Below are 122225 nucleotides of genomic sequence, written 5' to 3'. Positions count from 1 at the left end.
GACTGTGTTTTCTGTGAAATCAGAAATACATTAATTAGAACGTGTTCTGGAGACAGACTGAAGCAGTCATCCTTCTTTTTCATTTCATCAGGCTGATTTGTTTAACAGCATCACAGCATATATCTTGAAATCCTAAGGACAAGATCAAACTGTCTTGACTCTGGTGTGCTCTCCAGCCAGTTGTCCAGATAGTGGCAAGAAGTGGCACAGCAACAGTTCTAAAACCAACAGCTTGGGCCTCGCTGACCCAACCTGCTCTGAGACATCAGCATCTGCTCTCACTGTTCATTCTCTTTCACCTCACCACCCCGATGCCTGGTGTATTCGGCAGGGGAAATGGCAGTGTCCAAGGGGACAAATGGACACGTCCAAGGGGATAAAGCACTCGCTTTATCATGCTCTAACAAGAGAGTGCTATGGAAGGGATCGAGCTTCCACTAATTCTGTTGAACCAGAAGCTCTCCCAGTGTCAACATGAGCGTGAAATTTGTAAGGAAGCCCATGCTGGTGTCATGCGCTCCATGTGCCCGATGCTCAGGCACTATTGCATTATGGATGTGAGGCAGCTGGTCTGAGGCCCCAGCCATGGTGACAATGGGTGCTGCTTTGTGCCACCAGTGACAGGTGCACATGGAGCACAGCCCAGCTCTGGTACACGTGACATCAGGCACCGACCATCTCCAATTGAGTGCAGCTGGCAAAGCATGGAGCATTTTTTACTGTTTTATTTATTTACTTATTTAACTGTTGCTGCTCTTTGCTGCCAGTCTGGTGTAAGAGGGAGGACCTTGATTTCACAACAGTTTGGCCAACTGGTGACATATCTCTGTAAGTAGCAGATGGGTAAGATAGCTAAGAATCCACACAGAATTGGATGCTAAGTGGAATGAGAAGTACAACGTACAGAACATGCAATAGCACAAACTGACTGGTCTTGAAATGGGGGAGCTTCTTTGGGACTACTAAGTGGAGACACGAACTCTTGGAAGATAAAGCCCAAAGGCTTTATTCGGTTGGTAAATGCTTTACAAAGAACTATGTTAAACCACCTGTTCTTTATTGCCTCCCCACAACACCTCATCTGGACAGCAGAGAGGCCAGGTCTCTCCATCCAGCCTTCACAGCAGGCATGAGACTAGTGAAGGCAGGTGTATTAGGCAAAGCTTTTCACACTGCCAAGATGGGCACTGATGGTGTCTGCATCAGCAGCCCCCAAGGGTTGAAACTATCCAGTCTTCCCTGTCTTGATTTACCAATCCATCCTGTTTTGCTGCTGCATGTATAATCTGCAGCATTTCTGGATGATGACAAATCATATGTAGAACAGGAGAGGATTAAAACAGCATAATGAAATTTTATTTTGAAAATATGGCAAGAGTCTAAGGCACTTCAAACATTTAAATACACGTGACTAAAGTGAATGTGACAAGGTAGTAGCATTCCATAAATATGCACCGAGAACTACACTCACTTCCACTCATGGGGAATACACAGCTGGTACCTATAATTTCACTCTCCAATAAACATGAATGGAGCTTATACACTGACACAGTTAATAAAAATATGGTATCGTGACATGTAATTCTTCATGTAGCTTTTAATCACTAAGGAGTATAAAATGTTGAAAATACTGTGCGAGTTAATTTTATAGACATTATTATCTTTCATATAAAAGTTATACATTATCCCCAATTAGCAACAAGTTACTTAGTGAACTTCTGAACTCACGAGAGGATCTATCCCCAGCATCTAATCCAGTCACCCACCAACTCAAGCTTCACGGAGCTCACTATATAAGCAACTGCAACTTCTCAATTTCAGAATAATTAAAAACATCAAAACGGTGTTGGAATGAAATTTATAAGAAGGTTACTGTGATAAGGTTTAGGCACAGTAAACATAAACGTTTTAGAACAATTTAAAAAAAGCCACCGGGACCCCCCTGCAAGGATAGCTTTAGACCTTTAGGCAGTACATAACATAGGGAAAGACAATCTAAAAGAAAAACAGCATTAACGCCAGTGTATGGAAAGATGAGCAGGTGAGCAAAAAGAACAGTTCTGGCTAAGGCTCTCAGCTGAGTACTACCTAACTATATGCTTGCTTCAAGTTTAAGGTTTTTTATCCTTAGCACTAGGTCTCTGCTTTCACTTTGCTGGTGAGTTCAGGCACAAGACAATTACATTCAGTATCTGTCCCAGTAAAAGAGTAAAATTTAGCAGCTTGAAGATGGCTATGCGATTTTTATAAGTATTCATGCAGCACTACTCAAATGTAGCTCTGTGGGTAGGACCGGGAGATGTCTTTCTGCTAAGTCTAGGAGTGCCCTAAGAAAAAGGAAAGAACAATTAATCACAAGGAAAATACTGTAGCCAGCCAAACAGCACTCACAAAGCTCTCTGTTCAATTGCTTCCTTTCAACTGCACAATTAATCTTTTCTTTCTCTCCCCATTTTTGGAAGAACAGTACTAGCTATCGTACAACCAACTAACCAAGAGTGAAAGCTGTTTAGACAGTGGAACGTTTAGCAATAGTTGGTTGGGAGGTTGAGTCAGGCCTCTAAGAACAAGTGGGCATCCACCAGAACATCCATGACAATTCTAACTCCAGAAACAGCTTTGTTTTTCATGACCAGGACAATAATTAGCATTACAACGATGCAAAAGCACTTCTGCATGCTAGCCAGATTTGTGAGCCCCAATGGTGAGCTGCTTTCACTGCTAGGAACAAGGCAGAAGGTGGTAGAGTTGGCCAGGAATCAGGCTAATGGAGTTAAGTCTGTATTTAAAAATGTACACTTCACTTACCAGCATTAAATCTTCCCAGGAACAAACCTGAAATTTCATGTGCTGTACAGATTACGTGGGTTTGAGTTTTTGCTTACGTTTCACTAATACGGTCAGGACAGCAAGTTAATGTGTAAACTGCACGTGAAAAATTCAGTGTTGTGTACTTACCGGTGACTGGGTTTTGGAAAAATTGACGTGTGCATAAAGGAGAACTGCTATGTCTTTATGTCCAGCTTCCAGGGCTATTGAAAGTGCTGTGCTGCCATCCTGGGAGAAATAAAGGTAAGAAATAAGATAATTTGTTCTTGTGTCCTCTCACTGGTCTCTTAAAAGCCCCAGAGCTCACACAGAAGCAGAATTCCTACCGCTCGGATAGATGAGTTAAAGTCTTGCTCAACTTCTTATAATTAAGTGACAACAAACCTTTGCACTGCTGTTTAATGAGACAATCCAATTGTCAGAGGTCTCATAATTTCTCTCAATGAGGAGAAGAGATTATTGCTGAGCAGGAATAAGCATGCCATTATCACAATGTTATGTGTAGTGCTCTGAAAGAATTGTTATTTTCAAAGACTGGTGTGAGAGAAACCACAGTATCAGGAGTGTAAGAGAAGAGAGGGATAAGTGCTCATCAAATATCATGGTAACTGTTGTATTATGATAATCCTTGTTGTTTTCAGACTGCCATTAACACTTGGAACACTGGCACTCATAGTTCCAAATGCACAGCTTTAAATGATGGCAATCTAAAAACCAATAAATGAATGTTACTGGTCAAACAGTCACCTCAGTTTCTCAGGAAGTACTATTTCTTTCAGAATCCACAGACTTTGAAGCTGCTAAAAGCAGAGTGCTCTTATACAGACTGCCTCTTATGTAGGCTCTCTGAGTGCAGCACCATTTCCAGCCACTGCTATAGCTGTTATCAGAAAGGTCAACACCAGTTTAAGGAAGATATAAACCATTTCTCCAGCCTTGGATGTGATAAACAGCATCCAAGTGGAAAGTCTCCTTTTGAGACTACAGGGAGCAACTATGAAGAAACCTGACTGTCCTGTGCAGATCTGGGAGACGGGACATAACGCAGAACAAATTCAAGACAAAACTCCACAGCCCACACCAGGAAAAACAAGGCTCACTTATTGTGGTGTGGTAAACCATTACAAGAGTGATGCACATTAGTAAAACAAAGCTCAGCTCACTATCTACCACACTGTTTGGAGCAGGGTCAGTCACATTCAGAATAGCTAGGGGAACGCTAAAAATCTCAGCACAAACTCATTGTGCAGCGAGTAAGTAACAGACAAGCTGTGTTTAGGCAACAGCATCAAGCTGCCTACTGGAATACTTAAATTCCATGTCTCCATACATGCTTTAGTTACTGAAGTCATTAATAGTACTAACAGCATCCAGGCTACATTAATCTGGACTGCTCTAAAAAGGGTTTGACATTACACCCCTTTCTACATTTTCCCCTCATGCAGCTATTGCACACTGCAACTACGTTGCAGAGGCTCATGCAGCAGTTAAAATCAACAGAAGTCACGTCTCTGCCTCTCTACAACAGTTTCAGCCAGCAATGAGCCAAACCTCCACAAATCCCAGCTCCACTTCAGTGTTCTGAGGGTAAGAGCAACAGGAAGAACTGTAATATACCCAAAAGGTGGCGATGTTAACAAGAACACAGAAACCAACTAAGCCAACGTTTTCATCCTTGAGAACATCCAAGTTCTCTGTTGACAGTAGTGGCATCTGCAAACAAGAAACATGCCACTTGGCACTGAGGCCATATCCCGTATCTATGAGTGGCAGTCCCAAACTGTACTCTCAGTAGTTGTGGTGTGCCTACAGAGTGAATATCCTGTGAGAACTACCTGCCATGACACAGAAGAACAAAGCAACATGGCCACTAAGTCACCAGATAAAATCCTGTTTGAAAATTGGAAGACTCCTGAGAAACAAGAAAGGGAAGCGAGAGGGATATTTTACCATAACCTAGCAAATGGTTTCTCTTCTGGTCACTGTGCACCTACAAAAACAGCTAGTGAGAAGGTCAGTTAGAAAAGCAAAGGTAACAACCAGACAAATGAACAGAATTCACACATTTGGTACTTTGGTGCTGTGAGTCAAGAGATTCCTGTCGGTAGACTTCAGCAGTTTTCCACTGAGCCCAAAAACTAAATCTGAAAAGCATTCTGGAGTGGAGAACCTATCTGATGAAGCAGCATCTGGAAAGGCAACTCACATTATCCTCCAGGGTGCCATTACACCCAGGCTGAGCCAGCAAAAGTTTGACTATTTCAACATGTCCGTGTTCGCTAGCACACATCAGAGCTGTAGAACCCTCATCATCCTGGATATTGACATCTGCACCACAGGCCAGCAAAGCTTTAACCATATCTATTCGCCCATGACTCACAGCAAGCATCAGAGCAGTCTGACCAGCCTGTAAAAAATGACAAGAAAACAAATCACCACAAAGACAATCAGTGGCAAAACATGCACATCTTTTGCTGTTGTTGCTGGCACTGTGCTTTCTCTGGGGGGAGGGAGTGCAGGAAGCATTTCTTTGTACAGGACTATTAGGTCTCTGCTTGCCATTATTTGAACATCTTATACATACCCAACATTTGCATAGCTATTTAATAAATTAATGAAAACATTGCATTCATCTCCAGACTTGTGGAGCTCCCCGGAAGGAACGAAATGCTGCAGAATTCAGAAATGCCTCCCAAAAGTCTGTAATGGCTCTTTCACATAATTCTTTATATATTTACAGAAGACATTGATGCTCAGGTGTCATTCCATGGCTCCATTTTGTATAAAGCGATTACAAAAAAGAGTAAAAAAAATCAACAAATATAAAAAGAAGCAAATATTTGAATATCTGAAGGGTGAGAGTGAATGAGTGCACAAACCATCCCAATAGAGAAAGCAATGGGATGTGGAAGGAAAGGAAAAAAAGAACAAAATCACAGGAGTGGGAACACTGTCTCGTGAACCATTTGGCTGACCTGACTGGCTTTTGCATTCACATCCCCACAACTGAACAGTTCCTCCACTATCCTCATGTCCTTCTCAGCTTCCACAGCTGCGAGAGCGGCGAGCATGATGGGGGTATAGCCGGCCTTGTTCTGATGGTTTACGTTACAGACATCTGCAGAGGGATGAGATAATTTCTTTGGAAAGCAGGAACCCAAAAAGCAGCAATTGTGCTAATGAACTGAATAAACTGTTAGTAGAGCAGCCTACCACAGAAAAAAAAGGGCATCAATTGCTCTCATAATGGAAGTGATTCAAGGAAAAGTGGAGAGGGAAAAATAAAACAACAGGGGTGCTCTTGGGCCTGAGAAAGAAAAGGATCCTTTTATACTACGTGCGTGACACAAAGGAGTACACAAAGATATTTTATATGTCATCATTTAGAGTTTTTTTTAATAAAAACAAGCAGTCTGAAATTTGACAGAGCCTTCAGGGTCCTGGGTCCAAATCCTAGGAACACAATCAGTAGAGTCTTTAAGCTCCTCTTCTGAGGGCAAGCCCACTGCCAAGTGACATGGTCAGTGGAAAAGCCACTTCTCCTCAGTGCAAACATTCTTCCTATAACTGGTACTATTTTAAAGACTTGTAAGTATACTCTGACACTTTCTGGAACTGTAGAAAAGACCTTACGGTTAAAGGCTGTTTCCAGCTCCACCGAGTATTTGACTCTGAAAAAAAAGGTGCTCTGGGAACAAATACAAGCAAGTCATCTGACTAGTACTAGATGCTGAAAAGAGTTCTTCTTTTCAGCCACTTCTAACCTCCAAATCTCTGCTCCTAGCAGTCTGCAGAAATCCAACAGGGCTTTTAGTATATTGGAAAGCAAGGATGCAGATTCACATAAACAATACATCTAGATCTAGGACTAAATAGCACCACAGGTACCTCAACAAGAAAACCTGTTTCAGGAAATTCTTCAGATTTATTGCCAAGAGTATTTGAAAAAAAAAAAAAAAAAAAAAAAAAAAAGAGAGAAAAGAACATTGCAGAAGCACTCAAGTGCAGGTCTAAGAAAACAGATCTAAGAAAAAATTTTTCCATATTCCACAACCATCACCTGTCCTACCTTGCAACATGTAACACAACCTTCCTTTCAGAAGTCTCTCTTGGGAAGCCATTCAAACCACAGAACATAACACTCTCCTACACATATTACTTCATGAGTAATTAATAATTGTTGAAATTTATATTCTCCTTCCCTGACTAAACTACTTCAGCAGAGACGTATTTCCTGAGGTCACATTTCAGCTCCTATTCTATGTGGCTAATGAAAGGAGAAAGGGTATTTTCCTAATTTACTTTCTGGGTAGTGCTGCCTGGTGATGCAGGAACCTCCTGTCTCAACTGCTCTTTTCACCAAGTGCATGGATGCACCTGGGCTAAGAAGCTGCCTGTGCTACACGCAGACTGCAAAGCTGAGTGTGGTCACCAAACATCACATAGGTGAAGACTGAAACCTGAAAGAAAGACATCTTAAATCGTTTTTCAAGTGATGATGTCTGCAGTATGCACATGACACCAGCCACGGTTGTATTTTGCTGTTAAGAACTTCTGTTTGCATAGGGATACACAACTGCTACAAAACACAGTAGTCCTGGCTTTCAGCAAAACAGAACCATGCTCGAGCTGCCCTACAGACTCCTGAAGCAGATGAGCAGTCTCTTCCTCCCCTGTAGCCCTGCTGCTGCTCTTCAGCGTCCCCCTGACATTCCCTGCATTCCCCTGCCATGAGTCACTCTTTCTAAGTGGCCGCCTGCACACAGATCCAGGGATTTCTAAGTGGTGTTTGCTTTACAGCTGAGGAAGCCTTTGCCTCTGTGACAGACAAGATGGACTCTTAAAGCTTCTTAAAGCTAACATCTGTATGATTAAGGTCCTTGTTCATCCAATGCTGCACTTTTGGATTTGTAAACGTTTCCAGCTTACAAGCAATGCATTTCAATCCAGCCATGCCGCAGGGCCTAGTTGAGATGAAAACCATAACAAGTTTTATAACTAGCTTTCATAAAGAAACTTCAGTCAGGGAGCAAAATTAGGCCTAAACAGATCACATCCTGCTTGGAATCTGCTCCAGTATGTGACACCTCTTGTTCACTGCCTTCTGGTTTAGCACATGTGGTACTACGTGTGTTGCATGGCGACTGAGAGAAAAGCAACAATGAAAAACAACAGAATGAGGCATCATCATGTTGTTCATCTAACAGGGAAATACTCCTGTATGGCAAACTGCCACAACATTTCTCAGGAGAGCAGTAAAGACATGCCACAGTGTTGGCCACAAACAGCTCTGTGCTGCTCTAGTGAGATAAGGCCAAAACTGATTTGAGTATTTAACACGGATGTTTATATCTGAATGCATCTTTCCCCACCAGCACTCTACTTTTGGCTGAGCAGCAGCTGCACTGCTTCCAAAGAAAAATGCTGGAGGCTGATGCTGCTAAATCTGACTACAGTCTGAGAGCCAATGGTGTTTACTTAGGTGCTCCATTAACCCTGCGAGAGCCATCACTTCCAAAGCCAGCAGCAGAAACAAGGATTCTGTAATATCCAAGCAAGACACCATGTGACTATTAATAGTAAAATATTTTGCTGCTGGAGGAAGCCTGAACTTTATCTCTTGCTCATCAAGACTTCCACCTGTGAGAACTGTAATAAAAAACTACACCAACAGTCAACCTACTTGCATCCAAAAGAAGCTTTACAATTTCAAAGTTAGAATGCGAGACGCTGTAATGCAGAGCTGTGTTCCCATTTCCATCTGCCACATTGATGATATGTCTGAGGACAGCAGGAGAAATCTCTTCAAAAGCAGTTATGTAGTCTCCAACCATTTCAGGAACAGCCGACTTCTGACTTGAGACACGAAACCACTCGTGCTGGATGGTATTTAAACAAAACCTCTGCCAAAAAGGAAGACAGAAAAATTTACATATGGGCATTCCATTTAAAGGACTTGCCATACCACAGGTCAGCGATGTGGGAGTCTAGGCCTTTTTTAGTCAAACGTGGGAAGAAAGTATTCAGCTCACAAACAATACGTGTAAAACTGCAGCTTCTCCTCTGACCAAACTTCTCTTCAAGATAAACCAATTCACCTCCTCTCACTTACTGCATTTTCAGACATGATACACCTCTAAAGGCACTGTATTTTAGGATGGGGTTACCCCTAGAACAATACCAGGAGCAAGAGCAAGGGAACAGACATTTTGCAGGTATTAAAACAGCAGCACACAAAGCCAATAAGGTGCAGTCCCATCTATTATATCAAATGCACAAAGTCTAGAAGAACTGGCTGAACAGAACCTCTGCAAGACAAGAACTGAGCACTGCAGGTGACCATAGATTGAACCTGCCATGAAACAGGCAAACACTGTTTTGTGATGAATAAACGGGTTAATATTTTGCAGAGCCTGCAATGGAGTCTCTTTTCTCTGCCTTACACTGCAAATGCAACTGTTGGGCGACCTTATCCTGCCTGATGACCAAACACCAAGAAATATTCGCTCAAAATGGTTCCAAGGGTAAGCAACAAAAATGATTATTAGTCAAGGAATTCCAGCGTATGGAAGAGATGGCAGGACTGGAGATGCTTTGCTGAAAGAACAACCAGGGAAAGGAACACAGTAACATTTTCAAAGTGAAAAAAGCTGTTGCAATAAGAAAAGAAGAACCGGTTTTTCACCTCCAGGATGGGCAAGTGAAGTAGTAATGGACTTAAGCTGCAACAAGAGATGCAGGTTAGACACTGAGGATAAACTTTCCCACTGTTATGAAGGAGCAGGAGGCCAGACAGCTGTCTGCTGGGAACCATCTAGCTACAGCAGTCCCCGCCATGAGCCAGCTCTTATTTTCCAAACCAGTTTCTCAGCAGCTGGAATTCATGTGAGGATCACCATGTCCATTCTCTCTCCTCATAAGCTCTTACTTGCAAAGTGACCGATGAGTTTAAGAACAATTCTGCAGAGAAGATACACAGTGTGCTTCTCTAGCTTCTAGAGACAAGAGAGAGCATCTGTACCAGCAGCCCTAGAGGAGGCTCATGTCTGGCGAAGGCACAACATTTTACTTTCATCTACATCAGTATTCCTTCTTAAAAGCTTGTAAGGTCCAACTCATTTGAATTAAGAACACATATATCATGAGTTGAAATATGAAAGTGGTCAGAAAGTGACACAGTATGACTTTTGGGTTCTCTTGGTTCTGTTTTTATTTTTTAAATTTCATAAATGATCTAGTGCAAAATATCACTTGGAATTTATTCTTTGCAGTCACAATATCACAAGCATAACTGAAGGGGACAATTTTTTATTCCAGTAATCTATGACATCCCAATAGGAGCAGGCTTCAGCTCTTATAATGCAAACAGCTGCTGCAAGTGTTGAGAGTGTTGGAAAAGGCTGGGGAAGTTTAGACAGATTCCTAACTGTAATAAAGTTTGCCCTTTTTGGACAAGACTTCTTTATCAACAGCCAGACAGAGAACAAGAGCTGATTAGTCTGCCATTTCCAGCTACAAAGCACCACTTGTGTTGGCAAATACTTTAAGCAGAAAAAAGTAATGTGTAAATTCGTATCACACTTTGAAGGCAGAGATTATCACCTGATTATGCAATTTTGACACTTTCAACTCCAACTGGGCCCAAAAGCCTTTGTTCTCTGAATGCCTAAACTATTCCTGAAGGACTGACACAGATGAAATTACCCCTCACACCTATATTAAACCACCTTTCAAAATGTTCCTGACACATAAGTGTCCAAACTATACACACGCAGTATTAGGTTCTCTGGGAAGCTGCAGAAGCTCCACAATAAAGGAGACTGGCACTGGATCCTGCATTTTACATCACAGCACCACTGCAGCAGATGGCAAATGTAGTTTTATATCACTAAGTGGTGACCAATGTTTTTTTGCTTTGAGATCATCCTCAGAAAATAGCACAGGCAACTCCTTATGCAGCAAACACAACTCTGTTTCTTCAGACAGTATAAGCAACAAATCCTCTATTGTCCCTACTGCACACTACGCAAAAGCTACCAGCGTAGCAAGCAAGACAGAAGGAAGTATGCATATCTGTCTTTAAGAAGAGGCAGCTTGTTTACGTTCAGAACAGACCCTGGGCTTCTGTCATTGGCAGAAACAGCCCCCTCATCCTGTGCGCCTCCCAGTCTGGGGACTGAGTACCATCTGCAGCAGGGTTACAGCAACACTACAGAAATAACACAGGAATGCACGGATGTGTTGAACTGCACTTTCACATTACTATTTTTACATGTGTGCTTTAGGACAACGACACTGCAGCACATCAAGCACAAGCATTCTCTAGACAAATGTCTCCTGATAGAAAAAGCACTCAGTGACTCCTCCAGGAAAGAAGATATTCTTTTCTGTCTAGCCACAGTGGTTCCAGCCATATAAAACAAGAAGCTAAACCTCCCTTTAATTTCCCTGCGTATCACAGCAAGAATTTTGCTCTGTATTGCTTACCACATCTTTGTTGGTCAATGCCTTGGGGTCATCAATGTTGTTTTTCAGCAGGTGACAAGCAGAAAGCATCTTCTCACTTAGTTCGTATCTGAGAGAGACACACAGCGTAACACATGGCATATCTGAATTCTCCTCTCAGCATTTCAGCATCAAAGTATTCACCTTTCTGATTATGGGGAAATGTGAATTTCTAGGCTGGCTGCAAGGCAGGAGCTTTTCTGGCAGCCCCCCTTCCAGGGCAGGGCGATGCTCCACTTACCAGCTTGCATGAACCATGCTCAATCCCTTGTGGCTCCACAGGCTGCCAGCTCTCACAGAGCTCCACCAAGCAGCCAGCTCAAAATGAATGGGCTTCTCACATACATGAGGCCACCTAAACCATCCCAGTGCCCCTCTTTGCCATCACACCTTTGCAGGGCGCACCCTACCTCTCCCTGATCTCCACCTCCTCAGCCTCACACTCCAAGGAAGGCCCGTCCTTTGCAGTCCCTGCAGCACTTGTCTCTGGGGGGCCAAGCACGGGGTGCTCCCCATCCCTACCACAGCCATGGGGGTACACGTGGCCATCACACTCTTCCTCTGAGTCCGAGGAGGAGCTCTCCTCAGAGCTGGAGTCATCACTGGATGTAGTTTCGTACCTGGGGTAGGACAAAATGCAGGTTCAGTTGCATTCAGTAATGTTTGGTACCCTCAGTCTTCTTTTCAGAAAAACAAAGGCAGTTAATCCCTTATTGAACACCAAGGCAGCTTTGAGAGGCTTTTGTTTGTTTGTCTCATGTTTTGAGAAACAGCAGGTAGTCAAACAACTTTCCCAAAGCTTATCCTACCAGACACTCACTGCAGAAAGCACTTAAGAAGGTACAAATGCACACAAAGTACAATCAACATAAGCTGCCCAATTTGAAAGCTCCTTTTTAAAACACCACCACAGTGGGACAGTGAAAAACACAGCGTGACATCCTTTGCTGCTAGCAATGGGAATACTGACAAAGCAGGGGAAAGCCATTCTTGTCATCATGCTTTTTCTTACATGAAAACAGCAATACCAAATTATTCTTTTTTTTTTTTTTTTTTTTTTAATCTGAGAGATTACTTATAAATTGTTACTGACAACTGAGATCTCTTCACAGATCCCTTCATTCTGTCACTGTGATTACTAGGGACATGACATGTAATAAAAGAAGGAAAAGTTTTTTAAAATCAAAGTCTTTACACCTTGTCACCCTTTCATTAGCTCACAGATGGAATCGCTCTTGTTTAACAAGAGCCAATTATATTGTTGCCTTGATAAGCAAGTAGGAGAGGAGCCTTCTAAAAACAACAGCCACAATCTTAACTTTTTTTTTTTTCTGCGAAGATGAAAAACATGCTGATGCTTCTGGTGAAAAAATAAATGATTTGGATAATTACAGTGCTGACTGTAAAGAACCGCTTTAACTCACCAACTGTAACACCTGATGAATTGATGTACTATGGCTATTTTTCTAATGCACAACAGTGATAAATGAGCCACAACATTCCTCCGCTAGAAGTAATAATATTTTTAGCCAATATGAATAAAATGAAGGAATTGCAATATTTAGGCCATATATAGCACCAAGAACTTTAATAAGGAAAACTTGAGGAAAGAGCTTACAAAGCTACATAAAAACAACTTGGTGAGACCACTTTGAAGATCTTTACAGCATCCTGCAAAGCTGAAGTAATGTTTCTTTATTTGTTTCATCAAGATTCTGTATTTATCTAGCCCCAGACCAGAAAAGTTAATTCTTAGGCAAAGCCATTCCTTCCTGCATTGTTTAACAGCACAATGCTGCACTTGTCAGCTGCCAAAGACGTAAGTTTGACTTACTGAGAGCCATTCCCGTGGCTCTTGGAGTTTGCTCTATTTTCCCACTAAATCTGGCAGTGACCTAAAGTGCAATTACTCCAGACTGACCCCATGTATGACTTGCAGCTTCCACTTTAGATAACACACACACAAACACACAGAGGGTTCAGGGGGATTAAGATGAGCTGAAGTGTCCAATTCTGTCCTCCAACCCTTAAACTCAAAGGACGTACCTCAGTTGTAAGGACAGGCAAAACCCATGCATAAACTCACTGACTTTTCCTTCCTAATGTGACAGCACTGTAATTACTCAATGTTTTAAGACAGGCCCCTTACCCGCCATTAATGCCGACGAACTGCAGGTTCTTCTTGGTGTTGCTCAAATCCTTTTTTCCATCCCTTTTCTTCATGATAGACTTTAGTGTGTTTTCACTGTTACTGCATACTGTTGAAAGATGGGCAGAGCATATATTTCAGTACAAATCTGCAGTCAGCTTTGATGGCTGCAGCTTTCAGTTTCTCAAAACAAACAGCTTGCTGTTTAATTTATCAGCTGAGCAGGTCTTTGAGATCCTTTTATATATACTGTCACGGCATCACATGCACACTGGAAATAGAGAACATTTCAAAACCAACTCTGTAACCAGAAGACTTAGAGTCTAGCTTTCTTACCCTCCAACACACTGACAATCTGTAAGATGTTTCTAGAAAATGTTATTTTTTTTTTTTATTTGCTGCCTGAGGGAGATTTTTAGTACTGAAATGGATTATTCTGCTCTGTCAAGATCTTAATTCTTGGTGTCAAATGACAGCAGCCCATTACCAGAAGCAACTCATTAGTATGAACAGCATGAGTAACAATAACCTATGCCTGGGGAGTTTTAGTTAAGGTTGGTTTTTTAGATTTTTAGCATTAACTGAAATAATTTTTACACCAATCTGTAGACATAAAAGAGGAAAAACTTCCATACAAGTTCAAGTTCTGTTTTGAAGTTATTTTATTAACCCCTTTTCTTGCTGTACATTCTCCTTGTGAAAGCGTTAAATAGTATTTCACTGACAGACTGCATTCTTTCATTTAAAATTTAACCAGTGTCTGGACACAAAAGGCACCATTTTCCCTATAACTTCAAATTTTTTTGCTTGTTTTAGGAATCCTGAAGGCCTGCTTTAACTGTGTTTCATATTCAAACTCAGCAGCATGATGAAAGGGGAATGCAAGCCAGTTATTACCATAAAGGCCAGAGGCAAGTTGGTCATCTGTCAGGTTAATTGCAGCTAGAGTTTTGTCCTGAGAAGAAAAGGACTTCCTTCCCCGAACAGCTTCTACCAGAGGAGCCTTCTTCTCCTCCTGAGCAGGTTCTACATCCTGCTCCAATTTCAGCGCTCGCAAATTTGAAGTTAAGTGGGTGTCTGCAAGTTGGCCGTGAGGGATGTATTCCACGGTAGCACCTGTTGGGAAAGACAGCATGGATCATGGAGAAGTCAGACCAAATCCTTTAGGGCAACACTATCATCAGCATCACTATTTAAAAAAAAAAAAAGAAGAAAAAAAAAAGTAATAAACTGGGAAGAAAAAAAAAGGGGAGCAACATTTGTGCTTTATAATACCTTGTTACAAGGACTCAGCAGGAAAATGGCGATAGCTTTCAGAAACTGAAAAAACAGCTCCAAGTTTTTCTTTCCAAGGAAATATACAATACGAGGAAAAACTACACAGATACTATCTTCAAAAGAGACGGCAGGAACATTCCACCTTTTCCCTCTCTCGCAGTCCTTGCATGGAGCGTGGCTCTTGCCACCTGACTTAGGAAAGACTCACTAAGGACTCACTGAGCTGCTCCCTGCTGACCTGCCTGACAAGCAGGATTCCTCGTGGAAGAGCTGCATGCTTCTTTACTTTTTCTTTCAGAAAGAAATTGCTTTTTCTACAGAAGCAGAAACTTTTCAGGAAGCTTTCCTGTTTGCTAGCATGCCAGCAGTGCTGACAGTTACATACTCTACTAAATTTGGAGATAACTGCAACAAATTCCCACCCATTATATATATATATATTTAGAACAGGATTGCACTGAGCTAGTAGTCACATTTAAATCAAATCCCAAACATTTGGGTTGTACACTTTTTTCTGATTTGCTGGCATCCTCTCATTTTTTCCCTCTGTGTGTTTAAAAGGCAGCACTAATTACGCACAGACCTTTTTATAGATTCCCCTGGAGCTCCTCCAGCTGTGCTATTATGACTGCTCTGCAAAGCTGCACAAATACTTCTGTTTGCAAAACATACTTTTTTTTTTTAAACGCATACATTACTCCTTAAGTAATCTTCCCAGTGTTTTGAGGGGAAAAAAAGCCCTGGGATTTAACTTACTTTGAAATGTTACTGCTCTCTTTCAAAGCTTGCTCAAACTTTCAGGGGAGGTAGAAATGACTTCTTTGTATTTATCAAGAATTAAGCTACAGCTTCCTCATTCAGATAGAATACTGACACTGAAGAGGACACAATCATGATGCATCAGTGCAAATTCCAAGTATTCTCTTTTATAACAAAACATATCGGACATCTTCATTGCTCTTGCTAGACAGCCTTTCCCTCCTCTGGTTTCATTCCACTTTCTTTCCTCTGTAAAAGGACACAGCATAGCTCATCTTTGCAAATCCTGTAACTTCACTACAGTTTTTTCCTCTGGCCTATTCCCATCCACATCCCCCAGCCCCTGCATTCTCAGCCAACATGCACTTCTACGGTGTCTCTTCCTATCGCTGAAACTACTGCCAATTCCACCACTGCTTAAAGCTGCAGTACAATGGAACCGACCCTTGATCACATTTCTACCACTGCCAGTGCCCAGCAACAACCAGCACTGGTACAGTGCCACTCAGCTTTCATCCTGCTGCCATCTAAACACTACCAGAGACAGGCAGGCTGTCTGCTGATATACGTTGTGTGGTATCAGCAAACACCTCACTACAGGCTGGATCACTGCTCAGACAACAAAAAGCTTTTGCCCTGCGGAAAGCAAGGTTGAGTTTCCTTTCACCAAGGGCAGGAGGTATCTGCAAGCCTCAAGCCTTCTAGTGATGAGCTGATGCTTATATCAGGCACAAGGTGGGCTGAAACCTTCTGCCCTCTCACTGAAATGCTGGGTGAAGGCTAGAAGCACTAACCCCTGCAGCAATGCTCCCGCATGCCTAGGCTGGAGCAGCAGTTCCCAAAACTCAAAGGCACACCATGTGGCCACATCCAGCCTTGCTTCCCCACCCATCCTCACTTCACAGCAGTGACCGAGATTAGGTCTCTTCTCAGGGGTGACTATCACCCCTCATCAACCAGCCACAGAGCCATGCAAGAGGGAGGCATTAATGTGTGGAACACTGAGCCAAAACCAATAGATTTTCAAACTGAAAAACAAAAAAACCCATCTCCTTTCTGCCCACTTGCTTAGAGCAGAGACAGCTGTAATTAAAGACTGCAAAACAAAGTAACCACTTCCCTCTGTCACTGTTGGTGGCTGCCTTGGCCAGCCTTGTCCAGTAGGTTATAAATACAATGCTGGTGCTAAGCCAACAGCCCTGCCCTGGCAGCTGGGCACAGCCAGCCCCTCTGCACCTAGATGCACTGCACCTAGCAGGAGGATGCATGGCAGGGATGCCAGTGAGGCTGGCACAGGCTAGGCTGTCCCTTCTCCTCCAATGCAACCTCACCCCAGCTCCTCTGGCAGATGGTGCAGAAGGCAGGTCCCGCTGGACTTGCAAAGTAGAGCAGCAGTTTTGGACAAGAGGAAAAATAAATCCAAGCAGCTCCATGTGCTTCAGCTTTTACACACTAACCACTGTGAGGACATGGAGGAACACAGTGAGACTGCTTTAAAGCAGGATCTATGCAGATGCAGTGCCTCAAAAGTCACTCTAGTTTGTCAGCTGAAGCCTCTGCCAGGCACCAGGGCAAGCAGCAGGGCTCTGGCAGGGTGAACAGATGGCACCTGGGTGCAACCTGCTATATCCATACGCCATGTCAAGCCCAGCGGCAATACTTTTTCAGGCCCATCTGGGGTCTTCTCAGCAGCTTCCCTTCAGAGCTTTGGGTAGGACTCAAAAGCAAAATGGCAGCAAGCAGACCTCCTTCCTCTGTGTCACAGCCTCTCTCCTGGCTAAACCTATCAGTGATGGAACAAAATCTGAACAACACACATTCAAGGTGTTATCTGGGGCATCTTATCTGTGAATTGTAATGAAGAAGAAAAGGGCCCTGCTCGGCTCCCTGCACAACTACCTGACAAAAGGGTTTAACACAAAGGTGTGAGGAGAAGCACACAAAAATAACATTAGGAAACTGGCCAGTACATCCACTCTCCCAACCCAAGCTGCAAGACACAAGCACTCACTGTGCCTACAGTACCCAAGGCTCAAGGAAAGAGGGCTTGGAACCCAACACAGCATTAATGTCGTAAGCTATGAGCTGGCATTTAACACCAGCTTTCAGTTGCTCCCCTTTGCAAAACAGCCTGCATCTTGAAAAAGATGCTTCGACAGCAGCAGCTGAAAAGGGGATTAAGGAAGCTGCTGTGCTCCTCAGAACCACAGCCAACCACTCAAGGATAAGAAAGTGTCAGCAGCCAAGTCCCCCCTTCCTTGGCCAGGCCACAGGCATGGGACAAGGCTGGATGCGCCACAAGTTCCCCGTGGCGGAGATGAAGCCCTGACTGAAGATTACCATGAGTCCCCATAGGCCTTAAAATAGACTCTCCATCTCAGCTCACACAGATCTCAGGCATGCCCACTTGATCTCGCTCTGCCTGCAAGGAACACTGCCCTTCCTCTTCACCAAGAAATACCTGAGGAAGCTGTGGGAGAAATAAGTGAAGACCTCACAGAGAATCCTTCCCAGCTGCCAACAGATCGATTACAGCCATTGCAGCTGCCCGGCTGCCATTCAGGTACACTCACCATGCTGATTTCTATTTGTTTACTGTTGTGGACAAACAAGGCAAATTTTACATAAGGTTCTAAGTATTGGTAGAGCGCAGTTAACCACAGCTGGTAACTTCCAGGAATTTGTAACTGTACTCTGCAATATAATAAAGGATCTTGGAAAAGGTCATTTAGAAGCAGGATAAAACAAGAAACTTGCAGACTTCAATCATTCATAAACCCACATGCAGAAAGCTACTCTCATCAATTTCTGAGGGAGACAAGTGGCTGAAGTTTCTTCATCAGTCCAGTCCCAGTGGTTTGAAGGAACAAGAACACCTGTTTTTAATTTTTCAGAAGGAACTTTCTTTCCTGAATCACTTGTGTTCTTTTGGTACATCCCATCAGTTTAAGCCAGACGGACAGCAAAACTGCTATACATCAACATCAGATTAACACGTGCCATCTCTGGCACCTAAGAACTGCTTTCATTACTAACATGCTACTTCCTTTCCTGACTGCAGACCTCACCTCCCATCTATCACAACATAAGTAGCCATGAACCAGCCGACCAGTGGTAGGCTGACTGAGAGAACTGGCTGGAACAAAAAGTACTTTTTTTTCCCTGGATTTACGTTCAATTCATGGCAGCCTGGTCTATACCAACTTCTGAAACTCTGTTAAAGACACTGTATGAGTGCTGTCTGTAGTATATATTGCAACAAAATTTTTCTAACATTCTGCATGAATTTTTCATTACAGCACTCAGAACACTACAAAATTACTGCAGTCAAGAAATGCTCTACAGCAGTCATAAAATTTACTATGCTGCTTTCTCCTTAAGAAGCTGTTTTTTCACATACCCTTTAGTTCAGTTTCCATTTAGTCTATGCATCAGAACTACTGATGGAAATAAAGAAAACCAACAACATTCTACTAAGGTAAACAAAGAGGCAGTGATGAGCAAACATGCCCTGTTCAAACATTCACAACAAGTGACATTAACCCATCAGTCTCACAAATGTGTTATCTTCAAAAGAATAACTGCATTGAGAAATTGCTACATATGGCCTTCTTATGTGATAAGCTGAAAGAAGACACAGTTGCTTCAAGCCGTGTCATGGACAGATGTTGTAACTACCAGCTGTTCCCAGGGACACCGTTCCTTTTAATAGGTCGCTCTGAAAGTAATACCTCCATCACGTGGTGATGATGGTCTAGTATTTCAGATGATCTGGTATCATCTGTACCAGCAGAGGATACACAGCTGCTACAACAGCATCACTGCTAGAAAAATGTCGCCCACAGGATCCTTCTTTCATCAACCCAAACAATGGAAGTTAGGAGCACCAAACCAAACTATACAGCAGGTGTGGTAGAACAGTCCAGCCAAGACTGGCAACATACTCCTTGGTCTCCAAACTGGTGTGGGGCCTGGCATTATCATGCTGCAAGAGAAAGATGTCTTCTCTGGCTGGACTCCAAAAGTTCAAGCCTTCAGCTTAGTCAGTGCTGTGATGCAGCGTTCAGAGCTGGTGGTTTGTCCAGGTTCCAGTCTGGAAGCACCATCCCTTTCCTGTCCCAAAGGCAGTGAACGTCACTTTACCCACTGAGGACTGCATCCTGAACTTTTTCTTTGTTGGGGAATTCACACATCTCCACTCCATGGACTGTCTTGACTCTTACTCATAGTGGTGACAGCACATCATGTCACTGGTAATAACGTGATCCAAGAAACTGTCACCTTCAGCCTTGTATTAGCTCAACAGGCCCTGATAAATTTGCATATGGAGTTCCTGTGTGAGCACTCGTGGGACCTACCTGGTGCAAACATTTCAACATTCCAACATTTCCACCACTGTCTGCAATGCACTGAAGCCAATGTTCATCTCCATCCACAATTCTCTGGCCATAATCCACCAATTCATGCAGATGAGCCAATTGAAATGCTTTTCATTCTGTGTTGTGACAGCTGTGCATGGCTATCAGGAACATGGCTTTCAAGCCACTGTCACCGCAGCTGTAACACACCACCCACCCCCTCTCTGTGCTCATCTCCATCAGTTGGTCTCAAGAAACAATCAGCAAACATCAATGAATGTCAGTGGGTGCCACTTTTTCCACATGGAGGAATACAATGACACACCTTTGCTTCATTTGTACTTCCACGTCACATGCCATTCTGTCAGAGTGCCCCTCTGCTGCCACTTGTTACACAGCAGCCAAAAGCAATGGGATACTGGTGGGAAGGTTCAGCCTCTGCTGCCATGCCACCAACATCCACTTCTGACATCATGGACCAACCAAGTAGGAGGCAGTATTCTTGGAGCAGGCCTCATAGAAAGGCTCCAGCCTGTCCAACTGTAAGAATTTCAGTTTCACTGTCACTCTCACATCAGCCATCTTCTTCATGCTGAGAAGCAGCTTTTCATCCCACACTTAGTTGTGAAGCTGGCATGCTGAAACTGGAAACCGATTCCTTTAATTCAACAAGACTAATTAACTAAAAAAGTGAAACTTATTTGGACAGAATAAGGGGAGCAAAGTGAAAACGACCCTATTTTCTCCAATAAGCGGTGGATCAAACCATCTCATGATGCTGAGCACAGCAATAATCAGTGTGATTTTTCTTTTTTTTTTTTTTTCCTTCCTCAGCTTTACCTTCTCAGTTTATCTTCTCAGCTTTATTGTATCTTGAATATGACAGCACTTTGCTGGAAATACGGCAATCTTCTTACATTAAATATGCACAGCTGTGCCCGTTACCATGGGAGTTGAACTCTGAACAAAGCTCAACATCAGAACATCATGTTCCTGTGCCACAGTGTAGGGAGGAAACAGGGATTTTACCAAAGACACTCCAGCAGAGAAACTGGTATTTTCTTTAAGGCAGCAATTCAGAAGCAAAGACACAAGCAAACAAAAACAAAACTACCACTTACAATTTCTACTCTTTATTAGCTGTAGTAGAAATGAGGAAACAGTTAAACTTTTCATGCTGCTACTGAATGAAAACAGCAAATGTTCTGATGATAATAATGATAGCAGCAATAAGCTTGTGCTAACACATGACCAAGGATGGCATGTCAAACCTCTTTAAAGAGGTTTATGGAGATTAACTTGAATAATATCTTTACAGGACAATTACTGACCAGATCTCTGCTTCTCTTCTGATACAAATGGATGGGTATTTAAAACAGAACAAAACCCAGCTAAACCCCTCAACTCCTGATACAGAGGTCACCACCATTTTCAAACGAGATGGGAATCCAAGTTTTGCATATTGCCGCTAGCAGCATGTCAGTAGATGCAGAAAAATGTACAAGCGGCACCATATTCCTGGAGATGCCAGACAGACACATGTGAAGAAATACAGTTCATCTGGAATACAGATGGGACATCTGTGTGACTGCTTTGCACTATGCCCTGCCTTTCATGGAATATTAAAAACATGTTCATCATTCCCTTCCTTCCGAGCAGAGGGAGCGGAGGTAAGGAAGGACATCTGTACAGAAACCTAAACCTGATGAAGATACGCATCTGTGTTAAGAGCTGAAGCTGAGGGTTTCATTTAGCTGCCTAGAAATAGGTAATTACTGTGATCTACAGTATACAGACCCATGCCCCTGTGAATTAGGCAAGCCTTAAGTCCTCAGCTGCACTACTGTGACCTACACTGCCAGGATCAGGGCTAATGATCACCAAGGGACAGTCTCTTAAGACAAAAGGCTACAAATTTGTCATGCAGAAGGGTAGAGAAGTAAAAACACCTTTCTCCAATTTACTCCTGTTTTTGTATGATGAGTCATGCCAAGAGTGAGACAATCATGGCTTCAACACCTGTGTACCAGTGATGGTACACACCAGCTTTGGACAACGAAGGGCATCTCATACCATCACCCTTCCATTACTGCTCTGCTTGCCTTCTCAGCACACAGTGAAAGCTGGAGTAGAAAACCCAGGAAGATCTTTTCACCAAATGGCATGTCACGTTTACGTAAGCCCTGTGAGCCTCTTCAAAACCACTTGATACCCACTTCATTCTCTCCCTCAAATCTTTATTTCAAGAAGTTGCCTCCTTTCTTGCAAATACCAGTGACTGTTTCAAAAAGTGAATGTAAAATTTCTGAGCACAAGAGTCAGTCATTTTCAGACCAAATACGCTCAGGAAATCTTTCACTGCAAGAATAGAGCAGTTGTTTTAAACAAACAACCTTGCCAATTATTTGCCTGTGAAAGACATTCACCTACAAGACTTCTTTCTGAAAAGTTCATGTAATCAAAAAAACAAGTCACATTAAGCTTCCAGCTAATGTTTTACAAAATGCATCACATGCAGTCAAATGTAACTTTCAGAAACTTGTAAACAACTCTTTAACAATAAATGGAGAAACAAAGCAGACTTTCTTCTCTTCTAGACCTGTAGTCTGGCTGCACAAAGAACAAAGATCAGCAATCATAGAAGTTTGTAACCCACATCTGTATGATCCAGCTGGACAGACCTGGTGCCAATGCTGGCTAAAATCACCGTGCGGAGTGGAAATTGGTTTGTCTGGGCAGCAGGTTTAATTTCCCTGACGCCACTACGGCTTCTGAAGGACAGCGCCTATGTAAATAGGAGTTGCTTAGTTATGGAAGTGAAGATGTTTATTTTGCAGCAAGAAATGCACAGATTGCTGACAGACCCACTTCCGAGATAATCCCATGCTTCCAGGAAGGGAAGACACAGATGCAGCCCATGTCCCACTTCACCAGGTCCAGCTCTCTATCATCTGCACTGCCAGCACTGCTCACAAACCTTTATGAACTGTGGAATCAGAGGCACCTCTGCCCCTTCTCCACAGGGATGAGAAAAATCCATGCAAATACCAGAATTCGACTGACATGCAAAGTTGTACCTGTAGCCGTAACTTCTTAATTTCAACACAGCAAACAGTCCAGATGCTGCTGCATCAAAACTATATGCCTCAGAGATAGCTTCAGTACTTTTGCCCAACATATACCTGCCTCCAGGCTCTTCCTAAGGAACCTCCTTGAATACAACATCAATTACGGCACTCCTGCTGCTAACTTGAAAACAGCAGCTTCTGCCTCTGTGTTCAGCCTGTTTTTCTAAGAAGCCAAAGTTTGTGAGGCCATGTCACTTTCAACAATTCAAACTTAATTTTTTGTATTTATACAAACTTCAGATACATCAGGCTGTGATACCTAGCCTGGAAAAAGGGGTGCTGATTGAGTTCATACACAAGCTGTCGAAAAAGTCCTATCCCAAACATTAATCAAGTGGAAAGACACTGTAAGAGCTCAGATAGTTATGTACAGTATCAATCTGTGAGCACAAACTTTATTAGTTCCACTGCTGCTTGCAGAAGTAAACATTCAGCAAAAAGCCTTTTACAAAAAAGAAAAAAGTCCTGTAAAGCCACAGAAATAAGCACGAAGGAGATAACTGTAATAAAGAGTATTTTGAAAATTAATAGGAACAGAAGGGAAAACATTTCAGGCTTATGACCTCTTCTTATTCTAACTCTTCATGGGTCTAAACTGTTATAGCCCAAAGCGTGATTTATGCATTACTTCTCACGAGGGACTAAAAATAAAAGAGATTTTACACTCAGCATATGCCACTAAAGATAATAGCATTACATGTTAAAATAAAGTTATTCCAAAGTAACATTGTCAAGAACGTGAAATCTGAATCCAAGCAAGAATATCTTTAGTAAAACATGAGCCATTACTCCACTTGTGTCTAAATACTCTTGGGTCTCCAGACTGTACATTTGATACTGTGCAGTAAAAGGAGGGGTAGGAACTGAGGATTTACAACTACTAGAAATCTGGTTCACTGTTTTTAAGGACATTCTTGGTACTTGGTAGATGCTCATTATTTATAAGAAGCCCAAAATATAACATGAATACCAGCAGGATACCAATATTGCAAATATAGTTATCACATTAAATGTGAATAGACAGGTATCATCCATTTTCTTTACTGCAACATAAATGTTGCTTATTGCTTTCCCATGGGATGCTAAACATTTTACTTCACAAAATTAATGGATGATTCAATTTAGCACATGAACACTGAAAATAAACAGATGTACCAAGCTGCCTTTTAACAAGAACAGGTAACTTTTAAGACAGTAAATAAGCTGGAAGAACTTTACATAGCAGTGTACCAGCCAGTATTATTACGCTGACATTATACAGTAGCTACTAAATTTTTTTTTCCAATTCAGCACCCATCTTACAGATGCATTTGCTCACATTCTTTCTATTTCCTTAACTTCTCACTGTAATGAGACCAAGAAGACCAAGTCATTGCTAATCATTGGTAACCTTGTCCAATAAACTAACACTCACACACATAATAGTCATGTGGCTGGATTCACCAGCATAGCATTCTTTTATAATTTACCATCAGACCATTTCTCCTCCCCCACCTCCCCCCCAAAAACACCAACAAAACCAAACCAAAGCAATCCAGGCAACCAAGCAAAAACCAAACAGAATGCAACATGACCCCAGGAAACAAAGAAATCCCTCAAATTAATTGTATGGATTTTACAGTTAATACATAAAATGGAAGGAATACTTAAACCTCAATTCTGGCTTTTCCTGATTGTCACCAAAACCTCCAGAAGTAATTACAGCTTATGCCTTTCAAACATTAGGCCCTAATTAGGGATTAGGACAAACACTTATTGGAACAGAGAAAATGCAAGATGTGGTTTCTGTGAAGCCACTCTGGAGTTGCCCATTATAAAGCAATTGACATTGTTGGAAAGGGGAAAGCACCCCACAGCTCCCTGGCTGCGAAGAATAAGGAATGGAGGAAATGGGAGATACGCTGCAGACTCTGGAAACAAGTTAGCTTGACACAAATGCTGAATGTGACTTACATGTCTTTTTAAAACTGCATTCCAAATTTAAGGGAAAGACAACATTTCAGACAGACCATAACTCTGACACATTCAATTACGAAATGGAGTCCATGCTTTGGGTGGTGTACCTACAGATACTTCTCTTGTATGTCCTGCACTCTATCACCCAGTCATCTGCCCTTCAGAGCCTTGCTTCTGTGAGATGGGTAACTGCCTCCCGCTCTTGAGATCCACTCCCCAGCACTGGGTTGGGAAGAACAACGAAAAGGTCCACCCCACACCAAATCCACCTTCTGCATTTTATATGAGAGGACTACACACTCGCTTCAACACTACATGGCAAGCTTTTACAGTTGACAGACCCACCGTGCCAGCAAGGAGCAGCACAGTCATATGCCAAACACTCGGCTTACCTGGTGCAGTACTTTTCTCCACGCACTGTTTCTGAAGGTCCAGGCTCCGCAGTTCCTCCGTGCTGGCATATTTCATGACAGAATTGATGGATGTGAGGGTACTGATCAGCTGCGAATTGAGCGATCCAATCTGGGAGTGCGGCTCACCAAAGGCTTCTGCCAATTCACTGTAATTTTCGGCAAGCAGCATCTGCTGCTCCTGTAGCAGCTTCTGCACACGCTCAATATAGTGATCCAAGCCTGTCCTCAGCTCAGCTGGAGGCAGTGGGCTTTCCAGGATGCTGCTCACGGACTCACACACTGGCTCACCCCCAACACCAATGCTCCTGGTACTGGTCGGTACAACCACCAGGGGAGGGGGACCGCAGGCAATGCTTCTCATTTTAAGACCAACTAGATAGTTCTCATTAATGTTTATCTGCCCAACACCGCAGTCTTTGGTTTTTATCACAGAGAGTTTTTCAAAGCCAGGATGACTGGAAAGCAAGGTCCCTACTCCAACTGAACGCGTTTTAGCAGATGCATGTATGTCCTTCACCCGGCCGTCCCCAACTGCCACGGTTCGCATCTCCACACTCACTGTGCTGGTTTGCTGGTCACGGCTGCTTGCAACAGTATTGGTGCCACAGTCCACTGCCACCAGTGCCTCTGTACTGGTGCACCGGCTCACCATCTCCACAGCCGTGCTGGTCTGCTGGGTAGCTGTGGAAGGCACAGCCATGACTGTGGCTTCTGCACTGCACACAGACTCTGTGGCTGTCTGGCGGGAGACGCACTCCTTTGGGGCACAAACAATCACATCCACTGAGCAATCCCCGCAGCCAATCGACCTCGTCTCCCGGATCTCCCGCACTGTCCTACAGAGACTCAGGTCACCCACAGACTCCTCTGTGTTGACACCAGTCTCGCAGACGCTGGTCTCCACACCCACCTTCTTGTCAAGCAGCTCCACGCACCTCCCCGTGCATTGGTCTCGCATCTCTGCCCTCTCCCTCACAAGCCAGCGGCTCATGAGCAGCTCAGGGCCCGCCGCTGCGCTCCGTACCGCTGGGCTGCAGGACGTGCCCACGCTGCTCATTTGCAAATGGCTGCCTACAGACGAATCAGCAACATGCACATGGTCTCCCACCATTTGGTCTCTCATTTGTACCACAGCCTCCACCATTCTGCTGACGACGAAGGGCTGAACCATCACGGCTTTATCTACTTTTTTTCTAGATCCAGCCGCCTGCAGCTCCTGTTTTAATTTGGTCATTTCCCTGTCGTGGGTTGTCTCCTTTAACTGAACCTCCAGCCTGTAAATCTTTTCTTTAAGGGCTTCAATGGTCTGCTGCTGAAGCTCTATTTCTTTCTCAACTTCTGTCGATAAGCCAAGCATGGCCTCCGTCACCCCAACCCCCGACTCTCTCATTTCTTTCTCTGTCCCCACCGCTACTTCTCTATGTTGCCTTGAAGATCTGTTGTAGATAACCACATCATTCATGTTTTCATCAGCACCAACAGCAACAGATCGGCTTTCTTTCGTCAGGCTTTCTCTAAGGTTCGATGGAACCTCATAGTTGCTGTCCTGGATTTTTTTCTCCAGAGCCTGCATTTCAGCAGTCAATTGCCTGAACTCCTCTACCCTCCGAGAGCTCTGCTCCGCACTCTCCATCTCATCCTCACAGTCGATATAAAGTTCTCCTCCTCTTTGCACCTGAGACAGGTGCTCCCACTGCTCCACGTTTCCTGCACTGTACGATCTTTTTCTGAAGCCATACATGTCATTCTGACTGGATTTCCTTTGGCTTTTGAGTTCTGCCATCATGTGCCTCTTTTCCTCCTGTAACACCGAGATTTTGACCTGCAGCACAGGAATGGTCTTTACTTGCTCCTCAAGCTCCTTGAGGCGCTTGAGAGCAATTGCCATTTGTTCCCTGATCTGCTGCAGATGCACCGGGCTCACATTGGTGACAGGTGTGGATATTCCTGAACTCATTGGGCTGTGCCGGATGGAACTGCCCAAGGAGGAGCCAAAGCAGGCTCCGAAGTCTCCATTCCCCTGGTAGCCATTGTGGAGCTGCTGAGGCAAGTGACCGTACCCACTGGACCCGACGAAAGAAGGCAGGGAGCTCGTTGAGCCCATGCCCCCAAAGCTGGAAAGTCGGGGCCTGCGGATGTCTCCTGGCATTACCTGCATCATTCTCTCCTGTTCAAGCCGTCTGCGTGTTTCCATGAGGGTTTTTGTCACATGGAGGTTGTGCCGAGGAAGCTGTGGGGAAGGAGGAGGGAGTTGCTTACTCTCGGGAATGGTTAAATAGGAGGGAGATGCCTCAAGGGAAGCCAATGGTCTCACAGCCACAGATGAGGTTACTTGACTTCTTGTTGCCAAGAAAGACTGCTTGTTCTCATCACTGTTTGAAGAAGACAGAGACTCTGTGGAAGTCCAGTCGCCACAGTGGCCACCAGAGTTCTTGGTACTTGTGGAGGCTGGTACTGCTTTCCTCTTCTTTTGGATGTTTAATTTCTTAATGGTATTCCCCTTCTGTATATCATCCACGTACTTCAGAAAATCCAAGTCTAGCTGGTAGCCATAAGGTGTTTCCACAAAATAGGGGTATTTCCGTTCATTTTCATCTTTTCCATTTATAATAACTTCCTCTTTTTCTGGAAAAAAAGAAACAAAATGAGCACATGGGTAAGAAACTATGCCTCAGTAAACTAGGCAGTGACACAAACATACCAGGATGGGTGCACACAGCGCTGGAGGCAGAAACACAGCCACAGCTCAGAGCAAAACAGCATCTTGCTGATTTAATGTCAGCACTACATCTCATTTAACTTCCTAAAAGCTAATGAATAGTTCTTCAAATGCTGCAAAGTGCACAAAAGTATATATACATACATATGTACACACTGATAACTTCTGCTACCGGAGCTGTACAGAAATGGTACAGCAAGCAAATGAAAGCAATCCTTTCCCGAGTCCCTCCAGCCTTCCTGTGGAATACCACCTTCACACACAATATGCCATCAGATGAAGATCCGAGGAGCATGCTGCATTGCACGACTCATCTGGAGACCAACTTGTCCAGAGGGTAAATTCACAGGCTGCGGGAACAGGAACTCTAACCCTCTCTGGTGCCATTAGATGTCAGACAGATCTGCAGTTGTTCTACTGCCTAGAGAATCACAGCTGCAGGAGCAGCAATGTCAGTTCATTCTTGCTGGCTAACTCTACCAGTGCTCTCAGTCAGCACCGAGTCCCCATGCAGGGACCCCCAGTCCCTCAGCCATGAGAGAAAGCAATGGTCCCACAGCCACAAGTACCTGCAGCCCAAATACAGGACTCGCTCCGTCCCCACAGCCCTCTAAACGCAGCTGTACCACGTCTGCTGTGCTTCTGCAGGCTGAGTATTTATGCACAGTGCTGCTAAACAGCCTGCCGCTCCTGTCCCACTTGAGAAAAACAACTGCTGCAAGTTATGAGAGGCAGCGGAGGAATAACTTAAGCCAGCTTTCCGGTTACCTGAATTAGCCACATGCCTCTGCCCCCACGCTGTAAGTTTCCAGCCACGTATCGCTAGGCCTCCGGTACAGCTCCGTGCTGTCCCAGCTGCGTGTGCCACAAACCAGCTCCCCAGAGCCTCCCACTCGCTCCTTTCTCACCCCATGCGGAAAAAAAGCTCCCACTCCGGCGCAAACCTGGCCTAGCAGGGCAAGGCGATTTCATAGGCTGTGCTCTCACCGCTGGAAAGCAGCTCTTCCCCACGCACTCCGCACCGCCGTGCGCCCGCGGCCGGGGAACAGAACAGGGCTGCAAGGCGCAGCGCCGCCGCTCCGCCCCGCGCCCCAGACCCCGCTCCTGCCCCGCCAGCAGCCTCCGCCGACGGGTTTGTTCCTAACGAGGCTGCGTTCGGAGCGCAGCGTCCTCTTAAAGGAATATAAGCCTCGGGGGAGGGGGGGGGGGGAACCTGCTTGCTGCAACTACAGGAAGTGACTTAATGTTGCACTGAAAGGGTTCAGGAGGGGGGAAAAAAAGGCTCCTGTTTTTCCAGTTTCCTTGGCATGCTTAAGGAAGGCTGCTCCGTCTGCAGACAGCATAACTGCTTTCATGACAATCTCTAACGCTTCTGGCTGCTGCAGGACGCCCCGAAGCAGGATGCTGTGTGGGGACGCTGCTTTCCCCGGCACCAGGTGAGCGTGGGACGCCAACCAGGGCAGGCAGAGAGCACACTGCTGTCCCGTTCCTGTAAGCACTGCCTGTGTAGCCACTGCTTGAAGGACACAAACAACCCTCCCTGTCCAGACCACATGTTCCTGCTGGAAGACCAGAGTCTCGGTATGCCGAGTGGTATTTAGTTATAGATGCACCGAAAATAGCCAACTGAATGCCAGACTGGAAGCAAAAATACACGTATATACACATACTCCAAGCACAGAAGCACACAGCCCCTTCCAGCAGGTCTGCCTCAAGGGTAAGCAGAGGAAGGATCTCCACTGAACACCAGCAGGAGGGAATGAGACAGAGCAGCTCCCCATGTTACCACTTTTCCTTCCTAAATTCAGTATTCTGTCCCCAGATTCTCCTCCTGGCTCTGTCCTTTGCAGTGTCACCTTTCCATGGCTCCCTGCCCTAGGCTAGTCACCCTTCTCCCTCCAGCCCTAAGGTTTGCATCCACTCTCACACCAGCTTCTGCGGCCTGTAGTTTCCCAGTCTTTCTCTGTTTTCTTCCCACACTTGGAATTTCTCATCCATTTTCTCAACTTGCATCCACTTGCCTGTTCCATAAATTCTAACCCCAAATACATTTATACCTTCATCCCTCATCCTGGCCTTGGATAACTATGAGTCCCTTCACCCAGTCCCTGCAAATTCAAACTCCATTGCACCAACTTTCCTGTTCTCCCTTTCTTCCCAGACCCTTTCCTCTGCTTGTGTGGTTGCTTGCCTTCCTATGCAGTGACATCCCTGGTTTCTCCCATCACTGCACCGCTGAAGTCAAGCAACCCCTGACCCAAAGTTGTCCTTGGGCTCAAAGCATAAGTGTAGGATAAGGAAAGAAGAAACAGGTTTGTTAGCAAGTGCCAGGACTTAAAAATTAATGCATCTACAGAAAAAAAAAATAAATTCAAAAACTCTCTAGAAAGACATGCAAATTGCAAGTTAAGTCATAAGCACCAAACTGGAATCACAAATAATTTTTTCTCCTTCATGAAACAGTATTGAGATCACTCAGCAGAAAAACATCAATAACAAATAACTAAAAGAACACATCATTAAACATCTCCACAACACCTACAGCAGGTAAGTAGCTTCACAATGAAATAAATCACAGAATTGTTTGAGTTGGAAGGGCCCTTTTAAGGGTACCTAGTCCAGCTCCCCTGCAATGGACACCCACAGCTAGACCAGGTTCCTCAGAGCCCCGTCTAGCCCGACCTTGAGCGTCTCCAGGGATGGGGCATTCACAACCTCTCTGCCTCACTACTCTTCTTGTAAAAAACTTCCTCCTTACATCCAACTTAAATCTCCTTTTTCAATTTGAAATCATTTCCCCTTGTCTTATCACAAGAGACCGCACTAAAGAATCCATTCATTTCCTTCTTACAGCTCCCCTTTAGATAATGAAAGGCCGCTACCAAGTTTCTCTGGAGCCTTCTGTTCTCCAGGATGAACAGCCCCTATCCTTGTAGGAGAGGTGTTCAATCTCTTGGATCATTTTTGCAGCCCTCATTTGGACGTGGTCCAACAGGTCCATGTCCCTCCTGTACTGCGGACTCCACATCTGGATGCAGTACTCCAGGTGAGGCCTCATCAGTGCAGAGGAGAGGGGCAGGATCACCTCCCTCGTCCTGATGGCCACACTTCTTCTGATGCAGCCTGCGGTACAGTTGGCTTTCTTGGCTGCATGGGCACATTGCTGGCTCATGTCCCATCCAGGAGAACCAAATTCACATGGTCCTCAGCTTAGCCTGTCAGTGTGAACTGTGCATCGCTGCCACTCCAATAAGCTCAAGGCTGCATGTGGAGCTGACTTTGCATGTGACTTCTCCTTAAAACAACACAGTGAACACTCCATGAACACAATCCCAGCATTATAAGTGGATCTTTGGAGACATTCATTGATATGTTAAGACAAATGAGGATCAAGAATGCAATCTAAAAACAACAACACACTGTGATGTGGCACACAGGAGCTGCGCCAAGCCTTTGTGCATTTTGCTGTTTCAGAGAAAGGGCCAGAATGGGTGTGCCTGCTAAGCCTATAACAAAGCAAAATAGATGGCTGTTTTCAGGCAATAAAAAATGGTTTTGTTGGTTCCAAAGGAAAAATGTTCTCACAAAAAGGAAATGGTTGAACACCTGATAAGAGTACAGACCTTGTTCCTTTCAGCCACTGGATGAAACATGGATGCCTTCATTGTGTAGCCTTGAAAGATGAGTACCAAGTGCTGCACAAGCAGTACCTCAGAGGAGTCTCAGTGTAAGCTGTATCTATGTGTGAATGAATGGCAAATTTTCATGCAGAGAGAGTTCAAGTGAGCAAGGTTCCTACTCTATTCACTCCAACACACATAAGTATGGCAGCAATGCCACAACAGGACAAATTCTCTTCTCAGGCTTCCTGTCTCATCCTTGGCCAGCTGATCACAGGCACTAATGAAATGACTTCCCCAGTCTCTACAGTACATCAGGCTAATTTTAATCACATTATTGTGTTTGGCTGTAAAAGGATGTGAAGACACACACACACACTGTGAAAATGTTGTATACATTTTCTTCTGACGTGTTTTCAAATGCAGTAAGACACAGAGACATTATGCTTTCAGGTGAGTACTGTGAAAGATACTCTGTGCACCACAGAACCCTTGCTGTGTTACTGTCATTATTAGTGCATTTCTTCTAAAGTATGCAAAACTTCCACAATAATCATGGACAAGACACAAGCAACATTTAAAAAATGCACTTCTGTTCTCATCTCCTGCACTGCTAGGACTGGCTCTGTCCAAACATTCCAGTCTTGCCATCTTCCATAAAATTACATCCTATCCAGTGCACTACACAAGAACATCAGTATATTCAAATATTGAGTCAGCTCTACCCAAGTCCATGCTAATCATGCCTGCTCCCAGACCAGGAGAACTGGAAAAGAACAGGACATTCAGTTATGTGCTTTAAAGATTTTTAGGCAGAGAAAAGAGCAGAGAAAATATGAGCAGACCGGAGCTTTGGTTCTATAAGACAGGAAAGCTGTATTGTAAAGCCATGTTGGAGGGTCCGGAAAGGGCAAAGAGAAGCAAATGAAAAAGTATGAAGCAAAAAGGCTGAGGCTAAGGCTAATACAGACTTCACATCTGAGGCTTTTTCTCCCCATCTGGTTATGATATCTGCTCTAAGGCATTTTTATCTTGGATCTGATTTCTATTAAAGAAGTCTCCTCCACTGAAAAAGCATTATGAGTAACAGAGTCTCCTCTCAGAGTTATGGCATAAGACAATTAATAAGGAATGCTGCAGAGAGGAAAGGCAGAAGCAATAGCTGGTGTAAATGAAATAGATTCCATGTCTTTCTGTTGCTGAGCTTCAGTACTGAAAATATTTTGGAGAAGAAGAAGAGGAGATGAATGGAAGTTCTGACCTTTTTGATTCTTTACTGCAACAGAAAATAAACTGTTTTGCCCTTCTCCTCTCTCCCCTCATACTACTTTGTTCTTTTTTTTTTTCCTCTGATCTTCAGCAAATGGAGTCTCAGTCTTCTGAAAATAACCAACACATGTGAAGCTCAGTATGTTTAAAAAGAAAAATCAAGAATTAGCCAGCGTTCTTTTCAATAAATCAGGTTTCTTTTAGCTAGAAATGCACAGATTTGTAGCTTCTCAAAGAATTTCAAAGTAAAAGGAGGAGCAGAAGGATTCTAAAATATCAGATTTTTAGACTGTTTTTGGTTTGTGGGTCACTAACATGTGAACATAAACAGCAGCAGTGTTTAAGAATGGCTCAGATCACTGCCATGTTTGCACTGTGAATGCAAAGACTTCTGGGCTACAAAGTCACAGTCACCACAGGTCAGAGCAGAAGGCAACTGAGAAATCTGCTGTCTTAATAGTTTTTCTAAAAGAACAGGGACCATTATAATAACAAAGGAATAAGCTCAAATCATAGCCACAATGCAAAAGCATTCATGTCTTCCCATTGACTTGCCTGGGCTTTGGATAAACTTTGGATAAAGTCTCTCTCAGGCAGTTAAATTACTCTGAAGATGAAAAATCCTAGTTGCTTAGAGTTACAGTAAGGTTATCGTTATAATAAAAACATAATAAAATTTTTGATTGCTTAGCATGATAGCAATGAGCCAGACTTCATCTTTGTACAGGAAATCAGATGGATGCAGTAGCCTGACTGTCCCACTGCCACAGGCTCCTCAAGGTTCATCTCCTAAACCACAGTCTCACAGATTTTCTTACTTTTCTCCTATTGCTAACTACTCACAGACTGTTCATGGCTATGAAAAACAGAGCGTTTTGGCATAACATTAAAAAGCACTCAGTGCTCACCAGCTTGCTCTGCAAAGGCCTCTTGGTCGTAGGACAGCCTTTCAAGGTCACTTTTTTTTTTCTCCTTAATATATGGTTATAGGTTTTCTTTCCCATAATAAAAAAGTTATCTACTGAGTTTGAAGGGAAACAGTACATAACCACAACCAACAATTATTTCTGCAAATCCTCAATAGAAAAGACCTTTCAAAAAACATTCCTCCCCACGCTCTCCAGTATTTTTAATGTCCAAACATTTTACTTCAAGAATTTTTGAACTGGAAATTTGCATCTCAAACAGCTCAATTAAAATAAAAACACATTATATATTAATTAACCATGAATAAAAGGTTGACCTTGTTTGTGGGAAACCGGTTTCTGAAAAAGAATTACTGTAAGATGCCCCTTATCAGAATTCACAAAATCTTTATTTGCTTGACAACTCCCTTACTTGAGGTCTAAAATATAAAGACTCCTTTTCAACTGCTGCCACTTTCTGGGAATAGTTCTGGTTCTGGATGCTCTGCGGTGGGACAGCTTGTGCATTTACCACCTCAGGGCTGCTCACCATGAAAACTCAGAACTAACAGTCTGGTCTGTTTTGCTCCCATCCCAGTTTCTGACTCACAGATCCCAGGGGAAATCATACTAAGGCTGGCAAGGGATAAAGCTGCTAGCTTATTCCAGCCTGCCCCACCGCTGGTAAGGAAAAGCTTGAGCAGAAACCATTTTGGAGGCTGCTCAGGAGGGCTGCCATAAAAACAGAAGGTAAAGTGCACAGATCACTCTGTGGCTGCAGTAAGGGCGAAGATGTGAGCCAACAGCTGTGCTTTCCTTCTTGGCTTCAAACTGGAGGCATATCTCAGTCCCCTCTTCTACTGGGTTTTGAAAACCAGCTATTAATAAGGAAAGTTCAAAGCAGATGAATTTATGCTTGCCATGCACCTGGCTTTATGTACGCTTATTTCTGCAACTTACACTATTTGTCTGTTTAAGAATTACTTCATTCCCTGAAGCATTTCTTTTATTCTCTATGCACACAGCTACACATCTGTGACAAATCACGGAATCACAGGTTTCTGAATGAGAAGTGTTCAATTTAAAGATGCTTCCCAAATCAGATTAACTTAGCAAAATTACATAAGTGATGGCAAGCAGTAAATACCAAACAATAGCCTAGGAGACAGCTTCGCAATGTGCTCTGCCCACCACAGTGGGTGACACCAGGTGTCAGCCCAGCATAGCTCTCCTTGCTGATAGCACATTCCAACAGATCCGGGCCAACTGGCTGAGCTGGTGATGCTGCTAAACACGAGGTATGGCAGCTTACTGCCCTCTGTTGCAGAAGAGAGACCTTTATGTCCTCTGATACTGCGGCACGTCTTTTCACGTCACTGTCACTAGTAAAATCACTGTGGAAAAAAAGGATGACAGAGACCAAGGCATTCATACACACTGTATGTGTGCTTCACAAAATTATCGTGGAGCATTTGCAAAGCAAAAGAGAGCGAATCTTCAGATTCTTCTCTTACTTCTCCTCTCATCCAAACCACCTCCACAGCCCCCACAGGAGTCATGGATGCAAGCCAAGCTTGTCCCTGAAAATGTCTCAGCATAACAGTGTCTCAGCCTCAGGTTCAAGTGAAGAAGGTTGCATGTGGTTTTTGGCCTGTGAGAACTCACTTGCCAATTTAGATTTATTAATACAATTACCTTTCTATGTCTGTAAATTTCTGAAGAGATGAGAAGCAGAGAAGAGATGCGTAGTTCTTGTAACAGGAGTAACCATCCTTAAAGAATATATTCCTCAGGTATAAACCTCCCACAGCATATTAAAACTGATTTACTGTTTCAGTTTGGTCTTGTAGTGCAAAAGGTAGGGGGAAAAAATGGAAGCACTGTCTTCTGCAATAATAATTTTATAAACATTCGTATTTATGAGTCCTGGAAGGACTTTATTTTGTCACATGCTTATTTTCCATAAGGAAAATGCTTTATGCTGCATTATCAGTATGATATTTCAAATACCAGGACTTGTTCCCTCCTATCCCCTTTGATATTAATCTCATACTGATTAATTGTGTGAAATACGACATGTGTTGCCTTCCAAACTTCAAAAGTCTGTCTGATCTGTGTTTTCCAGAGACACTAACAGTTTTTTCTCTGCACTTGAAATAGTCCAGACTGATAAACTAGCTTTGTTCAAAAAGTTAAAAAAGCAGTAACAAGAGAAAATAAGGAAAATGTCAGTTTAGAATTAATTCTTATGTGCATTTTAAATAGCTAAAAGCAGTGGCTTACAGTTGAGAGCCTATGAACAACAGTGAAATTGAGCAACTTGAAGGGTAACAGTGACCATTCTTCTACCAGAAAGGTGGCTTTGTGTAAGCAGACATAAGACTCCATTCGCTTAGATGTACAGAATGCATATCCCCAACTAGAAAATTGGCATTTGTTGAGGAAAAGAAACTCCTCAGTACATATTGACAAAAACAAAGGGTTGCCAGAGGTGCAGCAAAGTATAGATGCACAGTCCCTTCAGGTGACAGCCTAGAAGCATCCATCTGGGAGAGAACCGAGAAAACAAGCACTTTTAGAAAAGAATAAGCATCCAACACGGAAGACATCCATTACTCAACATAGGAAAACAGTAACCAGGGCAGATTTTCAGCTGTGTTACCCAAATATGCACTCTCCCACCCTTTTCACAGATTTACACAGTGCCAGCAGTCCGGCTCTCGCATCTCACCTCTCCTGCTCTATGCTAGGGTCTCCTTTACTGATCTGCTGAGAAGCAATTGTTGAATGCTGCAGTGTTTAGTTTTTCAGGAAATTAAGTCTGAAACACACTTTCCTTTGCCTTAAAGGGAATGCATACTCCTGACACATCAGCAGGCAAGGAGCCCAGAGGTTGCTACAGAGAATTTATTTATACTCATTTGGAATTTCCTGACAAAACCCTAGCCCGCCTGCCAGTGCAACTTAGCACCAGTTTTCCTTCACGTCATTTCAGATGGCGTTTGGTGCCTCAGGCTGCTCCCAAAGGGTTAAATGCATGAAATGGACAGATGCACAAACAGGGCCGTACCAAACTGTATACTAAAATAAAATACTGTTCTCTGATGGAAGATATTTAATCCCCAAGGGGAAATTATAAGTTCAGGTGACTTTTCTCCTAACCACTCTCCCTCCCCAAGCCCTTTGCCCCTAGCCCTCCTTGTCTCTCACACCCACATGAGCACAGGGAGCACAGAAAGGTGCATTGATATAATTTGGGTAGAACTCAACTAGTTACTCTGTTGTAACTAGTGCTGCCTGCAAGTCTGTCTGTGTCACATTCAATACCTTCTTGTTTACTCTTCTCAAATGCAACTTACAATTTGAGGGATAAAAAGTCAATAATGTAAAGTTACATTTTTTCTTCTCTGAAACATTCAAAATACTAGTACAAGCATGTACAAAATGATGCATTTGAATTTTCTGTATGTAATGTTCTCTTCCACAGAACAAAATGAATAACTTAAGGAAAGGTGACTGGAATTCCAGATGTAAAAAAAAAAAGAGAAAGAAAGAAAGAAAAAGAACCAAACCAAACCAAAACGCTTCTCAGCATCAACATCATAAAGTGACTCTTGAAGGCTGAAACTCTCTTCACCTCTTCTTACAGTAATGGTTACTGCTGTACAACAAGGATTCCAAAAGCAAATGAGCATTGGGAGAGCTAAATTTGACAACAATAACAGTCCTAAGACTTCATAGGACTAAAGGAAAATAATTACTACATTCAGATTCCCAAGAACAATTAAATAATTGTTAAATAATTAAATAAAAGAAATAAAATAATATCATAGATTGTTGAAATAATTTCCAATATCACTGCATGCTGAAAGAGCTTTGTTGAAGAGAGAAGTGGGATCTTGCACTGAAGTGACAGGAGAGATCCAAGTCTTCCAACAGCCCCTTCAGCTAAAATGGCACAGACCTCCAATAAAATGTTTCCCAACATGTCTTGTAGCTTCCGTGGCATTTAATAGGAAGCAAAATAATATTTAATACTGCAAGGCATTAGCCTCTGCTTAGATTGGAAGGGACTGCAACATTCCAGTTACAATCCCCAGCCATGGGCAGGGCTGTCCCCCACCAGCCCAGGCTGCCCAGGGCTTATCCAAGCCCACCTTGAGCACCTCCAGGGATGGGGCACCACAGCTTTCTGGGCAACATGTTCCAGTTCCTCATCACGTTCAGAGTAAATGACTTCCTCCAAATATCTAATTTAAATCTCCCCTCTTTTCGTTTAAAACTATTCCCCCTGGTCCTATCATTACACTCTCTGAAAGAGTCCTTCTCCACCTTCTCTGTAGCACTTCGAAGGCCACACTGGGGTCTTCCTGGAGCTTTCTCTTCAGACTGAACAAGCCCAGCTCTCTCAGCCTGCCTTCACAAGAAAGGTGCTGCTGCCCTCTGATCATCTCCATGGCACTCTCTGGACCTTGCTCCAACAGCTCCATGTTCTTATGCTGCAGGAGAAGACTCCTCTTATGCTGAGGAGAAGCCATGCAGAGCAGACCTCATGCAGGTCTGATGAGCAAGCATCTTCACAATGGGAGGAGGAGAACATGACAATACCAATCTAGTGTTTTCTACTGTGAAAGATATGTGACGCCCAGGATAAAAAGAACAGAATAGAAGGCATAGCCAGTGTGTCCTTTTTTCAAGAATCAGGGGTTTTGCTCAAACGAGGCAGAAGGCAAAAAGACGCTCTAACGTGTTATGATTTCATTTTTTCTAAAAACAAAACAGAAATCCTGCTTAGGGAAGAACAAATTTTAGCACCTGCCTCCATGTACTCATCCACTTCTTGTTACTCTGTGACATCTTGACATCTTGACATCTGCATGAGCCCTGTATCAAGTCATGCACAGCCAGAGCACTCTCCTCAAAGCTCAGGCTGAGAAACACCTATCAAAATGCAAGCAATAACCCAAACTTTATATCTGCACTTCAACCCTTGTCCAGCAAGTCAAAATGGAAGCACACATCTGGGGTCAGCCCTGGTAAAGCCTAAAGGCAAATGTATTTATTTTCCTGGCCTTCAAGACCATTATGGTGCCAAATAAACTCACTCAGCTACTGTTTACAGTGGAAACAAAACTGAGGTCAGAGTGCAGCTCCCCAGTGACCAAAAAGACCTGACATGGTCTGTAACAGAACAAATGTAAGATCTGGTGCACAGGCAGGCATTCAGACAGTAGAAGTTCTTATCTAAAAACAAAGTTATTTAATACCTCTTTGGGGGGGGGGGGGGGGAGGGGGGGGGGGAGAAAGGCAGGGAGGGCAGAATGGATCTGAGAGAGATTAAGGCCTCGGAAGGGACAGAGTCCTTTACACACTTGCCACCAAGAGACCATTTCTTCAGCACTGAAGTAGCTGTGTGGAAGGAAGGAAGTAATCTGACCCAACACAGTGATGAATGTGAGGCAGGGGAGTGTATGCAGAGCTTAGCCTGGCCCCATATTGCCAGGTTTATGTTCATACCCCAAAAATACATATGTCTTAGGGCTATTTTTGCTGTGTGTGTGTGTGTGTTTAGTTTTCTTTTTTCAGCAGCTGGTTTCCACTGAACAGCTCAAAATCAATTGGCTATAGGCAGAGTTCAGACCCAAGACTGATCTGTCCTACCTACCTAGCAGGTATCGTTGGAAAGGCATAAGAATATAGCAGACATATAACAACATTTTTTGTCTGTTTCCAGAAATCTGCAACTTGGAGATTTCCTGAGTTGGCCAGGGGGAGTGCTGGCTATACAGGATGGGTCAGTGTCAAATGTGCTTTTTCAGGATAGCTGGGAGGTATTCGGTAACTACACCAACAGTGTTAGTCTGCAGCTGATGCACTAGTACTGTAAGGAGACCTACTGGTCACATGGATGGAGATAAAGCTGTAGGTTAATCTGACCCAATTGCTACTTATTACTCAAAACTTCTAAGACTTTTCAAGCTACAGGTAGATCCCTCGCTACTAGTTAACATCTACTCAGAGAGAGGATGCAACTGAAAAGTTTGCCTTATATAATTATTAACTGTCCAGCTGGTTTAATTTCACACAGCGTCAGCAATTCGATTTTTCACAGGTCCTACATCACATCCAGTGACCTCTACTCATGTCCTAATACGACTGTTTGGAAAAGCTTACAATAAAGTAATCCTGTTGTAGCAACGAGTAAGCCATTCAGGTCTTTGGACCACTTTAAATACTTTTTTTTCTTTTTTGCACAGATGTAATCAGACATAGTTGATCTTATTCAGGTACTGGGACTAAGCAAGCTAGCAACTCATCATGCAGCTCCCACCTGGGCTTTCTACACATCAGATTAACTTTCTTATTTTGCAGAAATGAAGGTGGAAGACACAATGAACATGAACACAAGAGAAAATGCATGTAAAGAAATAAGTACATTTTCAAATATGCATGTGCGTACAGACTTCTTGGGCCTTGGACACACAAATATGTAAACTGAACTACCGTCTGTTGAGAACTCAGATGTCTAGCTGCTGTCTCCAGGTGCACTGTGAAACCAGCAGACTGTCATTTGGGATCAGGTGGCCAATCCTGACAGTGTGGGAGGTGACTAGATCCTTCAGGGTCACCCCCACTTCCTCAGCTAGCAAAGGCAGAAGGTGGAGAAAGGAACTGACAGCCTTGCCAGGGAAACTATCCAGGCTTTGTTTTAAAACATCTCTTTGCTTTCCTCTTGGAGCAATACTCTGCAGTCAAACATCATGGATTTATAGTAACTGCTATTCCAGACACACTACACTTCTACCCTCAAAAACATTACGATTATGCAAAAGGTTGAGGCAAGGAAAACAGCCACACAACCCAGGGAAAAGGCACGTGCTACCCACGAATCAGGACCCATGGGCAAGACTTACGTGTCCCTTATTAATGTATTATGTAAATGATACAATCTCCCATACTTCTGGGAGCTAGCACTGAGATCTCCATCATACCTGGTGTTTTTTGCTACAAGGGTATGGGCTGAGGTTGCTGTGGCCAAGCCATCCACATAGCTGCCAGAATCATGGCATCCTTATAACTCCTTTGCAAAGTGACAGCAACTTTCTTCAAGAACTGTCAACCATGCACAGCAGTCAGGCCAAGTTGAGAGTGGAGGCTGAATATTAAAGGCAGACCATGCCTGTGAAGCTGATGGAGGTCAGGGAGCAAAAAGGAAAATGGCACCTGTCTGAGAGCAGAGGAATAGAAAAGAACTGTAGCTGACAATAGCAAGACAACAGTGGAAGTGTAAAGGGCAACACAGTGAATGCATAGACTCATAAGCACATTAATGTAATGGAAAGCTTATAAAGTAACATTTGTGTCCATGAAGAAAAACAAAGAAATACAGGAGAGAATAATGCTAAATTGTGCTTTTTTCCAATCTTAAACTTCAGGTATAGAAAAACAAACCTAGCTAAATTTAAAAATCACAATTCTGGAGGGAGAAAGGAAGAAAAGGCTTAGCCAAGGACTGCTTGAAGTTAAAAAACACGGCCGATCCTCATAATCCCTTAAAACATGATCTTGTCTTGGTGTTTTTATCACATACAACACCAGTCTACTTTTCTAACTACAATCACGCATTTTATTATATTTACTTGTACTCTATTTCTTCCTTTACAATAAAAAATAAAAAAATAAAAATTCACAGTTTAAATTTGTCAGGTAGCTTAAGCAAGAGACTAAAACTTGACCTCTTTGCTAGGATTAGATCTGAAACTCCAGTAACAGCAGGCAAGTTGCACAAGTGCACCTCATTTTTATTACTAGATCTTCTGCAATCCATACAGTGGTGCTTCAAGCAGAAGGATTGTTTTTTTGAAAAGCAGGTAGGAAGGGGACTAGGAGTACATCAGCAAACATGCCCCTCAGCAATAAATAACTACTCCAGACCGTCAGTGTCTGGTTTGCATAAGGAGAACAATCTGTTCCCAATTATCAGTTAATTTGATCCTCACTCTAATCTGACCAAACCTTCAAACCAAGCTATTAGAAGCTGTTTCCACACCCTCCCTCCCCACTCCTACTTTCAAACAAGTACTGAAGGACAACACAGGAATATCACAGGCAGGACTTGTAATGCTGAAGGAAAGCAAAATATTTTCATGTAGAAAAAACATCTAGAAACATATAAACTAAAAAGCAGAAGACAATCACATATAACATATAACAATGGGAGATAAATAGGGAGGAGAAATCAAGCAAGAAAACAGAAGGGCTGGGGAAGGGGCAAGGGACATATTACAATTTCTGCAGAAAGTAGGAAAGGATGCAATTGCACAGGGATGGACTGATGGAATCTGACACCCAGCCACCTCCACACACCTGCATTCTTAGTTTTGTTAAAGTCTGTGTGAAGAGTCAGATAAAAAAAAAAAAAAAAAAAAAAAAAAACCACCTCAAGAAGGTAACTTAGTATGTTATAAGAATCTTAGAAAAGAAAGCAACATGGGAGGAGGAAAGCCATTTTTGTACATGGCTGACCTGCTGTACCCCATCCAGTGCAAACTGCAAAATGCATCAGATAGGGAAAGTCAACCATCAGATTCAATCAACGTGGCAAGTGTGATTTCTAGATGAAATTAGAAAGAATGGAAGAAATAAAAGGGAGGATGGTCAGAAGCAAGCTTCAGTGTGGCAGCTCAGAGCTGGTCACCTGGGGACACGCTGGCAGGAACCCATGCTCTGCCACCAAGGGGAGTCATGTTTCCAGAGGAAGGAAGTGGAGACAGTGCATCTGTGCCAGCATGGGCAGCCTCTCAGCTCCTAAAACTGCTGTGAAAACATGATACGGGAAGCACTGCCTTTCTGTCATCTCTAGTCTAAAGCCTTACAAATGGCACAGAAAGGAGGAGTAAGGCTGCTGCAGAAAGCTTCCCAAGGACTCCTGCTCCAGCATTAGCCCAGCAAGGCACACAGAGTCACAAATTATCCCATGTTGGAAGGGATCCACAAAAGGATCATGGAGTCCAACTCCTGGCTTCACACAGGACCACCCAAAAATCAGACCATACATCTGAGATTACAATCCACAATGGTGAGATGATGCCTGCTCAGCAAGGAGTGTCTGCTACTGGGTCACCCTTGCACAGGCATTCATCATTCACAGAGAGAAGACAACCAGCTACAATCAAGTTATTCCATCCCAACAATTTCCCTGGAGGACTATGTACTTTTAAAGACTATAGAATCACCTCCCTTCACACAGGGACACCAGGCACTCAGTTTCATACAAATTGTTCCCAAGGTGCTTTCTACAGCAGAATCTGGGATAGTAGGGAGGAATACTGCAGAACACAAAAATGTCTTCTTTTAGGTTGAATGACCACAGGAGGGTTTGCCGTGTATGAAAGGAAGGAATAAGCAGCAGAGAGAATTTCTCATAAGTAGGAAAGCTTTTCTTGTGACACATGCCTGCACTAATATTGGTGCCTGCCCCTCACCTAAGCCCCACAGGCTGCTCCTCTGTATCCAAAGCACTCACCACACAGCCATCAGTACTGACTTCTACAATAATGTAAGGGCTTTTATTGCAGAATGGCTGAGGCTGGAAGGGACCTCTGCAGGTCATCCAATCCACCCTCCCCACTCCAGCGGGGACATAGACAAAGTGACAACTGTTAATCACCACCAATTCAGTGAAATTACAGGGTGCCATAAACAGCAAAGTGGTTCTCTTTATGTTCCTAGAGCATCATTGGCTATAAAATAAAATATCAGCACCCTTTTCTGTCTCTGGGAGTGTGGAGGGCTTGTATTGGCAGCAGAAAGAGGCCACATGAGGAAGCGTAGGTACAGCCCATGCAGGAACATCTCAGCAGCTTAGACAAGGAAGAATGTGCCTGCATCCATGAGCGAGCCTGCATCAGACAGGTATTAAAACAGCGTTCTAAATGACATGCCAGAAGCCTCCAGGAAGTTACAGCAAATAACATGAGACAGCCCTAACCAATTTGCTCTTTTTCTTGTGGCACTTTGTCTTTCTTCAAAGCATCAGTATCTGACTTGGCTTTGTGCTTTGGACATCTGCTTCCCAATACACCCAAATGTTTCCAAGGACTGGCCTACCTGGAGGTTCTTCATCCAGACCTTTATGTCCTCAGCTCCTCATGGCACCCTTTCAGACTTTCTCCTGCCCACTTGCCTTCCAGCAGAGTCCAAGATCAGTCCCAAAGGCAACAAGTTCCATGGAAAAGAAGGTATGTGATGACCCCTGCTCGTCTAAGTCTGTCAAAAGCCTCTCAGTTGGACAAATACAAGTAATTGTGTTTTCAACTGTTCTATTGTGGCAGCAGCTGCAAACTTGCATTACAGGTATCAACTAGTAATTGCATAATAAACAATTATTAGCCCAATTAGAAAGTTGGCAATGGCTGTGAGATCATGAGCTGCATCTCCAGCCATCTGTCCTGAAGGCGGATCTGGCATACAATAGCATAATGAAGGAAGTTTGGTACTCTTTATGATAAAGATGATGTGAAATCACTGTAGGCTCTTTCACCCTTCACCCTCAGTATTTCAGGGTCCCTCCCTTGCTTGCTTTTAAATACTGGGCATGGCCAGAGTGACTCACCAAATCACTCCTGGGCGAGGCAGGAACAGGACATCACTGACAGCGCTGCTTTTCATCTGCCCATCCAGAAAGTACTAGGCTATGTGGCAGTTTAATGGTCCCTTACTGACAAGTATCTTACCAGCTGCAGAAACACACCTTCAGCATGTATGTGTTCCCATTAATTTTTTAATTGACTGAGGGTCAATGAAAAATAGTGGATATTCAGCTAAAATTGGTAGTGGTGGCAATGTTCCAGGGCACAACTCTTTCTTCTTCAGCTGTACCTGAGATCATTAGGCTGGGAACCATGCAAAACTCCATACACATTGCCAAAAATTATTTGCATTAGGAAAATCAAATCATGAAAGAGAAACTCAAATAAGCCCGTAACTGAAAGGGTGTCTACAAATGTTATGAATTCTTACAAATCAGTGCAGAGAATGATAAAAATATTCACTCTAAGCAGATGTGTGCTCTGCAGAGTAACCGTCCACATATAAAAAAAAATATCAGAAGGACACCAGGCTGCAACACAGCGACCAACGCTTCCACTTTATATATACACCACTAAATGCCTCAAAGATCCACAGTCCAGATCTGGTGGAGGTGACAGGTCCCAGCAGCCTGGGCTACCACCCTGCAGCTCCCATCCACAGGCACCCAACGCCTGAATGCTGGCTGCTGCAGAGAAGGAAAAAGGGAATAGCTTGCTCTACCAGTGCAAAGGGAGCAGTGACAGTGATGGTGAACTGCTGTGATGCCGCTGGCTTAGGGAACTGTGTAGGAGTCTGAAGGAGGTAAAGCATGTAAGTTAAACATACAGTCCAAGTGAATCTGTGCGAGAAGCATTCTCTTGCTGAAAGTGAGATGGGAAGGCGTGAAAACAGATCTTTAAAAAAGGTGAGGAGGAAAGCTGAGAGAAAAGGGAGAAAAGATTAGGAAAATCTCAGGCACCAGATGTCCAGAAAGCAATATGCATCTACTTTACAGCAAAGTAAGAATGTTCGTGCAACAGCCTTGTTATAGTGACCCCTGCAGCCCATCCTGCTGAGGAACACTAAAAAAGCTTTTCCTCTGCCAAAAAGCTTTTCTGTGTCATCGTTAAAGAGGTGACTAACAACTCTGCAAGCTCTTGAGACAGAGCATGAGAGGCTTAGGGAAGTCAAATAAAACAGTTGTTTTTATTACGGTTAGAAACAAATATGGTTTTTAAACTTTTATCTTTGTAAATCAGTTTCCTATGTTTCTTTTGCCACTTCCTTGTTTTCTACAGCAGAACAAATGGAATTGCAGTGGAGTTTCACACCGTTCTGTGCCTTTCAGAAAATGTTCTGAAAACAAAGTTTCAGCAAATCAGATATTAGTGAAAGTAACTAGAAATAGTTCAGGCTGGATTTTAAACTTCAGACAGGTACATACTGTGCTTTTCAGAGCTGACCTGAGAATCCTTCTAGAGATATAATTTACACAAACGTTTGCAAAATCTCATTAGATAAGATGATTTAAGCATCAGTCCTAGCAAGCACAAAAGCTAACAATTACTGGAAGTTTCAACTAGCAATTAACAAAGACATTAATGCTATTTTAGAAAACAAACCCTTAAAAAAAAAAAAAAAAAAGGTATATCCCCCAGTAGCCCTGCACAGACACAGAGTATATCTCAGAACTTGCTGTAGCTCCCTAGACAAGAATGTGACAGATTCTGGACTTACTGCGTTGCTTAGCCCTGCACTGAGCAGTCAGCTCACATGCCACTCAGGCAGGAAGATAGCAGAAAACAGTTGTGACTACTCAGCACTTAACTGTTAAAATAAAGCTTTTTCTGCAAGCGCCAACTCACCTGCCAACAGCATTAGAGGGATCTAAGCAATTTTCCAAGCATACAGCAGAACACTGATAGAGCTTACTTCAAACATCAGAACTAAGTTTTCAGAACTAAGTTCTAAATCAGTTTCCAAAATGCAGAGATTGTATGCTTGCAGCCTACAGAAATACAGCCCACATTCGTGTAGTGAAACCAGAAAAGGAGTGATTAAACTTTAAGTTAGTAATTCAGCAGTAAACAAAACTGTTGACAAACGGCACTGAAATCTATATCATAGCCTCTGTTACTTACTAGCCATATTTAAAGTCCATGTCTTTACTGAAATATGCAAGAGGCAGTCAAATTTATGTTTGATTCTTTCATGAAAGCCATAATCTGTTTTGTGCCTTATCTCACGTACATACTCAACTGAAAATATTTACAGTAAAAGTACTTCTAAGAAACATCCTTTAAAAAGTCCTCTATACAAATGCAAAATAGCTTAATCCTTTCCTGAAAATGAGTTCCAAATTCAAGCATTCCTTTACAGATTTTATCTGAAACAGCAGTAGTCCATTTAGACTTGCATAATTTAAAAAAAATTGCCAAAATGTCATGTAGGCATAACCACTAACAGTGAAAGTACTCACATTCTCGAGTTAACCAAAGCAAACCACTGCTCCTTAGTCACTTCATACTTGAATTGCAGCTGAACATGTGGTCAAACTTGCCCCAAAAATTCGAGTAACGTGCAGGTTAGCAGTCCATAACAAGTATTTCTCATTCTTTTCTTGTTGCTGATTGATTCCGTGGGTGCAGAAGACACCACACCAGCAGTTTCTCTTTTGCACTCTTAGAATTCTGTGCACTTAAGGAGTTTGCTTCAATACCTGCAACGCCCATATCAGCTCCTTCTCATCCAAAGGCATTCTCTCCCAGGCACTCAGCAGGGTAACGAATCGCACGTACCTGTAGCCCAACACTCTGTCCATTATGAAATCTAAGGATTTGGAGACACAGGCATATGTAGCTGCATGTTAGAACGCTGGCCTCAAGGGTTTGCAAAGCCAACAAGTCCTGACAGTCTCTGCAAAACGTTCTCCTATTTAGTTCTCAATTAAAAACTTGCAATTCATTATAGCGTCTTTCTGCGATTAATGGAACAAACAGCTAGTATCCTGCATGAAGCACTGTTTGCATAACAGTTCAGAAACTAAAACTTAATCTTGCATTAACACATCCCCTATACAAGCACTTGGCTTTTTTATTCTTAAATACCTGCTCACTAAACTTTTCTGATAGACCATTCTATTGAGGGGGAATGCGTATGGAGTAATAGCAAACCAATCAGCAACAGTCCGTGCACAATTCTTCATTCCATTTAAGCAGAGGGAATTGTTCTGCATGACTTAAGTTAAAAGCACACTACTGAAAAAAAAAAAAAAAGCAAATTATAAGAGGGTTTAGGCAGTAAACAGCTACAGTTAAGTCACACAGCAGAGGATTCAAAGTCTGCTTTCTCTAAAAGCATTACAAAAAGTAGCAAAAGACAATTTCTTTCTTAGAAAATACACTTCTACTTGTATAGAAATATGGAAGAGGGGGAGGAGGGAGAAAATATACTTTTTCAAGATTTAGTAGTACTGCTAGATTTAGCTTTAAATAATCTGCAGATAGACAACTTCAATGTTTTCACTTAACTTCCACTAGCCTTTAAAAAAGGATTCTGTTTTGCATAAATCGCAGATAACGACACTCCATATTTCACATTTTCTACTTCAGGGACACTTTAATCCCTTCCACTAATTAAAAAATTATAGAGTGAGCATACCCAGCAACTTAGGATTTGTTTCCGTAACAGAGCATACCTGTTAATGAGATTGATGCTAAAAACCACCAGATAAGCCAGTTCTCAGTACCTGCATGTCATGATCCACTGAGTATCATTAGAATGTGAGTACATGAGCCTCACCAATAAAAAAGCTGAAATTCGTATAGATGCACATAGTAATAGAGGTGTTTAAGGTTCTTCTCCAGGTCTCCAGCCACCCAAGCCTGTCTTGATAAATCTGTTTCCCACCATACCTGTATCAAGAGGTCTCAGAAGAACACCCACAAGCTCCTGCCATGCACTTGAAATTTTCCATATAATCCCCCTGTGGAAGCCTGAGCTTTAGTGGGATAAAGCTATGTTTGTGCAGCAATCAGGAGAGCAGGAAAATATTGACACAACTGCAAGAGGAACACGGCTGCTGTGCTTTTATCAGTCATTCTGCAATCTCTGCCCTTTCCTGACCTACCAGGCCTTCCCAGCAACCTTTGTACATGCCAACCATCTATTCCAGAATATCACACAACCAAAGCAGACATCTCAGCAGCCTCCTGAAATAACAACAACAAAAAAAAAACCTGAAGACCTCCTCTTGATGTTGCTTGCTTAGAATCAATAAAGTAAATTTAAATTAGCCAAACCCACATGGGCAATCAGGAAAGGCTGGATATTCCATGCTGGTTAATCTCTCAAAGCAATTACAGGCACAGGATAACAACCGCACGATTTCCTGTAGCAAAGCTCCAGCCCTCTCAGGGTGGTGTAAGGCTGTGTAAGTCTGTGAAAGTGAACTGTGCTGTGAACCAGTAGACCAAGTTACCAGCTCGTACCATTTCACATACAGCTTTCACTCTTACTATTCAAAAGATTACTGAGAGGATGGGGACAAAGGATGGGGCAGCCAGATTCTGATCGATCTGGAAAATAGTTTTCAGTGTTTAGTTTTGACTCCAGCCACTTCCCCTTTCTGCTGCTTTCACAATGTAAGAAAAAAGGCAAGCCAGAAAACATGATACAAAATGAGAAAAACATCTGATGAGTTACCTGCAGCACTGCCGTTAGTATTTGCTGGGTAGGCCATGTTTGCTCAGTGACACATCCAGAGCTATGTTGTTAGCTGTCATGCAAATGTCATGCATCAAGTCCAACCAGACATGCAACCTGAAACAAATGAGAAAAGGGCAGTTAAAAACAAACAGTTTTAGAAGTTAAGTACATTAAGCAGTAGGCATTCTTGAGTGCTTAAAGTCTTATCTTCAGTGCAAGCTTCAGCATAGCAGTCACTCACTTAATTAGTCCCGGCTATCACATGCTGACAGCACCCAAGGAAGACCAGCTGAAATAACTTTTTTGGGGGGGTCTACCTCCAGCTTTTTTTGCTGTTTGTTTCCACACAAAAGGTCCCTCCCATTTGCTCGCACCCAGTAAGTTCTAGACTGCCCTATGGTTTATGAGGTTAGAGGGTGAATGAAGAGTGCCTCCCCCTGCTCTGCTTCCGCATCCATTCCAACACAGCTGGATGATTGTTGGACTGATGGCCCTTTCTGAGCTTATATGTCTTCCAAGAGAGGTAAGGACAGAAGATCCGCTCCAAAGGCACAGCTGTGACCTGATCAACCACTTGGCCAAGAGCTGCCCCATGAAACACTGGCACAGGGAGCTGGCATGGACTCCTGGCCAGGGAAGTGCACAGCAAGACCAGCTCTGAGATACCACTGCTGTTGGAATTTGGATGCTTTGTTTCCAGCCCCTATGCAGCAGACCCACAGGGGCACATAAGCTCTGGCCACAGGCTGCTTTAAGAAGTGGAACCCATCTGAAGCTTAGGCTGTAGAAGAGGATAACTGTGGCCTTGGCAGGTGGCTGCAGAACAGAAAACAAACAAAAGGATTTTCTTCTGCCCACTGCAAAGGTAGCTTGCTTACTGCCCTCATCCTCAGAGCAACAGAATTTAACTCAGCCCCTACTGCTGAGAAGCCTCCTCCTTGGCTTCTCTTCAAGCTTTCAACAGTCCAAACAGCATTGCGTTTTGTTGACTCAGAAAGGTGGAGCTTAGGTGTATGAAAAACACCATGCTTCTACAACCCCAGTCTGTCTCACGCTGACAGCTCCAGTCACATTTTTCCAATTATATTTGATTTGGCTCTGACAGTACATGCATGGAAGAATTTAAAAGCTAAGAAGATTAGCCCAGGAAAAAAAAAAAAAATCCAGGAAAGAATTAGTGGAAACAATGAGTATTTTGAGTCAAAGATACACCGGCAGACAGAAATTAGTTGCCTCTTACAGGTGATAACACTCCATCACAAAACCTAATATAGCTTAGCTTTCCCCTTCTGGGAACACAGGCACAAATCACTTCATTTTTAGTACAGTCTTGACATTAATTTTCCAAGAATGCAGAAAGACCTCCATTGCAAGTCCTCCTCCCCAAACTCTGCTATATATTCCAAAATTAATGATCTCTTGTTGAAAAAATGGCAGGGACACAAATCTGTCAGAAAGACCATACCAACAAAAGGCTTAGAACGGTATAAAATAAAAACAAAAGAAGGCCTCCAGCATAGCCTATGACGCAAAATGGCCCATCACAAGGTTGCAGACATAATACAGTAAAGTATCTAGCTGGCTGTGCTTGCAGCTGGGATCAAAGTTTGAAATCTGTGAGCTTTTAGCAGAATATTAACTACTTCTTTCCAAGGAGAGAAATTCTAAAGCATTATTCCCGTCTCTGCTATGCAACAAGGCGATAAAGTGATGCTGTAAGTTCAAAAGTCAGCTTTTAGTGAGGCACAATAAACATCTACTGAAAAACTATGATTTTTTCCTTTCCCTATCTCAGGACAGGCTGCATGTAGACACCAGACACTGCCAGCAACACACTGAAGGGTAGATGGGGCTGAACTGATCTACGCACACTAGATTTATTCTGCTTCTATGTGCTACTCACCAGCACAGTAACAAGCCTCCCTACTATATGCTTCTACTGTGCAGAATGAGGCCTGCAGCACTGCAAAGGAAACCAGCTTTATCAGGCAGCTTATGTCATGCCAATCCACCACTTCCTATGAAACTGGAAGCAGGGAATGCTCAAGGGTGATTGCAAGGAAGCCTGAAGCAAGGCTTGCATCCACCTGGCCAGAGCCCTACAGGGTCCCACCTCCAGTATTCTTCGGGGTAGCTGCATGTGACCATGGTTTAGTCAGGTTGCCTTGCTCTCCTCACTGTTTTTCAGGAGACAGCATTCAGCTCTACATGCAGAGCTTTTATTTTGGAGGGAGTTGGCTTTGGTTTTGGGTTGTTTTTTTTAAAGGTGCAATTTCAGAGCTGACGACCTGCTTCAAAAACAGCACAGCTGCACACAAGGAGAATTTTCTGACAGTAAGAGGCAAATGCACTTGAGGTCAGAGATATCAAAATTAATAAGACACTGCCAAAACAGGGTCTCAGGTCTACAATTGTGGCTTAGAGACGTAACTGACCTAGCACAAGTTCTCTTCTGTTGGTTTCAGAGATTGTGCAGATTTAAGTGCCTCTGATAAGTGACAAACTTGTGTTTAGTTAAGACAATGCTGCTTCTGAGCTTAAGGATAAAGAAAATAATTTAGAAAGTAATCTCAGCCCAACAGATACAGAAAAATGAAGAAAAAAAAAACAACCAAAACATTATATGCATATAGGATCTAATCATTTACTACGTGAAGTAACTGGAAAAATTGCTTGTGTGTGTGTTTTGTTGTTTGTGTTGATAAATCTGAGTATTAAACAGCTGTCAAGATATGGAAAAAAAATCCAGCCAAGCTCAGCAGGCTCAAAGAGGAAAGGAATTCGTGCTGTTTTTGTAACAACATAGAGAACTGAATTTCTTGCAAGTATAACACCATTTTTAGAAAGAAACTCACACCAGAAAAGCTTCACTTTGGCAGAAGCCTCTTGTGTCAGCGAGGCACAGGACAACACTGAAGGTCACTTAAAATACACAGAGGAGAAAAACTTAGCCTGCTCTACCACAGCATGTTCTGCAGTAGAGTCATCTTACGCAAGAAAATTAGAAGTGCTTGTATATTCCCTTCCCATCTCTTCAACTCTCTGCCCATGAGTTTTCACATGCTCACTCCATGGCTGCCTGTGAATTCTATGATTTGTTGGCCCAAGGGCAAATGTAAAACAAGCAGAGACTAGCTATATGAGGAGTTCTGCTCAGTGCCACGGTTATTTCAAGTGTTCTGAATTAGATATTCAGACTCTCTTCTTCCCCGAGGTTCAATAGCAGCAGCCTTACACACACACAGTCCTGTTTCCACACACTATCACGACACCCCAGCTTCTACAGGTTTTTCCAGAAGGGTGATTCCTTAGGCAAAACAAAGTCTATGTCCTAATCACAAGGGACAGGTACCACAGCGCTCCTTTGTATTGCATCTCATCAGGACACCTACACCCATGATAGTATTTCTGAGCCTGAAATACCTGAGCATACACCAGTCCTGGCATCTGCCAGCAGAGCTGTTGACACAGAGGCACAGACCATGTAGAAAGGACAGGCTCCCACTGATGCTAACATGAGATGCTCTTAAAAAAAAATCATTTTGGTTAGATCTAAGAACAGCTGCAGTATGGCATGGTGGCAACGCTTATTAGAAGAGAACTCTGTAGCTCTGCTCTTAACCAAGAAAAGCAAAAAGAAAACCAGAATTTCTTTCTGACCAGGGCCCACAGTCGCATATGGAAAATGGTGATGCACAAGCATTTGTTAGTGGGATTCAGCAAGCCAGACCTTGGCTTTCCAGGAAGCAGAGCCTTAGTCTAAGTAGGTACACATACAGCTTTCCTTTCTTCTCATGGAAGGCATGGACTGCTAAAATTAAATGGACAAATCAGTCACTGAATAGAAGCTGATCAATAATCTGAACCGCTATGTGTGAGTACAGCTGGGACATTAACATGCTGTGTCATGGTTCTATGTTTCTGTTTTGTGTTTTTTTTTTTTCAGTATTCCATAGATTGGACATAGATTGATCTAGTCAACTCCCTGACATGCTGTTACTTCATTGGACCCGCAGTGGGAGAGCAGTGGGACACAGTGGAGCAGGATCCAAAGGTACTGGCTTCCAGTTGCTCAGGTGGACTCACTCGGACTCCAGAGGGTGGGCTCAGGAGAAAAAACAATCTATTCAGCAAGCACAAAGTAGTGATTCAGCAGGGGAAGGATTTAACAGAGCAATTCATCCATGAGATAGAATACTTTAAGAACCAGTACTGCTTTATTTTTGCTGTGGATTAGTACCAAACTTCTTCCTGACACTTTTCTGTCACATGTGGGGAATCCTGGCTTGTCCAGTTTCATTCTGCAAGACAGATGACATTTGCAAAAAAAGAACCAAGACACAAGACGCAAGATCCATCTAAACACATGGATGGTAATTTTTCTAACTGCAAGAGGAACTGGCACTGGAAAACCCTCTTCCTGCTCAGCCGGAGGGGCAAGTACTTTCCAAAGCTGTGCAGCTCTACAGGAAATAGGAACATCTGCAGCCTAATTCACATTCTCAACCCAATATGCCAGGTGCAGTTCAAATGAAGCAAGCACTTAAGCCAGCAGCAGCAAGAGAAGGAATGTGGGGAGTTGCGGTTCATATCTACCCTGGGAGAATGACTCCATAGATCACTGATATTCTCTTCTCAATCCTACCCCTCCTGTGTTTGAGTTTTTTTAATCAATACAGGTGGCAAAAAAAGTAGAGAGGCTAGGCTTGTAAGGAAGAAATCACTTTTGTTGTTGCTATTCATTATAATTAGACAAAAATGAGGTAAGAATGCAGTTACATGATAATTTTTTTTCAGGTCAGATTTAGAGCAGGTAAGTGTAGATTAGGAAAAATTTTAAGTTTCACTTTTATGTAGCAATTAACCAGTGTTCACATTCTTTCCACAGATAATGTCTTTTTAATGTTATTATCCACATCACAAGCAAAACCATGCAGCTTCAGATTCTACTTAAATTTCACTAGCTTAAGAAAATAAATCACTTACGTGGGCTGTTTTGCCTAGGCCACCCTAAAATGCAAAGGTACAATTCCCTGAGATCTGTGTTTCCCGTGGATTCTCTTAGGCAACAATCTGTTGTGATTCAGCCTCCTCCAACAACAGAGATTAATCTTACAAAGCGTGATAGGATAAGCAATTAATTTTGGACCATAATTGAGCAGGTAATCAAAAAAGACCCAACTCTTACAATATCCATTTTTTTCCCTCCATGATCTGCAGAAACAGGGAGTAAAAGAAGCCCCATAATCCTTTCAGGAGGCTCATTAATTAATAAGATACAGCTACAGTCATAATGAATTTACCTGCCTGCCTTCCTCGCTCCCTCCACTTACAGCATTGGCCTTAAAAGGTCTGTGTACAGCAGAGCTTCAGGCAAAGGCTGAGCTCTGTTAAGAAGAGCGATGTCTCAAACTCTGAGATCTGAGTCAGCAAGCTGAAGGAGACAATAGCCAAAGAACTCCTTCAGAGGGCACATGCTTCTCTTCTGTCACAAAAATCAGATCCAGTTCTAAGCTTTGTTGCTTTTGAACAGCAAATTCCCAGTCAATGCAATGCCAAGCTCTAATTCTGAAATTACACTCGAGTCAACAATTGGTCCCTTCCATCGGGATGTCCTGAACTGTTTTCCCCTCACTCAAGCAGACTTGTGTTAAGTGATCTGCCTGCCACAAGCAGTGAATAAATTCACAGCCTTCACTATCATCAGAGTCTGACATGGTTTTCTTTTGCCTACTTCTCCAGAGCTTCTGCTTCACTCTTCCGAACTATCTACTGCAAACAAGTAGGGCTTTATTGGACTGCTTTCAGTACAGAAGATGCCTTGGCAAATGGGCATATATGGGAATCTTTTAAAGGCATCTAACTACCCTGAACGACCCAGTGGTTTTCTGAATCTCCCACAGTATTGCTCTGTCACCTTCATTAACAGCAGTGCTCTTTAATACCAACTGTTAGCTTTTTTCTTCCCTTCTTATGGAGTTATTCCACATGCGTCTGAGGGATCTAGAAAAGAAATCAGCTGTTCTACATAAACCAAGCAACAGGGGAACAATTTCAAAATAGTATCCAGCAGACACAAATATAAGCAGCATCTCATGGGGACAGACAAATGGCGTAGCCAGAATTATTTCCAACAGCAGACACTATTTAAAGGCAATACTCATGCCTGAAGATGTCCATGCTTCTTGTGCTCTCCGAGCACCTAAAATTGATAGATTGGGAGTTTCAGAAGGTATTCCCATACCTCATTTCAGAATTTGTCCAATATTATTCTGGTGCTGTTAACACATGAAACTCACTGTCTCATGGGGCAGGAAGCTCTGTATAAAGAAGTACTTTCTTATCTGTTTTAAACTGGTGTCCTACAAACTTTATTGAGTACCACCAAATTCTTGCATTAGAGGACTCTGTGAAAATCACCTCAGATTACATCTTATCCAACGTCTCAGTTACTTCACTATCCTCAATTTTTTTTTTCACAGCTCACATGGAAACTCCATCCTCTGATCATTTAACTTGTCCTATTTGTACCTTTACACATATGCTAATCATGTGGAAGATCACGAACAGCACATTACTAAAAAGCAGTCTGCAAGAATAGTTTCATAAATGGGACGAAGTACATATGATACTTTTCTTAGCATAACCAAGCTTGGCTACAGGACCCAGTAATACATGGGAATGAAAATCTCACTTTTAGTGATTTTTGAGAAGGAAGAAAAGAGTTACAACAGAATCCATCTGCAACAAAAGCATCTTTACCTCAGCCAGAGAGCAGACACAGCCCCTTAAGCGCACAAGAGGGAAGCCTATTTAATGGACTTTAAAGTAAGCATGCTTGTTCTCCAAGGTCCACCAAACCCAGTGCTACCCAGAAGCAGCAGTTCTCACTGTGAAGGGCAATATCCATTAGTATTTCTATTGTGTATATTATGCATGCTTTTGTCACTTCTTACAAACACCCAGTGTAGATAGAATTGGGCTAAAATCTTCTTGCTTTTCCCAGTCTGTTGACTTGGTGGCCTACAATCAACATGCAAGAGTATGATCTCGCCTCAGCTGCTGCAAGCCTGAGCACAGGCAAGTATGTTTGGATGATACCCATCACACAGTACTGTCAAGACACCCTTCGCTCTAGAAGTCACTCCCAACAATATTATAGTCATCGCATTACATGAGCAAAAAGCCTTTCTACAGTCTGTATACTGTTGTAACTCAATAACCATTTTCTGTTTATATTAGAACAAAAAAAAAAAACATCTCAACTAGAAAAAGAAACATAATCCAGGGTCAAAAAAACAACTTTTTTTGTACCTGAAATTCCTAACGCATGATGCAGAAGACACTCCCTTTAGTTCACGCACATGAATTATGAGTCACATTAAAATACATAAATTCTGTCCAGTACAAAATTGTATAGCTTGTAATGCTTGCTGTGACAGGGAGCCAAGGAAGTCAACTCTGCTGTCCTGTGTGTGTGTGTGTGTGTTGAAGTGGGAGAGATAAGACTTTCAGTGTTTGAGGGAGTTCAGTTTGATCATCTTTCCAGAGGGAAACAAAACACAGGTTTATCAGTGTTTTCTTCCACCATGAAAAAGGCCTAAACACAGCACCAATAACAAAGGAAAATGGTTTCCAAAATCAGTGTTAATCTATGACAGGAATGAATGCATACTGGGGGCCATGCACACATCAGATGCAGTACACTTTTGACCTCCCTGGTGCTGACAACCCTGGAAGTGCTGTGCCTGGCACAACAAGCAGCTCCACTTTCTGTTCTCCAACTGTACGTGATCTACCAGTCACATTTGTCCACTCAGTGGGGAACTACATAACAGTAATCTTTCCACAATCTTGGCTTAAGTAGTAAAAACTGGAATAAAACACATGTGTACATCCCAATACTTTCAAATGTTTTTGTTACTTAAAGGGTAGATAAAGGTTGAGGTGAACACACTCATCATGGATGTTTATAAACATGAAATGCATTTAAGACAAGCTGCAAATATTTGAATGCACAAACTCTGCTAAACAGACAGTTTTAACTCTTGTATAAAGTGCCCAAATATTTAATTTTCGCTTACATTTTATGATCAGCACAAACATGAAACACACTTTAGAAACAGACAGCCAAATCTCAGTCTGTCTCTGTCTGATTTTATGTCTGAGATGCTATACGTAGAGCAACAATAAATCTGCGATGACAAATTGCAACCATGATGTGTCAGGACAGTTGTTGACTTACATCCAGCATATCTACCTCCCCACAACTCTTCCTGTGCACTGGGGCCACGAACACACAGCTTCCTTTTGACCAGGGAACACATCTAAGACACTCTGCAGGCTGTTCTCCCCAGCTGTTCCAATGCAGCATCCCCTGGGAACAGCCAGTGTGTGCATGCTTCTTCTTGTCTCCTCCCCTGGCCAAGACCATCTCTCTGAGGCTTTTTCCTTCTCCTTCAAAGCAGCAGTTGGCAGCAAACCAGTGCAGATGCTCATCTTACAGTCTGCATTCACCCCAGGGGCGTGCAGGTTGCTCACATTCCTCTTGCAAAGCCATCTCCGCACCGCACTGAGCCTGCACACTTCTGTGTCAAGAAGATGGAATTTCACAGCAACAAGAACCTGTGAGCCATCCCACTGCATCCACAATTGCCTCTTATTACTGAGCATGCAGTGAGCCATAGAGCTAACTAACACTTTGGCCTGGAGTTGGAATGTGCTAACTGGAGGCTGCCTGGAAGCAGCTGCCACAGAGCACACCAGAGGCAGGCTGGCTGGGTATTCTCAAAAGCTTCCTGCTCAACAGCTCACTGAGAAAAACTTCATTCTTTGCAAGAGTCACACTGCCTTCAAGGCAGCCAAAAACAAGCTGCCCAGGGAGCACCTACCCACCGAAGGAGAGGACCAAAAGATGGAACAAGGTTCCTGTCCCTTGGAGGGGTATTCCTACTCCATCAAACCAAGGTTAGAGCAACTTGTTCTCTATGCTTGGGGACTGTCATTTAACCTGAGTAATATAGCTTAGCTTCCAGTACTCATACTCTGTTTGCTAGTGCTCGTATCAACTACTCAGAGCATCTTCTCATGCTCAGGCTCCCCTTCTTTGTCAGACAGCTACTGTGGCAAATTCTGAAAAGTGCCAGGACTGAGGAAGGTAACTCATCAATAACACTAGAACCTTTTACTTTTGGGAGCCAGATATTAGAACTTCATTCATTACTTCTTTCAATTAGAAGCTCTAGCAGAGTCCTACTCCTGGTGTGATGCTTGCACATGCTGCCATTGCGAGCTGTGAAGGAGCGCTGCTCACACACATGCAGCTCTGCAGATGTTTGGATGTGCACAGTTTTACTGCCAAGTGCAGGACCACGGGCTGCAGCACTGAGACTCGTTTTTGTTCATCAGTCTCAAACCAGTTATCTAAGCCTTCACTCCAATTGTTTGTCAGCCAAAGTGACATCTCAGCACTGACACAAGCAGGGACTTTATGAACAAGGGCCCATCTGTATCTCAGGGCACTGAGGTTCATGGTTAGTGGCTGATGGTTAGACATGCTGTTAGAGGTCTTTTCCAACCTTAATGATTCTGTGGTTCTATGGTTCTGCCAGATGCCGAGCTGCAATAAAAACTGTAATTCCCCAAATGACTTGTGGATCTTGAAGTCCCACTGCTATAACCCTGAGATAGCAGAACAAGTCCACCACAAGCTGAAAAAAAGTGTTCCTGCCTATGTACGTTCATAGGTATGTTACCTTTACAATCTTTAAGTCACCATATTAGAATAGAATATAAACAGAATATTTTCTTTGACCATTAATTAAATTCTGGGGAAAATGCAAGATAAACACTTACTCTTCTAAACAGCAACACAGTAGGACAGTCCATGAAACAATGCATCCCCCACGTGATTTGTGTATGTAGTAAAAGGCTACTCCGAAGTGGAAAACTATGTGACTGTATCAAAACCATACAGGACGATCTTAGTAATAAAAGAACGACTTTCACATTATGTCACACTGTTTGGATAGGAAGATAATCCTCTGCACCCTCCTCTTCTCACAATAAAGCAAGGCCCCACCAGAAGGTCTCTTTCTCAGCTGAGATTATTCCTGTTCACATGCTGCTTCCCTAAGAAGCTAAGCCATGTTATCATCCAAGCCTCGCCCAAATCCCAACACACGAAGATCTCCTATGAACAGCTGAGGTGCAGCCCTGTGCTGCCCAGTGAACAAAGCAACACTGAGCTAAAAGCAGATCCCTACGTCTAATTGGAAGAATTGCAAGAATTGTGTATATGTACGGACAGACAGATATATACATATATGCACACATATACCCATGCACAACTTGTTTGTATCCAGTATCTCTCTGTCCTCACCTACATGTGTAATGAAGAATGGAACAGCTAAATTTTAACAAAGTCTGTCCATCAGGAAAAAAAAAAAAGGAAAAAGCTTTTAAGATTTTGGTTCCAGTTTCCTGGATCAAAGTGGAACATAAAGCTCCCTGCTATATATCCTGTCTAATTTCCCTACAAAGGAGGGTATTTTTAGTGATAATCTACATAGATTTTAAGCCTTGATAAGTGTTTTGATGAAGAAAGTCCTAACATAGAAATTTTCTCACAGGATTTGTTCCAAAACATCTCTTCCCCTATCTCACTCATTTGGAGAAACTACTTATTTTCAGCATTTCTGTCATCAAGGACGTATACACACATAACAAACCCCAGTATCTACCTGCTCATATTCCTCAGAGCAGTAAGTCCAGTGCCAAAAAGCAGGTAATGGGAACATCAGTTCATACACATCTATTTGCTTTTACTGAGAGGGAAGATAATAAGCCAAGAATAACCAAAAATGTTGCAAGGCAGCATGATACATTAAGATTAAAGAGTGTTCCAAGTACCCTTCCTACTACTACTTTTCATCCCTTAATTTTCTGAAGCCATGTAAATTCCATACTGGGAAATACTACCTTCTACCCTTTGCTCCTCCCCACCGCACTGGAATGACTTTTATCTTTTCCCTCAAAATACAAGACCAAAACAAAGCACGTAAGTTACAGATGAACTTCTGCTGAAATATTTATTGCTAATTATTAATCCATGTTTTGCCCTTTGTTTCTGACAGTGTTTCTGACATCACACTAGTAGTAATGTATTGCCAAGAAACTGAAACAAAACGGCATGCTGATGTTAGAGCCTGCAGTGATACTACAGAGCTGAAACAGTGAAAAGGTATGCTAGGCAAAAGTTTTGTCCAGTAAAAATTTTGCTTTCCATTCTCTATTTTTAAACAATGTTATGTTTCTTACATATATGTACTACTTTTCTTTATTTCTCTACTCAAAAGAGCCATTTCCTTTGCAGTGAGGCAGGCTGTCACCAAGGCTGCCAATCCCTCTTCAACTCCAATCCCACCAATCCCTCTTCAACTGTTTCTGCTGGGAGACAAATTCAGAAAAACACACTGATTTTTAACGTGTACAAAAGTGCAAAGTACAAACCAGTGGCAGTTTACCTCCACTGGTACACAATTACTGGTACAAAATACCAGCTTGTGAGTAGGACAACTTCTCCAACACACTGAAAGATAACAGCTTCATTCAGCAAGTCAGAAAAATGGAAAGAGAAGGAGAAAAGCTACCACGCAGTGCTTAGGTGAAGTTTGTGAACAGACACATTACATAATGCAATGTTGAAAACAGCGTGCAAATTCTTTAATCAAAGACTTAAAATAAGTAAAACTTACTTATGTAACTGAATACAATGAAAGCATTAATTTTTGCTGTATGATAATTATTTCACAGCACATCTAGAATGAGGAAAAAATCATGAAAAAGAAGAAAGGCATAGGTGACGTTCGCATCCAAATATACTCAAAGACTGCAGTTCTTACCTGCTGCCATCACACTGAGCACTGACTGATATCAGTACAGGACATTATGAAGAATGAGAAATGCTGAGTTAGGTCACACATCAAAATAGTTCTTCAAGAGTGAAAGCCAGCACCAGTTCCCTTCTAAGTATAGCTAAAATTCATCATAGGACTGCTCAGGTGCACGAGCCTACATGGACGCATGGACAGGAGCTATTTTCATGAGCAGCTGTGAAGTAAGGCCCACTCCTTTAAAGCCATCTTCAAGAGAGATAAATGGCACTTACATAGCAAAATTCCTCTGAAATCGTATCCACTTCACCCTGTCCCCTCTCCCACCAAAACAATTTGAAGCTAGATGGTAAGCAAGGACCAATCTAAGCTGCTGCTGGGTCAGCCCTAATAGGCACTGCATAGCTCCCAAGTTGATGTGCAGGATGGCAGGGCTGTTTCCCATTCTCTCAGGATCTCAGCACACATCCTGACCCTCAGGACCTGAGTGGCATCACTGCAGCAGTATGAGTAAGTAGTGAAGTACCATCCAAAAGCAATAGTGATAAATCACAAAAGAAACAAAACAAAACAAAAAACCCTAATCTCTAGGATTTAATATGCATGTAGTGCTTTTATCTGCAAATATAAATTTAATCTCATTGGAAAATGTTGATACATATTCCAAGTTAGTGTTGATTCATGATGGTGAAGAACCACAACTACCATCTAAAGACTGATTTCTCCCTGTGAACAGCTTTCAAGGTCTTAGTTGCAGTAGAAGTATATATTGCAGACTGAGTTTTTAGATAATTAGAAGTTAAATGTTAATCAGTTTGTCTGTTTCTAAGGGAAGGAGAAAACAAAACGAGACAACAAGCAGCATAAAGATACTAGGGCACTCCTTCAAAAAGACTGTTAGTTTCACCCATTCATCTTATAGAGCAAAATGCTGTAAAAACATGTTTCACAAGCCACTGTGCTCATCTGTGTCATCATCGTTAGCAGGATGACACATTCTTGAGCTCTTTCCTGCACGGTGCTGAGAGGTGCTGAGTCTTACCGATATGAGCTGCTGCAAAGCTGAGCACCATGCAGAGCTCATCTCAACTGAATCCAGACAGGGCCACTGGCAGCCAACCTCTCTCCACAACACTTAAATCCTGTTTGTGGGCCCACTACCTTTGTTACTCAGCTCCTGGTGTCATGGCAGGTGACTTCTGATCACTGTCAGGTGGAACCTGCAGAGTTTGTTTCCAAATTTGCTACAAACCCTTAGTGGGCATAGCAGCTATTAAAGACTGATGTGGAACAGACATCAGACTGCTTAAAATGCAGCTGGCCCTGGGGAATATTGCACTGGCTCGCACTTACTGCAGGCATGGGTGGAAATTTGCATTGGCTGGAAGTAGGAGGAATAATTAATTAACAGTAATAAAAGATATCCAAATCTCCCTGTGAGTGCATTTCAATTATTTCCTGCCAACTCTCTCACACCAACCTCTAATTCTAGACAAGATTATTTATTAATTGTATAAATTTATTGTCTTTATTTCCTAATCAGTCTATTCTTGACCTTATCAGATGTGCTGATTAAAGGAACGTTATTTACACTATAACTAGTGTAAGTTATAGACTTACACTAGTTTTAACAAATTCTCTTTAGAAAAATTCTGAGTCTTTACATAGGTACAATCAGGCAAATACCTTTGCTCTTGGCTAGATGAACAGTTCCTGCCCCTATACCACAGGTGCTGCAGTAGCAGCACAATTCCAAGTAAAACTGGATGAGGAGATGAATATCAAACCAAGAGGCACGACATTTTTGGCAGGAACATTTCCTACCTACATACAGAGACTCCTCAGTTGATGAGGGGCTGGAATGATGAGGATGTTATTTGAATTTCAAGAGGTATGACTCCACTAAAGCTGTTGCACCCTATTCAGAAAGTAATCTTACCAGAGTTGGGCTAGTAACCTGCTAGATACGCATTCTGCAGCTTTACATTCCTGTCAAAAGCCTCTGAGTTTTGGTCCAGCCATCTACAAGATATGCTTTTCATATCTTTTGGGGGTTAAGCCATATATAAGTCAACTTTTCACTGAAGAGGCATTTATATGTGACTCTATTTGCTTCATCTCTTTTAATACTAGCAAATATGCAACTGTGGCATTTCCTAAATTCCTATCACTTGATTTTGCAAACCTTGATCTCTCAAGACTGAATGTCTCAAACAAATGCTGCTCTCACCAGACAGGCCTTCATCTCTATGCTGTACGACACGTGTTTTCTTACTGACTAAGCTAATGGGCAAGGAATGGCTGTAAGACTGATTGAGAAGGCAGAACCTGGAGCTGCTGGCTCTGTCAGGTGCTGCACTGAGCAGGGCTCAGCAGCAATGCTGGTGAAGTCTCAGCCCCAGGCTGAGGAAGGCAGCTTTTCTAGCTTTAGTCCTTCCTAGGACAGCTACAGGAAAACAGCCTATAAGTCTCCTCTGAGACTTTGTGAAGAGTTTTACAAAAGATGGTAACAGGACATCAACTCATCTCTACCAACTAGCCCCATTTCCAATTATTGCTCTCCAGCCCAGATGTTTCTTTCAGCTTAAGTCAGGGAGTGCATGCTCTGAAACCTAATGCCAAGTTGCCACGGTTTCACAGGGTGACATGGAGAATGCTAACAATAGGCAAGTACAGGATGCAGAACACCTAACTTTCCCATGCATTAGCAATAGAAACATGCAAGCACTGATGCCAGCTAACTGATAAGGAACTGCTTCAGGAAATTCACAGTAGTGCCGAGCCCAGGTTCAGGGCTGCAACCACAGCTCCCAGGAGCAGCATGGCTGTTCCATGTTGGCATGTTTTTCACCAGTAACAGCACTGAAAGTATTTAAATTGCCTAACAACTGACAGACTGATTCGCCTCTTAGGTGAGGCCAAAAATATCGGAAAAAATTGAAGAGCATTTTATTCCCTCTTTCAAACAGGAAGATGTTAGGTTGTTAGTCTGTGGGGCTTTTTTCCATTTTTTGAGGGGGTGGGAGGTTGGCTTGGGCTTAGTTTTTTTCCTGCTTGCTTTTAATGGGGTGAGGTGTATTTTTTAGCACCATTTTAAAAGACCTACCTCCAACACAGTAAGACTGATTAAGTTAACTTGAAATTATTTCAGAAACACTTTCCTAGCATTTCCATGAGAAGTTAAAAGTTTAATAGATTTTTTAGAAAAACAGGCCATATTTATGCTCTGGAAAGTGCTGCCTTGCAACAACAAATCCTCAAAGCTGCTTTCTTTAGCACTGCTCCTCACTTTTGACACTCGGTCTGTCCTTCTAGCAAAGCATTTGAAACACTCAACTCAGCCAGCTGCCAGTGTCTCTGGTACTTGCAAGATGCAGCAGCTTAGACAGAGCCATCTTGGTTCCCAACACTTCCAAACACAAGGTGAGGGGTGCAGAGAGAGAAAATATATATGTATGTATATAAGACATGCACATTCATAATGTGTTTTGTGCTTTTTCCTAAAAGAAAGACACTGAGGGCCTGAAGCAAGTCCAGAGAAGGGCAAAGCTGTGAAGGGTCTGGAGCACAAATTGTACATGGAGTGGCTGAAGTAGCTGGGATTGTTCAGTCTGGAGAAGACGAGGCTTAGGGAAGACCTTATTGCTCTCTATATCTCTCTGAAAGGAGGTTGTGGAAAGTTGGGAATCAGCTTCTTCTCCCACATAACAGTGACAGGATGAGAGATAACAGTTTTAAGTTGCACAAGGAGAGGATGAAATTGTTTATTAGCAAACAATTCTTCTCAGAAAGAGTGGTAAAGCATTGGCATAGGTTGCCCAGGCAGGTGGTGGATTCACCATCCCTGGAGGTGCTCAAGAAGCATACAGATGTGGCACTGAGGAACATGGCTGGTGGGCATGGTGGGGATGAGCTGACGGTTGGACTAGATGATCTTAATGGTCTTTTCCAACCTTAATAACGCTAGCAATCTATGTTCCCCTGATCAGCTGGTAAAACATGAGTTCTTCAACACAGTTTAAAAACTAGCAGTCAGCATTAAATTGATAGTAACTAGATAGCAACCGAAAAACTGGGCCCATGCAAGCCTAACAAGGTTCAAGGTGCTGCACTTCTATTGAGGCAACCCCAGATGTAAGTACAGACTAGAAGAAGAACTCATTGAGAGCAGCCTTCGAAAGATGGACTTGGTGGGTGGAAACTCTGCCCATGGCAAGGAAATTAGAACTAGATCATCTTTGAGGTCCATTTCAATCCAAGCCATTCTCTGATTTTAATATCATATCCTGTAAAGTGGTGAATAATTAACACAAAGGTAGAAATGACCAGAAATGTCACTTTCCAGCATTGTGGCTGGTGCTTCAGGAAACACTCTGCTCTCCTTCAGTCAGTTCAAACTAGTTCAGACAACAATGAAAATGTCCTAAAAATCTGTGCTAAAAGCACCAGGCAGTTTTCTCTGGCATAAATGAAGTTATCCTTCTAGAGGGCTTCACTACCACAAGAAACCACTCATCAGTGAGACGGCTGTACAACTCAAGCTTTCCTTTGTTGCTGGTTAAAACATGTAAGTTTAGCAACTGTTCCTGTCAAAAAAATTCTTCCTTTGTTACTCACAGAAATATGTGACTTAAAGCAGCCCAGTGGTTACTGCATAACGCAAAACAGTTATTACCCAATTTTCTGTAACTTTTATATTATAGTATGCTTGTATTTCCATTTATCTTTGGTAGACCACAACCTTTTCATCATCACTGTTAGTTTTTTCTAAGGTCATACGCTGGTCTAAATTTGGAGGATGCTTTTGTTTGTTTGAAATAAAAAGCAATGATTCTTAATAAGCAGCCCAAGGAAACAAATACTGTAGAGTATACTGGTGGAAGAGTTCTGAAAAGACAGGGATCTCCTCGATGGAGTCCAGCACAGAGTGACCAAAAAAGATACAGGGAGTGGAGCATCTCCCATGAGGAAACAGTGAGTAACCTGGGTCTGTCCGGCTGGGGAAAAGACAACTGAGAGGGGATCTGAGTAATGTTTATAAATGTCTAAAGGGAGGTGGGAGGCAAATGGATGAGGCCAGACTCTTCTCAGTGGTGCACACTGATAGGACAAGGAGGAATGGCCTAAAACTAGGAAGTTCCATAAAAACATGCAGAAGGAGAACTTCTTTATGGTAAGGGTGACAGAGCACTGGAACAGGCTGCCCAGGGAGGCTGTGGAGCCTCCCTCTATGGAGATGAATATTCAAGACCCATTTGGATGCCTACCTGTGTGACCTATTGTAAAGCACCTGCTTTAGCAGTGGGATTGGACTCAGTGATCTCTTGAAGTTCCTTCCAAACCTCATAATTCTGTATTTTCTTAACTTTTTCTATGAAACATATCAATATTTATTCATTTGAGAAGGACAGCAAGATACTTACATAAATGTAAACTGAACTTATCGTTTATTGTGGCTGCATCCTGCTTATCTATCTCAAAACAAAACAGTAAGTATATCAGTTTGCTTTATTAAGCAAAATCCTGGCCATTAAAAAAAAATAAAAACACACAGCCTGTTACAATGCTTACAGCTGAACAAATTGCACTGAGCAAATTGACTAAACCACGAGGCCAATTAACTTAACACTTTAGAAAAACAAGATGTTTTATATGGGGGTGGAAGCCTAATTTTACTAATAGCACACAGGACTACAGCCTCCAGAACGACTGTGAATTGGACAGGCACATCTGGAGGACAGGGAATCAGGGGGGTACCCTCAGTATCACAGAGCAGTAGCAACTCTACCCAGCAGCCACAAGAATTGCCAGTAACGTTAAGGTAGCAAACAGGTTATGTTTAGAACTGACGTGCTCCTCCAGCAAGAAGCTATTCTTTGTCTATGTTCCACTTATCTTCTTCTTACAAGAAAAAGGTCCTATTTCAACCACAAATATTCCCTGCGGTAGCAAGACAATGAGTTTCACATTCAAGTGGCAATTCTTTTACACAGCCCTTTCTGACTTCGCTGCTCAAAACAGGGCAATTGTACAAGAAGTTCCCTTGTAGTCTGTGCTCCTAATTTGCCAGCCATGTCTTCCTAGAGCTATACTTTAAACCTCTGCTGAGAGCTAGCTGTAGCATATCAGTATTTATAAATTTTCACTCTTTATAGAGAAAACCAGACCAATTTACAGCAGCGCCCCTTTCAATCATACAGACTGTATATAAACAGAATCCAACTTGCTTTCCCCATTTAGAAGAAATTCAGTTTTTATTTGCTAATCCAGCCTGTATCACATGGCAATTTTTGCCTTATTAGCCAAGAAACTTAACAGAGATGTTGCCAAAGAGGAATGGGAGACAGAGAAATAGCTAGTCATTCCAACAGTGTAAGTTTGAGGATAAACTCTCAGTTGCATTCAAATTAAGGAATAATTCATTGTGTTAACCAGCAGCCATCTAAAAGAGATTCTGAAAATACAGATCATGAAAATACAGAAACAAAGCTTTTTAATAAAGTTCCTTTTGACCATTCTATTTCTACTGAACTAGCTGTTCATTTTTCAGCATAAAGCATTTTTCAGTAAATATACTGCCAAGATCAAGAACACATCAATTATTTATTTTTTTCCCAAAACTGCTTGCCTTCTTCTCAGTGTTGTTGAAAACAAACTGCATTTTTATTTGAAAGATTTTAATATGTAGACATAATGTAGACATATATTATATATATTGCCTAGCTTTTGCTTCATAGATCTGATAGTTTGCAAGCCAAGGTTTATCCTCTGTTATCTCACACAGCTTGCACAAGTCCTCCAGGAAGGATTCCTTCAGTACAGCATAAGAGCAACTGCATACTTGATGCCTATTTGTGATTAAAGATTTCATAATTCATTCTCCTACCAATGACATCAACTTGGCCTTAAACCTTTCTGATAGAGTCTCGAATCACTGATTTTAATTTCTTACTTGAATTATGTATCGAACTAAAGGACATACCACAAAACACCTGGTGAAATACACTTTTGAATATTTAAGACAAATAAAAGTTTCCCACTGAGGTGCCTGCATATTATTTTTTCCTATCTGAGCAACCTCTTGAACATAACTCAAAACAATTTCTTATATTTGACAGCAGCTTGTTTGTTTTTTTCTCCCCTAACTTGAAATAAAAATGCAACTGAATTTGTCATTCATTACTATAGGTTCCTATCAAAGAAAAACTTTGTTTAGGAGAAATTTACAAGTGCAAATTCAGCCATCATAAAGATAGAAATGCTTTGTCATGAATGGCTCAGAAGAACAGACCTTTAACTTTGCCACTGTCTGAAACTCACTTCAGGTCTGCTCTTCCAGTTCCTTCCAGTGACAAACTGGCAGCATTCACAGGCAATTTAATCTCATATTGACCCTCAAATAAGACAATGTCTTGTTACTCAACCAGGTTCAGTTTCTATACTTACTATTTTATGTATGGAAACATTTTCCATTACTATGACTTGAGATAGCTCCTTCAGGATATCCGTGTATCTGTGCTTGGTATATCTACTGGCCAACGCATGGCCAGGAACCTGCAATCACAGCCAATAATTTTAGTGCATTTCTAAGCAATTCAGCAATTGTCCCTACTCTTTCTCCAGAATCCTCCTCATGGGTTACGCATGCAGGAGGGCAGCACCAGCACATCTTCAAAAGCGAGTGGATGAATCCTCAGCCCAAAAGGACTTCAGCAGCCTGGAAAGGCAAGAGTAGCTAGTGAAAAGCAAAGAAAACAACAAACTAAACAACAGTATTACTTGCAATTTTGAGAATAGGTGCCTCCTATAGGCTTTTCAGACCTGGAATCGCCACTCCTCAGAATCAGTGTGTGTCAGACAAAGTGAGAGGTGCTCACAATCACTGCAGAATGATTTATGTTGAATATTTACTGTCATTCTTATGATTGCTGCAATTAAAACAGATTTCCTGTAGAGCTATCCATACTGCCATCTAGTGCAAAGAGTTGTGGGGCTTTTTTTTATTGTTTGTTCGTTTTCTAAAAGAAAGATGTAACTGTTAGTTTTAAAGGAGAAGGTTGCCAGTGTTTCTCCCACACATACCAGTGAAAGGGGATAAGAACTGTAAGGCTTTCCCCTTCTTTCTATTGTGTGGCCAACACAGATCTCCCTCCTTTGCTAACTGCAGACCACAGCACTTAAAGGCATAAGGGAGATAAAAGCTTCTTTGCAGACAGAAATTAGAGTTTATTACTAAATTGGGTATTGGGAACAGAAGAGGTTTTCTGTTCCCTTCTTAATAAGCACACCAACTGCACAGAAACCAGGGTGTGTCTGGGAACCTAATGAAATGCATTCAGCAAGTGTCAGCCCAGAGGAAAAACACGCAGCCTCACCCCAAGAGGGTGGCAGATGTTACGACAAAATTATTGTTTGCATGTTACAGTAATCATTATGCTATGTCTGATGCCAAAGCACCGCTGGCTGTAGTTGCTGCCAGAAGTAATCAACACCGAGAGTCAAACCGTACAGTAAATGCTGCTACTTTCCCGCTGCACTTTACCAAATTGCAAAGGAGAAAAACAATTAAACCCATTTCCAAATCAGGTGCCTGACTTGCATGATGTTAATATCCCTTCTGGTCTGCATCTCGCTCTGCGTACAGCAATGCCTCTGTAGAACAACTGAAAGCATTCAACTCTTAGCAGCTTGCTGTCTCTGTCTCAGAGCTGAACAGCAGGAGTGTGCGCGTATAGAACACAAGTCCCTCACCCTCACACCTGGAAAGAGACACCTGTATCAGCAAAAGCTTTATTTAAATCAGCAGCCTGCTCAATGCCTTTGCATTTATCTTTTATGCCCCACATTAGTCACTGAAGTTGTACCAGGAGATCTGGTGTCCATGTAAACCTGCCCATCAGAGGCTTTCAGGCACAGTGCTCATGCAGTTACTCTGCTCTGCACTGTTCGGAGAGCAACCAGAGTGGCTTTCCTGATGCTGAACAGAAGCCCCTCAGAACCACAGCCTCCTTCCTGGCTTTCCCTAAGGTAACCTGTCTCTTAGTGGCATCCCAGAGCAGAAATGAAAGCTCTTTGGCTTCCTTATAAAAAAGTTCCAACAATTTACCAAAAAAAAAAAAAAAGGTAGGGAGAGAAGCCTGAAGAGCAGGACCTGTGTATGAACAGGCATCTAAAGCTTTTCAGAAAAGAGAAATAAACAAAAAAAAACCAACCACCTTTGCTACCAGCACAATCTGAGTGCATTGTGATCAACTGGTTTGGTATAGGTTTTGTGTTGCACTCTAAAAATCCCTGGGAAGAAAAACTGTACAACTGAACAAAGTGGAACATGGTTGTTCTGCTTGATCTCTGAACAGCCCTGAGAGGCCCAATCACTGATCAGTGGACAAACACCAGTCTAACACCTTCCTTCCCAGCTCTTCCACTTAGTAATAGGATAAAGCTTCCTTCAGGAAAAAAGATGGCACTACAGAAAGGGAAATGATGCAGCACACAGCACTGACAGCCACTGGGAATATCCAGGCACATCCATGACCAGGAGACTAAGCCTTGAGTTAGAAGGACAAGGCAGGAGTCACTTCTACTTAGAGGAGTCTTTTCCTACAGCAGCAGAAAAGCTTTGTCTAAAATTGAACGGATCCATCACCTATAGTCAGGTCTTTCTTCTTTTTAAGAAGAAAAAGATCTCACCTTTCCCAACTTAATGAAACATAAGAGGAGGAGGAGGCCAACAGGTCCATCTGGAAGATACTATGGTGAGAGGACAGCGTTAGCCTCCTGGAAGTAGTCACAGTCCTGTGAGGCAGCTCTGAGGGCCATCATGGTCATCTCTTACAGCCAAGTCACACAGTCAGCTGTCATCATGACTTTAGGAGACATCAGTTTAACTCGCAGCTCCACTCTGCTGTACCTGCATCCACACTAGCCAGTCAGTGCCCACTGAGCCACCACACAAAAGGACCCTTCTTGGATCTCCTGGCAGCAAGGGCTCTCAATGGCATTTCTCCCAGCTGACAAGTCCTACTTTAAAGGTGATCAGACAGAGGTGTGGGGAAACAGTTTTGTGGTCTGAGAAGAATACAGTCTTGGTAACTCCATGCCCAGCTCATCACATTGGAAATTCAGGTCTCACCATCTGAAGGCAGAGCTGATGAGTGGTGACACTGATGATACCATAGCAATTAAGAGACCAAACCTGAGCAGCAAGGAGGGACAGCAATTTCCTGGCAGACAGTAACGTTTCCTCCTCTCTCACACTTACCAAGCGCTATGAAAAGAAAAACAACTCTTTGTTAAATATGTAAAATCCCCAGCCTTTCTGCTAATGCAGGCACAAACAGAACAGGATCTCCCTGATTCTTGCTCTCCTCTTTCTTTTTCAGGGCTAGAAACTCTCAAAATGGAATAAAAAAATGTATTTCTTGATCATGTTTTTACCAGTTTAACAAGAAGCCTCTGGCAACAGCAAAGATAACCAGGTATTTTTGCCAGTACTTAGCTGGGAGAGAGATGGAAGAATGGGAAGAGCTGGTATTCACTATACAGAACTTCAGACGTTTTATTTTCAGTATGAATATAGACTTTTAAAATATACTTTGAAACTTAACTGATTTATATGAAAGAAAATTGAAAATTCCTTTAATGGAAAGGGATAATAAATCTTTGGAAAAGATGAACTGGGAATCAGTGTTTCCACATTTCTAAATGTGGGGACGTTCAAGCAGGATGAAGAAAAGTGCAAGTGAGGCACATTCACACAACATAGATAAACTTACGGATGCCCTTGCTACAAGCTGTTGAGCATGACAAAAAGCCCACGTCTACTTAAAAGCTGGATAGAAGGAAAAACACAATGTATTTGTACACCAAGGGCTACTGGAAAAGAAAAAAAAATAAAACCACCAATTTTCTATGGCTTGAGTAAGCTCCAGACCACAAATTGCTGGAGGCTGGAATCCACAGTGGGAATGCAAAATGTGCCTGCCCCTGTTCCTGCGTGCCCTGGGCACTCTGGTCCCTGCCAGACAAGACTGAACTCTATGGAGCAAGTATGGCATCACAGACACAAACCACCACCCTGGTTCATTTCTTCCACTACCAGCATTAGCAAAAATGGATTAAAGTTACTGTATTATTTTTCAGTATTCATCTTTTTATGGCCAAATGCTTAACTTTACAGGTCTGGAAAGAAGCTAAGAATGGTGTGAAGAGACTATTTCTCAGGACTTCCCAGACAGCTAGATTTTTTTTTTTGTTTTTAAACGAGCGCAGCATTTCCATATCATTTGCAACTACATTTCAAAGGAGGCACAGTTTTTTTTATCCTGTCTCCGCAGACACATGCCAAAACTTATCCAGAATTGCTAACTCGATTTCAAAGACATGGAAATACTTGACTAGCTCTGTCAGGTTGTATGAGAGCGCCCACAGATGGAACTTGTCTTGCGGGGCAGGAGATTGTTCATGTCCGAATAGGGTATTTCACCTATTCAAAGTTACGTTTTTTGAGAGAAGCTCAGCACAGAGAGTACCACTGACTAGTAAATAAAGGCCTTTTCTGCACCCACAGGATGTTGTATAGAATATTTGTTCTTCTCAGACAGATGACAGGAAAATCTGCACATCTTTCTAATTAGCATGATTTATGTACACAGTATGTTATGAAAAAGTGTTTGCAAAGAAGGCCATCCTGTTGAACAGAGAGAACATCCTTCAGGGCAGATTTACAGAGATATTACCTGATAGCTCAGTCCTAACACATTATTCTTGAGAAAAACAGAGGCATTTGCTGCCAACTGCAGTTCCTGCTCATGTCACAGCTGTTACAGAGACTGTTGGGAACATCCAAAGCTTTCTTTTTTCACTTCCTGGCTTTTCTTTCTCACTAAGTAATGTACCTTGATCATTTCTCCATACAGTGTTTTGGGTTGTTTTTTTTCTTTTTTTCCTGTTGAACTACCTACTGCATGAGCCAGGACTTTTGGACTGGGATGGGTAGAGCCCTATGGGAAATCCAAGTCTCTAGAGCAACATTTTCCTGCACAGAATATTCTAAGATTTTAAAAAGCAAAGCCTTTAACACATTTCTTCTGCCTATATCACCTGCAAGCTACCTGTTCCCTATGGTCAGGACAGTGCTGCAGTCCTCTGATCAGCTGTCACATAAAGCCAATCCACAGCTCTCTGGGGATGTAGGGCTGCACTTTTCTGGCCATGGCTTGAAGCAGCCCACAGTCAGGCCGCTGGTTTCAGACCAGCTATTCAGCAGCTTGGCATGCAGAGGGCATCAAACAGCAAGACTCGGAAATGCAGCACTGCCTCTCAGACATTAGTTGTGTCCCCACCACAAATGCCACAGGGCAATACCCAGATCCAGTAACTATACTTACTGCACAAACTTATGAAACCCACCTGTATTCACCCTTCAGCCCAGTTTGCCCCTTGTGGCTTTCATGCCATGAGACAGCAAAGCTAGCAGAATGAGTCACATCCTACTGTTTAGACTAATTCACTCACAAATGGCACTGATATCAAAGGAAAATTATTTGTATAGAAGTAATTTTGTGCAGTACTAGCACCACATGTAATTATTATTACCTTTTACAGCTCAAAACAGGCCGGTTAAGAGCAACCGCGCTTCCACAGGGCCCTGAACTCTGGAAGCTTTGCCTGACCAGCTGATCACAGGGACCTCAAGAGATCAAGTGCAACCCCCCTGTTAAAGACCAGTCCACATGCAGTACGTTTCTGAGGGATTGCAACTCCTCCCTGGACTTACTCAGCACATTCTGAGAACAATGACCAAGGGACACTTGATCCTGCAAAGCAGACATTGCTGGGAGGGTGAAGGAAGGTGGCAGCAGGGTGTAGAGCACCCCAGGCTAACACTGCACTGAGTGGATACTGCTGAGCCACAACTCATGGGAGGCACCAGGAATTAGGAAGAATATTGTGAAAGCATGATGTGGCCATCTTTCCTACAGACCAAGAAGGTAGGAGGAGTGTAGTGGTCCTATAGGGATGACTGCAGAAGCAGGCTGGGATGCAGCCCACTTGGGTGCTCCCTGGCAGAGGTGTTTACCACTGTCTTTCTTGTATTTCCAGACTGTAGGCATCAACAGCCCACAAATGAGTGCCAAGGTCTGCCTGCTCCCTGCTCCAGCAAGAACGTTTCTGGCAGCGTGGATATAGAAGGCCCAGAAACCCTGGGATCCTTCCCATCATAAATCTCTGCCTTTAAAGCTTTCATCCATGAAGCAAGCCAATCTTCTGACACCCTGCAGCTTAGTTAGAAAACTTACTATTATTATTTTGGGAGATGCTTGTGCTTTTTATGTGTAAATACCAGGAGACAGCAGAGAGACCAATGGAATTCATCAAGACACCAACATACAGGAAGAGCCAACTCTAAGATGAAACTTTTAACCTTGCTACTGAAGACTTGGATACAAATATATGCAAAGACTGACAGAAAAATTCAGGTACAAGGAGTTCTATTTCTGTTCTTGCTGTTCTCTAAAACTTAGAACATCTCGTAATCCTCTTCAAAAATAAAGTCTGCAGTAAACACAGTGTTAACAACAACAAAAGACTTTCAACCCAGCCAAGCACAATACAGCAGCCAAATTATCTTTCCTGTGTAGACAGAGTTTAGACTAATTTTCCCATAATGACTGTGTGCCTAAGGTTTTCTGTTTTTTTTTTTTTTTCATACATTATATACATACACACCTGGTGATAGGCTTATAACAAAAAATTATGAAAATACTCTCAAGCATAAACCACAACACAGTTGAGATAACACTTTCATAACAAAAAAAACCCCAAACCCTTTTGTCCAGTGAAATAGTTGTCAGCTGCTAGTCTGCAACGATTGAAGCTATGCAGCAAACTTACTGCACATCCAGAGTATCAAGTAAGGATCAAGTACACAAACTGCCCTTCAAAAATTATAGCATTCCATCAGTATTAAATATCGTGAACCTGCATGTACTGTTGCTAAAGACACAAGGGGAATCACACATATCTGAGCCAGTAAAAAAATTTATGTCCACTGAAATAAGAAAGTTATCTACATACTGTCTGTGAGGCCACGAAGGCACCAAAGCCACAAGAAATAGCACTATTCTTTGTAGCTTATCTCTGCTTTGCTACCAATAGAAGGTTCTCGAGATCTCAGATTCTCTGGAGCTTATCTCCTCCCTTACAGAAACCTAATCCAGCAGTACAACTTTCCTTGGGAATGACATTCGATAGAAGTGGCCAAAGAGACAAGTTCCAGTTTCCTCCAAGACTTCTATTAAGTGTGATCTGCGCACAGGCAAGAGCATTGTTAGGCAAAGTAAACTGCCAGATCTGCCATCTAGCCCTCCTTATACTCTCTAGCTCCTGAGAGGACATTGTGCTGCTCCTCCTTTCATTCCTCCAGGAAGTGGAACTTTGTCTCATGTAATACATGGCCAAAGCAAGCCAATGTTTTCTGTGGGCACCCACAAAAATCTAATTTGAAGGAGGGATCCATAACGCTTGCAAATAATGCCCAAAGCTACGTTTTACTGCTGTCCGAGGGGTAAGGCTGGGGAGGAATACCATGCACAGCTTTAATCTTGTTCCTTTCAGTCACAGAATGACAGAATCACAGAATTGTAGGGCTTGGAAGGGACCTCCAGAGATCACCGAGTCCAACCCCCAAACCTTCAGAGCAGTACCAGTGGCAGTGCACACATCCAGCAGCATTCCCTCTGCAGGGAGGACAGTTAGCCTAGTCAGGACAGACAAAGCATATAATAGTCCACCTAATTATTATCAGATATTTGAATTGTAATCACTGTTCAGAGTTGCTCATGGATTGGGACAGGATAGATTACTCCACTGTGCCCACAGACTGAGAAGCACATGTATTCGCTGCTACTTTCAGTGGGGCTGCCTCATTTCCATACCAGATTTCAATTTATAGAGCAAGCACTGAGTTTTAAAGCAGACTTGCTCCACTTAGATAGGTTTTGTAATCCTTTCTAGTGCTTTCACTACCTTTTCAGCTTCTTATGAAAAGGACAGTTTTCGTAATGGAAAAACATACTCATCTTTCAGTGCCTCCATAACAGACAGTAGTGCTATTTTCTGGATATCTTACAATCTCAGTTGTAGAGATTAACAGAAAACAGTTTGTAAACAACAGACGAAGAATGATACAGGGAAGTACTGCAGAGCTGTTCAACAGCCAGAAAAACCTGCTGGTGTTTGATGAAGTCTGAAGTTCTGACCTCTTGTGTTCTCATTTGTGTGACCGGACACAAATACAACTAATGCCTTTTAATGTTAGCCTGCACACAATTGAAAGCATGTGCACCATAACAGAGCCACGTAATGGGCACTGCAGGCTACATCCACTGAGCACAAGTCCTATCCTTGGAACAGATTTCTGTGAATAGTGAATATAACAATGGTTTTCTCCTGCAGAGCTGCATGTGACTTTGGGAACCGGACTGCAAAAATCTCCTCCTCCTGATCTGCACAGTAATTTGCCACTTCAGAAAAGAAACTCAGTTTAAGTTACAAAAGCACAGTGGTAATTTGCCATCAAAAAGCTGACTTCCCTTTTCAAACAAGCACACTTTTATATGAACAATGCTATAGTAAAGAAAAGAACACCTTCCTTCTCAAAAAAAGAACAAAAAAAAAGATTTCAAGTCTATAGGTCACCGCTGAAGTAATACCTCCTATTTATTTCCACGGTAAGTTCAGCAGGTACAAAGCACACAATAGCACTATTTAATAGAGCAAGATCTCAGCTGCAAAACACTCTTTCTCTGTGTAGTCAACACCACTAGCCAATTCATGCAGATGAGCTGATCAAAACGCTCTTCATTTTGCAGTGTGACAGCTGTGTATAGTCATTTGGAACATGGCTTGTCTTTCACATTGCCACTGCCACCGCTGAAACACACCACTCACCTCCTCACTGTGCTCACATTCACTGTTTGGTATCCATAGAATTCAGATTTGATGAATGTCAGTGGGTGCTATTTTTTTCTGCATGGAAGAATTCAACAACACACCTTTGCTTGATTCACACTTCCCTGTCAGACACCAATTTGTCAGTGTCCCTCTGCTGCCATCTGCCACACAGCAGCAACATGTAATGGAACACTGCTGAGAAGGCTCAGCCTCTATGCCATACCACCATTTGCCTCTGTTGTGGTGAGCCAACATCATAACATAGGAGGCAATGCTTTTAGATATTTACTTATAAGGACTGCTCCATCCGTACCCTGCGTACACCAGAAGTGCTCGAAGAGCTTCCTGCAGGGATCCTAACTTCTGCTGTGTCATGAAGAGGTCACAGGTACCCAAGATGAACAGCAGTCAGAAACAGCTTTTGTCACTTACTTCAGATGAACAAGCAGGACCTTGGACATGCCTCTCTCTAACAGAATATGCTGATGGACTGACTTTTGCATGAACAGCTACTATCTCCTACAATTACCAGTATAATTTCATTCTCCACTGCCTAAGAATTAAAATTGCTTCTGCAGCTGTACACTGAAACCTCAGATGCAACACTTCCCCGTGCAAAGAACGAAACAGTGAGTATCAAAACAAAACAATTAAAATGAACTGCTATTACCACACAGTTCTGTCCTGTTCCTTACATAGGCTCTGGCTAAGTCTTGCTCATCTGATTTGTTTACCACAGCACAGTTTTGTTCTGGCAGGTTGGTCTCTGCTGCAGCGTGTTGCACTTAGCACAGCTCCCATCTGAACTCCTACTGCCCTGCCATGACAATTCCCCATCTCCTAGCCGCGGAAACTCCACCAGCTAGAAGTTCACAGTCCCACAGCTAGATCTGTTCCCCTTGTAGCTTGCCATGCAAAGGCAAAAGCATGGTGCCAGCCAAGAAAACAAGACTGCGGTGCCTCCTTTGTGACTGCTGCTGCTACCACAGCGCTCGGCCTACATCTTCCAGCCACAGTCCGTTCCTCTCCCCCCTGCCCAGACAGCCTTCACTACTGCCTGTGAGTGGTGCGTTGCACAGGAGACCTACTTTCACAGGTGCCACTGGCTAACAAAGGAGGCAGTTAATCTGTGCCACCGTTGTCACACCAAGCACAGGCCCGCACTGTGCTGCTCCTTGCTACAGAAGAGCCTGCAGCACAGCACTCGCATAATGGCCCTCTTTTTGTTTTTAAACCTCACTCTGAAGAAAGATTCGTGTTTTATAACCCTGTAACTATGGTGCTGTTGGTGTGACAGGACACCATGGATGCGCTCATGAACAAAGAGAAGCCCAGAAGGAGCCATCTGCCACAGCACTATCACCCAGCACCCACTGCCAACCCCAAGGCTAGTCCTGGGACACACAGCCTCGTCCTACCAGCACCCTAACCAAAGCTAGCCAGCAAACCCCATGTGTCATCAGTGCAGCAAAGCTGTTGCTGACTGCTCATGACAGGAGATTCCTCAAAAGCCTTCTTCACATCTGCTCTGTGATGTGGTATGTTAAGAGTGCTGTGGTAGTAGCACAGTTCACTGAATTGTTAATCCACTTCATGGACATCACTTCTTTCTGCTCCAAAGGGAGCACAGGAAAAAGAAGAGACACTGCGGTAATACCTGTGGATAGAATAGAGTTATTGAATTAAAAGGTCTCTCCAAAGCATCCAGTGGAGAAAATACAAGGAAGACAAAAAAAACAAAAACAAAAACAAAAACCCACAGAAAATACGAAACAAATAAGGAGTGGGAAAAAAGCAAAGTTGTTTTTTCAATATATAAAAATGTAAATTCTCTTATGAGGCAGCAAGAGCCTCAACAAACCAACAACATCTAATGCATATTTCTTGTATTCTCAGTGCAGCTCTTTTTTTTTTTTCCACCATTATTCATTTCTCCAGTCCAACCATTGTATTTATTGAAGTTTACAGAAACAAAAACAGCTGTAGGCTATACAGGTTACCTGTGTATCAACACATTCCCTACATAAACTATTTTAACCACATTATTACTACAGAGAAACTCCCATAGCTTATATTTTGGATTTAAAAACTATAACAAATTAAATGCCTTCCATAATTTGGCAACTTTTTCCAGTAAATTCCTCCCTAGACTGATCAAAAGACAGCCATTCCTGTCCAAGGATGTGTCCTCTCCACTGCTAGTAATTCATAAAAGTTATCCACTACGTAGCCTTTATTCAATACTCCTCTTTATGCAAGGTCTCAAGATTCTCTTTTTATGTGGTCCTCCTGAGTATTTATTGTTCATATGGAGAGTACATGCATCTGGAGCTTACGGTTCAGAGTTCTCTGTAATACAACTACTGTTAGTCGGTTTATCTGATTTGTGCAAATTATCTGTACCAGTACTCTCAATGAGCCTTTCAGACATGCCAACCCAAGAAGAAAAAATATTGTCATACAGTGAGGCAACCCTCAATCACCTACAGAAGAAGCATGAAAGTCAGCCTCCAAAGCTCAACTAGAACTTATGATATTCCTTTCAAAATCTGAGCTTTACAGCATGCGTATACTAGCAATCCTAAAATTAAGAACAACTGCCCATCTCTAAAGCAAATGTACAGATCTCCACAGAATTATTCCACTTGCATTGAAAAAAAGCTCCGTGAGACAGGTTAACGTCACAGCCAACGTTGGACTCTCATGAGTAGGGTTAGGTACTCTTCTTGGGGGCAAACCTAATGCAAAAGAGGTGCGTAAGTCTGAGGAGTGAACCAGCAGAAGAAAATGTTTCCTCTCTCAATTTGTTCAGACTACAGTTCATTGCTTATGCACATCCCGTGTTCTTTAGTTTGTGAGACTGTTTTTGCCATCAAGATTCCTTGAACTCCTGAACGCTTCATTTTCATAACTATCAAAAGAGAAAGCTTATTTCCAATACCATCCAATTACTGAGCAACCACTGGCAGATCATAATTTGTTTCAGATACCTTGCAAAGGACACAACCTCTCAGCAATCTCCCCTTTTCAACATAAATGTTGCTATGCTGTCCAAAGAGAGATTCACCTTGAAGTGACTGATCCTTATACCTGCACGTTTTCAATTAAAAACCAATCCCATTTAGCCAGCCTTAACCTAGCTACACTATTATACATTTAAATCCACACTTACTTGCTTAATCTGATCTCGGCCATGACTAAAAGCTATTTTATAGGCACATTTAATGCACAGCTGAAAGTTAAGTAAATACACACGTAGAAAATGAGATGCATACTTCTGCTGCCAAGTTACATCAAACAAGCCAAACTCCTCCCTGACTAGAAATTCCATTAATTATTACAAGTTTGAAAGGCACTCTCCTGCTTTCTCCATTTCTCTTTAAAGTGCCAAGAACCTTCTTGAAATACATCATTTTCTCCCCCTCTTAAAACAGAGGGAAGCTGGTACTTAATTTTATACTAAAGAATTCAGAACAAAATGAAGAGAGCAGTTAACATGAAGTGATGTGACAGAAACAAGTTGAGATACCAGCATTACTCACCAGTGAGCAGTAAGCTGCCAGAAAACACCTTCCCCTCCTTTCTACAATTTTTAATTTGGCCAGAACGTGCAATAATCCATCCTTCCCCAAAGGCAGATTTAAAATGAGATGTCTTGCCACCCTTCTGCATTTGGCATGAGAACTGTTTCTCCCTTTGGGAGTCATGGCCAGATTCCAGCATCTCTGAAAATATACTTTCCACCCACTCTTTTGAAGGTGTTCAGTAGCTTGAAAATTAGTTTGGGAAAAAAAGAAAGTCAGAAAGACAGCATTACCTACTCACTTTCCAGAGAATTAACCCAGAGGTTTTGGAGAATGTTATAAGCCTAATGGCTATTAGTCACTCCTAATACTGAGCCTTTTGCACACTGTTGTGCAGATGTTGCCCTCCTCAGTCCTCCAGGAGGAACCAGCAGAGCAACACACACCACAGAGGAAGAAGCTACTGGAGAACACAGCCAGAGCCTCGAGTTGGTGACTCGGCTGCACTCTGCTGTGACAACTCGTAAGTCCCTGTGTTTAGATCTTTCTGGCATGCATGTGACATCGTTAACATCTGGACTTCCACACAGACATTTGCGAAGCAACAGCATGCATCTGGTTCCCTGTGCAGCCTTCATTATCAAGGAAAACATGTTTTACCACTGCTGATTCATCTCTACTGAGGTCCATCATCAGCTGCATGGCAGCAGGGCAGCAAAAGATTCCAGAAAACAGGCAAAGCATGTAAGGCAGGCAGCGAAAGCTGGAACACAGCTCACTTAAAGTCACTTTCGATTTCACTCCAGAGAAAATCTCATTTCCATCTCAGGAGCCCATGTAAGTACAATTTATGTGGAGCCATTTATTTCAAAATTATCGGAGAAAAACTTCCTTCACAACACACTAAGCACTATCATAACTGATGTTCCCTTAACATGGGATTTTTCCAGCCTCAAAAATCTATTCTGTATTTAGCTTTACATTCCAGCACTGCCTTTCTTGTACAGGTACTACAGAAACCTATCAAAAAACACAGTATAAACAGAGCAACATAAATAAAAGTCTGCACTGAGAGCACAATATTCCAGGTGCATAAAATATCCTGGATTAAACTGGAAATAAGATAAATAAGAAACCTTGAAGAACATCTGAGGATTATGCTAGATCCAGAACTTATCTTCCATTTGAAAGCAAACTGCAGCAACTAAAAAAAATAGATCATGCTTCAGATACTTAATTTGCAGTGAGGCAACTCATAACTGCTTATTCAGTTATTTTGTAATTAGTTGGAGGCGCAGCCATTCTCTCCAACAACACAGCTCAATTTCTATCCACACAGCACTTTTCCTGCTACTTCTAACCACGTTTGTTTATACCACATACAGCTTAGCCATGTTTGTATTAATGCACACTGGGAAAAATTGTGCAACCATTCTAGCACACCTCATTAAAAGTAGCACGAAGAGGAGGAAAGGTGAGGAAAGAGGAGGTAGAGAACAGCAGAGCGCCCAGAGGCTGTATGTACTACCTAGCAGATGGGTAATGCTCCTAGGCATACTGGTGAGTCTCCAGTCAGTAGGGAGAAGAGGGCTGCAAACTACTTTGCTCTCCACAAAAGGAAAGGGTTCACCAACTTCAGTGCACAAATGTAGCTTCCAGAAGGACAAAGCAAGGTTAGTTATAAGGTCACTGGGCAAGGATGTAGCTCCACTTACAGCATGTTCTGCAGAAAATTCACTGCTCTCACAGCTGAAATGTAGTTCAGGCTATATTTTTACTGAAGGTTCTTACTAAGAATCAGTTTATATCACTGCAGGAGTCTTCTCAGCAGGTAACAGCATTACTGTCATAATAATCCCATAAAATAAGCAGACAATTAATTATCCTGCAAATTTGGTAGAGAGGAATGCAACATGTAAAGAAAAAGAACAGCTTCTGCAAGTGTACCTGTGAGACACAAGATACCCTATCACCTGGCTGGAAGAGCTTGGACTGCAGACAAGAACTGAGCTGCTCCCTGCAAAAACACCAATCCCACCCAGGGCTTCATGTGGTGGTGCGGCAACAAACTGCCACGCTGCAGGCTTAAAACAGGGAGGCAACCAGTGCACAAGGCGGCTGCATTGCAACCAGGACAGGTTTTGCAGTGCTAATCAAGCCAGAAAGAGACTGCTGAAATTTGTCCCACCCAAACTAGTTTTATGCATCTTTTTGTACCAAGTGAAAGGAGAATGGAAAGAGCAGGTGCTTCCCCCCTCGTATTAGAGCGTGCAGCAACTTGTCACAGACAGAGCACTTGGTGCTACATCTGGGTAGGGATGGATGCAACACCTTCTACCCCATGCTTTTAAAAGCAGTACTTTGAGTGTCTTTCAAAAAACAAAAAACAAACAAAAAAAAGTGTATTCAATTCCTGTCCTAGACATAAAAAAGTCAGTATCCTGTATTTTGATGCAGCTGAAAAGGAACTAGCAATGATACATAAAAAAAAAAAAATAATCAAGAAGTGTTTTAGAAGTATGCAAGCGTCCAATTGCTTGTATTTTCTGTACAATCAAATCAATTTTCTACCAGTACAGAATTTTTAGTTGCCAACACTGTGCCTGAGTTACAGATGTTTCATCCACAGGATGCAATAAATGGATTCAATCAGATGATCTCTGGAAAACCTATTCCCTTTCCACAACAGCCTTCTAAACAAGCCACAAAATTCATTATCTTTGTCACCAAAACTATCTACACCAAGTTGCTGATGCTTTTGTTTAAATCCTCACAGCCTCATGCCCTCCTTAAGATAAATGACTGTATTATTACTGAAGGAGTTAGATTTACAAAGTCAGTAAGAATTCTGCATTTTAATCACTTGCATTTGATTTACCCCACAATTTCCATCAGAAAATAAACTTTAAGAACGAGTTTTCTTAATGTAAATCCTTAGCAGGACTCTCTAAATCATGTTAGGCCTTCTCTCCATTAATTTTTCCTGCCTCCGTTTTGAAACCACGCAACCAGCCCAATTACTTCCTTATTTAAAACTTCTCATCTTTCAAGGCTGTAAAAATAGAGAAAGCTAAACCAATACATAGCAGTTCCCCACAGAATAAAGCACTATAAACATCCGTACAACTTCTGAAGATCATGTACATTCGTGCTTTGCTACCTTAACATTGCATAAGGAAAAAAAAAAAAATGTACACAGAGGTTTTGAATGCTTCTATTGAAGAATATATATTATTCTACTGAAGAATACTGAAGTATTCAGACAGAAAGAGCAAAATAAGTCACTACGCAAACTCAGTATTTGTTTGCCACAAATTGTACATTCCTACTGTGATACAGGAATAATAATAGTCTGTGATAAGCTATCATTCCAGAAATTATAGCATAAGAAGCTTCAGAGTTATTTGCTGGAAAGACAGACTTCGATAGATTTACCAACAAGTTCCTTTTTTATTTATTTTAACACTACTTTATTTACTCATTAGATTCCAGTCTGTTGAGCAGCTCATTGTATGTTTGTTCAACTACAGGGAAAGAACCATTCAGTTTATAGCACTGCTTTATATGTAAATCAAGTTCTGAAGACACTCTACTAATCTTAGATGTCAAAGGGAAAAATAAATTGTGAAATTTAAGACTGTTGAGATTTTTCATAAACTCAGAAGGAACACTGGAATTACACAGCACACCTGACTCATGGTAAAGCATTTTCTCCAAGCATGTGTCAAATCACATATATTAAAGGATTTATTTATTTTGAAATTTACTGTAACACCTTGAGCGCTTCTGAGTACTGTGACAATTTTAAGTTCTATCCTCTGCATACAGTCAGACTTACCGTCTTCCTGGCACTGGAAACAAGCACTGAGCTTGTTTCTTCTCTGTGGATACATTTCTATTGTATTTACTTGCATTGGAGAAAAAGCAAACTTCCCACCCACACAAATCAAGATCCAAGAGCAAATTCAGAGACATTTTGCAGCCAATGGGGAAGAAAAAATAATCCTAAATCAACCAGCTGTTGCACTAACAACATCAAGTAAAGGAATTGTGGAGCTCATTCTACCCTTTATCAATAATGCATGGCTGCACACAGACAATTTATAGCTGTTTTCCATAACTAGGTATTGTGTAGTACTAAATTAAGTCTACAAAATTCAAGGACAGTCCACCCACACAGCTACTGTAAGCTAGCCAGGCCACTCTGAATAAACATTTTAAAGGCATAAAGTGAGTTTTATTAGCATGCTGAGCCACAGCTCTCAGTGGACAAAGCATCTCCTTTAGAAAAGTAAAAGTACATTTAGCAGAAGGCGAGATCAGTTGCTCTTATGCCTTACATATAAAGAGCTTAAAAGGTTATATACATGCGACAACTCAAAACCTTGGATTTATTTAAACTAAAACCTGAAGCAAGAGAAGAATTTATTTTCAGTACTGGAAATTGATTACCAGTCTCTAGAAATCATAAGGCAGGGACTGAACTGCTCAAGTCCTGATAACAAAAGAGCTAAGGAAAAAAGATGGTTCTGTTTACATTTAGGTAGCCCTAAAGATTAACAATTTTTTTTTTTTTAATCCTTCACATATCATAAATCAGAAAAGCACAGGCAGGGCTTTCATCAGCATAAAGAACTTGTTATCACACCGATATTTCCTCATTACATTTACAGCAGCAGTAGACAAGCTGGAAGTGGGGTTCCTCAGCAGGCATCTTTAAACCAAAAATGGTAGAGCACAACCCAGTTATGTTCGGTCAGTCCTGTCTTCATGCCATAGCAGTCTCAGCACGTAACTGAATTACACTGCATATCTGAAACATGAGCATGAAAGCACTCTGAACACAAGAGCTGGACAACAGCAGCAAAAAGATGCTGCCACCAAGTCTGTGCATACAGGTTCCGCACAGGCTCTGCTACTGCGGTCACCAAGAAACCTCAAAGAATCACTTTATTTTGGCTTCCAGTGCCTAGTCCAGGTGCACAGCATGGATGGCAGCTTCACCAGGAGGCGGGTTTGGGTCACACTGCAAGCTTCTGCAGCAGTTTCTGCTACCCATCATCTCTCCAGAAACATCAGCAAGGATATTTGGGATGATCTTCATACAAGCAATGATCCACTTCAGACAGGAGCCCACATGTCTCTCCAGGTAGTTGGTGTGATAAGAATGTCCCTGCCTGGAAGACTGTGTATGGGAGGGTGAAGAGAGTAATACAGCAGAGCTGGGCTGTGTGACTGGTTTGTAGCACACTGAGCACAGTCAAAGCTATGAGCAGGAGGGATGTAAGGGACAGTACTTGCGTCACATCTCTTACCAGCTAATCATGTGGATATGTCTGGCCAAATAAGAGATGTCACTGAATTTGTGGGCATGAAGAGGAAGACAGCTGATCAATGACAGCTGGATTTGCAAAACTGAGTTTTCTAATGCAGGTCTGCAGTGTTATGTAACAAAATCGAACTTCGCCTACAATAGTTATGCTTTGTCAAAACTCATAAACCTCTGTAGATAACCAGAGCTTCAATCATTGTGAAAGTGACTTAACTGCTCCAGTGAGATCAAAAAACTCTGGAAGCAGGGAATCAGGTTTGACTAAGCTTCAATACAACCTGTGCCACAGCAACAAATAACTCCATGTTTGCTGAAGTTGCTCCTATACTGTACCCCTGTGAAAGCACAATGTCTGCAGGCAGAAACTATCCTGGATTATGCTGTACCAAGATTTGTTATTAAGTCTGTCTTCCCCATGAACAAGTTGAAATGTAAAAACCTACACTAAGGAATGTAGCTGCTAGTATTTTTAGTTAAATCTGCCAGGAAAAGAAACCACAAGGTTTAGTAGATCGAGGTCCTGCTGTGAAAAACAAAATTGTTAATCTGAAGTCTGAGGAGACTGGAGTGAAAGAAAATACTGGTTTAAATGAAGGCTGCAAGCCCTGGCATTAAAAAATCCCAGACAATCCCAGTGATGTAACTTTGGCTTTATAAAAGTTAATTTTATGAAGCCTGCTGTTTCTCCCCCCATTACCACACACTATCATGGAATTCAGCACACTTCAGAGAAGCACCAAATGCCATCATTAAGCACTCTGTAAGGGGGATGCTAACTTACAATTCACAGATCCAGCATTACAGCAGCCATGCTAGTATGTCAGAGCAGCAGAGCACCTGTGTGAACCTGAGATGAACACTCCGCTGTCACAGCCCTGTGACAAGAGCTGAAACTGGAGGAGTCTGCCCCTTAGCCATGATGTTGCATCCCATCAGTCCCAAGAAGGAGCCAGGTAGTCACTGCTACTTTGGCTCTGTGACAGCTGGCACAATTTTTCCAGCCTTTCTGCACTCACACTCTTCTTTGGTCTGCATACCTTCTTAAAATTTCTTCCTTTCCCACTCTGCACCTCATATACCCTCCCACATGTCCCCCCCAGCAATCAAAGCTGCAGCTACTCATACCAAATAGAATCACAGAGTCATTCAGTTTGGAAAAGACTTTAAAGGTCAAGTCCAACCACAGCTTAACCATACCACCCTAACTCTCACAGCCCTCTGCTAAATCATGTCCCTGAGCACCACATCCAAATGGTTTTTAAACACATCCAGGGATGGTGACTCAACCACCTCCCTGGGGAGCCTATTCCAGTGCTTAACAACCCCTTCTGTAAAGAAGTTCCCTCCCTGCACAGGGTGTCAGGTCAGAGATGAGCACAGCCATCCAACACATCCCCATCCCCTCTGCCCAGAAGGCTGTGCTTGGCTGTGTGTACAGCTCTCCACAGCCAGGGCATGGCTGTGGCCTGCAGCCACACAGGAACTGGAAGAAACCTCACCGCAGTGGCAAGTCTCCTTATTTAGCCTTTTCTAAGGAGTTTCTTCTCCATACAGCCCCGCCATGGGGCCTAGAAGCAGTTATGGGTGCTTTGACCTAGCAGTTATTTGATAACAGGAAAGACATAAGTGCCTTTCCTAAAGAAAAGTAGGAGTGAGAGACCAGAACTGGTGCAAAAGGAACTAGCCCGAGGTCTGCCTTCACAAGACAGCACTTAAACTGCATTGAGCTACCTCAAGCAGTGACCAGAGACACATATTTACCCTTCAAGAGATAAGTTCTAAATCATCTGTCACCCAAACCCACAGCACACCACATTGCATGCAACAAAGAGGGAGACAGTAGTTCCTTAAAGTAAATAAGGAGTCAGTGATTACTCCTGAAAACAGCTAAACATGAGGGAACCCAGGGGCTCAGTAGCAAAGAGGCCCTTTGTGAAGCAATTAGTTCCCTGGACTTGGCTTACCACAAGCATAATTTAAGCACAGCCCCTGCTTACTCAGATGCCTCTGCAGTGAAAAGATTATGTTGTGCATATGGGTGCACAACACAGCTGGTCAAAAAGCAGAGCAGCACTACCATGGAGCGGAAATACAGATAGGAACCTGAACAGACAGGTGCAAAATACAGGTATTGTATAAATTAATGAAAGCAATGACAGTGCAAAACCTCTAGTTGGAGAATGCTCAATTAAGTCAGCTATAGTTCTACAGTTTCATCTGGTTTTTAATGTCTTCAGTTCTTCTTACCTGTATTTTTGTTGGTGAAGAACATGTCTCAAGCCAACATCCCACGGAGACAGAAGACTAAATCTTTTCACTACAAAACTTTATTAATATGTAGGTAAAGCTTTAAGGCAGTCTAATGAAAGGGTATATGTATAAATAGAACTGGTCATCCAAGGAAAGATAAGTTATTTCTTCACTGCATCATTTTCTAGCTTACTGAGGTGATATTTTATCCTTAGAGGCAAATACTGACAGTCTGGTCCAGTGTTACACACAGTACAGAAACCACAACAGTATGATTTACTATGGAGTCAGAGATGGACTGGGACAGTCCATGAGACCATATCTTCATATTCATCATCTTCTCTGTTTCCCCTAGCAAGTCAGATCTTACCTTAAAACACTGTAACAAATGCCAGTCCTCTGCTCTTTTAGGCCTTTCTGAAGATAAGAAATAAATGCAGAAGATTCACCTAGTTCAATAATTCAGCATCTGACAGCACATTCAGGAACCCGAAAGTCATCCTACAAGAAAAGAAATGAAAAGCAAGTGATCATTATACATGTTGGGCAATATATCACATGCTTAAAAGCTGCAAATGCCTGGTAAAGCCATGCTGCTAAACAATAACAAAATTAACCTTTCATATCTGTGACTATCCTATCATTTTTGGTTTCCAAGATGTAACTCGCATAAGCAGTATTTTGATTACCGCACCCTAAAGAGAAAACACACATCTTGCAAAAGACGTCACTCTGTAGTGCTTTCCCAGTTAAAATCCTCTTTGTTCAAACAACAGTCCATGTGAATGCACAGAAACAAAGCTTGGAGACGACAGGACACACCAGCCATGACGGTTAGGGAAACACAGCAGTGTACAGAAATGCAGAAGTCCATGTGAGCTAAGCAGTAAAACTGTATAATTTAGGATGTCTCTGCACATGAAAGACATGGAAGCATTTTATAGACTGCAGTAAATGAGGAAATGATTGTCTGCTGTCCCATTTCCCTGAGCAGTCTTTATTAGAATTCTTACCATACAGGGATTTGCACATACTTCCAATGGTTATAAAGATGCTTAGACTGCAGTTAACTTCATGCCTGCACCACTCTCTGGAATGTAGGACAGTTCTTCCCTTTTCTTCCATGGCAGTTCAGATAAGATGTTCTGCCAACAACGTTTAGACAACTTATTTCTGACTTCTAACTTGCTCGGCCTGTTTTAACTCAAAAAAGCAAGCTTCCCAAAACACGAGTGCACAGAGACACCAAGGCCCCTGTTCTGGCACTGATACATCCCACCATGCAATCACTCACAGGTACAGACCAAGGCAGCTGCACACCAAGGCAGTGCTGGAGACTCACCATATGCAAATGTTGACATTTACACAATGCTGTGAGGACCTCTGATAGCTACCTAGTGATGAGACAGGAGAACAATCTCTGTCCAGTATGGCTTCAAGAGTTCTGAAAATTTCTTCCCCCTTTCTCCCCCAGTTCAAAAGACACATATATCCATGTTTTAACTGCATGTTTCACTAAAGCTTTGGTATGAGAACATAAAACATTTTTGACCCAACCTGTTAGGCTTACATGTCTGTAGTTTTATGGAATACAAAATAATTTTTTGTTACTATAATACACCAGTACTCAAAACAAGTCCTCAAAATATATCAGTGCATCCACATATGGGCTGTCCTAATCCCACACTGTTTACAGAACAGCCTACTAAGGGAAACTGTCTTCACAAGCTAAAATATCACTTATTTTTCTTCAGACACAAAAGCTTGCAATCCCAACTTGCAAGACTCAATCCTACCATGCAAGAAGTTGCACAGGCGAGGCAGAAGATCAACTGGGTTAAATCAATGCCTTGTAGCCCAACTGAAAGAAAACCAAATTGCACAGGTAATGCTGGCAGGAACACATAACTTGTGAAGATGTGGTCTGAGAATGCAGGAAGAGAATAAGGAAGGAGCAACTGGATCTGAACTCCAGTGACTGCGAGAATGAAGAACTTCCCATTGCAAGAGAAGAACAACGTGTGCACTTCCATAGTATCTAATGAGATGCATCTGAGGGCTCTGAGTAAACTGTGGGATTAACATATGCCACTATCCCTCATATTTGAAAAGCTGTGGTGGTCTGATGACTGGAAAAGGAAAATTATAACCCATTTTTAATAAGGGAGAAAAAGGTAATGGAGCAGGTTCTCCTGGATCTGCTCAGAATAAAGCAGCAATCTCTGACTGCCAACATGACTTCACCATGGACAAATAATACCTTCAGTTTCATGGCCTCCTGCAACAGGAACAGCATTGGTGGAGAGTGGATGGAGAAAGAGCAACTGGAATTATCTACCTGGACTTGCAGAACAGTGTCAAAGGCTTTGTGCATGAGAGGCTGTGGGTGCACCAATGCAAAAGTGCTTGAGGCCAGGCTGGATGAAGCTTAGACCTACCTGCTCTATTGGAAGGTGTCCCTGTGCACAGCAGAGGGTTGGAACTAGATGGGTCTTTAAGGTCCACTCCAACTCAATCAAATCTATGATTCTATAGTTTTAAATGATGTAGCTTCATTTAGGTCTGTCTGTGAGGGTGGGAGTGTGTGGTAAGTCTGCAGGAAAACTCAAGTAGAAGATCTCCCCCATGGGAAACAATCCCTAAATGCAACATCTGAAGAAAAAAAAAAAAAAAAGACAGGAATCCAAAAGCCCCAAATGTTGCATTAGGTAGACTTTAAAATGGTATTCAGTGTTCTTAAGTAACCCTCAGGGAAGTGAGAGTCCATTCCTTCTTCCCTCCATCTAACACTTCTGCAGTATGTTCAAATACACATTCAACCATTCATGCAAAATATTAACGTTTATATGCATGCTGCCTACTCACTCTAAAAACAGTTGTTACATTTCAATAGGAATGCATTCCAAGACCAAAAATATATTCATCCACCCAACATTAAAGTGTAATGCACAAGTAAACTTGATCACAGAACACAGTTACATCCTTGGAACTACATATTCATATGTAACAGGAAGCACCAGTCAGTGTGTTTCTGTATAACCTCCTATTCCCCAGTTTTGTAGAAAACAGTATTACAACAGACTCCTGTAAGAGCCTCAATTTGATACTTCAAGATTCCCATCTTCATCTTCAAGACGTTCAGTCACAGTTACACATCCAGGCTGATGTTTCAAGGGTGCAATAAAACTGTCTTTCAAATATCTGTTACCATACCCAGAGCGTTATGTGCCCACAACACGATGTCAAGATTGTTCAGATATTACTCATGAGTCAATTTTGCCTCAAAATATTTTCTCTTTGGCTGTCCTCCCACAGCCATCATATCCATATCAGGTCAATCTGTACCAGGTAGTCTGTGTAATCCAGCTGAAGCAAGTTTTTATGCCAACGTCTGGGGCAGATCAGTTTGACAGCAAAACTACATGACCATAAAAGCCAGAACTCCATAGCTCCAGCTTCAAGATCAACAAGTGACAGAATCAGACGCCCCCAAGAAGCAGACTGGAAAGGAGAATCAGAAATCCTTTGGGAGATAAGATTTATCACATACTTTGTCATTTTCCATGCCAGATGGGGGAAAAAAAGCTTCAGTTTTGCCTTTTAGCCCAAATAATCACAACAAATGCAATCATTTGACTCCTACACATCCAAAGCCCCACCAAAACAAAAAACGTGCTGCACACCCTTTTTCCCTTAAGGACAGAATAAACCACACCTAGCAGGTGTTAATCAAAACATCAAACATTAGAAAAACATTCTGACACAACGGAGATTTAAAAATATATATGCAACACCGCAAGCACAATTTAAATCTGTATAGAATGGATTTATGTCTCCTGTATCAAAAAATAGTTGTTCTTCTGAACTGCCTCACAAACAGCAATTTAAATGGAACCCCAGGAAGAAAACTGACTTACTGATTAGCAGAACTGTGTGCTAAGTAGAGGCAAAGAAAAGCAGAAATGAGAACTGACACAGAAAAATAACTAAGCAGAGATATGACATATACCAAAAGGAGCAAATCTGCTGATAAAGTCGTCATCTTTGCAGGAAGCTCTACGCTTGAGAATACTTCCCATTTAAGCAAAGCTGGCTATGTAAGAGATTCTGCAAACTTGCACAGACTTTTCATGGAAACTGTTTGTATTTCGCAGGCATATTCCAGCTTGACAAGTTCTCCATAGATCAGTAACACATGTGCTCAATCTTCTCTTTTCCATTTTAGTATTATTTAACACCTCTTCCCACGTGCACCTACCTCCGGCAGATGTTCAGATTCTCCTACCTGAAAAGAAACCCAGCCCCCTCAACTGCAGGGACACACCTGGATAACATATTGAGATACACCTTAGATACTGTGTCAGACACTTTGAAGTCAGTGAAAGATGCACTGCATAGCACCAAATGGGAAATCACACTCTTACTGGGGAATAACCACTTTGAAATCAGTTCATATAATCAGTTCATATTTGAAGGTAGCATTTCTCCAGGTAAAGACACTGTCTCCTGTTGAATATGTGGTACTTATGGACAGAAAGCCACCACATATCCAAAAGCAATATTCAATCATGGTAGACTTAACTGGCATAAGATCTCATAATTGCTAAAGAAAATAACAAAGGCTCCATCTGCATGGCATAAAGCACCATGCTAATTAATCTTGGAGACACTAATTAATCTGGGCATGCTGCCATGATAACACGACTACACTGATGCCTCGGGTATCTCCCTTTGCCAACACATCATGCTATTTGGTCAAACACACCTCCAAGCACTGTCATTCACATTAAAGAGGAGTCTCACACCAAGTATGAGCCCCTACAGGAGGGCATTTCCTCTAAGGAGATGCCACAAAGGTCTCAAATTTAAATAAAATCCATAGTAGACAACACCAACCTATACATTACATTAATTCTTACTAAATAGCAAAATAATTTGTTTGTATCATGAAGGACGTTGGGCTAGGAGAAAGGCCATGAGAGGGTATATTGTGGACAGTCTCCTTGTCCTCAGCACTGAAGTTTCAGGGCAGCACCTCAGAAGCCAACTTTAACAGTGGTGAGAGTCTCCCAGTCCTCTAACTACAGCCATTCACACACAGCAATTCAATTCCCTATCTCAAGACAGAGCGAGGAGGTATGCTCGTACGTGCTCATGTAAATGTTCACAAGCTAGTACATTCCAAACAGCAGATAAAGGAGCCACTGTAGTTGTTAGTGCATTAAAAACACCTAGTGTTGCCAAACTCCACGGCTTCCCTTTTAACGTAATGGTGATAAAACAAGCCTTGGGCTAAAGCCAAAGCTACCTTATCTGTTATAACTGATGCCTCCTATTGGAACAGAGATCAACTCTTCACATACTGCAAGTGGACTTTGAACTTTCTGTGACTTGTTAGAACACACCATAAGGAACAATGTGCTTGGTAGCAGCTTGAAGCACTTGCTCCAATAGGAACTGGCCTCTGAACAACCAGAAAGCAAGAGGAAAGAGGAACATCTGGCACATAATACTATCTGCAACAGAACACAGCCAACCCAGTAGCACAGAATGGATATCAGAGGTCAATTACTGTGGCACAGAGCAAGCACAAGTCAGAGAAAAAAAGTGTTTCACTGCTAATCTGAACAAGCAGCTTCAATGTCTGAACAGCCCCTGACCCATACCTCACTCCTCAATCTACACCTAAAACCAGACTTTTCCTGGCCAGTCCTAAGTCCAGGACTGGCAGGATGGCTTCTCTCAAGCCAAGCATACCTTCTAAAAGCACAGCCCATGAATTTATGCATGAGTTACTTTAGCAACAGGACTCATATTGCTGGTAAGTGGGATACACAAGCGAGAGCCAGTCCTGCCTGCCAGGTTCTAACATTTCAATTAGTTAGCACAGGTAGAGGTCGCAGTGCCTAAAAGGACAGCTTCATCTTGGTCCCTGGTTTGCAGTGTATCCAACTGAAACCTTCTAGATCCACAGAGAAAGTGATCAGTTTGAACAAGCAGGCTGTTCAGTAAAAGCACAGGGACAACTGTTATCCTCAGAAGGCACCCCGCTTTCCTACAGCATGGAGCCACAAACTTTTGAGCTCCCTTTGCTCTTATCAGATAAGACAAACACTCAAAACCACCAGGTGTAGCACTATCAAATACCAATCCTACACTACTGGAAAAATCATTATTGGAAAAAGCAATCATTAGTTTACTAGAAATTAAATTACATTTGAGAAGTATGTGTTAGAATAGCAATTCTTACACTTGGATGCAAAGCATATCAGCTAATGAAAAACTGAAGGGTGTCAAAAACACCTTTGCTACATGATCACTCTCAAAGAGTTTCACTCTGCAGGCATTTTATGCATATGTATGACAGAGACAACAGAAAAACTGTCTCTTTCAAAAGATCTAGGTGTTTTGTTTTTTTTTTATCCGAAGGCTGAAAATCTGCAGGTGATACACAGTAACACGTTAATAAAGTGTTAGGTCTTCTGTGATCTCTAACCAACAAAACCGGTCCAGATTCAGTAGTACAACCCACATGATGAAAAGCAGAATTCATCTTGGACTTTCTGAAGTGTGATTTTTCACTTGACAAGAAAAACAGTTCTGAGACACAACTATTGCTCTGGGCGAGATTTTAAGCTGGTAAACAGAAACTTCAGCTTTAACCAGAAAAAGGTGACTTCTTCTGACTCATCACAAGTATCCACAGGATACTTCAGAAATGTCACAACTGAAACAAGTTGCCTGGAAGTGGTTCAAGAAATAAATTACTCTGAGATGACCAGACGATCTTCACTTCATGTCTTCAGCATCTATACACTAGTTACTTTTTTTTTTTAAAAAAAAAAAAAAAAACACCCTTTATCTAGTTATATCCTTTGCTCTGCTGCATTACCATAACATGAAACTCCTCTGACAAGCAAGGAAGTACCTAATAAATCTGGCTTTGCTTCCTTGAGGATACCACAGATTAGGAAGGGTGTGAAGGTCATCCTTTTGTCCGTAAGTGAAAAAGAACTGGAAGGGTGGAGAATGAAACTGAAAGGAGCTATAAAGCATTATCTTGCTTGGTCAATTACTACATGCAGTTGGGACACAGGTGGAGGGAGACAGGCTGCTTCTGATGACAGGGATTTTGCAGCCCACCTGCATAACCCCTGGTCCCATCAGAGCTGGTCAAACAGGAGGGGAGGGGAAGAACTCTGTCAGCTTGCAAGAATAAACATGCTTCAGTAAGCAATCTTAACAGTCACAAAGAGCTGATTGCTATTATCTGCAGAAATAACAGTTTTGGGCCCATTATGTTTACAAGAGTTTGAGCTGTTAATTGTTGGACTTCAAGCAATAGAAATAACCCTACGTAAAAACTGCCCTTCCTTCCTGCTGTTTCCCCATACCCAAGGGAAAAGAGAACACTTCCAAGCTGTCAGGTATCACCATATATATTCATGGGTGTAACACAGCTGGAGATAAAAACAAAACATACATAAAGCATTTAACGTGGGTTAACCATTTCAAGAAGCTGTACAGTAGGGAATCCATGTCTCCTGCATCTCCACATCCAGCTCCCAAGGCTGAAGCTCCCCTTTGCCTTGGGTCTGACAACATCCTGAGGCTTCAAGCTGGCAGGACAAGGCAACAGGACTAATGTCTCCCTCTGGCATTAAAGTAAACCTCAGCCAAGTCACTGCTTTTTCATACTTGTTTTCCCCAGGTACTTGTGGGATTTTTCCAACAGATCTTACTGCCATCTCCTTAGGAGTATATGTTTTGGCATATCACTAACAGATAGTGTAGTATTTTTAGAAGGGCCGTTGTAGAATAGTCTCAAATCAAGCACTTCTTAGAAAAATCCCTCCGTACCCCATCGTACACACACTTCTGTTACATTCCAAAGAAACATCTCACACCAAACTAAGATGTGAGAGAGCATGCCATATTTCCAGCCTAATCCTTTGAAGACAGAGCATTAGTGAACCTCCTGAGCTGCACAGTAACTAATCTGCAGAAGTATAAACAATTATACATCACTGAGGGCTCCTGCCATGGCAGTGCTGCTTCTCTTGTGCAGAAGGAAAAAAAGAAACAAGACAGCTGTCTCATGAGAGGGTCTGTATCAATGACTTGAGTAAGAAAAGCTAATGCCAAACTCATTCCATATTTATCATTTGCGCAGAAAACTAATCCAGACTAACAAATGCATGTATCACATTATAGATAAGTTGAGTTTCCCAGTAAGAGGTTGTAGCAAAAAAAAAAAAAAAAAAAAAGAAAAAAAAAAGAAAAAAAAAAGAAAAAAAAAAGAAAAAAAAAAGAAAAAAAAAAGAAAAAAAAAAGAAAAAAAAAAGAAAAAAAAAAGAAAAAAAAAAGAAAAAAAAAAGAAAAAAAAAAGAAAAAAAAAAGAAAAAAAAAAGAAAAAAAAAAGAAAAAAAAAAGAAAAAAAAAAAGAAAAAAAAAAGAAAAAAAAAAGAAAAAAAAAAGAAAAAAAAAAGAAAAAAAAAAGAAAAAAAAAAGAAAAAAAAAAGAAAAAAAAAAGAAAAAAAAAAGAAAAAAAAAAGGCATTCTTATGTACTTGATTATCAGAAGCAGTAAGCAAATAAGTGCATGGCCTTTGGAGGAATAGACAAATTATTCTCTGGAGTCTCACCAGTAGCCCTTTAAAAAAAGTTCTCCCCAATAGCATTTCAAGGGAAATTTGACATTTTATTGAGACATTTAAGTGCATCCTTCAAAAATTGAGCATGACAGCAAGTAGCTAGTCTTAGTCCTAAAAGAACAGCAATAGGAATACATGCAGCACCAGTCTGGATACTCTTATTGAAACTGTTATCATGTCTAGCATGCTCAGCAATGCCACAGATCAGAAAATGTTCAAAAATAAGGTCAGCACAAGTCTCAATATTCCTGTACCTTTCATAAAAAAAAATAAAATAGGGAGACAACCACCGTAATAACACTACACACTGGATTTGCAGGCTCCAAACATTGGGGGCTGTAGTCTAACACTAACTAACCTCTTGAACTAGATAAGAAGAAGAAGGAAACATATACACAAACTGATTTTAAAACACACTTCCCTCGAGCAGCCAGGAAGAGTAATGCAGAACTACAGAAATCCTCTCTTAATGCACACAGTCCACACAACACAGGGGTGACAGAGCAAAGCAGCCCCAACCCACTTTCCCTGGAAAGCTGTCAACCTTCAATGCAGCCAGCAGAGCTGGGGGAAGGAGAGGGCAGAGGAAGAGATGAGGCAGCGTAGAGCTTTGCAGTGTTGCTTACTGTGCCAGAGTGCTGCAGATGGAAAGTAACACGCTGTGATGGCTGTGCACCAGCTCCTGCCCTACAGGCTGCTCTGCACGGGCTGTGCACAGTCTGGTCCCAACAGAGCACTGCTGAGAGTTTCACAGACACACACACAGTTTGCAGTACTTGTACTGCCATTCATACACAAGCCACTCCACACCACAAGCACGTTCACATTTAGGTATAATTAAGCCGCATGTTAGATGGCGACACTTAAACCTACTCAGCAACACAAAATCCACCAGTTCTCACTACTTCACAAGAAAGAAAAACTACTGAACTCACAGGGTCTTTAGTCCACCGTTTTCCTTGAGAACACGGCGCATCACTGAAGTGCAGTGCCTGAAAACAGTAACTTGACCTCCCCGGGAAGGTGGGCGGTATTATACAAGCTGAAACATTAGAAACATGCATAATTACGGCGGGTATTTGCTACACATTCTTTCATCCTTGAACAGATATGAACGGAAAAGTCACACTGACACTCCAGGCATAGATGATGTCCAAACCATCAATTAGGAAGATTTTTCACGAGGCCCTGAAAGAGAACAAAAGTTTTTAGAGCATAACTTTTCCCTGGACTTCACAGTTACAACGCCAGCACCTCCAGCACAGAGCAGGGCTCTGCAGATCCCCGGCCCAGCAACAGCTCAGTCCGTGGCTTTGTTCCTCAGTGACCACAGGCACACATGGGTACAGTGCCAGCAGGGATGCCTGCCAGGACACCACCCATCCTGTCACCAAACATCCACCCCTTCCTGCACAGTGCCATCTCTCCCGCACACCTTTGCCTTTTCCTCAGTGCAGTCACGTGCAGGCAGCCTTCCTCTCCCTTCTAGGAAAGCAGCATTTACTTTTGAGTTTCGGGTGGCAGAACCAGAAGGCTGAGTGCTGTGAACCGGTGGCTCGGGTCAGAGTCCAGGGAAATGCATGCTTTCCCCACTTTTACAGGTGCCTCGCAGAACACAACACATTTCTTCCTTAACAGGCGGAACACAGCTCCTAATGACAGAGGAAAACTGTGCACACATGTTTAACCACAGAGTTCTCCTGCCACATTACGTCTTCCTACTCCTCCAACTCAAGGCCATGTCATGCTCCTGGACAAGAGTGATGCAGCAACACCTACAGCTGCCATGACCTCAGTTCACCTCTTATTTTAGTAACATCCACATATTGTTGATGTGAGCAGCTCACTTGCTCATCCTCTTCCCACAAAGGAGGCTGTGTTTTTAATTCAGCCCATCTTAGGCAATGAAATAGAAGTGTGGGACGCACAGTATTTATTTCAGCTAATTCCCCATGCTCTATGGGCAACATGTCCTTGTGGAGCACCAGTTCAGGAGAGAGAGATGAATTATTCTAGAACATTTGTTTGTATTTCAAATAGCCCAACTCTTTTTTCCTTTTTTGTTTGTAGACTACCAAAGCTTTTGAAGGTCACAGCAATGAACATATTGAATTGCCTCTCAAGGTCTCAGAGTCAGCTCTGGATACAGCTCACAGCTTCCAAGATTCTCCCGTATGCAGGGTAAGCATAGCTCTCAGGGAACATGAGTTGTCACAGCGATCACATAAAAAGTAAAAACTCTATTTTTTTTAAAAAAAAGCTCATTTCACAAGTACCTGAAAACGCAAGATAAGACTGTCAAGCTATCTTAAACTGGGGATTTTTTTTTCTTTAGCTTTTTGCAAAGAGTGGTTTGTTCAGAGGTTAAACCATGCACACTTTTTTTTTTTTTATACAGAGTTCTGAAAACTACATGGAACTTTATTTTGTGATTTCTCACCTTCCCTCTTATGACTTAGTTAAAAGAGGACTGAGCAGCCTTCCTAAGCCTCACCTAGGTTACCTGCTCAAAGTGACTGAGCCATACAATGGTTTGTAGCCAAGAGACAATTAGCACCTACAGCACAGAAATCCCTACAGAGCAAAGGCCCAAGCTTACAACAAGCCCTGGTTGGAATCACTTCCTTGCCACTATCAACAGGAATTTCCACAGCCTTTTTCAATATTTGCTCTTCAAGTAAATACTGGAGAAGGGAAAGTCAATACTGTAGTTTTAAGATTCCAGTTTAGATGTGGTTTGATAGCAACTTCAAGACATCCTGCCAGGAAGGAGTAGTTGGAACATAAAACTAATTTGGGCCTGTCAGTTACACTCCTTCTCCTGCGTTGTTCACAAAGCCCAGACAAATACCTTATCCGTGGACAGACCTGGGGGCCTTACACAAATATTTCATATTCTGCTGCAAGCTTAGGCACATTACATAAACATCTGGAGTACCCACTAAAAATGTGAACACCTCCCCCTTAGCCCTGCAGTATGCATCTTCATGACACTGTTTCATAAACCTCTCCCTGAGAGAAAACAGTATTATAGAGGGCGTCCATCCAACAGTGCTGTAATCTATAGCCTGTCTGTACATACACCAGGGCTTGGGGAGAAAAGGGGGAGGGGAGTCTCAGGTGCACAAACTCTTCCAAACCTACTTATCAGTGCTTCACTTCTGAGAGGAAGAAAGAGCCTTGCATCATTAGTAAGAGACCGTTTCCAGAACAGTACAGAGAACAATGGTACAGACAACTGCTCTAGGGGAATCAGCAGCAAGAACCACCTACTTACATCCCTGTAGAGGTACAGTCTTTTTTGTTTGGAAGTGTTCTGAGCATGCAGACCCTAAGAGAGTGTTGAAGTCATCCTAGTGTACACCTCCACAGACGTTTTCAGGAGCCCTGACAGTATCTGCATGCAACAACTGCAGCTCTGAAGGCCTCTGTGTATGCCAGAGTCCATAATTAATGAGCAAGTTGCTCAAAAGGCAGCAGATACTTTGGTACCACAGCTCTCAGCACATCTGGATTTAAACCAAAAGCTACTTGCTGCATAAGCCAAGCTACAAGCAGGGTAAGGCTTACAGCCCTCCCTGAAAGAGCATCCCAAGGTCCTAGAACAACAATATCAGCACTTTCAGGCTCATCTGCTACAGTGCCTGCAGAATCACAGCTACTACCCACTGGTTAGGCACAATTCTTTATGCTTTCAAACCTGTAGAGAAGCTGTATGTTACTGCATGCTTCAACAACTGCTTAACAGACACACTTGGATTACTTCAGAACATACCCTCTACAGAACAAAGGAAATGAGCTTCTCTGCTGTGCTGCTGAACAGGAGATCACCAAACTTGCTGGTGTTACAAAGCAGTAGCAAACAGCCAGCTAACATGACAAGCCATCATTCACATTTCACTGTAGTGAGACATACATGGTTCAAAAATACATGGAATCAATGCATAGATTAAACATGAAAGAAACTATCCTCAAGAGCTGGATGCTCTACGATCATGTTTCAAAGCAATGCAGTATCCTTCAGTTAATCTTTTGGGAAAACCATCCTGGATAGCCCGCTGTGATGTGATTAACACAGGAATTCAGGCCTCTCTGTTGTGACCTTACACAGAAACCTCAGGGGTCAAGAGAAGCTTATATCAGCATTGTAGCAAAACACATACGTCTGAGCTATCAACGTAAGCCTCCAGTAACAACAGGACCAACAAGTTTCCAGGGAGACCAAGGCAGGGGATGTTCACGCACTCTAAGAGGGCCACAAAACTGCTGTTAATGAATGCTGTTAATGCACAGCTGTTAATGAAAAGCTGTTCTAAAAGACAGTTGTAAAAATCCTATGTTTGCTAGGCAGAAAGACTTGACTCTAAACTTTCCATATTCTATTCTCAACAAATACCCGTGCCCTATCAAAACAGGAACAAGAAACAAAGGAGTGTTTCCTTAAAGCAACTACTGAGGAACAAAATGAAGCAGAGAAGCTATTTCTCGTTCCAACAGTCAAGTGGTAGGGAGAAAGAGATGGAGGGTTAGGGGGAAATGTGTTTTTATTGTTGTTTTAAGGCCCCCCCACAGTCTTCCTTCTTCAGGCACATCAAAGCAAATCCTTGGATATTCCTGATATATGTCAACTAAACTGCCTGGCAGCAGTAATGCTACTTCTTGCCCTTGATACTGAGGTGGGCATGCCATCCCCACTGCACTGGGGATAGCAAAGAAGTCAGGGTGTGACTGCCACTGCTGTGCTCTGCAAAAGCCCTGGGCCCCAGGAGGACAGCAGGTGAAAATTTAGACTGAATTCCAATCAGCCTGCTTGGTATAAATAGCCTCAGGGTGGCTAACATCAGGCCATGAAAAGAGATTATCAGATGAGGTTTTTTCTCCCCATTCTTACTCTTTGCAACTTGAGAAGCGTGAAAGAGGACACCCGCTAGCAAGAAGGCTAATTAATTCCTCCTCACCCCAGTGATGCAAAGTGCAAAGCTTCTGGTTGCAGACTGTGTGCTGATCTAGGAACAAGCCCCTTGATAACACCGCAAGTTAAGAGGCCTGACTTATTCAGAAGAACAGCACCAGAGAACACAAACATTTCGCAAGAATCATTCCCATCATCAGCTGCAGGAGATGAGAGAAAAGCAGCTTCACTCTTGGGTACGTTCATTTTGAAGCAGGTTAATCTAATCTGTCACAGATATTTTGATTAGGGGGTCAGTCAGCACAAACAGAGATGCTTTTATGAGGATAACAATGTGACTTGCATTGCCTCTTGGGTAAACAGGTTTCTCTGAAATAAGCAGCCTCTACACAGGTTGCAGGAGGGAGAAAGGCCTTGCTTGTCAAGGGCACAACCACACACTGATTGCAGGTGCACGCCACTGCAAGACATGAGCAGCCAAAGCAGCCAGAAGCAAGCGAGAGATGGCTTTGTAGTCCTAAGTGCTCAGTTAACTAAAATCTACAAAATCTCTGAACTAGCAGTATGACAAGAGACATGGAGAAATAATGGAAGAACACCAGCAGGCCTCACAAAGCTTTCAGCCTACAGTAGCACAGATTCCAAGTTGTCCGCAACTGGCAGCAGTCTGCCTGCCCAGCACAGCTGCACACCAAGAAGAAAAGCCCCAGCAGCAGGAGCTAACCAGGCACACACTGCCCAAGGCCAAGCAGTGCCTGAAAACCTGAAGAACAAATCCACCTGCAAGAGCACACACTAAAATCCAAACAACATTCACAGTTCTCATACAATTTGTGACTGCTGTCCCTCCATTTGGCTAGGACACAACAAAGCACGCAGTTATCCAAATTTGTTCTAGGATTTCAGATGAGGCAGGCCAACCTATAAACTCAGGGCAACTCTAGTCCCACCATCCTTTTCTGCTTGTTCAAGCACTCTCGGCACAATTTCCCTTTTACTACCTGTTTAGCTCAAAGCAAAGAGGGAGAACAGAGATCCCTCTCTTCCCACTGCTTGGGTCAAAGCAGTCAGCAGGACAGCTGGACAAACAATCACAATGCAAAGGGCTTTACTACGTGGAATCACACTGGGCATGCAGCAGATGTGCAGCCTGGCCAGCTGTGTTTTCTCGCATCAGCTTTCTATCCTTTTGTCCCCCTCCTCAAACAGCTTTTCTTCCCTACCACCCAAGCAGTCTCAGATGCATTCTTTCCCTGAGAAAAGGACAGCAGTTTCTAGCCTTACCACCAAATACAAGCATCAGTGAAATCGGAGAAGCAAGAATGTTTTACTCTGTTTGAATCTGAAGACACCTGCAGTTCAACCTCAGGTGTGCTATTCAAAGCTAACAGAAGAAGAATGGAAGTGTCAGGAACAGATGTTCTCTTAATCACATCAGATTTTGCTCTGGGCAAGTGAAGAGATTTTTTTTTTTTTTTTTTTTTTTTTTTAAAAGCTGAGACCATCTACTGATGATGCTCTGCTGTAGTATAATCAGTTCCCATGAAAGAGCTCCTCTTGGCAGACTGGCTGCTCACAAGCCCCTCTCCATGCAGGTAACCCGGAAGAGGATGGCCAGAACAGCCAGAGGAACATGAAGACATGCTGGACTCCTGCTGGTGGTTGGGTGGCAGTCTGGGTGAGAAAAAAGTCATGCAGCTATCCTCGTGATGGTTACTGAGCATTTCACTGTAGTGCTACGAGATGTGAAGCAGGGGGCAGAACAGAAGAGAAGGCGTAAAGGTGAAGCCCTTTCTTCCCTTCTTGTTCCTTCTCAAGAGCAACAGATGATAAATCATCTTTTATTTTTTGACGGTGAGATCAAGGGCGAGTCCTTCTCCACTTGGGATAAACACATTCTTTTTTATGCAGTGTACATCACTACTTGGCATCACAAGCTGTTGCAGGATGATTTGCTTTGTTACTGATTAACAGCTCAGTACCAGCTCCCTGCTCCTATCTTGGGGCATCCTGACACTACCACTTCCTTACAGCTTTGCCCTCAGACACATTAGACAAAAAACACTTCAGAGCTTACCAGCTACCAGCAATCTTACTGCCCCCACTCTGCAGACCCCACAGCACCAACCTTCCATACCCTCGAGGCTCTCCAGGGGAGATCAGCTGCGCCAACGTCACTGCAATTTGTCGGGAAGTCAGAAATCGCTCCTTATCAGCAGCACTGGCAACCCCTGTAAGTACCAGACTGCAACAACATCAAGCCTGTGATTTGGCAAAAAAAAGTTAATTTGGGCCACCAGCGCTTTGATCCTCTGACAAACTGTTTCCTGACACGAGCTGAAACAGCACAAAGGACCTTGGACATCAACCAGCTGTCACGACTGGGCGGGGAGCTGGCACTAAGGCAGCACTGCCAGAGGGAGAAGACTGAGATGGTGGGAGGGGAGCAAACAGCCATTTGCATTCACAGTGTGTTCCTTCTTCAGACGAAGCATCTTGCTAAAAGCTGACAGAAGGGGAGCCCACCAAAACTCACCAACAGCTGCTGCAGGGGATTCTGACAGTACTGAAATGCAGCACACACTGCTGGATGTTACAAGCAGGAGGTAAAGGGGAGATGGTTTGCCTTTGTTTTTGCTCTCCAGAGGATGCTTAGGCACCGACAGAGCTCCCAGCACAGTGACCCTTCCAGGACCTTTGGGCCTGAGCTGAGAAAAACAAGTAGAAAGCCGAACAAAGATCTGAGACACCAGATGGGAAAAGCAAAGGCAGAATCACAGTTTAATAGCCCTCTCCTTTTATCCCACCCAAAAGGGAGCCTTCATGGCTACCCACAACTCACCTAAAAAATGAAAGAAAGCTGACACTGTTTTTAACATTCTCTCTCAGAAACTATCCCTGTACAGATACATTCATATTTTCCTCTTTTTCTATCAGTATATATGACACTTGGCAATTACAAAGAAATGCAGTTTGAGGAGAAGCAGATTAGAGGTATAGCTTGCTACATAGTTCTGCTATGATGAACCCTTAATTAAAAACACTATTAATTGAGAGTGTTGAAAGAAACAGTCCACAATACTAGGTAGTTTCTCCGAGCCTTCCCCGTCATTTAACTGAGGCATTTTATCACCAGGCTTTGAGAAATTGATACTACAATCTTGGATGGAATTAAACACAGCACACAAAACAAAGTGTGACAAAAGGAACCCTTGAGATGCCCTTGATGTTTATTAACTTTCTTTTCTCCCGAAACTTCTCCTGGTGACAGACCTGTTGCTCTCCTAACTTCTCTTTAGGACAAGTTCTAGTGGCTAAACAGCTCTCAGATGTGCAGTTTGACCTGCCACCTGTCTAGGTCTGAGTGCATGGTGTCATGAAGCCCCACAGCACAAAGCCTTGCCTGCAGCTTTGAACCGGCCTCAGCTAGACCAAGGACTGACACAAGTCTCTCAGGGCTCTGCTGTAGTGCAAGTATCACACAATTCTTGTGCACAGAAGGATCACCATGCCAGCATGAGGAGCTAGTAGCACACAGACTGGGAAAAGGCAGGTTTAGAAGGATCTCCAAGGAGAGGCATACAGAGGAGGCTGGAAACGGTTGCCTCACAGCCATACTTCAAGCATTAGGAAGCATGAGTCCACACACAGGCAACGTGCAGCTGCTAGCCTTACAAGCAAGCCCAGCAGGAGCAGGAGGATTGCTCATGGGTGCTGAACTGGGAGTACTGCAGCAACTTGTGGATGAACACCAGAGTCACGCTAAGAAGCTTATCCACAAAAGGCATTTCTGCTCATGGTGTCACTCCTGCCACTGCAGATGGCCTGCAAGGTAGCAGCAAGAAGGACCGTCCTCCACACAGGCAGAAATTAACTTAAGAGTCATGGGCTAGGACTTTTAAATGAAGTTTTGAAGAAGCAGCCAAGCAAACAAATGGAGATAATAAGGACTCTGTACATCAGGGAGAAGTCAGCATCATAGCTTAACAAGATGACTACTACCCTTCTCTCACGATAACTAGAAGCCTTCTTTTCCTATAGCTTCAGCTTCAACACCGTGCTGACAGTACCAATACTGCCACTCACCTCATCTGACTTCATTCCCAACTGGCCATCCAAGGTGAATCATGAGGCAGCCATGGAGCACAACAGCTTTTCTTTCCCACAATAAAAAAACAACACCATAATTCCTACAGGAATGTAAAGCAAACTGTGACTACTCTTCCCCCCAGAATTTTAGCAGTAGCAATCAGCTCTCAATTAACATGCTAATGAAAGGAACTCAGGTCAGCTCAAAATAATATAAATGAGTATGCACGGCTAAGAAAACGCCAGAGTGCAGCACACTAAGGCGGACACAGATGGGGACAGCTCAGCTGCAAACAGCTGAGAGGAGAACTGATGGAAGCACCTGTGACAAGTAAAGCACTGACAGGTTGTGATTCCTGGCAGCTGCATGAATTTTCTTTCCCACTCCTCCCCCACCCACTGCCTCTACCAGTCTGAGTTTGCACTATTTCCAAGATGACAACAAATGCAAGTTCTCAGGCACACAGACAAGACAAAATTCAGGTCAACATTCCTTTCCAGGAAAAGTTTTCTATCTGCAAGTCTTCATGCAGTAGCACGTGTCTCTTTTATTAGATACACATAAATTTTCTCTGCAATGCTGAGAGCTGAACTTGGTACCAAGAATAGCCCAGTGCATCTTTTTTTCCATAACCAAACCAGAACAGCTTTTAGCACTGCATCAGCCTGAGATGCTGTAGCAGTTGCCCCCTGCTGCTGTGACAGTAAGGCTCTGCTGTGCCCTCACATCCCCATCTTGCAATGAGGAGAAAAGCACAGTCTAGTCATCACTTCTGCAATATCCCCTTGAGACAAAAGTTCAAGATTAACAGAAATCTGATGACAGACTGAAAATGCAAAGAAGAGTTACTCAAGACAAAGCCTTACTGTACTTTCACCTGACAGAGGAACGAGAGTTCAGTCAGATCCAGCTCTTTCACTTTTTACTTTTCCTCCCTGCACCCTCTTCTTCTTGTTGCCCCCTTTCTTCCGTACACTCTCCCAAGCCACTGAACAGTGAGCATTCAGGGTCAGATGGAGAGGAGAAGCAGCACAACTTGATGGAGAGCAAATAAAATGTGTTAGACAGAGAAGTTACAGAAGTAGGATGGATTGGGATAACAGAGAGGAATAGCTGAGAGAGGAATAGCAAAAACATGAGAACAGCAGAGCTGTGAGATGTTTCACAGACACTTCTGGGCAAACATTCAAGGCCACGCATTAAAGCCACCAAGAGCTGCACTGTGCTTCATTCTGCAAGGAAACTGCCCTGGGCAGCTTCCAGCAGGCCCACATTCACATCAGCTGTTCCATCAGAGCTGGGGTACCAGATGTGTGGGCATCCTATCCTAATCCCTTTCAGCCAATAGCTGCTGATCAGTATGGCTTAACTGGTCATCATGAGGCGATGGCACAGATGGACCAAAAGAATTCAAGCTTAATCAGGAAGGTGGCTGGCTGGCAAGGGCCACATGCTTAACCCTAAGGATGGATCCCATACTTCCAGTTACCCCATTATGCACAGTTGCACAGTGCAGGCAGAGGCATCCTGTTGGTACTCCAGGATTACACTCCTAATTCCCCAGAACTAGGAGGAAATTGATTTATTATTATTATTTTTTTTTAAAGGACACTGTGCTGAAAATGGCATCTCCACAGGCTACTCAGTGACTGCTGCAGGCAGATGCCTCTCACTGTGTGGCAGGTGAGGGAAGCACTATTTCAGCTATCTGTCTTTAATTTACCTCTGCATGCAAGTCCAAACCCATCCCAGATACGGCCAGTCTCCTCACAGCAGGAGTTAGAATGATGTACTGCACTTAATACCTCACCTGCAAGCCACTATCGCTTTAATTAGATTCAGTCAAATCCACGACTCTGCAGTCTAGACATGGTTTAGCAATTGCTTTTATGTGAGTAACTCATTGTGAGGGAACAATTCTTAAAGGAATTAGATAACTCATCACATGTTAAGTTTTATTTGGGTCTTACCTCAGTTTTTGGCAATGAAAACCTCTCTGGCTTTTGATAGAATGCAGTCAGCTTTGCTTAAGTATTTAAGCACAAGTCCAAATGAAGATCTTGCAGAGGGAAGAAACTGTTAGGGTCACTGGGGGAACACTTTCCACATGTTTAGGAAGAGCATAATAATACAGTTTTTCAGTGCAGCATGGGAACACCCATGGCAATACAAAAAGTATATATATATATATATGTATATATATATATATATGTGTGTGTGTGTGTGTGTGTGTACATAAAGGGCTGTTGGATGACAGAAAATAGCACGAGCCAGCACATAAATTGATTAATTGCAATTCTCGTTTCACTCAGCACCTCCAGCAGCTTGAGCTGGGCACAGGGAACACCAGCTGGTGTTTCTGAGTAGGGACATGCAGGGCTGCACACCCTCCATCCCGACCCTGCTCCTCCGCAGATGCGAGTCCCACAGGCGCTGTACCACAATGGCCATAACTGGATGTTTCACTAATACAGCTCAGACCGTCTCAATTAACAGCTGCTCACAAAGGCACCAGCAGGCATAAAGAAACCCGCAAGTCATCCCATAGCTACTCTAGTAGTTGAAATGATCTTTTTTCCCCCCCGCAGCTCACTAAGGAGACAGCCCCGGTCCGCTTTGTGATGCAAATCAACAAGTTGCTTGGAGGAAAAAGGGGAGGAAAAAAGGCCTTCAGTGAAATTGCGGGGCAGCTTCCTCCCCGCACAACAGTCACCGAGACGCCAGCACCCAACTCGGGGCGCACCGTGCCCGCCAACCCACCGCCCTCCTCCAGACCCCGCACAGCCCTCCGTGGCCCGCTCTCCGCTCACCCCCACGTGCGCCTTCCACACCGCTGACCTGCACGCACCAAGGAGACCCGTGCCAAAGCCCGTGACCCGCGCCAAAACGCCAAGCTGCTCCTGAACCCCGGGGCCGGGGGTGTGACGGGCCGTAAATCGCCGCCTCTCCACGAAGACGCGGCCAGAAGCGCACCTCTACCGCTCCTCCGAGCAGCCCCGTCAGCCTTCCGAGCGCGAGAAGCCAGGAATGTGGGGGCTCCGATGGGCATGGGGAGGACGGACACCTCCCACGGTTCCCGCACACGGCAGCGCAGCCCCCGTCGCCCTGAGCCCGCACGCAGGAATGCGAGCAATGCGGAGCAGCGCGGGCTGGGGGCCTGCCGAGGGCGGACAGGTACCGGAGAACGACGGCACCAGGACGCAGCTGCTGCGGGGCTCGTTGGGTCCCGGGGGATGGAAGCGTGCCACTTCGTCCCATCCTGCCCGTACGTGTGCGTTTTAGCGTGCAAAGCCCGCACGCAGCTCTGACGCTGCATCCTTGCTGTCTATCGGGGCTGCAGGTCCCCCGGCATCTGGCTGGCTACCGACATCAAAGGCATACCAGCATCAGGAGTAATCATCGCACACACCTAACCCTTCTATAGCCAGCAAGCCTGCGTTCAGCTCTGCAAGCATAACCCTGCCATCCCTTCTCTCCCAGGCTGACAGGAGGAACTGCCACACGCGGCACTCTCCCAGATTTACTCTGGCAAAAGCCAACAAACCCTCGCAGCACGACAGCGGCACTCGGTCACCTGCTATTTCATGAAAGAACTCCACATCATTCCCACAGTAACTCCCAGCCCAGCAGCAGGCTTGATGCTGCCGCAAGTACTGAGTGCATCTCCTCTGCACACTCACCCAGCAACTCATGACAGCTGTGGTGCATGTGCTGGCACAAAGAAAAGCTTGTGTGCCTTGTTTGCCTTGACTTTTCCCAGCTGAGAAGGCTCCTAGCAGCCATGAGTATTTCTGTGGATGTGACTGATCTCACACACTGCTTGAAAACATGACATGTCCACTAGCAGCAGCGGTGCTGGGTGAGGAACTGGAATAGCAAACACATAGATAAAGACTGAGCAATAAATCAGAGGGGATTGGGACAGAGACTGGGAAAGCTTATGTTCCACATAGCTGAGCCATTGTCTAGCTTGAAAAAAAAAAAAAAAAGCCACCACAACATTAGGACAGTTTAAGAAATGGACACAAGCTTTCTCAGCCCAGCTAAACCATGCTAACAGGACAAACTAAACTGCAGCTAATTGCACCTCCATCACTTCCAGCAACACCTGCTTTCAGAGATCACTGCCAGGGTATTCCTGCTGGTGATTTCATCCAACCTGGAAAGGTCACCAGCTGACCATGCATGGAAGAGAATCCCAACAGACTGCCACCACAATGCATCTGTGGAGAAAAAGCCAGCCCCAGCTCATAGGTCAGAGTAAGACTTGCACTCATCTGAAAAAACCAGGAAACTTGTCAAGAGCTTGCCATTAAAAAAAGAAAAAACAGGTTAAAAGTTTAGGAATTAGTCCAACACCACTTGTCAGGAGAAGAAATGGAACTTCAGAAATCTCTTCTTGTGTTGCTTTCTGTTAATCTTAGAAATATTTCAATTTTTCCTCTCCTGTCTGTAAATCTTCCTCTGAGACTGACTGTTGCTCTAAAAGCAAACAGTCTAACAAAAAAATGTTAAGTGTGGTTTAAAAAAAAAATATATATATATATACACACACACACACCATGAAGCATGTTAATTCTAATCCTACTCATGGAAATCCACACTTAAAAGATAATTTTTTAATGCCTTTCAGGAAAGCCAAGACGCTGACTATTCTACTAAAAACCCCAACATTTTACCAAGTTAACACTTAAAAAATATTGTTCAGAAAAAAAACTTGTTCTACGACACAACTATGGCTAGAGGGCTAGAACTACAGTAAATGACTGACAACTTGGAAACTTTCTGCTTCTTGGTTTGTGGAAAACAAAAGATTAAAAACAGAATTTTATCCAGCTTAAAATGCACATTTCTATTAACATCTTCACTGTGAGGTGGCTTCAGAGCTGAGTGATGACTGCTCTTCATTCACCAAGCCAACTTTTGGTTGCCAAGCTCCATCAGAGGTTGATAGTGACAGACAGAGGTGAAGGAGTATACAAAAAGTAGAATGGTCCCAGAAAGCATGGGAGCTATGTTGTGTCCTTCAACACACCTGTTAAATCCCTTGGAATACCTGTATGATTTCCTCTAATATCTATATGGTTTTGAGAACCATCCTGCACTTAAGTTTAAGATTCCTCCTGCTATTGTGAGCCTTTTACTTCTGCTCTTTCATGCTGGACAGAATGAAAGACCTAAGCCTAGCATGCTGAGTGCCCTCTGCCTCCTGTTCCTGCTCACCCAGTGACACAGACAACACTCACTGATGCAGCCTGAAGGGATACACACACACTCAGCTGCACAGAACCACAGAATGGCCAGGATTGGAAGGGACCTCAAGGATCATGAAGCTCCAACCCCCCAGCCACAGGCAGGGCCAACAACCTCCCCATTTAATACCAGACCAGGCTGCCCAGAGCCCCATCCAATCTGGCCTTGAACACCTCCAGGGACGGAGCATCCACAACCTCTCTGGGCAGCCTGTTCCAGCACCTCACCACTCTCACAGTAAAGAGCTTCCCCTGACATCCAACCTAAATCTTCCCTCCCTCAACTTACAACCATTTCTCCTTGTCCTGCTGTTATCTACCCTTTCAAAGAGTTGAATCCCCTCCTGTTCGTAGGCTCCCTTTAGGTAATGAAAAGCTGCAATGAGGTCACCCCACAGCCTTCTTTCTCAGCCTGCCTTTGTAGAGGAGGTGCTCCAGCCCCCTGATCATCTTTGTGGCTCTCCTCTGGACCCTCTCCAACAGCTTCCTGTCTTTCTTGTACTGGGGACTCCAAACCTGGACACAGTACTCCAGATGGGGCCTCACAAGAGGCAGAGTAGAGGGGGACAGTCACCTCCCTGTCCCTGCTGGCCACCCCTCTTCTGATGGAACAGACAAGCAAGACTTGCACAAGTCGCAGTGAACCAACAGCCCAGTTTTCACCCTGGTCTGGTAACTGCAATATCAACAAGGCATGCTGAAGCTATCTACCACAGAATACCAGATATAGCTTATTTTCCTTCCGTGGATAACGAGTTGGAAGTCAGATTCCAGTGAGTGAATCACCATCCACCATAGCACGCTGATAGGAAAACACAGCAGAGCCAAATTCAGCATCAGCTCCCACCCTGAAGTAGGGTTCAGCTGAGCACCTCTCAATGTATTTTGCTACATCTCTTTGGGCACTACCATATGGAAGAAAGCAAGGCTCTGCTCCAGTGCAGCCCTCCCACAGCCAGGACCACCGTGGGAAGCAGGCTGAGCCTCAGTGTAATGCATCCAACTGCCATCAGAGAAGGAGCTGAAAGAATAGGAATTCACACAACAGCAAAGCACTGCTGAGACAAGGGAAAAGAAAAAATACAGAGAGAGCCCCATGGGCTTAAATTGACTTTGCCAAACTGTAAAACAGAAGAGACCCATCAACTCTCATTGTTCCAGGTTTTCTGTCAGAAAGCCTGGAAAACCAGAGGCAAAATTCACTACACTGTTCTGTCAGTAGTTATGCCTGGGCAACATCCCCTTACTTTTGTCCAAAACCAACAACTCTGAATATAAAAAGTAACAAAGGACAGCCAACATAAAAGCCAAAGGAGACTACAGTCTGAATGTACTTTTTTTTTCCTCCAGCCAGAACACCTCTTGGCAAGTTCTCAGCTGAGCACTGAGGAGCTGCGAAAAGCCCCAATGCATCTCTCTTTCTGTCCAAACCGGCTTGGCTGGGAGTAACCCTCGGAGGTCCTCTGTGTTACCATATGCTGAGACAGGGATGAAAAGAGAAACATTTGCAGAAAGTTTACTCGCCTGCAGTCATTGGGGATATTTAATGCAGAGCTAAAATGCTCTGGAAAGAGACCCCTCCTTTCATTTAATAGCTCAGAAGTGAATTAAATGCCTGACAGAAGACCCAAACACAGAGCCAAGCTGGTGCACCTCAACAAACACATCTCTGACACTGCCTGCCTCCAGGGACAGCTTTTACAGACACTACACTGCAAGAAGAATAATTTGAGAAGTCACTGTTTTAAGCTTCACTCTTCCGCCTCTGCATGGATGCACGATGAAGATGGAACATGAGGGGAGGACAAGGCTTTCTGAATCTCGTGTGCAGAGCAGGATGCTCTCACTTGTCACGTAAGAGGATGTTCATTTACGGACCGAACCTTGGAACAAGTAATGCTGGCTTCCAGGAGCCCACCAATGGGTGCAGAACCATCGCAGCCAATCTCAGCAATGCTTATCCTGAGCCAAAGGAGAAAATTGGAAAGGGATTGGAAACACACAGAAATAACAAAAAAGGCTAAAAAAAAAAAAAAACAAAAAAAACAAAAAAAACAACACCTTCATCTTTCAATAGACTGAAAAAGCAGTATTCGGAAGAAGCTAACAAATTGTTTGAGATAAGGAACGGAATGGCTATGAAACATAAAACACAGCTTTGTCCTTATCACAAGGACAAAGTATAATCAAGCTATGCAATTAGGAGGTGAAAATAACAGGATAAAACAACTGTTGGACTGGTCCCACTTTAGCTCTTGTATGTCTACACACGGATACATGCCACACAGTCATTATCACTGCAAAGCATCCATGAAGGCTACCAGCCTGGTGAGACTGAGAAGGACTGCACATACATAGGGAACAGCACTATCTGGAGCTACACACAGAAATACTAACTGGAGTCTTCGGGGGGGGAGGAAACAAACACAAATAAGCCCAGGGAATTAATGCTAAATAAGACCATGTTGGCTAATTACAGACCTATACAAGACATAAGGCAGGGGACAGATTAGCCTTTATCAGCCCAGAGTGTTTAAATGCTGCATATTTCTCAAAATCCCTCCACACTGAGCAGCCTTACTAGGTCTGGAGCCTTACAGTTCAATCAACATCCCGGTTGTTATCCTCCACTGCCACCCTTCCCTCCCCTTCTCCCCCCTCCCCACCCCCCCGGTGTTCCTCAGCTGCCTTCTGCTGTGAGGAGCCAGGTTCAGAGGAACCACCAAAGCCATCGGAACAAGCCACACTTGTGTCATGTTGGCACGGACCAATAACAGGACAGCAAAAAGCACAGCAGCAGCAGCATCACTGCTGCTTCACATGGCTGCATGGGTCTCTGGGCATAGAAGAATGCAGCTCAGAAAGAAAAAGAGAGGTACCCAGCACTCTCCAGCAGAGCTCAGGTTCTTAAAGCCAGGAACGGTGACCCAATACAGCTAACCACAGCCCCACCTACACCAGAACACTTCCTCAAGAAAACCTGTTTCATTTTGGGAAATGTTACCACCTCTCAGGTGAGACATCAGGGTTTAGGGTTGGGATCCGTGTAGCACAGGAAACATGTGTGTCAAACAGCTAAGGGAACATTTTGGGTTGCAGATGGACCTGACTTGTGCCAGCAGGTCTGCTTACCCCAAGGAAGTTTCAGCTGCTGGTGTCTGACACCTCTGTCCTCAATCTGCTCACACATTGGAAGAATGAAAGAGGCATCTGAAATACAAACTTATGATTTACATTTAATTGTCAGGTGTCCTTTTCCAGCACAGCTCTAATGAAGAATCTGCATTCAGAAATGATTCTGAAGCTGACAAGGCAAGCCTGCAGGAACATTTTAAGTCTAACAGGGTGCCTTCTTCTAACTCATACTTTAGCTGTATTACATGCTGGGTTTTATACACAGGTAGGAGCTTTGGGACTGCAGCAGCCTGGTAGTGGGGGCGGGCTGCAAGAGCATCTGATCTGGAAGTCTTTACACTACCAGTGAAACTCAGAAAGCACTCCCAGTATTCACCACAGCACCCAAGTCATTCTCTGTTTTCCTAAGCATGGAAAAGTACAATTGCAATGGGGATGGGATGATTATCACCATGTACATCTTTCTGCTATTTTGCAGAGGTTGCCAAGGATAAGAAAGAATAAGAACATGCTCTGAACCAGTCTTCAGGTTTCTCTTCCAGTCTCAACACCACTGTTACAAACACAGCTTCCCAGAGCAAAATACATGGGCAGCAGTCAGAGGCAGCAAATGAAATAGGAATGATGATTATAATGCACAATACAAAGCTGCAAGGAGTGAACTGCACAAAACCTAAATTGCAAAATAATCAATTATTCTATTCTTGACTTGTACTACTACTTCCCTAAGACCACAGTCTTCTACGAGCTGGGACAACACATACGTACAAGTACATATGCACATACATTACTGCACCTCAATACATAGCATCTGTAACAGCAGCACAAGATAATGGTGGAATATCAAAGCTGACCACCCTGAATGGCTCCCACGATGCTTAAATAAGATGCCTCCTTGAGATGTTTAAGTGCCTTTTTTGAGAACCGCCAATTGTTCCACCTCAAAACCAGAAACTTTTAAGGTGCTTCAGACAAATCATTTCCCAAACATGTTTTAGGTTCGTCTTGACTAGAATTATGATCAAACCTATCCCATTACTTGCAAAAGATACGTAAGATTTTATGTCAGAACACAATGCAAAAAAAGCTTTGAATAAATCCTGAAAAATTATCATTACAAATTACTCATAAGCTGTACACATTGCATCTCTGGAATGTTAGTGGAACCAGAACTTTCCTCAAGTTGTCCACTTCGCAGTTCTAACTGAACTCCTCGTTATTAAGAGGAACATTATTAGCTTAACTCTTTTAGCTTAACTCTTGCCGTCCAGCCACAATGCACAAAACCCTGGACAAGATTCATACCCACACACTGTACATACAGAGCCTTCAAGACACCCTGAGTGTTCTGCACTTCTTCCTTTTTGAAGGTGCGTGGGCAAGTTCAGGTGGATCAAACAGCCCGAAGATGCCTGGAACTCCCGCCATGCCCTCTTAGCCAATTCCATTAGCTGAATGAGTAGGAAAAAAGCCTCCTCCTCCATGACCTACCACTACAATAGGTACTGACACCACAAGAAAATTTGCAACTGTCCTCAATTAACTAATGCTTTGGCAACTAAAAGCACAGCCGGCTGCTATTTCTGACAGCTTTGCGTCATTTACAAGAGATACTCCTCATTTAGAAGTTTTCATTTCACTGTTAGCATCCATTATTTAGACGCAGAAGGCACCACAGAAACTGAGCCCACAGGCACTAGCAGGAGCTCACAAGACCATGAAAACTGCCTAAAATACAAGCATCTGAGTGACGCGGAAGGCTCACCCCACAAAGAAACCATCTACTGCAGGAGAAATACATCCACTGCTAGTCCTGCCCATGGAAGCACCATGCAGAAGCCTGCTGAAGTGCCACCCACATGACCCATGCTCTGTTTTCAACATAAGGACCAAGCTTTGCCCTTATATCTCCAGCAACATTCTTAAGAAAGACAGGAAGTCAAAGGAAAGCTGGTGTATGCAGCTTTAAGAACTCCTTAGGCTGGAATGCTACAGAAGCCATCAACAAATTAGCCACAGCAATCATCAGCAATTTAAAGGCAGTATTGGGTTTGCCACTGGAAAATCATCCACCCTAATGGTGTTATTTTCCTCTGGTTGGAGCTCCAACAATAGGAAAGCAAGAGGCACCCTGGGAGGGCAGGGGCCATCCTCACTGACCTGCAATGCCCCTGGAAACCCAGCTCCAGTCTAAAGACACACCTGAACAACATGTCAGGGCTTCCTTCTGCAGCTTGTTACTGTTCCAGGATTCAGCCTTTCTGAAATGCACATTACATCCACATCAGCCTCCTCTCACTGACATGCTTTCCCTTCCACACAACGCACACACATCTCTGGATCAGGTCCAGTCCACCCAACAGAAGACTGGAAATCAATGAGTACCACATCTGATGTTTGCAATTAGCAAATGGTCACAGTCCCTTCCTTGGCCAGACAATGTTCAAGTTTGTCAACCATGCCGGAAGGGCCACAGCATTAATTAAATGTTTGAGAGCTCCCTCCCTTTAACAAAAAGCACGGTGCCGCTGACCTGAGCAAGAAAACTGAACATTGCCTGGCTTTATGCAAAGCCCAGGGCCGGAGAAGTCACAGGACAGTCAATGTATGCACGGAGGCCCGCAGTTATGCCTGAATAAGTTCTTAAGCATACTGCCTATGGAGTTCTAGGAACAGATGGTCTTCGTTACAGAAAGGATAAGACACTTTTCAAACACATCGTGAAGACTTTGAGCGCTTTTCGAGATCCGCGAAAAGCAGCCTAAAGTTGAGTCACGTTCATAAGCCCCCAAACCTCTCACATCCACCGCGAGAAAACTAAAATCACCGCTTTACTTCCAAAGCGCCCACGGACCGGACCCGCACCGGAGCGGCCACCCCACCCCGCGCCCCTCCGCTCGCCGAGCCGCACAGAAGCAATGCACCCACCGCCCGGAGGTCGCCGCGAAACCGCCATCAGCGCGCTCGGCGGAGAGCTCCGAGCTCGAACAGAGAGGCGGGGAAGCAGCGCGCGCGGTGCCCGACGCAGCAGCAAGGTGCAGCTCCGCGCATCACCCGGCCGAAAGCAGCGCACAGAGGAACCCCGCGGCGCGGCGCAACGCGCCACGTACCGGTGCCCGCGGACCCGCGCGGACGGAACCGCCGTGACCCGCGGAGCGCGCACCGCCGGACAGCGCCCGCCTGCCCCACCTCCCGGCCCTGCCCCGAGGAGTGAAGGGGCGGGGAGGACGGGACACCTCCCGCCCCCATCCCTCCGCCGCTCACCTGCGGGCTCCGCGCCCGGGGGCCCCGCCGCTAGGGCGGGCGCTGCCGCCCGGCCCCGCCGCCGGCACGGAGCGCTCCGACCGCCTCTTTGTACCCGCCGGCGGCCGCACTGCGGCTGCGCGCTGCCCAAACGGCCGCCACCCCCCCCGGCAGCCCCCGGCCGCCGCGGCACCTCCAAGGATGTCCGCGTCGGAGCGGTTCTGCGAGTTCGCTGATGGGCCGGGTCAGATGACGGAAGGGGGGTTCCTACCTCCGTCCTGCAGCCGGGGTCACTCGCCACTGGGGTGCGGGCAAAGCGCGGTGTGTTAGGAAGTGACTGTGATAGCCAGTGATAGGGCAAGGAGGAGGTGGCTTTAAACTAAGAGAAGAGAAATTCAGATTAGATGTTAGAGGGAAAGTCTTTACTCGCAAGGTGGTGAGGTGCTGGCACTGCTGTCCAGAGAAGTTGTGGTGCCCCATCCCTGGAGGTGCTCAAGCCTGAGTTGGATGGGGCCCTGGGCTCTGAGCTGATGGCAGGGGGTTGGAACTGCGAGATCCTTTACGTCCCTTCCAGCCCAAACCATTCTGTGATTCTATGAAAACCTGCTCAGCGGCTCAGAGCAGTGTTTTTAAGCTGCTGCCTTGATCTGTACTAGCCAGAACAGGCTGTCCCTACGGCCTTTTCAGCTATAAAAGGGTACAGTCCCAGTCCTACAAGACTCTGATTTTTGGCTTAACTAGTTGGGCGTTCAGTATGGATTGGTGCACAGAGGATGCCTACACTCTGCGATTTGTGGTGATCCACACACTGTGGTGCTCTCCATGCTCCTTGCAGCCTTCCCTGTGCCTCCCAGTCCTTCCTTCCCACGTCCCTCCCTTATCCCTCTGCTTTCCTTCTGCTCTTCTCCAGGTAATTCTCCTTAAAACCTGCCTATTTCTAGATGTTTTTGTTTTTGCAGACTTGATGCCTAAAGCTCATGAATGGAGATCAGCAAGGATATTTTCCATGAGTACTGATCCCAAAACACAGCAAAGAGGACATTTAGGAAGTTTTGAAATGTCTCTGTTTTTCCCAGTGGAGCACACTCAGGTAGGAGCAGACAACAAATTACATTTTTTTCTTGTTCCATCAAAAGCTGACACAGTGATATTTCCATCCACATCATTTCCAGTACTTCTTCTGAAACATTCAAAGCCATTAAAACATTTCAGAGATTAAACCATGCCAAATATTTCTGTAAGCAAAGCTGTTATCACGTTGCTATGAACTCTTGCTCAAAACCCCCAAGCTTTTATTAAAAGAAAAAAAAAGAAAAGGCACTTCAAAATATTAAAAGCACATATTTTTAGAAATACTTGCAGCCTGAATCTGTGGCCAGAGCCTGTGGCACCTGAAATGCTAGTGATTATTAATCCTGACAGTGCTAATTTTCTATCCAAAGGCATTTTCTTGATGGCTGAGCTAACAATGAGAATGATGAAAGAAATAGTTAAGACAGCAGTGAGCACCACTCACCATTACACGCAGTGTTGGCCAAAAAGAAATTACACTCAAACCAGCAAGCAGCTCCTTAGCATCAGCTCATTCGTCCAGATAGTTGAGTAAGGACCATGTTGTACCAGAAACTGTACAAACACGGGATGAAAGCACTCAGAGCACAGCAATGAGCAGAGCAAGCAGATAGGGCCCTTTCTACTTCTCCCACTTAATCCTTTCTTTCAGAGGTTGCCAGCTCTTGGCAGTTTAAACAAGTGAGTTTAAATAAAGAAGTCAGTTGTTGGTTACCTGTGTAAAAGTGACAGCAGAACCCTCAGTGCAGCTGTGCAGTGCACTTTTTCCTTTCTCAGTGCAATTAAACTCACCAGGCCTTTGTTCACCCATCAGCACCTGGGGGCTGTCTGTCCAGCCTGGAGAAGAGAATGCTCCAAGAAGACCTGGTAGTGGCCTTTCAGCATATAGAGGGAGGCTATAGGAAGGAAGGGGACAGACTCTTTAGCAGGGACTGTTGTGATAGGACAAGGGGAAGTGGTTTCAAACTAAAAGAGTTTCAGATTGGATATTAGGAAGAAGGTTTTTTTACACTGAAGGAGGAGGGTGGCCAGAGAGGTGGTGGAAGCCTGCCTCTGGAGACACTCAGGGTCTGGCTGGATGGGACGCTGAGCACCTGATTGAGCTGCAGGTGTCCCTGCTCATTGCAGGGGTGCTGGACTAGGTGTCCTTAAAGAGTCTTTTCCTACTCAAACAATTTTATGACTCTGTGAAATGTTGCATGTGCTTTCACAGACCTCTGTGAGCTATTGGGATGCGCATTATGCGGGTAAAGTCTATGCATGTGCATGCAGGAAAGGCTGGAGAGGAATCACCTTGTCCAAGGTAATTTCCAGTGCACTGAGCAGGGGCTGTGGCCCTGCATCAAAGTGTGCAAAGCACTGGGATTAGAGTTCCTGTCTGCTGCTGTATGCTGCAGCAGTTTTGCTCAGCCACTGCCACCCGGCAGCACAAGATGCCCCACATCCCCCAGGTGAGTCACCTCCACCTGCAGTGGGTGTCCGTGGCTCCGCAGCAGCAATTGCTTAGCAGGACAGTGATGGAAAAAGCTGATGGGAACATTTTGCACCCCAAAGCTGTGCAGCAGTAGGCAGCACACAAACACTCGGGACTTGCATTGCTCACATCGCTTGCCTGTCAGCCCAAAGTGAGATGAAACACTGCAGCATGTGGCTGCATTTCCATCATCAGCATTCCCAGCACTGGAGGGTATGCGTTGCCATTTGTCACATGTTGTCTCGGATCTCACCATTAGGCCCGCGGATATCTGAGGCTCAGCAGTGCTCTCGATTTGTGCGTGAATGCACAGGAATGCAACTCCAGAAATCATTTACCAGATGAAATGTAGCACTTGCTCTCCCCCCCCCCCCCCCCCCCAGTCTTTAAAGGAGCACTGTCTAAATACTCTCCAGGCTTTGACCAGGGCTGGTAAGGTAGAGGAAAAATCACCATCATTTTGCCTTCTAGATTTAATCTACCTTTTATCCCTGGACTGTTTCAAAGGATGATTGCTTCTCCAGAGCTGCCAGACCTTTGTTTTACTTCTAAGCTGGGTAAAAAGGCTATTGTAGTTTCAGCTGAATCAGTGGCATTGTGCAACTTTATTACCACACTTGGTTCCCACCAGTAGCTTTACTTGGACTTGATATCTGTCACGAGCTGCCTGGCACCTCAAGCAGGCACAGGGTGATTTCTGCAACAGGTACATGCATAGAGCAGCTCAGCTCTCAGACTAGACAGAGGAAACATGCTACAGAATAGAAGTCATCAAAGGTCTGCTAGGACAGCTGTGCTGGAGGGGATGAGTGAGTCCATGAGCAGGAGGATTGGGGTGGGTTCACAGGATACCAGCAGAAGGCATTTCACAGCCCCCAGCAGAGAACTTGAAAACCACAGTGAAAGAGAAAAGCGAGAGCTGTATTGTGCTATAAGAGGAAAGGAGAAGAGAAAAAAATGTCAGCAATTTCTTCCAGAGCCAAGAGTTTGTTGAACAAACTCCCAAAGTTAAACTCAGCTAGAGCAATCCCAAATTCGTGCATGTACCCCCCAGGGAATGGCGAGGTCAGGAAACTAATGATCCGAGCATTCTTTTACCTAATGGAGGAGTTCCTCCCCTCTTGGAGTGAAGGCAGATACTCATCTGGGTTTGGCTCACAGCAGGAGATAGAGCCCGAGGGACACTTTGGAGGATCCGTGCATTTCACATGCAAGGCACATGCAATTTTCTTTATATCTTTGCACACTGCAAACTCTCAAAATGTGCTTGTTGGCAGATTTGGGTTAGTATGGGCTGCTCTTTGTCATGGACTTTGTGTAAACATCACTTTTCAGTGACAGATTTCACTAAGTTCATTAGGTTTTAACTTAGCAGAGTTGTGCTTCAGTTGTACTTCATGGGGCTTTTTGCCTTTTTTTTTTTTTAAGGAAACAAACGAGAACTGTAATTAGGATATTTAGGGCCTTGACTGGAAAAGTTCAAGGGAAGAAAACTTGGCATCGTGATGAGAAGGGCAGTCAGTTGATCTCTTCCCTGCTTTTCTCTGATTAATTTAACAACTCGAGCCCATCTGGTGGTTATTAAGTGATGCCTCTCAAGGTCTCACCTTAACAGATGATGTAGTTGGAGAACAGAACGGGTTCTTCCTTCCCACTTTGCATCTGCTGCCCTTGGAACACAAGCCTTGTAGATCAGTCTGTGATTTATACCATTAGATTTGGTTGTGGGATCTCCCTAATAACTGATATCCGGTTCTGGAGAATCTGAAACTGACCACTGCACAAGGAGGAAACAGGATGAGCTGATCTGCATGCCAGGTCTAATAAAGCTATATTTATGTTCTGAGAAACTCCTGACTATAAGTGGAAGCACCTCCTGGCAACAAAACCTGGTGCAGTCCATGAGTACAGATTCCTCTGTAAACCAAAGTGACCTATTGCTTCATTTTTGACAGCCAGGGGCCTCATTTGGGATGCAGCTGTTATTGTATAGAAACAGACACCCTCTTGCCATGTCAGACCATCCTAAAACAGACAAGGAATCCCTGTTTTCAACACATGGCGTGCTTCTGGTTCCATCTCTGAATGCACTTTGGTGTTTTAATCCATGAGATGGCAGCTCAATTAGAAATGTTCTATGCATACAGAGCCCTGCAGAGGATTCAAAAATCAGATAATCCTCAAAGCATTTCTAGATTTCTTCCTGTTCCTGCAGACAGTGCTATAATAGTTCTGGTTCGTTTCTGAAGTGAGGGCAATTTTCCAGTCCTA

At 43.3% G+C, this 122225-nt stretch overlaps 1 protein-coding gene across 7 annotated transcripts; it reads right to left on the bottom strand.

The window, feature by feature from the left end:
* Positions 1-1311: 1311 nt before the first annotated feature.
* KANK1 (KN motif and ankyrin repeat domains 1) lies at positions 1312-117531 on the bottom strand. Of its 7 annotated transcripts, XM_048930545.1 has the most exons (14): positions 117277-117371; positions 88495-88625; positions 68508-68778; positions 49165-49281; positions 25355-28000; positions 14381-14599; positions 13484-13592; positions 11745-11954; positions 11317-11404; positions 8513-8732; positions 5805-5947; positions 5036-5236; positions 2959-3057; positions 1312-2327 (listed from the first exon to the last, which is right to left on the bottom strand). In XM_048930545.1, the coding sequence occupies exons 4-14, from the start codon at positions 49199-49201 to the stop codon at positions 2265-2267; spliced, it is 4035 nt and encodes a 1344-aa protein (XP_048786502.1). In that variant the 5' UTR covers positions 49202-49281; positions 68508-68778; positions 88495-88625; positions 117277-117371; the 3' UTR covers positions 1312-2264. The 7 variants fall into 7 exon arrangements, with proteins under 7 accessions (XP_048786502.1, XP_048786500.1, XP_048786499.1 ...); XM_048930543.1 differs by lacking the exons at positions 68508-68778; positions 117277-117371 and adding an exon at positions 117431-117531; XM_048930542.1 differs by lacking the exon at positions 68508-68778.
* Positions 117532-122225: the final 4694 nt, after the last annotated feature.

Source organism: Lagopus muta, chromosome Z, assembly GCF_023343835.1.
Source record: "Lagopus muta isolate bLagMut1 chromosome Z, bLagMut1 primary, whole genome shotgun sequence".
Lineage (NCBI taxonomy): Eukaryota > Metazoa > Chordata > Aves > Galliformes > Phasianidae > Lagopus > Lagopus muta.
The sequence above is the reverse complement of the archived record's forward strand: the minus strand, read 5'-3'. Positions and strand labels throughout refer to the sequence as shown.

Coding starts and splice junctions, on each gene's coding strand:
- KANK1 (XM_048930543.1), bottom strand. CDS start 49,201: ATGGCCTACCCAGCAAATACTAACGGCAGTGCTGCAG. Junction 11,955..13,483: donor TTCGTCGGCATTAATGGCGG/GTAAGGGGCCTG, acceptor GTCCTACCCCAG/GTACGAAACTACATCCAGTG. Junction 11,405..11,744: donor GAGGTGGAGATCAGGGAGAG/GTAGGGTGCGCC, acceptor TGTCTCTCTCAG/ATACGAACTAAGTGAGAAGA.